Raw genomic sequence first — 144,179 nt, forward strand, 5'->3', positions numbered from 1 at the left:
ACATGAAAAGAGAAACATATTCACCTAAAGAACACAAAAACTGGAAGATAAAAATGAAAATTAAAAATTAAGGAAATCAAACAAACCCTTCAGAGACAAGACTCACCAATACAATAGAATACATGAAAGAGAGAATATCGGGGATTAAAGACAATCAAACAAGGTAAAAGAGATTGATACCTCAATTAAAGAAAATGTTAAATCTGAAAACAATCCACTCAGAGAACATCCAGGAAATTTGGGACACTATTAAAAGAACAAATATATGAATAATAAAATTAGGGGAAAAAAGAGATAAAACTCTCAGAAAAAATTTCAACAAAGTCATAGAAGAAAACCTCTCATGAACCTAAAGAAAGAGGTGTCTGTAAAGGTTCAAGAAGCATACAGAACACCAAATAGATTACTCCTGAAAGGAAACTCCTCCTGATACGTAATAATGAGAACACTGAATGTGAAGAACAAGGAATGATTATTAAAAGCTGCAAAGGAAATATGTACAGAATAAAGAGTTTAAAAGTAGCAAGGGGAAAATGAATAACAAAGAAAAATTTAAAAGCTGCAAAGGAAAAATATACAGAGAAAAGAAAGAATTTAAAAGTTTCAAGAGAAAAAGAACAAGTAACACATGAAGGCAGACATATTAGAATAATATCTGCCTTCTCAATGGAGATTCTAAAAGCCAGAAGAGCCTGCGTGGATTTTCTACAAACTAACAGATCACAAATTCTATCCCAGATTACTATACACAGAAAACTATCAATCACAATAGATGGAGGAAAAATATTTTATAATAAAGTTATATGTAAGCAGTGTGCATCTACAGATCCAGCTAGAAGGTACTAGAAGAAAACTTTCAGTCCAAAGAGGTTAATTATGAATAAGAAGACATAAGAAATAAATAGTCTCAGAAGAACAAATCAAAATAGGGAGAAAATACTCACATGACACGATAAGACAAATGAACAAGAATGAATAAATACTGATCATTGACAATGTTAACTTTCAATAATAATGCTCTTAATTCCCTAATAAAAAGACACATACTAATAGATTGGAGTAGAAAATAGGATCCAGGTTTCTGCTGAATCTCCAAAAACACATCTCACCATCAAAAACAGATATCTCTTCAGGGCAAAGGGTGGAAGAATGTATTCTAAGCAACAGGACTTAAGATTCCATCTAGTGTATCCATTTTTATATCTGAAAAAATACACTTTATACCAAAAACTAACTAGAACTAAGGAAGGAGACTATATAGCCATCAGTGAAAAAATATACTAAAAGGATATTAAAATTCTAAACATTTATGCACCAAATACAAGGGCACTTAAATTCATAAAAGAAACAAGACTTTCAGTCTTGCTTTATACCTCTAGCTAAGACTTCAAGCACTGCAACTACTAAGAGTCACAAAGTAGGCTTCTTTATCTAGTAGTTGTTTTAGAGAACATACCTTCAGGATTTCTTCTATTTATTATGGAATTTAATCTACCATGTTAAGGTATGCTCATGCTATACTTCATTAAAAAGGGATGTTGAACTTTGTGAAAGGCCTTTTCTGCATCTTTTACAATTATTGCATAACTTCTGTTCTTACATCTGTTTATGTGATAAGTTATATTAATTGATTTGCATATTTTAAACTACCCTTGTATCCCTTGAATGAAACAAAGTAGGTCATGACATAGAATCTTTCAGTGTATTCTTGAATTTGAATTTGGTTTGCATGTATTTTGTTAAGTTTTTTTTTTTTTGGTATTTCTGTTCATCAGGATTATTTTGTCATATATATTTTTGTTGTGTGTCCTTATGTGATTTCGGTGTTGGGTAAAACTGGGTTTGTAGAACGAGTTAGATAGTGTCATTTCTCTTCTGGTTTTATTGATCAGCTTTAAAAGCACTTTCTCCTCTTCTTTAAAAGTCTAGTGAAATTCAGCAGTGAATCTAGAGTCATGGATTTTCTTTCTTTGGTCCTCTTTCTTGTTACAGATCTATTTAAGTGGCTTATATCACCTTCACTTTTATTTTGGTGGCCTTGATTTTCTAGTCACTTATCCATTTCTTCTACGTTCTCTAGGATTTTGGAATATAAACTTTGAATATATTAATGAATGTTCCTTTGTATTTTACTGGAACCTATTCTAATACTTCTAATTTCCAAATTTATTAACTTGGGTGTCCTCTTTTTCTCTTTTGGTGAGTTTTTCTAAGGTTTTATTGATCGTGTTTTAATTTTAAAAACCCATTCCGTCCATGTTTCATTGATTTATAGTTCTTTTAGCTTTAATTGTATTAATTTCTTCCTTGATCTTTATTTATTTCCTTTTAACTACTTCTTTGAAGCCTCTTTTGTTGTTATTTTATGACCTTGAGATGTATCTTTAAGTTACTTACTTACAAGCTCCTTAATTTAAAAACACATTCAAGGCTATGAAATTTCATCTTTGTGCTCTCTTTCCTATCTTCTAATCATTCTGACAAATAGTATTTTCATTTTCCTCTAACTATATAAAAATTTAAAAGCTTTCTATGATTTCTTTGATAACATACTGGTTATCCAAGCGAGTATTGTTCAATTCCCAAGTCTTTGCATTATTTCTGTGGTTTTCATTATAGTGTGATCTGATAAGATAAAAGAAAGTATTTCAATTATATTTGCTAAGATTCTTCTAAGTTCTAACGTATTGTCTCTCTCAAACTGATTTAATGGAGAAAGAAACAAAATTCTGTCTTTCTGTTGTCTATAACAAACACTTATTTAAAGATAATTTAAAGATAATTACTGTCTTAGAGTAAAAAATATAGACAAATTTCTCTAATCAAATAGCACCAGGAAGCAAGCAGACATTAATATCCTAACATCTGACCAAATAGACTTTGAACTAAAGCAAATCAGAAGAGATTAAACAGGAATACTTCATCCTAACCAAGAGAATGGTTAATCAAGGAGGCATTACTATTCTAAGCATATATGTACCAAACTCTGATGCACCCAACTTCATGAAAAATCTACTCCTGTTGCATTTAAAGGGGCAGATTAACATGAAGGGATGTTAGACTTTGACAAAGGTTTTTTGTTTTTCAGCGTCTAATGAGATGATTATGTGATTTCTTAATTTCAATTTTGTTATATGGTAGATTATATTGTCTTAGAGATATCATGGATTCAAGGTAGGTACTTTGTTGGGTTAATGTGTGTCCTAGACAAGTTGTTGGGTTAAAGTGTATCCTGTGTTTGTCCCACCACGGGGCTAGGGCCACTCCTGGAGACAGAGGAAAAGAAAGTTTGACTGTACTTTCTCCTTGCTGGTGCTGGGTGGGTGTCGGGCTATGGGAAGGCACAGACCACACTCTGATGGTGGAGGAGCACAATCTGAGGTCCCCAGGGACTGCCAGAGTTGGCTGGGAGTTCCCTGGGTCAAAAGGTGGCTGGGGACTTGCTGATTCTCAGACTCTTTTGCCCCCAGGTGCCACTGGGAACCATGGAAAAGCCAAGAATGAAGTGAGGGCCACAGGCTAGATTGGCCCTAAGCCAAAGGGGAGAAAGGGAGAGAAGCTCCAGCTGTGCACTACAGGGATGATAGTATCACTTGGCTTAGTCACAGCTGGCTCAGCTTGCATGAGTTGTCAGTAACAGTGGCTGAGAAAGTTTATTGTCATTGCAGAAAATAGATGAGAAACTGTACTCCCCTTTCTCAGGGAGGGCCTGAGGTTAAATACCTTTTGCAGGGAAGAGGGTCTGGCAAGGAATGCTTAATTGGCTATGCTCCCTGGCCTTTAGGTACCTCATTAATGTAGAGATCTGTCTTGAGGCTCTGTGGTCTATAGTTACACTCTCAACCTGTGGGGAGGCTAGTAGGGACATTGTTCTACCTGACTAAAGAATATAAATCTATGGAGGGCTGTGGCCTCATGTCAGGAGTCTGGAGTCTGGGAGCATGGCAAATGCCTACTGTCCCTTTTATGGGACACTGGTGGGGGTCACTTGCTGTGTCACTGTGGTTTTAAACCTAGCTCAACCAGAAATCAGGCTGCCTTTCATGGTCCTACAGTATCTAAAAACAATAAATACTATATACAGCAATCCAATAGCCAAAATAGTTTAAATGGAGAGAAACTTACAGCAATTACACTAAAATCAGGGACAAATCAAATCTGCCCACTTTATCCACGTCTATTCAATGTAGTACTATAAGTTCTAGCTACAGCAATAAGACAACTAAAGGAGATCAGGAGGATACAAATTGTTAAGAAAGAAGTCAAAGTATTGATAGTCACAAATTATATAATACTATACATAAGTGGCCCCAAAAATTCTACCAGAGAATTCCTACAGCTGATCATTATCTGGAATAAAATGGCTGTATAAAAGTGTAACTCAAAAAAAAAATCAGTAGCTCTCCTTTATACAAATAATAAACTGACTGAGAAAGAAATTAGGTAAACAAAAACCTTTACAATAGCACAAATAATATATAATAATTTGATGTAACTAACCGAACAAGTGAAAGACCTGAATGACAAGAACTTCAAATCTCTGAAGAAAGAAATTAAGGAAGACCAGAAGATGGAAAGAACTCCCTTGCTCTTGTATCTGTATGATTAACATAATAAAACATGGTCATCTTACCAAAAGCCATCCACAGATTTAAGCAATTCTCCTCAAAATTCCACTACAATTATTTACCAACCTTGAAAGACCGATTCTCAACTTCATATGAAAAAAAAAAAAAAAAACAAACCCTAGGATGAATAAAACAGTCCTGTACAACAAAAAAACTTCTGGAGGTATTGCCATCCCTGATTACAAGCTGTATTACAGAGCAATAGTAATAAAAGCTGCATGATATTTGTATAGAAACAGACAGGTTGATCCAAGGAATAGAGTCAATGACCAGAAATAAAACAACACACATATGGACACTTGATTTTTGACAAAGAAGCCAAAACCATACAATGGAAGAAAGAAAGCCTTTAACAAATAATGCTAGTCGAACTGGATGTCTCCATACAGAAGAATGCAAATAGATCCATATTGATCACCATACACAAAACTCAAATCCAAGTGGAGCAAAGCTCTCAGCATAATACTGGATACACTAAAGCTATTAGAAGAGAAAGTGGAGAACTAGGTTGAAAAAATTGGCAGAAGAGACAAATTTCTCAACAGAACACCAATAGATAAGATCAACACTAAGATCACCAATTGATAAATAAGACCTCACGAAACTGAAAAGCTTCTGTAAGACTAAGGACACCATCTATAAGACAAAATGGCAGCCTACAGAATGGGAAAAGATATTCACCAATCCTACATCTGACAGAGGACTAATATCCAAAATATACAAAGAACTCAAGAAACCAAACAATTAAACAATAAACTAAATAACACAGTTTTAAAAATGGGGTACAAAGCTAAACAGAATTCTCAACAGAGGAGTCTCTAATGGCAGTGAAGCACTTAAAGAAAGGTTCAACATTTTTAATAACCATAGGAATGTAAGCAAAACAACTCAGATTCTAACTTATACCTCACAGAATGGTTAAAATAAAAAAACCTCAAGTGACAGAACACTAGTGAGAATGAGGAGGAAGGAAACACTCCTCCATTGCATATGGGAGTGCAAATGTGTACAACCACTTTAGAAATCTGACATTTTCTCAGAAAATTGGGAATAGATCTCCACCAAGACCCAGATATACCACTCCTCAGCATATACCCAAAAGTTGAACTACCATACCACTAGGATTATTGTATTCTGATATACATAATTGTGTTCATAGTAGCTTTATTTTTAATAACCAGAAACTGGAAACAACCTAGTTGTCCTTCACCTGAAGCTTGGATAAAGAAAATGTGGTACATGTACATAATAGAATACTATTCAGTGGTAAAAAACAAAGACATCATGAAATTTTCAGATAAATGGATAGAACTAGAAAATATCATCCTGAGTGAGGTAATCCAGATCCAGAAAGACACTCATGGTATGAACTCACGTATAAGTGGATATTAGCCACAAAGTATAGGATATCCAGGCTATAATCCACAAACCCAAAGAAACTAAGTAACAAGAAGGGCCCAAGGAATGATGCTTGAATCTCACTCAGAAGGTGAAATAAAATAGATATTAGAGGTGTATGGATAGAGGGAACTGGGTAGGCAAGGGAATGGAGAGGAGAATCAGGAAGAGGAACAGGTATAGGCAGACCAGGGGTGGGAAGGGAAAGGGCTAGGAGAGAGAAGGGAAATTAGTAACAGGGAGTGACAACTCTGGCACAAGCCAGAGAACTTTAAATTGGGATACTTCTGAAAGGATATGTGAGGTGACCCTAGCTGATTCTCCTAGGAGTAGGAAATATGGAACCTAAAGTTGCCACCCCTCCTGAAGCCAGGAAAGACTCTCAGTGGAGGGATAAGGACCAATTCACCCACAAAATCTTCAAACCAAAATTTGTCCTGCTTTACAAGAAGTGCAGGGACAAAGATGGAACAGAGACTTGGAGAATGGCCAACCAATGAGTGGCTCAACTTGAGACCCATTTGATGACCAAGAACCAATCCCTGACAATATTAATGATACTTTGTTATGCTTATAGTTAGGAGACTAGCACAACTGTCCTTTGAGGGGTTCCACTAGCAGCTAACTGAAACAGATACAGGGACTCATAGCTAAGCATTAGGCAGAGCTCAAGGAGTCTGATGGAAGAGTAGAGGGAAGGACTGAGGGGTCAAGAATGCAAGAAGACCTACAAAGTCAATTAACCAGGGCTCATGGGGACTCACAGTGACTTAACAGCCAATCAAGAGGATCTAGATGCCCTATATATTTGTAACAGATGTATAGTTTGGTCTTCATGTGGGTCCCTTAACAATTGGAGCTTGGGTTGTCTCTGACTTTGTTGCCTGCTTTTGGATCTCCTTCCCCTAGCTGGGCTGTCTTGTTTGGCCTCAGTTGGAGAGGATGCATTTAGTTCTGCTTTGACTTGATTTGTCAAGGTGGATTGGTATCTGTGGGGTGGGAGTTGGGGTTCCCCTTCGAGAAGGGGAGAGGATAATGGGTGAGTGGTTTGTGAAGGTGAGACTGGGAGGATAGAAGTGGTGTTTGAGTTGTGATAGGGATGTAAAGAGAATAAATATGTTAATCAAAAAGGAGAGATTAACATATCTATAAACAGTAAATGATTTCAATGCCCTGCTTTCTTAAATAGAAAAGTCATGTGGAAAAACATACCAAAACCAAAAACCAAACAAAAACAAAAACAAACAAACAAACAAACAAAACCACCAAGAAATACAAATTCTAGCCAGCATCACACAGATGCTTCTCTAAAATAAACCACATTCTAGGAATAATTTTTTTTCAAATTTTAAAAGATTGAAATAACTGTGTATCTGACCATAATGCAATAAAACTTAAAATTGACAGCAAACTAACCTCTAATAAATACATACTTTCATGTAGATTAAGCAACTCATTACCGAGAAATAAGTGGGTCAAAGAAGAAAGAAAATTTTTCTGTAACTGAGTGTAAGTGAAAACACAACAAAGCCTCTATGATACATTGAAAAAGTTCTATGGGGGAAACTTACTCATATTTTTCTTTTACTGAAAATAGATTATTGTATTCAATATATTTTGCTGATAGTTTCCCCTCCCAAAATGCCTTCCAGTCTCTCCATCCTCCCCTTTCTCTGGATCCACACCTCTTTTTCCTCTTTTTAGCAAATAAACAGTGTTCCAAGAAATAATGATAAAACAAAACAAAGAAGAATAAAATTAAACAAACATATAGACGAAAAAGGGCCAAAGACTAAGTACAGGAAATATATATAAACACACACACACAGGAATCTCTTGAAGACATAAAACCAAGAGCCTTAATATATATACAAAGGGCATATAAGGTTAAAAAGAATGCTCCAAAATAATAGTATGAGGCAAAGAACCTCCAAAAATGCAGCTGTATTCATTTTGTGTTGGCTATCTATTTCTAGGTATGTGTCCTACTCATAAAAGTGGTTTGACTGTAAGTGCCTATATTTAAAGAAGTAGAAATAGAGTAAACAAATCATTTAATGATAAAACTCAAACATTTGAAAAAACAAGAAAATAAAATCAAATCCAAACACAGTTGATTTCAAAAAATAATAAAAATCAGGCCATAAATTAATTACATATAGACAATTAACATTATAAAAAGAATGAAGGGCTTTAAGAGTTTCTTCTTTGAGAAGATAAATAAAATTGAGGGATCCCTGAGTGAACTAACAAAAAGAAAGAAAAAAAAGAAAGGACTCAAATTAACAGAATCAGAAATGAACAGAAGAACATTACAACAGACACTAAAGAAATTGAGAGAATTATAAGGAAATGCTTGAAAAATTTGTACTCCACTAAGTTGGACGAATCTAAAAGAAATGGGTGAATTTCTGGATTCAACCAAAATACCTAGAAAATGTCAATAACCTAAATAGAACAATAAAATTATATTGAAGTAATAATTAAAAGCTTTCCATCAAAATTCACAGCAGAATTCTACCAGATTTCTAATGAAGATCTACAGCCAAATCTTCTTAAACCATTCAAATATAAGAAATAAAAGAAACAGAAGGAGCACTCACAAACTTCTTCCAGGAAGCCAGTATCACTTTAATATCCAAAGAAGTAAAAGACAGAATAACAACAATCAACGATAAAATGAAAGGCCAACACTTTTGTTGAATGTAGACTCAAAATATTCAGTAATATACTTGAAAACAGAGTACAAGCATACATTAAAAAAAATTATCCACAATGGTGAAATTGGCTTTTATCCTATAAATAGAAGAATGTTCAACATATTTAACTCAAAACTATAATAAACATAAATGGGCTTAAATATAAAAATTACATGATTATCTTCATAGATGCATAAAATGTCTGTGATAAAATGCCCTCATGATAAAAGCCCAAGAGAATAGAGTACTAGAGGCAAGAAACATGGAAATAATAAAATCTGTCTGTGAGAATACTGCAGCTAACATCATCCTAAATTGAGGAGGACTTTAAATAATCCTACTGAAGTCAGGAATGAGATAGGGATTTCTACTGTCCCCACTTCCTTTCAATACTGTGCTCAAAGTACTAGCTTAAGAAATAAAAGAAGGAAATTAAAGGGATACAAATAGGAAGAGAGGAAGTTATACTATCTCTATTTGCAGATGACATGAATGTGTGCATTATAAGGTTGTGAAATTCTACTAGAACTCCTAGATACAGAAAATCTAGCAATGTGGCATGATACAGACTGAATTCTACAAATCAACAGCTTTTCTATACACTATTAACAAACATACAGAGAAAGAGACAATGGACAGATCCTCATACACAATAGCCTTAAATAAAATAAAATATTTTAAAATAAAGCTTACCAAAAAGTGAAGGGCTTTTACCATAAAAATATTAAACAGCTGAAGAAAGACATAGAGAAATACACTAGAAAATGGAAAGATATCACATGCTCATGAATTGGCAAAATTATTATAAAAATGACCATTTTCAGAAGCTACTTATAGATTCAATATAATCCCAATCAAAACCCTCATTTCACTCTTTAGAGAAATAAAAATGTCTACACTAAAATTCATGTGAAGCCATCAAAACTCAAAAGACAAAGAATCCAAAGAACCAAATACTGAGCCTGGAGTATGAACAGAGAGTTCTTAAAAGAAGAAAAATGGCTACCTAATATCTCAAAAAGTGTCCACTATCCTTAACAATTATGAAAATGCATGTCAAAACAAGTGTGGAATTGCATCTTACTCCATATAGAATGGCAAAGAGTAACAAAGCAACTGACAACTAATGTTTGAAGGGTGAATGGAAAAAAGAACCCACATTCACTGCTGGTGCCTCCCCAATGGAAATCAATGTGGAAATCAAATCCTCCAGAAAGCTAAAAGAAAATCTACTATATGTCCCAGCTTTACCACTCTTTGGGTATGCCCAAAGGACTGGTATCCTATTCTGCAGGTTCTTGCTCAGCCATGTACATTGTTGGTATTCCTTCCACAGTGTGCCCAGCAGTTACCTAGCAACAGCTAGGTAGTCCTGGCTTGCTATGAAAGGGATTGTTTGGCCTCTCAGATGCTCTGAGTCTCTGACTCGCTGACCCTCTTCATTCTCCCTGACCTCTTCTTCCTTTCCTCCTTCCCCTCCCCCTCTCTCCATGTGTTCCTGGAAGGCCTCTGCGCTCTCTCTCTCTCTCTCTCTCTCTCTCTCTCTCTCTCTCTCTCATTCTCTGTTCCCTCTCTTTTTCTTTTTCTGCCTCTATTCCCTTCTGAAACCCCCCTTCCAAAGTTCCCAAATAAACTCTATTCTATACTAGACCCATCAAATGGCTGGTACCTCTCGGCGGAGGGATGCCTCAGCATGAGCCCACTTAAGAACCCCCTCTCACTGCACCATACTGTACCCTACAATACATATCTGTCTTTATAAAACACAATATTCATTGACATCCTATTCACAATACCTAGGAAATGGAAATATACTAATGTCCTCCAACCAATGAATGAATAATAAAAATATAGTACAAATACACCATGAAATTTTATCAGATGTAAAGAAAAATGAAATCATAAACTTTGAAAGTAAGTAGTTGAAGCTGGAAGAGATCATATTGAATGAGGTGGCCCTGACCGAGAAAGACAAATGTAACATGTTATCACTCACTTGAGGCTCCTAAAAAATCTTCAGATATAAGGTGTGCCCAGTAGATCCTGGAGATCTACTTTGTACATATAATCTGTAGAAACAAGCAAAGTAAAGAGGCCATTGCCTGGGCAAATTGGTGGGGGGAATCATAGAATTTAGAGATATAAGTGTCCTTCATTTTTGACTTATTTTCAAAGCAAAAACGAATTTGGAAACATCTGGTCCATAAGCAAAATATTTCAGTGAGGAAATTCTTGCTAATTGATTTGACCACCAGTGCTTACTGAAGTTGGTACTATTGATATTTATAAGAGGAAAGTAGAGTGGATAGTTCAATTCATAAATTTACTTTTAATTTTAAGCCAGAAAGTTAAATATAAGCATATAAGACGTTTGTAGGTTCAGCAACTTTAAAAACTGTTCCACTTTCGCATTTCACTGACACTATTAGACACTACAACTATATTTATGTAGGAGAGTATAAAATGATAAAGGACACAGAAAACAAGGAACTCTCAGTATTTTGTGATTTCTTAAATACAGATGGATTTTTAAATACAAACAGATACAGTTTTTAAACCTGTGCCAGAAGACCCTAGATTGTGAGAATGAGTCTGTTCCAGGGGATTCAACAGAAGAGTATTAGCGCTTTTTAAAGGAGCAGAACTGAGAGAATACACACACACACACACACACACACACACACACACACACACATTTATTAGAGTAGCTTACAAGCTGTGGTGTGACTATCACTATGACTGTCTCCCTATAGAAAGGCCAAAAATCTGGTTGTTGTTCAACCCACAAGATTAGATGTCTTAACTAGTCTTTTGGTCTAGAAGGAGGTTCATATACCAGTGAAGGAAAGCTTCAGTAGCAGGATAGATGAACCTGTCATTCAGAATGAGGGCAAACAGGCAAAAGAAAGTGCTTCCTTCTTCCTTGTCCTATTATGTGGTCTGCTACCGGAACCAGATTTAGGGTGGGCTTTCTGACCTCTAGTAATCCAGATTTAGAATTCCTTCCTACCTCAAAAGATCCAATCAAGAAAATCCTTTACTGGTGTGCCCAATTGCTTAGGCATTAGTCAATTTCAGATATAGTAAGCTGACAATTAATAATGACTATCACTGTAGTCTGGGGCTTTTATGGCAATGTCTAACTTGTTTCTTCCAATAGCCCTGTTATAGTTCATATTGATTGTCAAATTGACAGGATATAGAAATACTTAGGGTACAAACTTTGGGTATGTCTATAAGGGATTTTCTACAGAATTTAGGTAGTAAAATCTGAGTGTTGAATTAAGTCCATGAGAAAACACACAGACACTCTGAAAGTCCCAAAGGAAGCCTTTATTACTTGCGGGTGGCTACAAAGAGAAGTTGCCCAAATCATGCAGCCTACAGCTTTACTGTTCTTTGTCATCTAAGTACAAAACCCACCTCCTAGTTGACACATTCATTTAGCAAGAACAGATAACAAGAAGCAAATCTACAGAAGACAAAAGAAAGTGCCATTTGTATATTTAGGAACGTTCCTGAATCTGGAAACTATGGACTAAGTTTTTGATGGATTAGGTCTTTGTTTCCATTTTGGCAGGTGTTGGGGGCTACATGTTGTGTTTTATAGTCGGATTGATGTCTCCAACATAGTGCCAGTTGTACTAAGGTCTGGGCCCTTTTACATGTTAATGTGGGTGGCACCATTCCATAGGCTGGAGTCTGGAATCAAATCAGTAGAAAGCGAGCAGAGTATCGGGATCCATCTCTCTGCTTCCTGAGTGTGTGCACCTCAAGCTATTTGTCTCATAGCTTCCTTGCCATGATGTGCTGTACCATCAAAATATAAGCTAAAAATAAACCCTTTACTCCTCAATTTGCTCTTACCAAGTACTTTGTTCTACAGTGACAAAAGTGACTAGTGCAAACCCCATGTGATTGATACTTGAACATTGATTTTACAATAAAGAGCATTGAGGCTAGTAAGTGATGGGCCTCAGATCATATGGTTGGTCACATGGTTGGGAGGCAAATGTGTTCTTTTTATTCCTTACTCTACATTGGAAAACATTCCAAATCTACCCTATTTTCTAATCCTGTTGTTATTATTCATCTGTAGACACTATCTCCTTTTCTTCTACTGGGGTAAACCCTGATTCGAGATTCTAGAGATGGAAGGTGCTGCTTGCTGAGAATTAATGAAAAGAAATGATGTTTATAGCATCAAAGTATCCCTATTCCTCCACCACTTCGTTACCCATTTTACCTTGATTGTTTAACTACAGTTCCAGATTAGCACTTGTTTGGTGATAAAATATCTGCATTTTAACTCCAATAACACTTATATTTATTCAAGATATTCACAACAAAATATGATAAGCAATTGGTTAAAACTGCTTAGAACTTCAAATCACTTTCACTCTATCTACTGTGACTAAAATGCCCTATTTCCCACACATATTAAGTTGGCAGAACAGTATCTACAGTCACATCTACTCATAGAAATAAAGATTTATATAATTTTCTATAAACGAGGTTTGCCCATGACATCTTTATTAAATTCTCTTTGTATCATTCATCAGGTTGTATTAAGGGCTACAGATTGAAGGCAGAAGTTTTCTGTAGAAAACCTCAGACACTTCTACTTGCAAGGCCTTAGCCTCAAACTGTATTCTATTCTTCCATCAAGGAAAGAGATTCTTGGGCATTATATCTGATACAAATGTAGCTCGAACGACTTTTGTGTGGTACTATTCACCTCCACCAGTACAAAGCTTTGACATACACAATGCAATTATTTCAAAATCTTTCCATAAAAGGTGCAAAACCTTTGCATTACTTGGCAGCCTGATAAACAGTCTGCAACTAGCTAACAAAGAGAATGGGGAGAGCAGAGAGGAGAGGCTAAAGCTGTCATGGTTTAGGAGTATGGTTTCAGCATCTTTTAAGAGTTGGCTTACCAGACTCCCTTTCACTGAGAGAACCTCCTGAGTGAACCAAAAGATTAAGTTCAATTTTTCCCATTGAGAAGCTCATTAGAGGGCTTATAAATATGCCTTTCTTGAGAGACTCAGTTTAAATTTAACTGTTAACAACGGCACTTACTTCATCAGTCTTGGTCACCTTTTGAACCCAATCAGCTCAAACTTGCTCAGTTCAAAAGTACAAAGCGCTGATGATTAGAAAGAATCTTTCTTTGCGTTTTCCAGGCATGGTTAGCACTCTCCCCTTTTATATTATATGCCATTGTTTTGTGACTTGAGACTTCTAAATTTTTTGTCATTTATGCACTGTTCACGACTGCTGTGGGCCAGATTTTTTTCTTTTTCAAAAGGAGCTCTGGCAAAGTTTTATTAAAGGAAAACTTTCTTGTTCACTTCTCACCAGTCTGCTCTGGCATGCTTCTAATAACATCAGAATCACCTGGGTCAATGATAGCCAGTGTGCATACTCTGTAGTATTTTCCACAAGCTGTGCCCAGTTCAATATTATTGCCACTGTAGTGATGGACACCGGTTTTAGCCAACATGGCATAGTATTCTATTTCAGATTTCCTCAAAGCTGGGCAGTTGTTGGCGAGGATAACCAACTTCGCTTTGCCTTGTCTGATCATCTTCAGAGTCTGTTTGTACCCCAGCACGTACTTTCCACTTTTCATAACAAGCTGGAGCCTAGAGTTGATCGACTTCAGAGACTTTTTCGTCTTCTTTGCGGCCACCATCTTCCTGCCTTAGGTGCGAGACAGCCCCCAATCCAGCAGAGCTCACTCACCAAGAGCCGCCAGATTTTAACTGAGTTTTGGGTATTTGGTGGTGGGAATCAGTGTAAGTGAAGAAGTATATGATCATGTGTAGAATGTGAACAGAAGCAAAATAACAGATTTGCACATCAGAAGGAAATGGAGCATGCAGCAGGCCGGGAATTCCTTGTTTCCTTACAATGGTCACAAAAACTAGAAACAATACTTGCTCATGTGTCTACAAGGGGCCCACAGTTTATGGTTCTGTACATCGGGTCAGCTCTCATCTTTACGCTCTGTTTTATGGGTATGCTTTTTGTGTAACATGAGCTTTGAACTCATACTAGGAAGTACAGAGAGCAGCTGAAAACAGATAAAGGAACTGCTGTCTTGAATCCTCTATTTTAAATGCCACATGAAGAGCTTTTCTGTTTTAATTGTCACAATTACTTTTCTATCTGACCAGCTCTTAAAGTGACTGTTTCTGCCTCCACTCTCCAATAGCAGGACAAGCCATCATCGCTGCTCTTTGGTCCATGTTACTGAATGTATCAATACCTAAATGGTGGCTTTTTCATTTATATCCCTACCTGTATATCATCAGATTGAGCTTCAAAACTAGAAATTAGATCATACCATCATACTAATGTATCCAATTGCTGCACACTGAAGTTGGGTTATATTAAAATCTCATTCTCATGACTACACATCAATACTATGCCTTACATACTGGCTCTCTAACTGCAGTCTGATATACTGTGTGTCATACACACTGGCCTTTCTTCCTGAAATACGACTGTATTACCCATTGTGGTTGCCTCTGCTTTTATTTTTCTTTAATCCCTGGGAGCCTTCTCATCATTAGTCTCTGCTTCTCCAAGAGTCTATACTAATTACTCAACATATGTCCTTGTTGGTTCCTATCTCTCCTGCTTTTTCCTATTCTACTGTTCAGTTTTCTTTCTTTATAATACTTATTCCTATCTGGAATTATCCATCAATTGACTTCATTGTTCAGTTACTATGTGGATGCTAAGTGAATGCATGTAGAAAGAATATCTAAAGAATATTGTACATTAAGAAAAAAGATGAATGTGATCTCCCACTAAGATGAAGAGTTTTCTATGTGCTAGCTGTGACAAGAAGATTTATCTTGAACAAATACAGTGTTATAAATATGAAGGCAATTAAATAATTTATTCATTTGCTAGTTTGATAGCAAAACTTCACTCTATCTTCTCCGCTACTCAGGTAAATGATTTCCCGAGGCTGAATGTGCAGCATTTAGAATATTTTATTATGTTATCCAACACCCTTGAGTAAACTTAAGATAAAGGAAAGCCACTCAGAAAACCTTGCTTTTTCTAGTGATATGCTACCTGATTATTAATTAGCATCCCTGCTTATGTCAGGGAACCAGAAGTATGCCATGACATGATCTTGAACATCTTCCCTAGGACTTGTTGCTTAAGTTATAACTCCGTTTGTCTTGTAGTGCTTAATATGGTATATAAAACAGTTGGTTTCACCAGATTTGAAAATTGTGAAAGGAAATTAGATGTCAGAAACAGAGGGAAGGAAAGATGTAGGAAGGGCTTCCCTTGTCAGGGAATGCCTGGATTTTTCTCTCTATTTGAAAACTCTTAAGAATGTTGTTTTTACTCTGTGCACCAAGAAGATGTCCAAAAACCCATGTTTCTCACCATGGAGGATGATAAAACCAAAGTCCTGGGATTTTAATAATTTTGGACTTGTTAGTGAAGAGTATCATAGATATTTGTAAAAGTATAAAGAATTATACTTACAGAGTTTAATCCCCACTGCTTGAAAGTCAGGAGATAGTTTATCTGTATTTCTAATTGTGAAACCTAATCTCAGAGATGTAGGAATATTTACATAAACACGAAAGGCTCAAGATGAAATGTGTAAATGCATTCTTGTGTCTCTGTCTATTGGAATCTCATGCTCATCTTATTCCTTTTCTCTCTTGCCAGTAAATGGTCTGGATTAGAGAGTTCTGCTGAAAGAAACAGTGTGAGCTTGATTATTATGCTTTGTGTTAACATGGCACCAGCAATCTTATTATTACTATAAGACCTGAGATTCAGGTATCATTATAGAGAAAAATAATAGATTTTGCACTAATGTAACAGAAAAATAGTTTTATCAGAAGGATCACCAGTTCTTACTTAATCTTTAGTTCAAAGCAGAATCAATTTCTTAAGTATTCCCATGAGATAGTGGTATTTGAGAATTCATTAAAGAGCTCATCATTTTTGCTTCCTCTTCAAAATTCTGTTAGGTCACGTCACAGTGTTTGCTATTGATTTGACCCAAGCTGAAAAGCTGTCCCACAGGCAGACATTTGGGGAACATGATCTTTAAGTAGACTTGGGAAGCAATCCAACAGGGACGATGTTATATGTTGACAAGACAATAGTTACCAACTAAGACAATGGCTCTCCAACTTCCTAATGCTGTGGCCCTTCTGAGTGATTCCTCATGTGGTGACTCGCAACCATAAAACTATTTTCTTGCTACTTCAAACTGTAATTTTGCTACTGTTGTTATGTATTATAATATAAATATCTGCATTTTCTGATGGTTTTAGGTAAGCTCTGTGAAAGTATCATTCAACCCTCAAAGGCATCACCATACACTGATTGAGAATCACTGTCCTAGAGTATTGAATCAGGACTAAGAAGTTCTTTTTACAAGGAATCTGGTTTTAGGTTCCAGTTAAAAAATTATTCAGTAAACTTTCTCAGAAGAAAATGTGCCAATGAAAATTTGGAGAAAATCCAAGTAAAAATTCATTAGTCTCTTAAAACTTACCAAGGAATAGAGACAGATTTCAGCTATCCACTTACTATGGTTTAGTCTAGAAACTATTTAATTTAAAAAGGGAGCCTCAGAAATCTCATAGCTATGATTTAAAAAAAGTTAATTTTATTTAATGATGCCTGTAATTCACAACATCTTCAACCTTAGAATTGTTGACTCATTGGCATTATATATGACCTTATTGCACATCTGCTCAGATTACCGTGCAGATTCAACTAACTCCTTTGTATATGTGGCAGTTTATACATGTGGCTTCTCACTATCAAGGCATTTCCTGCTCCATGGTTTCTCTTTACTGGTTTCTTTCCCTATTATTTATTTATTTATTTATTTATTTATTTATTTGGCTTCTGACAGCTCCATTATCTAATAAATTCCAGAGACTTATCTATTTATTTATTTTTATTATTTTTTATTGGATGTTTTATTTACATTTCATATGTTGTCCCCTTAATACATCCCCCACCCACCCAGGAACCCCCTATCCCCTGACCCCTCCTCCTGCTTCTCTGTGGATGTACCCTTACTTACCCTCCCACTCCCACCTCCCCACCCTCAAGTCCCCACCCCCGGGGCATCCAGCCTTCATAAGGCCAAGAATCTCTTCTCCTACCTATGCCCAGCAGGGCCCTCCGCTCTTACTTATACAGCTGAAGCCATGGGTCCCTCCCTAAGTGCTCCCAAGCTGGTTGTTTAGACCCTGGGAGTTGTGGTTGGTTGGTATTGTTGCTCTCCTCATGGAGCCACAAACCCTTTCAGCTCCAATGGTATTCACTCTAACTCCTCCATTGGGAACCCCATGATCAGTTCAGTGTCTAGTTGTGAGCATCTGCCTCTGAATATGTCAGACTCTTGCAGACCTCTGAGGAGACATCTATATCAGGCTCTTATCAGCATGCACTTCCTGACTTCCACATCAGCATCTACCTATGGTGACTGCACATGGGATGGATACTCAGGTGGAATGGTCTTCAGACGGCCCCTCCTTCAGTTTCTGTCCCTCACTTTGTCTCCATATTTGCTCCCTTGAGTATTTTGTTGCTCCTTCTAAGAAGGACTGAATCATCCCCACTTGCTCTTCCTTCTTCATGAGCTTCATGTGGCCTGTGAGTTGAATCTTGGGCATTTCAAGGTTCTGGGCTAATATCCAGTTATCAGTGAGTGAATACCATGTGTGTTCTTTTGTGATTGGCTTACCTCACTCAGGATGATAATTTCTAGTTCCATCCATTTACCTAGGAAATTCTTGAATTCATTGTTTTTAATAGCTGAGTAATACTCCATTGTGTAAATGTACCACATTTTTTGAATCCATTCCTCAGTTGAAGGACATCTGGGTTCTTTCCAGCTCCTGGCTATTATAAATAAGGCTGCTATGAACATGGTTGAGCATATGTCCTTGTTATATGTTAGAACATCTTCTGGGTATATGCCTAGGAGTGGTATAGCTGGATCCTCAGGTAATGCTATGTCCAATTTTCTGAGGAACCACCAGACTGATTTTCAAAGTGGTTGCACCGTCTTGCAGTCCCACCAACAACGGAGGAGTGTTCCTCTTTCTCCACACCCTTGCAAGCATCTACTATCACCTGAGTTTTTAATCTTAGCCATTCTGACTGGTGTGAGATGGAATCTCAGGATTGTTTTGATTTGCATTTCCCTGAGGACTAAGGATACTGAACATTTCTTTAGGTGCTTCTTGGCCATTCGAGTTTCCTCCGTTGAAAATTCTTTGTTAAGCTCTATACCCCATTTTTTAATAGGGTTATTTGGTTGTCTGGAGTCTAATTTCTTAAGTTCTTTGTATATATTGGATATTAGCCTTCTATCAGATGTAGGATTGGTAAAGATCTTTTCCCAATTTGTTGATTGTCATTTTGTCCTATTGACAGTGTCCTTTGCCTTACAGAAACTTTGCAATTTCATGAAGTCCCATTTGTCAATTCTTGATCTTAGAGCATATGCCACTGGTGTTCTGTTCAGGAACTTTTCCCCTGTGCCCAAGTATTCGAGGCTCTTTCCCACCTTCTCTTCTATTAGTTTCAGTGTATCTGGTTTTATGTGGAGGTCCTTTATCCACTTAGACTTGAGCTTTGTACAAGGAGATAAGAATGGATCAATTTTCATTCTTCTACATGTTGTCCTCCAGTTGAACCAGCACCATTTGTTGAAAATGCTGTCCTTTTTCCAATGGACAATTTTAGCTCCTTTGTGACCATAGGTGTGTGGATTCATTTCTGGGTCTTCAATTCTATTCCATTGATCTTCCTGCCTGTCTCTGTACCAATACCAAGTAGTTTTTATCACTATTGCTCTGTAGTACAGCTTGAGGTCAGGGATGGTGATTCCTCCAGAAGTTCTTTTATTGTTGAGAAAAGTTTTTGCTATCCTGGGTTTTTTGTTATTCCATATGAATTTGAGAATTTCCTTTTCTAACTGTGTGAAGAATTGAGTTGGGATTTTAATGGGAATTGCATCGAATCTGTAGATTGCTTTTGGCAAGATGGCCATTTTATTATATTAATCCTGCCAATCCATGAGCATGGGAGATCTTTCCATCTTCTGAGATCTTCTTCAATTTCTTTCTTCAGGGATTTGAAGTTCTTGTCATACAGGTCTCTCACTTGCTTGGTTAGATTTACACCAAGGTATTTTATATTATTTGCGACTATTGTGAAGGGTGTCATTTCCCTAATTTCTTTTTCAGTCTGTTTATCTTTCATGTAGAGGAAGGCTACTGATTTGTTTGAGTTGATTTTACAACCAGCCACTTTGCTGAAGTTGTTTATCAGGTTTAGGTGTTCTCTGGTGGAAGTTTTGGTGTCACTTAAGTATGCTATCATATCATCTGCAAATAGTGATATTTTGACTTCTTCCTTTCCTATTTGTATCCCTTTGACTTCTTTTTGTTGTCTAATTGCTCTGGCTAGGACTTCCAGTACTATATTGAATAGGTAGGGGGAGAGTGGGCAGCCTTGTCTAGTCCCTGATCTTAGTGGGATTGCTTCAAGTTTCTCTCCACTTAGTTTGATTATTTATTTATTTGTTTGTTTGTTTGTTTATTTATTTGGCTTCTGACAGCTCTATTATCTAATAAATTCCAGTGACTTATCTATTTATTTTTATTCATTCATTTTACATTTTGATTGTTGTCTCGTATCCCAGTCCCTCCAACAGTCATTTCCCTTCCTCCCTCCTTCTTCCCCCTCTTCTCTGAGAGAATGAAGGTCCCTGGTTATCATCCCCTCCATTGTACATCACGTCTCTGTAGGGCACTTCTCCCACTGAGGCCAGTCAAGGCAGCTGAGTTAGGGGGCTCGATTCTACAGATAAGCATCAACTTTAAGAATAGTTCTTGCTCTTGTTGTTTGGGATCCACATGAAGACTGAGCTGTATATCTGTACATATATGTGGGGTCCTAGGTCCAGCCAGTATATACTCTTTGCTTGGTGGTTCAGTCTATGAGAGTCCCCAATGGTTCAGGTTAGTTGACTCATTTGGACTTCCTGTGGAGTTCCTATCCTGTTCAAGACCTTCAATTCTTCTCCCAACTCCTCCATAATAGCCCCCAAGCTCCATCCAATGTTGAGCTGTGGTTCTCTGCATCTGTCTGAGTCAGCTGCTGGATGAAGCCTCTCAGAGAACAGCCATACTATGCTCCTGTCTGCAAGCATAACAGAGTATCATTAGGAGTGTCAGGGATTGGTGATTGTCAATGGGATGTGTCTCTATTTGGGCTGGTTATTGCTTGTCCACTTCCTCAGTATTTGCTCCATCCCCAGTCCCAGCATGTTTTGTAGCCAGGATAAATTTGAGGTGGAAAGTTTTGTGGGTATGTTAGTGCTCTTATCCCTCTACTAGGGTTCCTGTCTGGTTACATGAGGTGGCCTCTTCAGGTTCAATATCCCAACTGCTGTGACTCTCAGCTAATGTAGTGCCCATTGATTCTCAGTCAACTCCCTTATCTCAGGGAAATGCACCTGCCTCCCAAGCCATGTGCAGAATCCATTCATTCTCATGGCTATCAGGCCACCTCTCTTGTCTTTCCCCATACCTGATCTTGAATGCACCCCCTACTCCTCTCCCCATCCCTCTTCCATCCAGTACCCTCCCTCCATTTGCCTCCTATAACTATTTTACTCCCATTCTGAGTTAGATTCAAGCAACCTCCCTGGAGCCTTCCTTCTTGTTTAGCTTCTTTGAGTCTGTGGTATGTAGCATGAGAATCTTTTATTTTATGGCTAATATCCATTTATAAGTGAGTACATACCATACATGTCTTTTTTGGGTCTGGGGTACCTCACTCAGGATGATGTTCTCAAGTTCCATCAATTTGACTGCAAAATTCATGATCTTTTTAAAAGCTGAATAGTATTACAGTGTATAAATGTACCACATTTTCTTTATCCATTCTTCAGTTGAAGAGCATCTAGCGTATTTCCAGTTTCTGGCTATTATGAATAAAGTTGCTATGAACATAGTTGAGAAAGTGTCCCTGTGGTTTATTGAACATATACTCAGGAGTGAAATAGCTGGGTCATGAGGTATAAATTTCCAGCTTTCTGAGAAACTGCCAAATTGATTTCCAAAGTTGTACAAATTTGTACTCCCACCAGCAATGAAGAGATGTTTTCCATGTTCCATATCCTTGTTAACATGTACCATTATCTGAGTTTTTTATTTTAGCCTTTCTGGTGGGTGTAAGATGGAATCTCAGGGTAATCTTGATTTGTATTTCCCTGAGATCTAAAGACTTTGAACATTTCTTTAAGTATTTCTTAGCTATTTGAGCTTCCTCTGTTGAGAATCCTCTGTTTGGCTCTGTACCCAATATTTTAATTAGTTTATTTGGATTTTTTAGTGTCTAACTTCTTGAATTCTTTATAAATTTTGGATACTAGCTCTTTGTCATATGTAAGGTTGTGAAGATCCTTTCACAATTTGTATGATGCTCTTTTGTCCTTATGACAGTGTCCTTTGCCTTATAGAAGCTTACAGAATGTCACATAAACTTGGCTATGTTGTGCTTTCCTTTTCACTGAATTCTAGAAAGTCCATAATTTCTTTCTTTATTACATCCCTGACCCAGCTCTAATTGAGTAGAGAGTTCTTCAGTTTCTGTTAGTATGTCGGCTTTCTGGTGTTTCTGTTCTTGTTGCTTTAATCCATGTTGGTCTCATAAAATACAAGCTTTATTTCAATTTTCTTGTATCTCTGAGGCATGTTTTGTGACTGATTACATGATCAGTTTTGGAGAAGGATCCATGAGCTGCTGTGAAGAAGGAATTTTCTTTTTATGTTGGGTGAAATCTTCTATAGATGCCTGTTAAGTCCATTTGATTCATAACATTAATATTTCTCTATTTAATTTTTGTCTGTCTAACCTGTCAGTTGGTGAGAATGGGGTGTTAAAGTCTTGCACTATTAATGTGTGAGATGGCAGGCATATGATGTGTATTCTTGGGCTGAATGTTTCTGGATCAGCAAGTCTGATGGAGGTGTGTGGAGAAGTTGTAGCTTAATAGAGGTCTGCCAAGCATGGCAGGTGGCTCAGGCGGCTAGGGATAACCCAGAGGACTTATTGGATGGGAAAATGGGCATGAAAAATGTTCTAATATGTATGCTTCCAGATCATTAGGTCTGGTGAAGGCTGGTGGAAAGATGGCAGGATAATCCTCAGGACTTATTTAAAATTATCCTACTCCAGTAGTTCTCAACCTGTGGTTGGCAACATCTCTGGACATTGAATGTCTCTTTCACAAAGGTCACCTAAGACCATCAGAAAACAGAGATATTTACATTACCAACCTAAGACATAAGTGCATTGCTTTGATAATGCATATTCCATGACGGGTAAGGAAGGCATTCTTGTCAGAATGACCTAAGACAGGCTCAGTCTTGTTTATGAAATAAAAAAGGGAGAGAGGTGGAGAGCTTTGGGGCTTCTTGGCAAGAATCTGACATGGGCCAAGTACAAGGAAATGGGTAGCTTGGCAGGAATATGACATTGGTCAAGGACAAGGAAGTAGGCTTCAGGCAGGAATCTGACATTAGGTCATCTTATTTTATGTCCTATGGGCTGGCAGGCCTCCTTAATGAATGTGGCCTAAGCTAAAGTGCTCTTCCATGGTTCAAAATCTCAAAAACTTTGGAAATAACTGGACAGTGAAAAGGAACAAACATAGTAGAGGTAACATAAGACACCCATTAAGGTCCTCTCACAGACAGGAAGGGAAAAAAATCTATGATTCTTAAAACAATGGCTATACAACCCCTAGTATTAGGAAATAAGTCATCAATGGACTGGTTTACAAGGGGCATTGCAATCACTTGGTGATGACTGGTTGAGGTCCCTGTGAAGAAAATTGGAGGACAACAGAGGAAGGTCATTCATTACTAGGGAAACTGGACATGAGAGAGGTGATGATTGATGTTCAGTTCATGGTGCCTGGGAAGACATGTTCACAGGAGGGTTGAGAAAAGCATTTATTTAGCCAGATTGTTTGACTTGTCTAAGGTCTTTCAGCATCCAAGTGAAACTGACAGAAAGGCAAGGAACAGATTTGTGAGACTCAACTTAATTATGGGTAATGTTCCTGAGTAAATTATTTAGGAGATGTATCCTGAAAACCTACAACAGACTCAAATGATGTATCATCAGTATAAACTAGTTATAATAGTATAACCTCACTTTTGGCTTTGGCAATGAATACTATCTCTTAAATGAATATATATATATATATATATATATATATATATATATATATATATGAATATATTTAATACAATGATAGATATCTGGCAGGAAGATGGTTTACATGTACCTGAGCATGAACTGCTTGACAGAATGATGTTATCCAAAGAGAAGATTTCTTAATGTTGCCTCCCCAAATCCATCCTCATGTAATAATTGTTGCAGGCCAACTCTGCTGGCTATGGACTCCCTTTTACTGGATGTGGAGTCTAGCTTCTAGCATGTGCAAATTTAAACACTGAATATTTTACTCAGCTCTGTCTGTGCTTGCCTGCTTTCTGACAGAAGCCTGCTGTACTTCCTACCATAGATCTGTTAGAGGCACTTCCTGTCTCTGGCTTCTCCTGTTTTATTTTGTCAAACAAACAAAATGCAATTTTATTATGATATGATTAGACATTTCATCTTCTCTGGAGTATAAGCTACATGGAATTCCCTGCATTTTTGCTTCTGTGATTTGGTGTTTTCTTCTTAAGTTCTTGGTTATTTTTAATCAGACTAGTTTTCCACTCTATTCTTCTTTCTTTTCTAATATACTGTGAATGTTTTGCCCTTTGAAATTATCCTACAGTTTTTAGATGTTCTATTCTTACATGTATCACATTGCTATATTTGGAAGTCATCACTTTCATCCTTATGAGGAAGGATAGAAAAGAGGGGAAGGTTGTGATGGTGTGGGAAAGGGAAAAAAATCTCTTCCATCTCACCTGAACCTGGATCAGAACTCTTTGACAGTGTCAAGAGTTTCAACAAGCTGTTCCACATAGAGACTATATGTAGAAAGCATCCCATTTTCTTTCTAATATACCACAAATAACTTAATAAAATAGCCGACAAACTACGCTCAAGATAAAACTCAATTCTTAACTTGTTTGTGTAACTTATGTATTACAAAATTCCTACAAACGTATATCTCTGATTTTGTCTTAATTGCATTTCTTCATCAGTGTAAGCCTGCCAAGTACCCAAATACATTTCTGCAATTTTACTTATTAAGAAAACATCTACAGGGCTGAAGAGATGGCTCAATGACTAAGGTCAAGCATTACTCTTGAAAAGACTTGGAGCTCTGTTATAGCACCACAACCTAGTGGCATATCACTGGCTGTAATCCTGGCTCTGGTGAATTAGAATCTCCTCTGGATTAATCAAGTACATTTACTCAGGTACACACACACACACACACACACACACACACAGATGCAAACATACATGTACACACTCACAATTTTAAAAAAACAGAAAACTGTGTTTTAGGAGTAGAAAAAATGTATTTTGTGTCTTCCTCATCCTTAGTTATGAATCATTTCCTTTAAACAACGAAGCTATCAAACCACGTGAATAGCTGCTCTCAAGCACTCACTGCCTCAGTTTCTCCCTTTGCCTGCATTTGATGCTCCAAGCTGTGTGTCCATGCTTCCAAACAGTAAACTCTTTGATGTCATCCAGTTCAAAAATTCTCTTCTGTGGCGTTAAGATGAGACTCTAGGTTACATGTGTGTAGGAGCCCTGTATGCTGAGGGGGCTCCACTGGTTGTACCATGGGTTTTGTGGAGGTGGAAGGGTGCACCTAAGATTGGCCCTACAAATTTCTCCCTTTACAGTAGTCCACGTGAGATCCATTAGAGATTTGATGGAAGCACTGTTAGTGTTCTTCATAGTTCATGGCTCAGGAAATTTGTGTTTCAGGTGGACCTCTGGATGAATGTGTCTGCCCAGATGTGGAGGTAACATTCTGTCCTAAAATTCTGATTTTATAATAAGTACAGAAGTCACTGGTTTTTACTTTATTATTGTCATATGATGGAGGTAACAACTGCCAAGCTTGCTACATGTTGGACCTATAGACAAGGACCCCAAGGCCTTCTATGTTTATTGTTGATAGCCATTATTCTAGGTAAAAATGATAAGATTATGGGCAGACAGTGTGGAAGGAATGACATCAAGACAAATGATGACAGCATAGGGCAGAAGATCCACCCTGTGGCTGTTTGAAACAATGCTGCATGTTGAACCAAAGGTCTCCCAGAAAGCTAGGCTTCAACTCCTGTTCTTGGGTACCCAACACACATTTCAAGAATCGGAAATGGAGGTGATCTTTAGCATTAAATTTCCTTCACTAAAAATGTGGAGCCCCAAGTTGTTATTTTGGTCACAGTGAGTCAAGGTCAAGGATCAAATCTCCAAATACTCAAAGCATCATTTTACCAGAGCGTTTAATAGATCTCAAACAAGAAGTTAAAAATTCACACACACTGGGTTAAACTACTTACTCTACTCAAAACCTAGAAACATTAGTCTATTTGAACTCTATGTGTTTCCCCAAAGGTCAAAGCCTGCGGTGTTGTCCACATGTCTTTGAGCACGATGTGTTCTTGCTTCCTGGACTGTGCATTTAAAAATTGTAAAGTGATGAACAAGAACCAGATCTCTAAGGATCCAGTTTTCTTTGTCATGGAATATGAATAATGATTCCTCAAATAGTCTTACTGAAGAAACTAGATTGCCAATGAGAACAATGTTGCAAACACGTGTTACTGTGGTGAGCACAGGAGCAGTGACTCAAGGTCAGAAATATTTAATTACTATTTTTTCCTTTATTTGGGGTGCTATTGTTGTAAAAATGATTGTAAAAAATAAAGTCCACTTGAAATATTTAATAACATATGACTTGAGCAATGAGTAATCAGAAAAGAACAATTATTATTATTCATACTGATATCAGGAGAGTCCTAGAAAATGGATAAAGGTAGCCACTTAAGACAAATACCAGAACCAGAGCCTTGCATCAATATCAATGAAAGTAGTATGAAAGTAGTTTAATATATTAATACTCTATGGCTCTATACTTGTAATATATATATTGTACTAACATGTCTGCCCACTGTCAGTTTGCACATAGGTGCATGTTCAGAGGAAAAAACATACAGGGCAAAGACACACAATGCAGTGCTGTAGAAGAAACTGCTCAAAGAGTCAGAAATGTTTATCCCATAAAGGGAGGACTTGAGGGAAAGGGGTGGGCACAGAAGTTGTCTTCAAATGTCTACGGAATTGTCAGGTGGAAGACAGGCTAGACTGATTCTGTATCTCCAAAAGGTTCAATCCAGAACAGTTAATATATGAAAGCAATAGGACATGGAAGTTCAGCTCTACACAAGGAAAAGTTTTCAGGACGCAGAACCATTTGAAGGATGCTCCCAAGAAGTAGCACAATCCCTATTATTAAAGGATGTGCAGATAGGAAGCCAAATGCCTGCATGTCGAGTGTTCAGTGGATATTCTGTAGGAGATATAGTTACTAAGCAGTTTTGTAGATCCTATCAGTCTCAAGTATCTTTGGTCCACGAGGCAAGTCGTCTTGGTAGTAGCTGTGGCATCTCCACGAACAAATTTTGTATAATACATGAAGTTTATTCCCATCTGTAGCCCTGAGAAAAGTGTGAGGGGAGAATTATGTGATTTAACTAGCAAGAACAGCTTGTGGTAAGTTAGCAAGCAACTTGAGAACTTTTAAAGACTATGAACCCCAAGCAGGGTGAATAAATGCAATCCCTCATCACAGAGAAAGCAGCTTAAACCCAGGGCAAGCTCATTTCTTATGAAGAATTTTGAAATGTTCACATTTTTCTTAAATTAACACATAAATGTGTTTTAGTTTCATATTAATATCAGCTGATGTAGGAAAAATGGAGCAACACATCTTTAAGATGCAGGACATACCAAGAAAGGGTGAGGAAGTTGGGGAAGAAGATGGCGTCAAGTGGAAGAGTGATGTATTTAATTTCTATGCCCCCTTGACTTTCCTTCCTACCATTTTTCCTCAAAAAGTCCCATCTCCATGAACATTGAGATTTTCATCTGTAAAGGAGGTGGTTGGGAAAAAAATCTCTGTGCTTTCACCCAGGCAATGTATGCTCACTAACAGGTCACTGTGTGTATGTGACTTCTCAGGTTCCAACTCCTCCTTTCATTTTCTAAGTTAGTGACCAGATACTCATGATGCTGCACTGCAAGGTGTCACCTTTGCAAGGCTCACAGTAGAATTCCCCTCAAATAATTTGCTTCAGCTGTATCAGATAACTCTCTAGAGAAAGAGCTGTTAACATTGACCTATCACCTATATGTATATATGTATGTATGTATGTATACCCAATTATTTATATATATATATATACATATATATATATATATATGTATATATATATATATATATATACACACACACACACAAATCAGGGAAATAGGATTAGAGGTGAGAAAGAAAACTACTGTGAAATTGTCTAATCTTGCTTTAAGGATGACTGAATCTTGATTCATATTCTCCGAGTCATTTTTCTCTTCTCCCTCAGGATTTTTGGAAAGAAATGATAAGAAGCTCTCTAAATTCTGTTCTCAATCCTGTTGTAGGAATAACTTTTGTTCTCAGCTACAAAAAAAAAATCAAGACAATATAGCCTAGGGAATGCTAACTATCTACTATGCCATAGAGTAGATGGGCAGAGTAGCTATAAGCCTTGTTCTTTGTGGTGCATGATAAGTATTTCTCTCAAAACCAGCCTATCATAGAACGATTTCCTAGAATATCTTCATCTTTTTGGTTTGTGTAAAGCCTTTATTGCTGTAAAGAATGTGCTTGTTTTATTGTGCATCTGATTTTTTAATTAGACATACAGACAACTCTATGGATAATTTTCAGATGTCCATAAACACTGAACTAAAGAATTATTAACAATGAAAACTCAGCATTAGGGTGATGCAATATAAAGGAAGAAAACAGAGGCAATCTCATTTAAAATAAGTTATATATGAATGCACACATGCAAAGAGAGAGAGGGAGAGGGGGAGAAAGAGGGAGAGAGAGAGGGGGAGAGAGGGGGGATTCATTAGAAATATGGGAAAGTTGCCAGCCATTGTCATAGGTTTTACCTTTTACCACTAAATAGAAAGAAATATTTTCACTTATTTTGAAGAATTACCTATGATATGGCTAGGCAGTTTGTTTGTGTGTGTGTGTGTGTGTGTGTGTGCGCGCGCGTGTGCACACGTACATGTGTTTCATACATCTCACACTAACATTAAACCCACGCAGCACACATCAAATCCTCATCCTCCAGCTTCTACCTGTAAAACTGGGATCGTATCCAGCACTGTGTGCCTGCCTGTTAGCTAACTAGCCTACTCACTACGTCATACATCCAGCTCAAGAACAGATTTATATTAAAATAATACTCTCTGCTGCAAATTTTGGCCCTCACCAAACAGATAACCTCAGCAACTCATCTCCAGACTTTGAACTCCAGCATTTTCATTTATAAAATTCTAGAAGAAAACAGATTTTCTCAAAAGACTGTTGGGAAAATTAAGGACTTGTGTGGAAAGAGCTTTGATTAATAATTGGTTCACAGCAAGTGCTTCATGTATTCTTATCACTATTTCCATTATTTTGGGAAGTTTACTTTTCTCATGGTTCCAAGTTTTTAAAAAATATGAATGTAAAAGTAAAAGGCAACAGCTTTCTGCTCCAAGAGGTCTGCTGCCTTTTATTTTTCCTAGTTTGGTTATGGACTGGAAAGTAGGAAGTACATCATTGCTTGTTAGAACATGTACACCAGAATCAGGAGTACCAAGTACTTGCTTATAATGTACAGTTTGAGATTCAAGTCTATCAGAACACCAGAGAATGTTGTCTAGAAATACATTGTTTTAAATGAGGTATCCAGAGGATTCTCAGGCAGACAAGCTGGAGACCGAAGATAACAGAACAGAGCAAGCCTGTTTTGGTTTTGTTTACTTGAAAGCAATAATCCTGCCTATAAGCATACTTTATACATAGCCACTGATCTCTCAGGATAGGATCTTATTTAACAGCCACAAGCAATCTCAGAGGGCAACATCTAGTGTGTGTTCAACATTTAGATCAGATACTGTGGCCAATGCAATTTCATTGTTAAATTATTTGTCAGAGCACACTAGGGATGGAATCAGGTATGTCTGACCAGATTCTGATTATGCCAGAGAGATTTCAGTCTGTCTGAATGTAAGTTCTTCCTTGTTTGACATTTTTTCCCTGAGAAATTTTGCCCAGAATATTTACCATTGTGTAAGTCAAAGATAAAACTGACCACTCCAAGCAAGACTGAATATCCCATTTGGCAAGTCTTTTGACTAGTTATTGAGGAGTGTAGGTGGATGCCAATGTGTGGGTTTGAAGCGCATGAAATTGGCTACCAAATCAAACTTTATTTGCCAGAGTATAGATTCATTTAAATCCACACCACAATCCTGCTCTGTAAGCAAATCCAACACTTAGATCCAGAATCTCTAAAATGTAAGAAGACAGAAACAGCTTTATTAACCAAACAAACATATGAACAGACAAATATATAAATGAAGAATGGAAACTTGGGCTGGGGATATTTCAAATGAATTTTATGTTACATTCTAATCTCAGAAAAATCTAGTTATTGTCAACTAAAAGCATATTTACATAACAGGCCATGAGACATGCTCTGTTTGCCCGTGCGGAAATGCAGAAACATCTACACACATGCAACAATATGATCGTATCCCTATAATTAGCATTGTGAGCCATGGGACCACATATGTTTTGCCACATGATGTAATATTCTCAAAACATCATGGAGAGTACTTGAATCAGATGTGCTAAAGATCCAAACAATTAAAAGAATTTGCCTGAGATAATACACTGTTTCCATGGTAAAATATGATTTAGGTTAATATATTTTTATTTAAACAAAAGTTAGGACAATTGTGTAGCTACTAAACCAGGGCAGAATGGTAAGTTACCATTAAACAGTCTCAAAATAAATTGCCAAGGGGCCTTAAAGAAAACTACAAGTAGAGTCTTTGGGTAAAAAGTTTCATAATGATCCGTGACAAATATGTGTTGGAGAATGGTCTTGATAAGTGGCACTGACCTGGGTGAAGATAATAGAAAACATACTAGGCTATGCAAGGAGGCAGGCATTTCAAACATGAAAAAACAAGGCAAGACTTTGAAGCAGGGAAGCACTGTAATGAGGGTAAGGAAAAGAACTCAAAATTGGTGTTAAAAAGTAGAAGAGTCATTAGCCTGCCAGCTTTCTACCCACTTCCTTCAGAGCTGCTGAGCCAAAAACATACATATATGCTTACCTGAAAATATACAGCTGAAGGATGTCCGTTAGAGGCCTGCCACACTACGAGCATTGAAGTTAGGCCCCCATCTCAATACCTACTACAACAAGAATAGCCAAGGACCAAAGTCATCCAGATAGCTAAAGGCCCTTGAAACAATATAATCAACAAAAGCCAGGGTAATATTATACCTTCAGAGCATAGCTACCCTACTGCAGCAAGCCTTGGATATCCTAACAGAACTGAAACACAAGAAAATGACCTTAAATCTAATCTTATAAAGATAATAGATGCCTTAAAAGAGGAAATAAATAAATCCCTTAAAGAAATACAGGAAATCACAACTAAAGAGGAGAAGGAAATAAATAAAAGTGTTCAAGACTTGAAAATGAAAATAGAAGCAATAATTTAAAAAAAACCGAGGAAATTGTGGAGATGGGAAATAGGGACAACAGATGCAAGCATCACCAACAGAATACAAGAATGGAAGAGAAAACCTAAGGCATAGAACATGCAATAAAAGAAATTCATACATTGGTCAAAAAATGTTAAATCTAAAAAATTGCTAACACAAAACATATAGGAAATCAGGGATGTCATGCGAAGACTCAGGAGACATTTTAGGAGAAGCTAAAACAAGTAGGTGGTCTTCCATAGATAGAACTACCTTGGATTAAAATCTATGAAGGCAAGACCTGATAGGCAAGGCCCAAGAGAAATCAGTTTTAGAAAAGAGTTCTGCTTTTAATATAATTTTCCTGTTATTATTAAATATGTAACAATCGCTAGGTATTGACCAACCCTTTGAGCAGATTTCTGAAGACCTATGAAGATGTACTGTCTTGTAGAAATGCTATATAGACAAATAGATACTGATTCTATAGAATTCCTGACTTGACTCAAATAATGTTAGGAAGAAGGTTTTTAGAGATGGTCTTAGTCACTAGAAAGATATAATAAAGTTAGAATCAAGAATAAAATGTGCCCACTCCTCAGAATAGTAAGTAAAGTTTACATAATAAGAAATAAAATGAGATTTTATAATTACATTAAAAAGAAAATTAGACTTGGAAAAATTTTGTGTTTAAGGAAAAATATTTAGGTCCAAGGATAAAGTCACAGGTGTGTACTATGATAAGGCAAGGGCATGCAAAAACTGTTGCTTTGAAATTTTAATTAGTGTGTTATAATGAAACACTGCTTTGAACTTAATATCAAGTTCTTCTGTAACACCCATTTTATGCAACATCTTATCTCTAAGGTAATTTTCTAAAGAACTTTTTTTCTAAGTAGGTATAAAAAGGCCAGAGGAAAGGAATAAAGTTATTGATTCAATGTTTTGGCTTGGAGAGATTTGCTTCATCCACCCATTCATCTGTTCACATGTATATGTCTGTTTGTCTGTGTGTTTGTGTGTAGCTATATGTGTATGTATGTATGAATGAAAAAAAATCATAGAAGAAAATGTTGCCAACCTAAAGAAAGAGATGCTTATAAAAATGCAAGAAGCTAATAGAAAGCCAATTAGACTGGACCATGCATGAATACTTGTGGAGTTGATTGTGACAGTCAGACCTTGCTATAGTGTGGGTGTATGAATGTGTAAATGTGTGTGTGTGTATATATATATGTATATATATACATATATATATGTGTGTGTGTGTGTGTGTGCATACGTGTGTGTGTGTGTGTGTATTTACCTGTACAAAGCATCTTAATTCTTTTCCTTTCCTTCCTCTCTGGTTCACAAAGAGTTAATCATCTTAACCAGAGAGGGTTCTGGCAGATTCACCAGAAAAAAAGCACCAACAATAAATTTTTTCACTTATTTCCTTGCTGTTTTATGATGATGGACTTAACAGTTTCTCACCTCAGAGGAGCTCAGAGAAGGTAGGTCAGCTACTGAAGCACAGTGACTTAGACTTGAGACAGGTAAATCTTTTATTATTACACAGCAACCCTAAATATCTCCTAATACCAAGTTTTACCTCCACTGATGCTCTGCCACCTCCTCAAGAAGAAGCAAACAATAAAAAAGAATAATAAGAATAGAAGAATATGAAGAATCACAGTTCCAAAGACCAGAAAATATTTTTTTAAAAAAATCGTAAAAGAAAATATTCCCAACTTAGAGAAAGAGATACCTATAAAAATGCAAGAAGCTTACAGAAGCTTAAAAAAGACTGGATAAAAAAAGAAAATCCTGCTCCCACATAATAATCCAAACACAAAGTCTACAGAACAAAGAAAAATATTAAAGGCAGCACGGGGGAAAAGGTCAAGTAACATACACAGGCAGACTTAGCAGAATTACACCTGACTTCTTAACAGAGACTCTAAAAGCCAGAAGGGCCTGGACAGATATCCTGCAACCTCTAAAAATACCACAGGTACCAACTAAACTATTATACCCAGCAAAACTCTCAATCACCATACATAGAGAAAACAAGATGTTTCAAGACAAATCCAAATTTAATTAATATTTATCCACAAATCAAGTCTTACACAATATACTAGAATGAAAACTTCAACTCAAGGAGGATAACAACGTCCAATCAAACATAGGAAATAAGTAATTCCATACCAGCAAATCAAGGAATGTACACATACACACACACACATACATACACACACACACACACGCCGCCGCCACCAACATCATAATAACAGGAAATAATAATCACTGGTCATTAATATCTCTCAACATCAATGGACTCAATTTACCATTAAAAACACACAAACTAAAAGAATGGATACAAAATCAGGATCCATCATCCTGCTGCATACACGGAGCACACTTCAGCCATAAATATATACATTGTCTGAGAGTGAAAAACCGGAAAAAAGTTTTGCAAGCAAAGAGACCCAAGAAGCACACTGGAGTAGCTATTTTAATATCTAATAAAATAGGCTTTCAATCAAGACTAATCAAAAGAGACAGGGACGGTCACCTCATACTCATCAAAGGAAAAAAATCTACCAGAATGATATCTCAATTCTGAACATCTATGCCCCAAATGCAAGGATACCCACATTTGTAAAAGAAATGTTGCTAAAGTTTAAATTACACATCATAACCCACATATTAATAGTGGGAGACTTCAACACCCCACTCTCACCAATTGAAAGGCCATCCAGACAAAAACTAAAAAGAGAAATAATGAAACTAACAGACATTATGAATCAAATAGACCTAACAGTCTTCTATAGAATTTTTTATCCAAACACAAAAGAATATACTTTCTTTTCATCACCTTATGGGTCATTCTCCAAAATTTGCCACATACTCGGTCACAAAACAAGTCTCAAGAGATACAAGAAAATTGAAATAACACCTATATCTTATCAGGCCACCATGGTTTAAATCTACACACTCATGGAAACTGAATAACTATACTCAATGATGTATTGGTCAGGGAAGAAATAAAGACATTACAGACTTTCAATGAAAAGGAAGGCACAATATACCCAAATTTATGGTTCACAGTGAAATCATTGCTAAGAGGAAGACTCACAACACTAAGTGTCTCCATAAAGAAATTAGAAACTTGTCATACTACGAATTTAAAATTGCATCTGAATGCTCTAGAGTAGAAGAGAAGAGGAAGAGAAAGAGGAAACAGCAGCAAACATAGTGAAGAAAAGAAGAAGGCAGGAAATGATCAAACTCATGGCTGAAATCAATCAATTACAAACACAGAAAATAATACAAAGAATCAATGAAACCAAGAGTTAGTTATTTGAGAAAATAAACAAGACAGACAAGGCTTAGCCGAACTAGAGATAAAGATAAAGATAAAGAGATAAACTAAAGATAGAGAGACTTATAAAAATAAATAAAATCAGAAATGAAAAGGATGACATAACAACCGACAATGAGGAAATTTAAGGACTCAGTAGGTCTTACTTCAAAAACCTATATTCCACTAAATTGGGAAATCTTAATGAAATGGATAATTTTCTACTCATATACCACTTGCCAAAGTTGAATCAAGATCTGATAAACTATTTAAATAGTCCTTTAACTTCTAAGAAAATATAAGAAATCATTAAAAGTCTTTCAACCAAAAAGGGCCCAGGGCCAGATGGTTTTAGCCCAATTCTACAAGACTTTCAAAGAAGAGCTAATACCAATACTCTTCAAACTATTCCACAAATAGAAGCAGAAGAAACACTGCCAAACTCATTCTATGAGGCCACAGTCACCTTGATACCTAAACTACACAAATACCCAACAAAGAAAGAACACCAGACCAATTTTGCTTGTGAACCTCGACACAAAAATACTCAATAAAATACTCATAAGCCAAATCCAGGAACACATCAAAAACGGCATCCACCAAAATCAAATAGGCTTCATCCCAGAGATGCAGGGATGGTTCAATATATGAAAATCCATTAACCTAGTCCACTATATAAACAAACTGAAAGAAAAAACACATTATCATCTCATTAGATGCTGGAAAAGCCTTTGACAATGTCTAACACACCTTGACATCAAAATTTTAGATGGATCAGTGATATAAGGCACATATCTAAACATAATCAAAGCAATATATAAAAGCCAATGCCAGCATCAGATTAAATGAAGAGAAACTTAAAGCAATTCCACTAAAATCAGGGACAAGATAAAGTTTCCCAATCTCTCCCTATCTATTCAATATAGTACTTGAAGTCCTAGCTGAAGTAATAAAGCAACCATAGGAAATCAAGATGATAAAAAAAAATTGGAAAGGAAGAAATCAATAAGTCATCGTTTGTGGATGATATGATAGCATACATAAATGCCCCCCCCCAATCTAACAGAGAACTCATACAGCTGATAAACACCTTCAGGAAACTAGCTGGTTACAAAATAAAATAAAAAAAATCAGTAGCCCTCCTTTATACAAATGATAAACAGATGGAGGAAGAATTAGGGATTTAACACCCTTTATAATAGCCACAAAAATTAAAATATCTAGTTATAACTATAACCAAGCAAGTGAAAGACCTATATGATAAGAACTTTGAATTGATGAAGAAAGAAATTGAAGAAGATTTCCAAAGATGGAATCATCTCCTGTGACCATGTACCTGCAGGATTAACATAGTGAAAATGGCTATCTTACCCAAAACAGATTCAATGCAATTCCCATTAAAATACCAACAATATTCTTTACAGACCTTGACAGAGCAATTCTCAACTTCATATGGAAAAACAAAAATCCCAGAATAGGTAAAACAATCTTGAACAATAAAAGAACTTCTCCAGGAATCACTATCTCTGACCTCAATCTGTACTACAGAGTAATAGTAATAAAAACTGCATGATATTGGTATAAGAACAGACAAGTTAGTCAATTGGATCAAATTGAAGACCCTGAAATAAACCCACAGTCCTATGGACACTTGATTTTTGACAAAGAATGCAAAAACCAAACAATAGAGAAAACAAAGCATGTTCAGCAGATGGTTCTGGTCTAATTGGATGTCTGTATAAAGAAGAATGCAAATGGATCCAGATCTATCACCCTTCACAAAACTCAAGTCCAAGTGGATCAAAGAACTCAACACAGAACCAGATACACTAAATCTAATAGAATGGAGGAGGGGGTAAATCCTTGAACTCTTTTGTGCAGCAGTCAACTTCCTGAACCAATGGCTCAGGCTCTAAGATCAACAATTGATCAATAGAACCTCGTGAAACTGAAAGCTTCTGTAAGGAAAAGGACACTGTCTATAGGAAAAAATAGGAAAAAGATTTGGAAAGTATCTTCACCATCCCTTCATCTGACAAAGGGCTAAAACCCAATCTATATAAAGAATTCAAGAAGTTAGACACCAACAACCTTAATACCCCAATTAAAAAATTGGGTAGAGTGCTAAAGAGAGAATTCTCATCAGAGGAATCTCAAACGAATGAGAAGAACTTCAAAAATGTTCAACAGCCTTGGTCATCAGAGAAATCAAAATGATCCTGAGATTTCATCAGAACGGTTAAGATAAAACTTCAAGAGATAGCACATGCTGGCGATGATATGGAACATGAGGAAAACTCCTCCATTACTGTTGGGAGTGCAAACTTTTACAACCACATTAAAAATAAATTTGACAGTTTAATCAGAAAACCAAAGAAAGTTCTATCTCAAGACCCAGCTATTCCATTCCTGGGCATATACCTAAATGATGTCCACTGTACCATAAGACACTTGCTCAACTATGTTTATAGCAGCTTTATTTATAACACTCAGAAACTGGAAATGACCTAGATGTCCCTCAACTGAAGAATGGATAAAGAAATGTGTTATAGTTACACAATGAAATACTCTTCAGCCATTAAAAAATAAAGATATATGAATTTTTCAGGGGAATGGAGAGTTCAGTATGAGGTGAGTGGAGAGACAGGAGAGGGCCAGAGTGCCGGGAGAAGGAATGGAATCTGAAGCTGTGGGTGGAGAGCATCTCAAATACATGACAGAGACCTTGGATGAGGGATGCTCTCATGAATCAATAGGGATTAGCTTAGCTGAGACTCAAAACAGTGGGCATATGGGATCTGAAGACACAGCTTCCTTTAGCCAGACAGGGATCCCATTGGAGCAATAGAGACACCAACCCACGCCCAAAACTTTCCACCCAAAATGTATCCTCTCTACAAAAAATACTGGGATGGAGGATGGAGCAGAGACTGAGGGAAAGCCAATCAATAACTAGCCCAACTTGAGACCCATCCCATGGATAAGCATCAGTCCCTGACACTACAAATGATACTTTGCAGATGGAGTCTAGCATGGCTGTCCTCTGAGAGGCTCTACCCAGCATCCGACTGAAACAAATGTAGAGATACACGGTCAAACATTGCATGGAGTTCACAGACTTATGTAAGAGTTGGAGGGAGCATTGAAGACCCTGACGGAGATAGGAACTCCTCTCCATGGAAGATCCACAGAGTTAACTAACCTGGACCTTAGAGGGCTCTCAGAGACTGAACCACCAACCAAAGAGCATACACGGTCTAGACTTACCACCTCCCCTGCACATATGTAGCAGATGTTCAGCTTGTTCTTCATGTGAGTCCCCAAACAACAGGATTGGGGGCTAGCTCTAAAGCTGTTGCTTGCCTGTGGATCCTGTTTTCCTAACTGGGCTGTATTGTCTAGGCTCAGTGGGAAAGGATATCCTTAGTCCTGCATAGATTTGTTTCAGGGTGGGAGGATACCCATAGCAGAGGGTGTGGGGAAGGCGGCTCTACCCTCTCAGAGAAAGGAATGTGGGATCTGGGGAGAAACTGTGTAAGGGGGGGGCACTGAGAGGTGAGCATCGATCTGGTTGTAAAGTGAATAAAGTATATTCAGTTTAAAAAAAGGAAAGGAAAGTAGAGGAGTTGTGCTTTCAGGAGACTGATTAGCATAAAAAACCAGAGGAATTCTGGGACTGAATTTCTGTCTCTCTCATCTCTACATCTCTCTTCTCTCCCTCCCACCCTCCCTCCACCCTCTCTCCATAGAATTTGTGCAAATAGAGAATCTTACAAACATAAACATTTGTTGAATATAGACCATGAACTAGACAATGTGCTATAAGACTTTCAGTCTCATCAGAGCTGTTTTGTTGATGCATGTAAGTTAGAACACTTATCTGGTGTGGTGAGATGACAGATGAAGGAGGGAGACCAGATAGATGGCTATTACAATGGTCCAGAAAAACAATCCTGGAAGCCTATATTCTGGAAGCCTATCTCTCTGTGCAGTGCTTTTCTCCTCACATGTCTCTCAGCAGGTTGTCTTCTTTCTTCTGTCTTCTTTCATCTTGATGTGGGTCCTGAGATTGAATTCAAGGCAGTAGACTTATGTGGGAAGTACTTTTACCCACAAAGTCCTGATAACCCTGTGTTGTTGTTGTTGTTGTTGTTGTCGACATCATCATCATCTCTCCCCCTCCTCCTCCTCTCCTCCTCCTCCTTTTCTCCTTCTTTCTTCTCCTTCTTCTCCTTCTTCTTCTTCTCCTTCTTCTCCTTCTTCTTCTTCTCCTTCTTCTCCCTCTTCTCCCTCCTCTCTTTCTCCTCCTTCTACTTCTCTTTCTCCTTCTCCTTCTTCTAGATTTATTTCATTTAAAAGTGTGTGTGTGTGTGTGTTCTCAGATGCATGCTTGCAACACACATCATGGTTTCGGGTGCCTAAGAAGCCACAACTGATCCTCTGGAGCTGGGATTACAGATGGTTGTGGTCCACGTGACATGAATACTGAGACTAGAACTTGGGTTCTTTAGGAGAACACCTTGCATCCTTAGCCACTGAGCCATCCCTCCAGCCTCCTCACTAGACTCTTGATCTAGTGATCAAGAGAGCACTACATAGAGGTTTAATGCCATTGTTCATATCATCTAAAGATCAGTAGGAACTGCACACAGCTGTCCAGCGCTCTGCAACACAGAGGCTTGACAGGAGATCCTAATATGCCTGAAAATATTTCCTACTGACTCCTAAAACCTGACTCAGCTAAATTGACAAATGCAGCCTAATAAATAATCTGTTCTGCTTACATCATTAAAAGTCCCTACAGGTGCTAACACACTGTAGATTCACTTTTCCTTCTTCTCTGCTTAAGGAAAATTATGTTTAATATTTTCTTGTCATTTTTGGAAAAAAAAATGTTGCCTTAACTTTTATACTGACATCCAAAATAGTTTGAGATGGGTAATGCTGACAGAGACATTACACTCATACAATTCTGCTTCCCCCCAGAGGATTATTCAATTCTTTCAAACTACTAGGAGTTGTGTGTGCACAAGTGCTTTCTGTGGTTTTATAAATATCCAGACAAATTCCCTTTCTATTTTTTAACACTTACAGAGGCTCTGTGAATAAACAAACCATCCCATTAAAATTCTACATGCAAGCTGAGAGGACGGCTCAGTAGGTAAGAATGCTCACTGTGCAAGCATGTTGCACTAAGTTTAGATCTCCAGAATGCGCAAAAATGTCAGATACAGCCCTGCTGTCTTGTAATACTAGCATGCTGTGGAAGGCTAGTAGGGCCTATTGACTGCTAGCCAAGCTCCAAGTTCAGTGAGAGACCCTGTCTCAAGTAAATGCAATGAAGCCTGATGGATCAGGATACCCAATACCCAACATCTTTCCTTGGCTCCTTATGCATGCACAAGTGTATGTTCTGGGCCCCCACCTGAATACTCACGAAAATGCAATAACAAAAACTTCATCACATGTAAGACAGGATTCTAATTGCCTAGCTAAAAAACTAGAATATCCAGCTCCCTGAATGCCCTCCTTATGTATTTCAGATAACATACTTAAGATGAGGGTCAAGAGAGTAATATAAAATTTCTTTAGGGGATTTTCACCATTCATATCTATACAATGGCTGTGTTACTTAAAACAATCCATGCTAGCTGGAAGAGGCTCATGCACCCTACTTCCAGTTAAGGAGCTATCAACAGTTGTTGATAAGAGAGAGAGAGAGAGAGGGAGGGAGGGAGAGAGAGAGAGAGAGAGAGAGAGAGAGAGAGAGAGAGAGAGAGAGTATTTTCTTTAAGGGTGTGGATCCTGTCAGGTTGTCCACAATCCATAGAATGGCAGAATATCCACAAGTATATACACAGCACAAATTGGACTTTGTGGTTTATGGATTAAAACATAGATACAAAGTTGGGAGGCAGAGGTTAGATAGAGTAGATGTCAGAGCTGGGAGAAGAGTCAGGGGTGAACGTAATCAAAATTCAATTGTGTGAGTATATGAAATTCTCAAAGGATTTATTAAAAATATAAGACAAAAATATACAAACAAATATACGACTGCTGTGACATTTAAAAAATATACAGTCCATGCTATATCTGCATGAGTTTGAGTGACAGAGAGACATATGTGCTCAAATCTACAGATCACCTTATTAAACTAGACTCCCAAGGTAGGCTTTCCCCAAGTCAATTCCCTATACTCTTTAGGGTGGTTATTTGTAAGTTTAGCTGTGGTGATCATGTACTACTCTCAATGAAAGACAAATAAGATGAAGCCATGGTGTCCATCTGACTGTGTGCTGTTGGGTAAGAAAAGTGACAGTATTCTTTATAATTATCCCCTAAAATGAGCTTTTCAAAAGAATGCTCCTGGGTCAAAAAGAAAGAACATAACTAAAGCAACAGAACGCACTTCATGTAGATTCCATACCTGCTAGGTTGTTTTGGCAACTGGCATATCTCAGCACCTCTCTATTATCCAGCTCAGCACCCATCCTGCCTCCTGATGTGCGAAACACGCTCCCAGAACTTTAACTCAAGCCCATTACAGAACTCAAATATCAGAATTTGCTGCATGAACATCTAATATGATTGAGATATGACTTAATGACTCTTTTATCTGAAAAAAAAATAAAAACCCTCTACTATCCATGGATCTCTGTCATATGCCATCGTTGTGCTAAATATTTTGTCCCTGGTTGCTTTAACTGTGACAATATATAGCAAGTGCCATCATTCCTATTAACAGATGGATCCATGGATCTCATGAAGATTAAGGGACTTTTCTCAAGCAATATAGTGTAGTGCAGTGCAGTGCAGTGCAGTGTAGTGTAGCATAGCATAGTTTTCTAAAGTAGTATAAGTAATGGCAATGCAAATAATGGTAAAATAATAATGTCAAATATGGAATAAATACCTATTATGTTATGTTGCTATAGACCCTTTCCCTATGTTAGTTTGAGTTTTACAAGCTTTAAGGAACACTTAATATTAGTATCTACCTTTACCATATGAAGAATCTAGTGTATGTTTATATATGGAGTATATTGTGTGCATGTATTATGTATATGTACTACGTGGATATATATCCCTGTGTGTGCAGCTGTGCTTGCAGATACAGAGGTTAGATGACGATATCAGGTGTCTTTTTCTATCCCTCTTCATGTTATCCCTCTGAGGCAAGCTCACTCACTACCTAGAAGCTCACCATTTTGGCTAAACTCTCTGCCTAATAAGCCTCTAGGCTCTGCCTTACAACAATGGGTAGCCATGGCCAGCTTTTCTATGGGAATGCTGAGAATTCAAACTCAGGTCTCCATGCTTAACAGCAAAGTGCTCTTAACCACTGAGACATTTCCTCATCCTAAGACCCTAGTCTCTTAATATTAGAAGTGCTTATCAATTGTATGCCATTTTCATTGTTAGTGGTCATTTGTCCTGTCTTCACAGTACTGAACAATTGGACCATATATCCCCTCTACTTATCACAGTAGGTTCAGAAATTAAACACTATCCCAAGCTAGCTCAATGGGGGCCATCACTGAGACTTGGGATAAAAATAATGGGGGATAAATACTTTCATATTTCTAATAACTTAGTAAGACAAAGTTGCCAGATGACTATTTACCAAGATATATGAAGCATCTGCTTGAGAAAAATCCAATATAAAGGAAGTAGAAAAATGAAAGTTATGAAAGAGAACAGAGAGAGAACGTTCAAGAACCCATAATACATTTTTTGCTATTAAATATTTGGGCCAAATAACTTTTCATTTTCAACCAATGAAACATTGCAAAGGAAGGGGCATCATGGGTGAGACTGAGATGACAGACCTTAAATTGTGGGATTTTATCAACAGATAAGCGATAGACACAGAACTTGCCCACTCCTAATGTCAAAATGACTATCACTGTGACAAATTGTACCTTCAGATCTTGAGTCAGATTAATTGAAGACTGAATTTTTGTAGACTTGTTAGAAAAATTCTAGCATGTTGGACAGTTTATGATTTTCTTGTAGCTTTTAATAAACTATGATGTTTTAGACAAACAATAAGATGATTATTTAACAACCATAAGATTGTTAAAGAGATTATTTTGGTCAATAAGAAATAATCTAAAATAGTTGAGATTTAAAAAATACATACCATGGAAATGATCACAGAAGCTGAATTTTCTGCCTCTATCCAGATAGTAATACTAAGCCAGAAGATTGGTATTTGGGGCCTATTGCGTTGCTCAGTTATTGTGTTAACAAATTGCCACACATTTAATGGCATATAAACGGGACAAATTTGTTCTCATTCAAATTTGTAAACTAGAAATATAAAAGCAAGGTGTTGATGGCGGTGTACTTTATTTAGAGACATCAAAGGATAACCTATTTCTATCCTTTCTGAAATTTATAGCTTTACTATGCTCATTAGTTCATGGGCCACATGTCAGTGTAAGGTTTTACTTCTAGGTCATATCTCCTCCTCAATTTGTTCATCTTCTTGCTTTCCTCCTTTCAGGATATTCGTGATGGTAGCCAATCTGTAAATCTAGGGACATCTCCTCTTCTCTTATGCTAGATTCTTAATCCTGTATGCAAAGACCCCTTTACCATGTAAGGTAGCAACTTCAAAATTCCACAGATGAGATCTGAGTAGTACTTGGTCTGGTCATCATTTTGCCTGTCCAACACACTGGAAATAGTAGGGAATCCATAAAATCTGTAGACAAAAAGCTCACCCAAGTATTTTCAACAGTCTTAATATGTTACTTTCTTTGTGATCAATGGGCATCAGTTACCTATGATATTTACATTATGGGTGGCTTCTATCTCATTAGATAAATGACAATGACAAGTGATCTTGATGGTCTTGCTCTGCTGTTCCTTCCCACAGTGCTAGTTACAACATGCACCACTATGTCCTGTTTCTTTAATATTAATATTTAAATTCTTAGATCTAAACATATACATAATTTAGCATTTATAAAAATGGTTAAATTTACCATTTAAGAATCTTTATGTGAGCCATGAGGCAGTTATTCTGGTAGGTCAGGGCTGCATCCTACCGTGGCTAGCTTGGTAAGCCCCACCATGTCTTTTCAGAGTACTCTCAGCCTGTCTCTGGACAGCCCCACCCGTGCCGTCTGCATGGTGGGCATGGAAATGACCTTGGACATCAGTGGGTGTGCACCGGAGAAGTGTGAGACCTTCACCATCCGTGGCTCCCCCAGGGTCTTGATCCATCTCTCCAGCACAGTCATTTCTGGGAATGACGATGCTGTAGTCTGGCGGTCAATTAACCACCCCACAGAGGCATTGATGAGGATGGTGTCATTCAGCCCTACTGTCGACGAAGATAAGGTGATGGTCTCCTACTACTGTCCTGACAAAGAGAGCTCTACAGCGACAGCTGTGCTGCTTCTCACTAGCATTGAGGTTTCCCTGGAGGCAGACATCTATTGAGATGGACAACTGGACATGCCAAGTGACAAGCAAGCTAAGAAAAGATGGATGTGGGGTCTGAACGGCTGAGGAGCCATCCAGCTTGTGAATTGTAATCCTGGTGCCACAGACCAGACTGAAGAACAGTCCAGCATTCAGGAGGGTCCCAAAGAAATTCAGAACCTATCTCAGATGACTCTAACTGTGGAGGGCCCCACCAGCATCCTATGGAACTACCAGTTGCTCCTACATACCTCTGAGGAAGAGGCAAAGAAGACAGTCTACTGGTCTCAGAAGGGTACCTCTGCCTATCAACTGGTATTAGGACCTGACGAACCTGTCCACCTCCTGCCTACCTTTGAGAACCGTGGGAAAGAGACTTTCTACCTAGAAGCCATGGAATTCCCATCTGCCAGCTTCTCGGGCCTGATCTCCTTCTCTGTCTCTTTCATAGAGAAAGCTCACAATCAGTCGATCCCAGAGACTCTGCTCTATAAAGATACAATGATGTTCCGAGTGGTGCCTTACATCTTCATGCCTACCACCCAGCTGCCTCTAGAGGTTTACCTGTGCAGGGAGCTACAGCTGCAAGGCTTCGTGGACACAGTGGTCAAGCTGAGTGAGAAGAGCAACTTGCAGGTGGCATCCGTCTATGAGGACTCCAACCGCCAGGGCAGGTGGCTCCAGGACGAGATGGCTTTCTGCTATACTCAGGCTCCTCACAAGATGGTGTCCTTGATCCTTGATACCCCGAGGGTTTCCAATCTTGACGATTTCTCCTTAAAATACTAGTTGACCCCTGGAGTTGGCTACCTGATCCAACAAACTGAGGACCACCGGGTGGGAAGCCTGGATTCCATGGGGAACCTGATGGTATCCCCGCCTGTCAAGGCTCAGGGCAAAGACTACCCACTAGGAAAGATTCTCATTGGTGGCAGCTTTTACCCCAGCTCTGAGGGCCGGAACATGAGCAAGACCCTGCGAGAATTCGTGTATGCCCAGCAGGTGCAGGCCCCTGTAGAACTCTTCTCGGACCGGCTGATGACGGGTCACATGGATCAGTTCATGTGCTTTGTCCCTGTCGATGATAGAAACGATGACCAGAAGGCCTTCCGCCTACTGCTGGCCAGCCCCAGTGCCTGCTTTGAGCTGTTTGAACAGAAGGAGAAGGAGGGCTATGGGGACATGACCCTGTTTGAAGACATCAGAACAGAACAGCTTCGTTCTAACGGGAAGGAGGTCAAAACCATTTCCCAAATCCTGGCTGACAAGAGTTTGCGAGAGCAGAACACCTATGTTGAGAAGTTCATCAGCCTGAACCGCACCCTCCTGAAGAAGGGGCTGGGATTGGTGGACAAGGACATTATCATGGTCCCACAGCTCTTCTGCCTGGAGATGCTGACAAACGTCCCCTCCGACCAGCAGATCTTGAAGCTCTTCGCGAGGCCATACTTCCCTAACATGCTGCAGACAATTGTGTTGGGCAAGAACCTTGGCATCCCCAAGCCCTTTGGGCCCCAGATCAAGGGCATCTGCTGCCTAGAAGAGAAAGTGTGTGAATTACTGGAGCCCCTGGGTCTCAAGCACACCTTCACTGACGATTTTGACTGCTACATGACCAACATGGGGGACGTCTGTTCCAGTGTCATCATAAACCGGGCTTCATTTGCGTTCAAGTGGTGGAAGATGTCCCCATAAACCCTGGGTCCCGGAGTGGCCAGTCTGCCCCAGTGTGGATGGCCTTTATCATAGAGTAGTGGGGGTGAGTGGTGGTGGTGCACTGGGTTGAAGGGACAGCTGGGGAGTTGAGGACTCTCAGATCTACCAGCTTAACACCTCTGGAGGGGAAAGGGGAAGAGAGAGCTGTGTAAACAAACTTACCAGAGCCAATAAAGCATGGTGTTCTGAATGAAAAAAAAAAAAAGAATCTTTATGCTGAGTCTGTAACCTATGTGCCCAAAAGGCTTAATTTGAATACTTATCCAAAGTTACCAGAGAGCAAGCTAAGTCCCTAATGAGAATGCTTGTTTATCTTTGTATTAGTCAGGATTCTCAGAGGCACACAACTTATGGAATGAATCCCACCCCCCCTCAGTATATGTGTGTGTGTGTGTGTGTGTGTGTGTGTGTATGTGTATCTCTGTCTGTGTGTCTCTGTGTATTGGAATGGTTTAAAAGCTGCAGTCCAGCTAATCCAACAATAGTTGTGAATGGAAAGTCCATTAGTTGCTCAGTCCCACATGTCTCGATGCTTCTGCTGGTCTTCTGTATCTGCTGGAAACCCAAAGACATAGAGTCCAATGCTAGTGAGAGAATGGATGTGTTAGCAGGGTGGAGGCAAATAGGTAAAGAGCAAAAGTTTCCTTCTCTATGTCCTTATACAGACTTGCAGCAGAAAGTATGGCCAATATTAAAGATATGTCTTTCTGCCTCCAGCTTTGGTTTAAAGATGTGTGTCTTCCTGCCTCAAGATTGAAATTAAGGTCCTAGTCTTCCAGCTTCAAGATCTGTATCATAGATGTGTGTCTTCCTACCTCAAAGGCTAGAAATGGATTCATCCGCTTCAAATGAAGCAAAAATAATCCCTCACAGATGTGTCCTCTATATCTGGTTTGTAACTCATTCTAGATATAGTCAGACTGACAACCGAGAATAGACACATAGTCCTCTATGTGATGGGGTCATTTAATGCTTATGAGAGATATCCCTCTCCATTGGCTACTTTTACCTGTCCTGGCCACAGCAAGACTCATCCGACTCTTGTTTAGGAACAAATGCTCCTCTAGTCCTTATGAAATACTTAGCCTGTTCAATCCATCTTTTTTCCATCTTTTTTTTAAATACTGTTCAGGGATTCACTAGGAGACTGAGGACTCAATTATAACAACTCAAAGAGATACACCTTCCCTGGGGTTTTAAAAATCTTTATCTTTCAAAACAGTAAATAATGATCAAAAACATTCTTGGAAGATGCAATTGGAGTTTCAAATTCTGTTGCATTTGATTTTTAAAACTCACTGTTTCACTATTGATTTTATTGATTTGCTTCAGGATCTTGTATCACTTGCATAGTAGTGCACCAGGTACTAACATAGCACAGATGATCAACTTTATACTGGGGGTAAGAAAGTATTATTATTTGAAGCAAAACATACATGGTGTCTGATATTAAGGGTACAAATTTCTAGGTTTTTATTATATTCTCTCTAGCTGGGATGTCATTTTACTTTGAAGTTTTAATTCTTTAATTAAACAAATCTGGATGGTCATGTCTTCTGAGAGCCATAGAGTTATAGAAACCCCAGAAACATTACTCCATTTCTTCCAGCAGATTTAGTGAATTATTGGTAGGATTAGTGACTTTCTTATAAGTCTTCTTCCTTATTAGGCTAAACTACATTTCCCAGAATGCCTTTCCCAAATTTCCAGAAAAAGAAAAGTAGGGCAAAGGAGAGGTTTTTGTACGTGCTTTGTAAGATTGAATTGAAACAGTCACAGAGACTATTTTGATTTACTGACTCACCAAGTGCATGACATATCATCTGTGCCTGCAGCCTCTCCACCGTCCTTTTCGTCTAACATCAGCATCAATGAGTCCTAGTGTATGAGGAGGAGGACCAGATTCACCTGGAGGACGTTCTTGTCAGTGGAGTCAGAAGCAGTGGGAAGTGATACAGACTCCAGTTCATTCTGATGTCTCCTGTCTTGTTGCTTTCCCATGAACATGGATCTTCCCTTTTACACCTTCTGACAGCTAGACTTAAGCTCCAAGATAAGATGTGACAATGGACTTAAAGAAGAAATTTAATAATCACTCACAGTTATGAGTGTCCACAGTTATCAATTGCTTATAGCATTCCTCAGGCCCCTTCAGATAGGTGGCAGTAGATACATAAGTAAATAGATAAGCCAGAGGCTATGGCACACTAAGATTTTGTTTGTTTTGTTTCATTGCTTTGGCAAAATAGCTACCATAATATGAAAGGATAAAAGATATATTTAGACATGGATTATCAGAGGCATCAGTCATTGTGACTTAACTCGTGTGCCTGGGCAAAGTATCATGGCAACAGGAGTGTTTAGCAGAGGAGAACTATCTATCCAAAGTAGTGAAATAGGAAGTGCAGACACAGTAGGGATTGGAGACCTGGTACAATCTTCCAATTGGATACCCACTGACCAACTACAGATAAACCCCACTTCCTGAATTCTCTCAATTAATACCTAAGAGTTCAAAACAAGACCCTAGGAAGGATTATTTATTAGAACCACAATATTCCTCATCTGACCCAATGGTTATGCCAGATTGGAAAAAATAGATCTGGTCTGTCTCTGAGAGTTCAGATAATGCTAACAGTTCCTGCATTGTTTAAATCACCAATTTTCTTCTGAGACTCAAGTGGGAACCTATGTAAAATCAAAGGAAAGTTTCATTTTTTTCCAAGAGACAGTGGTACATGCTAAACATTTTTTCCATAGATAAATGACACAAATATAAGGAATAGTATTAAAACAAGACTTCAACTAAGCAGGGAAAAAACTGAATCGTTTAGCTCCCCTTCTGACATCTAGTACATGCAGTGGTATGATCCTGGTCTCAATTAGTTGAGAAAATTTCATCATTTTGTCATTGCCACATGGATCCCTTATGTCTTATCTTTTGGTATGGATCATTCCTTGCCTTTGGCATTCCTCAGCAGACATTGTGTGTTCCTGGAATCTCTAACACTCTGGAATTTCCATTGCTGCATAGTATTCAACTTCAACAGTTCTGCATATCATCCTTTCAATTGCTGCCTACCAGAATTCTGATACCCCCATGCATTATCTGCTTCCTTGGATCAGGGTTGAAGCTGCTTTTGAATTCCTGGGTGACTAAACCCAGGAAAGCAGATAGATGCTGGACTACATGTGAAGAGGAGTTGTCAGTGGCTCTCTTCTCAAGGAAGTCTTTAAAATGAGTTTATAATTCTGTGGACTGATGTGGACAGTGGGTGAGATCTATCTAATTTCTCTAATACTGGCAGGGCATTTTTCAATTAGCCTAGTGGAAGTGCTTGACTCTTTCTAAAGGAAGAAAGAAAGAAAGATTTGTTTTTATTATTTTAAAATTGTATGTGTATAAGTGGTAGTTTGAGTAAAAATGGTCCCCACAGGCTCGTGTATTTGAATCTTAGTCATCAGCGAGTGGAGAAAGACTAGGAGGTGTGACATTTTTCACCCTTTGCCACTAAGAATAATAGAGAACACTTGTTCTTTTTGCCAAGTACCAGCATGGATCCCCAGGACCCATTTTGTGGCTAATAACTGTCTGTAACTCTATTTCCAGATGATCAGACACCCTCTTATTGCCTCCATAGGCACATGAAAATGACACACAGACATATATGCAAGCAAAACCTGCACAAAATACAAACCACACAAACATATAAAATAAAAAGAAATAAAACTTTAACATAAAGATAATAGAGAAAAAGCAAAATACTCCAAAAAGTTTTAAAAGTAAAATCATGTTTTACACAATTAACATTATGGAATAGAATTTGAATTAAGAATTATCAGTCTTCTCAGCAGACTCTAGCTTCTCAGGTGCAGTAAGAAGAATATGAGTGATCTGCCTTCTAGCTGAATTGCTCTACTCCTTAGACTTGGTTCCCCAAGACTCACTTTACTGTTGTTCCCCTCCCATCTCACCATTCACCCCATGGTCAGGTCTCTGCCTCCAATTCCAGTAGTCTCCAGCTGTTCATATGAAGGCCACAAGCAGTCAGAAAAACAGAGACCTTCTGTTGCACCAAACACCAAGCAAGTTGGAAAATGTCCAGCCCCTAATCTGTTCAGAGACACCCTACTGGTTCAAAGGTCAATCAGGCTGCCAGAAAAAGTTACAACACCCAGAAGACCAAAGAGAAAACAGAAACCAAGAAACAAAATACTCATTCAACAAAGACAAACTCAGATATCTGTATCTAGACTTATAATTAACCCAACCTCAAATGGTTACACACTAGTGTAAGAGCACAATCAACAACAGTCAGAACAATATGGCACCACAAGAGCCAGTCTATCCTATGACAGCAAGACATGACCATTCCAATGTAGCTGAAGCACAATAAAAATACCTTAAAATCAACTTTTTGAAGATGATAGAGGTCCTTAAAGATAAAATGACTAAATCCCTTAATGAAATTGAGGAAAAGACAAACAAAAAGTTGGAGAAAAGTCAATAAATCCCTTAAAGAATGCCAAGAAATCCAAGAAAAAACAAACCAGTGAAGGACTGTTCAAAATCTAAAAATGGAAATAGAAGCAACAAGGAAAATAAACCAAGGGAATTCTGAAAATGGAAAATCTATGTAAGTGAACAAGAACAGTATCACCAACAAGAGATGAAATGAAGAATCTCAGGGATTGAAGATAAGATAGAAAAAAATAGATTCGAAGAAACTGTTAAATCTAAAAAGTTCCTGTGACAAAACATTCAGGAAATCTGGAACACTAGCAAAATATAAAACCTAAGAATAATAGTAATGGAAGACAATTCTCAGCTCAAAGGCCCCCAAAATATTTTTACAAAATATTAGAAGAAAATATCCCTAACCTCAAGAAAGACTCTTACAGAATACCATGTTGATTAGAATAGGAAAAAAGTCCTCTTGCCACATAATAATAAAACACTAAATGTACAGAACACAGAGACAATATTAAAAGCTGCAAGGGATAAAGGCCAAGTAACATATAAAGACAGACTTATTAGATACCTGACTTATTAGATACCTGAGAATCTGAAAGCCAGAAAGGCCTGGATAGAGATGTCTTGCAGATTCTAAAAGACCACAGATGACAACCCAGACTACTATACTCTGAAAAACTTTCAATAACCATATAGAGAGAAAACAAGATAACCCGTGACAAAATCAAATTTAAGAAATATAGACCCACAAATCTTGTCCTACAGAATATACTATAAGGAAAATTCTAACCCAAGGAGGTTAATTATACCTAAGAAAACACAGGAAATAATTCCACATGTGCAAAATCAAGAAGAGAAGATAATGCAGACACACACCCCCTCCACACATACACACTACCACCAGCAGCATAAAACTAACAGGAATTAACAGTTTCTTATTAATTAACAATTGGTCATTAATATCTCTCAACATCAGTGGACTCAATCCCCAATATAAAGACACAGACTAACAGAATGGATGAGAAAACAGAATCCAATATTTGGCTGCATACAAGAAACACACTTGAATATCAACATCAAAGGTAGACATTACCTCAGAGTAAAGGGTTGGAAAATATTTTCCAAGTAAATGGACCTAAAAAGCTGGCAGAGCCATTCTAATAGCAAAATTGACTTTGAACAGAAATTAATCAGAAGAAATGGAGAAGTTTCATACTTATCAAACGAAAAAAAATCTACCAAGATGACATCTCAATTCTGAACAATCCAAATGCAAAAACCTCAACATTTGTAAAAGAAATATTACCAGAGCTTAAATCATGCATCAAACACTATATATTAATAGTGGGAGATTTCCATACCCCTCATTCTCTGGTCATCCAGACATAAACAGAAATAATGGAACTAACAAACGTTATGACTCTAAAGGACCCAACAGATATCAAGAGAACATTTCGTCCAAACACAAAAGAATATTTTTTCTTCTCAGCAATTCATGCAACCTTCTCCAATACTGACAATACACTTTGTCACAAAGCAAGTCTCAACAGATGCAAGGAAATTAAAAGATCTTTCTATATCTTATCAGACCACTATGGACTAAAGTTGAACATCAGCAGCAACAGAAACAGCCTACAAACTTGTGGAAACTGAACAACTCTCTACTCAATGACAACTGGATCAATGAAAAAAAAATTAAAGACTTCATAGAGTTTAATGAAAGTGTACCCACACATATGCAAATCTACTGGACACAATGAAAGAAGTGCTAAGAGGAAAGCTCATAGCACTAAGTATACTCATAAAGAAATTTGTGAAGTCTCATATTAGCATCTTAAAAGCACACTTCAAAACTATTAAAAACAACGACTTAATGAAATTCTTAGTCAAATGGATGGGACTAGAAAGCATCATTCTGAGTGAGCTAAACCAGTCACAAAAGAACACACATGGTATGCACTCACTGATAAGTGGATATTAGCCCAAAAGCTTGGAATACACAAGATACAATTCACAGACCACAGGAAGCTTAAGAAGAAGGAAGACCAAAGGGTGGATGCTTTAGTCTTTCTTAGAAGGAGGAACAAAATTCTCAGAGGAAGAAATATGGAGACAAAGTACGGATCAGAGACTGAAGGAAAGGCCATCCAGAGACTGCCCCACCTGGGAATCCATCCCATATACAGACAACAAACCCAGACACTATTGCTGATGCCAAGAAGTGCTTGCTGACAGGAGCCTGTCTTCTGACAGGCTCTTCCAGAGCCTGACAAATACTTGCTTGAAGCCAACCATTGGACTGAACACAGGGTTCCCAGTGAAGGAGTTAGAGAAAGGACTGAAGGAGCTGAAGGGATTTGCAATCCCCTATGAAGAGCAACAATATCAGCCAACCAGATCCCTAGAGCTCCCAGGGACTGAACCACCAGCCAAAGAGTACACATGGAAGGACCCATGGCTCCAGCTGAATATGTAGCAGAGGATGGCCTTGTCAGACATTAATGGGAGGAGAGGCTCTTGGTCCTGTGAAGGCTCGATGCCCCAGTGTAGGGGAATGCCAGGGTGGGGAGGCAGGAGTGGATTAACAGGTGGTAGAGCACTCTCATAGGAGCAGGAGGAGGGGAATGGGATGGGAGTTTCCAGAGGGGAAACCGGGAAATAGGATAAAATTGAAATGTAAATAAATAAAATTATCCAATAAAAAAAGAAAACTCTATAACAAAAAGAAGCAAACACACCTAATAGTAGATGGCAGAATCAACTGGCTTGGCTCATAGGAGCTCACACAGACTGAACTGACAACCAAGGAGCCTATATGGAGCTGACCTAGGCCCTCCACATGTATGTTACAGCTGTGTAACTTGATCTTCTTGTGAGACTTCTAACAGCAGAAGCAGTAGCTGAATTTGACTCTGTTGCCTGACTTTGAGACCTCTTCCCCCTATTGAGTTGCCTTATGTAACCTTAAGAGAAGAGGAAGTGCCTTTTCTTACTGCAGTTTGATATGTCATGGCTGGTTGATATCCATAGAGGCTGGCCCTTTCCTGAAGAAAAACAGAGGAGGAGTGTGTGGAGAAAGATGGAAGAGAGTAATAAGGGAGGATCTGGGGATTAAGGAGGGAGGAAAACTGTACTTGGGATGAAAAATTAAAAAAAAAAAATACCCACCAGTCCAGATTGCAATAGATGGACTAAATCATGTATTGTTATTAAGTATGGGTGACAACTTACCTCTGTAAGGACAAAATATGTTTTATTTAATAGTCAGATAATCTTGGTGCAAAAGATATCTCATATTTCTTCCTATATGTAGGAAACATAGCATATTATACCCTATTCACCTGGTATCCATTATTTTGCATGGCAATTTACCAAATATTTCTTACAGGAATGAAGTCTGGTCAGCCAACGTTGACTAAAATCCTGAATCAATTTTTCTTTCTACAAATCTGAAATACTTCTAACTCCACAAGTAGTTAAATCATTCATTAGAAAGAAAAACAACCACAGGCAAATAAAGAGAATTAAATTAATACTAGGGTACATGCTTATGCTATACTTACTAGAGATAATAGACAGAAGTAGGAAAGACAACACGTATAGAATCTGTAAACTTCACAGTGATTCTGAGATGAAGTCCTTGGCAAAATCCTCTGGGAGTGATTGGGAATAGGATCCTTAAAACTAATGGGAACATTTGTACATCTCTGTTTGGTACTAGTTATTAAGTAGAATGAGGGTCACTTCTTTGTCTTAAGGATCATAGACTTATTAATGTTCCTATTTGTACCTGAACTCCAGTTCCAGTTTCTGTATATTCTCATAGATTCCCTTCAATAATTCCTCATCTACAGGCTTGCTGGTTATTTCTTGTGAGGACAGCCCCTTCATTGTCTCCAGAAACTCTTGTGTGCCTCCTGGAAGGGTGGGTATTGCCTCAGGCCTTTTGCTGCCCTCTAGTGGCTACTATTCTCACATATGCCAAGGTGGTTGATGAATGATCCTTGGGGAGAGCTGTGGTCAATACAAATATCTGTGCAAAGACCAGAGATGGCATGAGGCCTCGTCTGTAGTATTTGCCGTTACAGATGATAGGAGCAAGAAAGAACACTCATGCAACTATTTTACAGGCAGAGACCCTGTGACTGAACAGTTCTGATTCTTTTCCTTGACTGAAAGCTGGAAATGTCCTTGGTCTTGTCTGCAGTTCTGTCCCCACTGGGAGCCACGTGTGCCAGAGGGAGTTCTGGTACATGATTGTTTGTTTTTTCCCTAGGTCAGCACCTGTGCTTGGAAGCTGAATGTAAGATATGCCTAAAGGTAAAAGGAGACACATTACAGTTAGACCAGCTGGACTGAACATCTCCCCTGCCTCATCCTACTTTCTGTAATCAGTTGTGTATAAAGGACATAGATTAGCATCTCGACGATCTTTACACTTTCTTGGTTCAGTTCCAGCTACACAGGAGCTCTGCCCTTTTTCTTTCTCTTATGTTCTCCATACACTTTCCAAAACTCACCCTCAGTAATCCATTGATTTCATCCTCTAGATTCTCGAGATAAAATGTGGAGCTACTGACTCTGAAATGTTTCTGTGACTGTGAGATTCTGGTTCCCTAATTCATAAATTAAACCCTTCCTGTGGATAAGATGGTCTCTACTGAACTCAAAGCCTTCCCCCTTCACCATCACTCCATTTCATCAGTAGACTTACCAACTGTGTAGCATCCTACCAATTTAGCAAGTGCTCAGTGTTCTAGAGACAGAAGAGCTGATGATAACAGGAGAGGATGTTTCAGTCTCTCTTAGAGATGTTTTCTTGGGACAGAATTAAGCAGATGATGTCACAGTGACGTGTTTGTTGTCTCTGACATACAATATAGTCTGTTGGCTCCTTGCTGGCAGGTCTAGGAGGGAGGAGAGAGGTCACAGTCTGCTGTGTCTCTCTCAGGGCTGAGCTGGATGGCAAGTGTTGACAGCCCCCCTCCCCCCCCAAAAAAAAACCACTGAGCCAGGAGTCTTGTCAAAGCAGGAACTCAACTTTATTGCATGAATCTTTTGCTTATATAAACTTGGAGCATAGGGAGGGGGATTTTTGGAGGGGTGAGATGATGTAGGGGGTGGGGAAGGGTGACAGAGGGTATGGAGTGACTGACAGGGACAATGGCAAAGCTTTACATCAGCAACAGTAGGGGAGAGGCAGGGCCAAACAGGTCTTGCTGAGTTACCTCATATGAAAGTGACTGAGATAGGTGTCAAACCTAACCAGGCTTAGGCTCTCCCACAAGGCCGCAGAATCTTGAGCCAGGCTTGGGTTTGTCCTCAAGGCCCAAACCAGGGCCAAAATGGGGCCCAACATAATCAAAAAGAGTCATCTTTAGACACAATGTTATTTTGTTTTAAAAAAATTAAGTTTCATTTTGTATGTATGTGTGTTTTGCCCGTTTTTATGTGAATCATTTCTATGTCTGTTTCCAGCAGTAGAGGTTATTGGGTCATCTGAAACTGGAATTACAGATGTTTGTGGGCAGCTGTGTGGGTGCTAGGAATTGAACTGAGGTCCTCTAGAAGAACAGTCAGTGTTCTTAATCATTGAGCTGTCTCTTCAGCCCTCTTAGGCACAACTTTAACGATGATAAATTTGTAAGCATCCCCCAATTTCTATTCTTGATTTCCCATAAAAATGCCCTCAAATGTATTCTCTTGGAGATAGAGACTTACTCATTTCTTCAAACCCACACATATTTAAAATTTAAAAATCGAATGCCTGCTGCCAGAGTTGCTAGGCAGTAGTCTCATCAGTAGACCAACTGAAGAGTCACATGCACTGAAGAGCTGAGGAAGAATTGTTCAATGTGGGAGAAGAAAAAGATCCAGTCATCCACTCAAGTTCATCTTGAGGTGATAACATGACCTTTGGGTTAAATGGGTGGCAAGAGCCATGCCTAACTGCTGCTAAGTAGTCTTGGCCAAGTGTGGTTTTACCTGTCATAGTCATGGTTCCAGAGCCTCCTGAAAGGTGGTCTGATAACTTTACAGAACTGTATGAAAACTCTTCCTGGGAGACAAATGCCTTCTCTGGCTGGCACCAGGCTTCGTCATTTTCTTGTTTTAGCATGAACATCCTGAGGAAGTTCCAGTTCCTTGGGGGTCTACTGTCCAATAATCTGATAATTGAAAGGAAGGGCACAATGCTTCTATTCAGAATGTCTTCATGTCTTCCAGGATGGTTTGGCTCCCTAGGTCAAGGCAGGTGGCACATACTGAGAACAAATGTAAATGCGCTCCCTTTACCCTGCTCAGATGAAGTTTACATTTGAGTTGGTTAAAAAGTCATCAGTGTAAAATTACTTAGTTAATCATATCCAATTAAACTCTGGAGGGAAAAATGTGGATTAGGGAAGGAATCATCAAAGAAATGATACATGAGCTGGAAATTAAGAGATATTGTTCAGATCAAGGACTTGGTCTTGGGAAAGGACTGAGCAATCCAGAAAAGAGAAAGACTGTATTCCTTTAAAAGGAAAAAGAGGAGTGAGCAGCAGACTGGTTTTAACCAATCTCTGGAAGGAAGATTGCATAACAAATACCAGTATGAAATGCAAAGGATAATTCTGATTGGAGCAAGGGAAAACTTCATGGGAAAATTATTTCAGTGTTTTAATGGATAGGGTGGCTTCTGTAGACATGGGGAAACAGGAAAATCAGCTTCCTGAGAGCACACCATGAAATCTGTTGCCAAAGTCATTTACAATCAAGTTGTCATGTTTACAGGTCCTTGAAAAGCTGGTTTTATTCTTTAATAGATGAGAAATGATGCCATTGTCCCCTACAAAATAGCTGAGGTTTTACTCGAACCAAATCTGTTCGAAAATGTTAAGCTGGTTACACAGAACTAATGTGCCTCAAGGTGGTCATTCTCTCTGGATTAAAGCCTGGGAACAATTGTGGCTCCTGTTACAAGGAAAATTACAATGGGCCATTATGGAGAGGGACAAAAATCTCTGTTCCCAGAGGGGGACTGACAAGCAGCAAGTCCCCCTCTGCATGCCAACACAAAAGCCTGATTGCTTCAGATTGCTTGTTTATGCAAATTGAAGGCAACATTAATTCTGAGACTGGATCTGTGAGGTGCTGGGGATGTTGCTGATTGGCTGGGTTTTGCTCCCGGGCTGGTAACCAAACTGACAAACCCTATCATATTCATTCCGAGCTCTGAAAACCTTTAGAAAGAATCTTGCTATTGCGTGTCAGACTGAGAGTTTGTTTTTATGTTAGCTTTTGGAATTGTAGGAACCAGAGCATTAGAACTTATCAAGGATCTGCTCCCTTACTTTCTCCGTTGCTTCCTTAAATCAGACCTCAGTGAACATCATGACAGATACTCCTGTGACACTCAGCGGAACAGAGTGCAATGGGGACAGACCACCTGAGAATGGCCAACAGCCTAGCTGTCAAACCAGGAAGGAGACAGCTGATGCAGATGAGACCCAGCCATACTACAGGGTTGAACCCAGTCTTGAAGATTTACCTACAAAAGAAAATCAAGAAGAAAGTGGAAAAATTAAAGGGAACATACTACCCAAAGGGTCTGAAGACGAGAAGATTCGTAATGGTAAAGTATTTCTTTTTCTCAGTTTAATTGTTTTGTCTTAAAAGCTTTTTCAAAAAATTATATTAATTAATATTATATAAATAAGCTAGACCCAAGAAATGCAGCCTCTTTTCCCAATAAGGGCTTCCTATCATATTGACTCATGAGTTAGGCTTGTCTGATAGCTCTGCAATCCTGCTGTTTTCTCTTCTGAACCTTGATTATTTTCACTGGAAGAAAACAGAATAAAAAGTAGCCACCTTTAATAAGTTGTTGTATAATTTCTAAAGGGTAATCCAATGTTAACTACTGCTATACTTGTTAGAACCACAGGTTCATTGTTGTTTGAAAAAGGAGAACTCAGAATTGTAAGATCCCTTTCTGTATATGTCTAAAACGGTCTTAATCCATGTGTGTGTGTGTGTGTGTGTGTGTGTGTGTATGTGTGTGTGTGTGTATGTATGGAGAGATTATCATTGTAGAAACTAATTATTAAACAAATGCAATTTTAAAAAAATCAAAAAAACTAGAATAATAATAGAATGATTTGTGAACCTTTAGCCATATGTGTTGGAAATGTTACATTACTTGTGTTTCACCCTAGAAAACCCAGAAGAGAACCTCTTCGTTGTTCATCAGGCCATTAAAAATCTTTCTCTCCAAGAAACAAATGCAGAAGATAAGGCTTTCCTAGAAGGTAATGGGAATCCTAGTCTCTTAATGTAATTGTTTGACTGGATGTGATATCATTGTATAAGATGTGTGTTATTATTGCATGTGTGCTGTAGAGAAGCAGTTCCAAACAATGACTTCAAAATCTTCAAGCTGCTAAGAGTAGATACCTAAGTCATGCCTTTCCTTACCCAGCTTTCTAGATGGCTCAAGCTCCAAACAGTATGGGTCAGTCTGACTACTTGGCACTGCAAAGTGATAGTTATGTCTTGATAGGTAAGCCTATTACACCAAGCTTTCTCTTTAATTTGATGCTCCAGATGGGTGTCAGGCAGCTTCTGGGATAGTTAAGAAACAGGTTTAGTCTAAAGTTTCCTATTGACATTTGATATAAAGTAACTTTATAAAACAGTTACTATGTGAGAAAATTATGTCTGAAAGAAGTATAGAATAGTTAACTATAATTATTTTTTGTTAAAAAAAATACCCCAGAATGATAAAAATAATTTTGTGATCTTTACACAACTGTGAGAGAAAAAGACCAAGGAAGCAGCAATACTAAATTTCAAGTACGGTCAGTAGACAAAGTTACAAAATCTGCTAAACATTTCTTCTAAGAAATATTTATACTCAGATAGTTTCTGAGCTCAGCTCGGTATAGAATCTATTAATTAATCAATCATTCCTTCCTTCTCTATAAGCTATAAACAGCCTATCCTCAAATTGAAGCCAGAATGTGGCACCTAATCAATTTAGTATAAGACCCTACCAGGCAAAACAAAGGGGAACCCCCAAGGAACATGCGAATACCAGGTAAATAACCAATGTTAAGGAGAACACATGGGGAAATGGGAATTTCGGAGTCTCTCCCTTTATCTAGGGAACTCCAAGACTCTCTGCTGACCAACATGTAAGCAGTTATAGCAAAGCAGTAGCTGGTATCAAAGAGGAATCACAGAGAGACCATCTCAGCACAGGCAGTGATAAAAGTTAAGACCCCACAAAAGGAATGACATAATTTTGTTGCTCTAGTCTTTCGGTTTTTAATGTGACTGGTGTATAAAGGAAAGGTTTCAGTTGTCTACCTGTAGCTTCTGTATCAGTAATGAGATCCATTACAAGCAAAGTTTACTAGGACTGTGCCTTTCAATCATGTGAAGAGGGATGGTACTCCCTTCTTATGTGACATGGTGTCACCAGTGAATTTGCCTCTGCTCACATCCTTTCCCTCTTAAATCAGCACTCTTTGACTCTATGACCAAGGTGCTGGCTTCTGTGCCTTATCCTTTCAAAATGGCAAACAGCTATACAGTCTCCTAAGAGAATATGCCTGCCAAGAATAAGATGCTAAAAATATTGAGGGAAAAAACACTAATCAATTTAAATTGAAGGATGAATTTTATTCCTGACAATTTTGGGCCTGAGTTTTCAATATGGATTAAAAAAATCAGTGTGTGTATGTGTGCATGCGTGCGTGTGTCTGTGTGTATGTGTGTGCCTGTGTGTGTGTTGTTGTGTTTTATTGGTGAGAGAACACATCAAAACATAGCCCAATATCAGCCAATATCCAATGTACACTTATTTGCAATGTAAAGAGTATCAGATGGAGGATTGACAGCAGCTGTTTAGGACGAGTGTGGGTGGTAATTCATGCTTTCTTCTCTCTATCATCGTCCATGGAATCTTGGACTCAGAGGAAAAAAAACCTTTGATTAAAACAGACTTACAGGGAGAACTGTGGAGGGAGAAAGAAGTTGGCAATGGCCTTTCACCTTGTTTATAGGCTCTTGTGTCATTGAAAGAGAATGGTGAAGCCACAAGCTCTAGGAATGTTCGCTCTGGCTAAGAGTGTTTTCCACATAAACCTGTTAAATGTGTATGGTCAGTAGAAATTTCTACTCTTTTGCCATTCATTTTTATGCATCAAGAAATGCTAGTGAATTATGTTAATATGATCCAGCTGTTTAGACACAAATGGTTATAGTGCTTTAAGTGTTCTAAAAGCCACAACATGGCACCAAATAACCAGTTAATCTGCTGTCATTTGGGGCAACAGGAGAACCTAGCATTATATGCATACAAGGCCAACATTAGCTTTAGATCTGTATCTCTAGAAGTCAGTAGAGGATCGTAAGCCCTGTTGTGTATGACTCAGTGGCCCGCTTATGAATTCTTAGGTTCTGAATATCTAGGGACCTGTGACCTCCTATGTTTTTTTTAACACTTTACTTTTATTTTATGTATAATGAGTGTTTTGTCTGCATGTATGTTAGTGCCCTCATCTCTCACCTGGTTCCTGGAGGCCAGAAGAGGTCATTGGATCCTCTAGAACTACCATTGCACAGAATTATAGCCTACGATGTGGGTGTTGGAACCAAACATGGTTCCTCTGAAACAGAAAATTTCTGGAACAATAGGCCACCTGTCTAGCCTGCCCTTGCTCCTTTTTACATTTTTAATTTTGGTGTTACTGTGTGTGTATGAATGATTTACATGCATGCTAGTCTGTGTACCATGTGCATGACTAGTGTCCACAGAAGCCAAAAAAGGGTACTAGATCCCTGCCTGGAAATTGGACTTAGAATGATTGTGAGATGCCACATGGGTCCTGGGACTGGACCAAACAGAGCTCTTGGGCTCTGGAAGAGCAGCTTGTACTCTTAACCACTGAGCCATTTTTTCTAGCCCCACTCAGAGACAGTGTCTATGACTCTGAGTTTGACTAGCCTTGGGCAGACATCATTTACATACTGGAATAAAGTGTTTTAGCCCAAGGCATTGTTTGCATTGTCCTTGTGGGATGTATTTGTTGATGTGAGGTAAATCCAAATATTTTACTGAGTGTGTACAAATACACACATAAAATATATACATGGACACACATGCATGATCTGCATACATACATATATACATAAACACACAATTTTTGCAAGGGAAAAATTTTAAGTGTGCCTCAGAGAATAGTAATCCTACTACATATACCAGTCTACGACAAAAGAATTCCAGTCAAAGGAGGTTGTGTTATAGCTATTCCTGAAAACACATAATGCTCATTAACATTTTAAAGACTTGAATGCTGAGATATGTATTTAACTATATGAAATGCAGTATTTTGGAAACCCTTTTGACTGTGAAACTTAAATGACTGTCTAGAAGTTAGCAGGCAACCCCAAGTCAGAGTCCAGAAGGCAGAAGTTGGAATCTCATTGTCCAGAAGAGTGACTTAGAGTATTACTGAGTAACAGCTAGGTGCTCTGAAACCCACTAGTTCATTTTGTTGCAGGACATCCATGGAAGAAGATTCCTCTGAACAGCAGTAACTTGGAAGTGAGTAGACAGAAGGAAAGAATTGTCCACCAACATCTGGAGCAGATTGAAGATGAAAGCACAGCCCACCAGGCCACGGAAATTGAATGGCTTGGGTTCCAGAAATCTAGTCAAGTTGATATCTTGCATTCTAAATGTGACGAGGAGGAAGAAGAAGTGTGGAATGAAGAGGTCAATGAGGAAGATGGTGATGAGTGTGCTGAGGAGGAAGATGAAGTCCGAGTAATAGAATTTAAGAGAAAACATAGAGAAGGTTCTCCATCAAAAGAGGAAAGCCTTGAAAGGGAGGACTCCCCACTAAGCAGCCCCAGCTCCCAACCAGGGACCCCCGATGAGCAGCCAGTGTTCGGAAAGAAGGGAGACATCGCTAGGAATTCTTATTCCAGATACAACACAATATCCTATCGGAAAATCAGGAAAGGCAACACCAAACAGAGAATTGATGAGTTTGAGTCAATGATGCACTTATAAACTAATGGGGAGTGAGGAGCATTAAAGAAAAGCTAACTTCTAACTTCCTTCCGCTGAGATGTCTTCCTCTGCCTTATTTGCAAGACGTGAATGCTTAATGTCTTTTTCACCATAAAGCAACTTAGAAATAACCATAGACAAAACTCATTCTGGTAACTTCAAACCAACAAGCTTTAGACTCATTCCTGGGTTTTTGCTTTTAAAGCAACAAAAAAAGGTTAACTAGTGTAGCATCAGGTAAGCATTGTTACAGAGCTGAGCCTGGTAGGATTTGTCTTTAAAAGTAGCAATAGTAAGAGAGGCAAGTCAAGTGAAAGAGAACAGTAGACATGACTCTCATAACTCTCTTGGTGTTTTTTTTCCCCTTTTAAGCCAATGAGAAGCTTAAAATTAAACCCCATCTCCATTAAACATGGTTTTTTATAGATTCTGGCTTTTTTCCTTGCTTTTCTAATTATTGTAAAAAACTATTGTGTCTTAAGTCGGTTTCCTTGACATCTACTGAGTAAAAATTCAGCAGATTTCCTTTCTAGGTGCAACTGTCCAGTGACTTTCCTCACTATAAGGCTAAGCAATTGTCAGTCAGAACTCTGTTTGCAGAGTGTGCGGGCTTTATGCTTTCAACATGAATTAAATCCATTGTGAAGTTAATCCAGAGAGAGCCTAGATGACTGGTGAGCCATAGAGAATGTATTGGATGGTTTTATTTTGGTTACTGAAAACAAAGTCTTGTCTAGCACAATGAAAATCATTAAAAATAAAATGGCAATTTTAGCACAATTTTAAGAAAATGCCCTACTTCATCGCTGTACTTTATTTTGCTAGCAAGAAACTAAAACTGTTTTTATTTTTCTTAGAAATGAGAGACACTGGAAGTCATAACTGTAGTAGTTACTATGAAAATGGAAAAATAATTATCTTAGACTATTTTAGAAGTAGGGTGTGAACATATATTTTTAGGGAAAAAGCTGATAGTCATAGGGAATACATAATTTATTGGACCAAAGCCCAAATCAAGAAGCTTAAAACTGCACCTGTGGAGCGTCACCCGAGCCAACATGTCAAATAATGTATTGAATATTTATGACAAGAGTATATTTGTATCCTCAGATAGTTTATTACACAAATTTTCATTTTGTGATTCTGTATATATTGCCCTGAACTTTCTGTGACCATAGATTAAAAATATCTTTCGGTTCCAAATAGAAAGACAATTCCTTATTGTCTGATTGTAATACAGCCTCTATTGTGCTATTCATCCCGTTGTTTGCTTCATTCTCAGTCTGTGTAAAAACCTGGGTTAGTCTGCCTTAGATGATTGCTTATTTATGTGTAACAAATCCCACACATTCTCATGGCAACTTCCTTAATTCTTCCCAGTCATATAATATATAACCATAGTATCGTATACTATTAAGCAGTATTTAAAAGACTCAAGTTTGAATTAATATGCTTCTTTTATTCCTCAAAGCAATCCTTTACAACCTGACCACGTAAAAGATCTGTTACCCTTAGAGTGTTGAGCCTGCTGATTTCATTTAGGACAAATGCGTGTTTTCTGAATAAAATGAGAGAAATGTTGTCTTTATTGATAAAGTTGGCTAGAAGACTGATGACCTGGCACAGTTTCCTGTTTTAATTTAGAGCCTTTGATTCTTCTATAGAGACAACGTGTGTGCTTTCCTGGATTCCTGATGAGTTCTGCCATTTTCTACTTAACTTCAAAGCCCAATTTTAAGTAACAGAGCTATGCTGTCGATGTGACAGTTGGTTTGTTAGATGGAGCTGATGCATCACTATGGAGCTTACATGAGATGGGCAGTATATAGTTTAAGGCATGACACAGCGATTAGCTTCTGGGGTACTCCATAACCTTGGATTTTTTTTCCCACTGGGTCCTTTTACCACAAAATTAACCATTTATGAAATAGTCTGTCCACAAAGACTGTTTCAAAGTATGTTCACCTGGGATTGGATTTATGCTATGGACAAAGCAATGCAGCATCAGGAGAGCATTGGTAACATTCTTAGGTATCATTATACTTTGCTGTATCTTATCACAGTACACTGGGCCAGAGTTAACACCTGGATAACATGGTGGTGGTAGGTGTATATTTGGGTCCGTGAAATCTGAAAAAAAACAAAACAAAAACAAAGTTCTTGTTCAGATTGCGTGAGGCATTTTAATATATTTTAAGCTCAACTGGGTCACTCTTGATTGATACCCACTCATGAAGATTTAGCTGAGATTTTGTGAGTCAAGGTTTAGGGATGGGAAGGATTCTGTTACCTGATACCTGATGGGGATTGTGTGACTGCCAGCATGTTTTAGATGATTTAATTATCTTTTGTTGCCAGGTGAATGGGAATTAACAACAGTTTTATGTCTTTGTGAAAATTGAAAGTAACTTTTATTTTAATACTATATTTAAAGACATGGAGTTTGTCTGGTTCATTATCTATCTATCTATCTGTCTGTCTGTCTGTCTCTCTATCTATCTATCATCTATATAATATATATCTAGCTACCTGTCTACCTGTCATTCACCTACATACCTGCTATTAAATGGACTTCTTTGTCTGATATCCTTTCAATAAAAGTTTGTGTTCTTTGTTTCAGGTTTTCAGTCTATATTTCTTTAGAATTTAATGAGGATTTTTTTTCATGTAAGCAGCTGTTTAGACCATCAATCAATCAATGCATTTTACAAAAATCAAGGGAACATCTCACTGAAATTAATGTACACTATTTGTTTCTTAAAGGTTTTTAAAAGATTATATGTGAAACTGAGAACTTCTGGTGGTTACATATATAATGTGCATGAAAATTTTCTATTACTTTGAGAAGAAAATAATAGTTTGCTTTAGATGCATATTGACACCAACAATATGAAAAATACACATTTGTCTTTGTAGCCCTCAAGGTAATGTACTTAAGCTCTTCTGACACTTTGATAATGCTATTTCTGCATTTCGCATAAGGTACTAATTGTGGTATACTTTCAACTGACATTAAGCTTTGCAAAGTGATCAAGGAAAATATTTAAAATAAGTAATTATAGAGAAGGATGAAATTCTAGAGTATAGTAAATAAGAACTGTGTTTAATGATATGAGAAAGGCAACCACTTCTCTGGAAGCTTGAACTTTCATTCCTTTATAATAAGAAGGTTATAAAATCTAATAAAAAATTATACTTTCCAATATTAAAATAGCAGGACATGTCATACTATGAAGAGCATAATGTGTGCGTAACTCTTGCAGCACATGGGAAGGCTGAGCCAAACAATCAACACACTAGTGTGTGGATATTCGCACATGTGTGCTTGCAGCCGTGTGTGTGTGAGTGAGTGTGTGTGTGTGTGTGTGTGTGTGTGTAGTGGGCCCCAGAAGTCAATCACTAGATAACTGGTAAAACACCAGACAAACTGGTAACAACTAGTAACTCATTCCCAGTTCAGGAGAATATTGAAAGTGAAATTTAAAAGTAATTTTGATTTTTTCCTATAAATTTAAAGTTGTGCATTTGATTCCTTTTCCATAATAACCTCAGTTGATCAGAAGCAAAATAGGTGGCTATTTAGAAGAACTCACTTAACCCAAATATTTCTTCTATGAATGTGTTGTTATGCTCCCATTAACAATCTCATTCAGGAAATCAATAGCAAAACCATTTTTTGATCTTCTCTTACCCCTTCCCTTATCACTCTTTAATGACCAGTTCCTACTGTTAATATGTATAAAGTAAAAATCCTAAAAACTTTACAAATGTAATTTTATGTGTCTTTCAATGATGGAGACACTGTAGGCAGAGCAAGTTCACTTGAAATTCTTTCTGCAGAGGATCCTGAGGGAAAAGGACTTGAGCTCCAGTTGTCTCTTGCCATTGCTTGCTTCCTTTATGATGTTACAAGAGACCTGAGGATTTTTATTCCTTCCCAATTTAAACTATAGAATAGATGCACATACAAAATGCATGTCTACACACAGGCATATATTCTCTCAACTGATGCCTTCAAATGGTCAAAGATAGCTTAAAATACTTATTTATTATGTTATCAAAAGTTTTAAGTTCAACATCTAATACAAAGGCTTTATCTGTGAACTTGTAACCAATATTTTTGAACAGACACGTATCTGTCAATATAAATAAATTTATTTACACTCATGTGATGGTGATTGTCATTATTGGGAACTCCACATACTCAAAGGCAGTCTGCATGTTGGAAAATGAGAATTTTCATTTTATTTCTCCAAGAGAGGACTCACATAAATTTGCAAAGGCATCCTGATGGAGACAACCACTGTCAGTTAACACCTCAGGCTAAAACAGAGACATTAAATCTGCCTCACCATGGATCTGATTTACTGTCTTTCATACACAAGCACTCCAACATATGAAACACCACCTACCAAGCCTCAAAAATGACTATAACATTTTACGTGGCTTATGCAAAGTGTCCATGGAATGAGCATTTATCAAAAAATAAACATTCTGCACAATAGCTCTGGTTAGCATTTCTTCTTCATCTAGCTAGTTTGCTTGCTACAATTAATGAATACTCTGTGCAGCTGTTGTAAAATCTTTACGACACAATCTGTAAAGCAAGTTGAAGTTAAAAGCTGTTGTTTGTGTTTGAAATTGAATGGTTTTTGGAATTTTATTTTCCATTTCTGTTCAAAAATAAACCATTTGTCAGTTTTGCTTAAAGGCTGGAAGGGAGGTTGGTCCTGTGATTCATGGAGTAGTAGCTCTCTCTCTCTACATTTCTGTTTGTCAGTTTACTCCAGGAGATGGAAAAGCAAAAGTCCTACATCACATCAAGGCTATACATCATTACAAGACCTACAAGAGTTGTCACAGACATCTACACTTCAGCTGCTCAATTAGAGAGGCCCAGGGTTGACTTTCTGCCTATGAAACATTCATAAGCGACTATAAAGCTTTTTACCCAAACTCATTTCCTTATCTTTAAACCAGTAATCTGTAATCCTGGGCCTTACCTGAGGTGACCTACATTGATAACCCTGTTACTTTAAAACAGAATGATAGAGGCATGCTGCAGTGGAAATACTTTTGGGAACATCAGATAGAATGGTCAATGGGTTTTGACTATTGTTGATGGGATTATCATATCCTTCCTGGTGTAAGAAGAGACAGATACAGTCCTCATCATGTGAAGGGAAGAAAGATGTATACAAGCCAATAAGATGAGCCTGCACAAAACCTAGGAGAGTGTAAGCATTCAGTGATAATTATTATCTCCTTTTCTTTTATTTCTTATAGTTTTGTGATTTTTTTACAAGTTATTTAGGTCGTTGTAGGAGATGTGACTTCTTGGGTGTGTTCAACATACGTATAGAAGTGTTTAACAACAAGGAGCAAGCTGGTGTTCCTATTCTTAACCTCTTATCTTGCCTGAATGCTCCTTGAACATCATTGTAAGCCATTCATGTAACCAGGAAAGGCTGGGAATGCTGAAGTCTTATCCACTGCAAGTAATATCCATGACCCTCTCTAACCCTTAAGCAACACTAGAAACAAGGTTTTCTAACATCTACAAGCACGATTCTAATGTAATACAGGGGAAGCTAATGATGCATTGCGATCATGGCACAGGGTGGTTTTGCAGTCCTGTGAATGACAGATAATTGAATGTCAGCAAGCAGAACTGAGAAAATTTGATGCTCGTGATAAAACAGCACTGTAGCAACAACAGCTGTGTCATCCCACGGGTGAGGAGGGAGGGGAGCTCTGCATAAGTGTTGAAAAAAGAAAGCTGCTGTGTACGCTGAAGGGTGAGCAAGTACTTCCAGTGTTCAGGAAGTTAGTATTTTGATCAAATTAGTTCTGTCAAATATTAGCAAGGCTAATTGACAAATTAGCCTTGTCAAATTGACAAGATACATAGGCATGTTTCTAAAGAAAAAGGCAATAACCTAAGCCAAGTTAAGGAAATGTGAAGCCCCATCCTCCTACCAAAGAATTCTCTTGGACCACAAAATGTTCCATGAAAGGCTCGTCGTTATATAGAAAAGATACTGCAGTAGAATTTTATACTCATTCTGGTCTTCAAAAAAAAAAAAAAAAAACTTGGAGTTGGAGGACAGTGGTTTAAAAAATATTGGACTATAAAGTCTCTACAGGATTAGGCATATTCTCTCCCACTGAGTCCAGACTAGGTGGGTCCTTGGGCCCAGCCTGTGTATATTTTTGGTGGTAGCTTAGTCCAGGGAGGGGGGATGCCCCAGAGGTTACCTTCTCAGAGGTAAAGGGGAGAATGGAGAGAAGAACTCTGTGAAGAAGACTGGGAAGGGGCAACATTTCGGATGTAAATACATAAAGTAATTCATTAATAATAATTTAAAAATTGTGGGCAGTAGATTTGATGATCACAACACTGGGTAGAATGGTCATTGGGTTTTATTTATTATTGATGTGGTGATCATATCATTCCTTAATTGTAAGAAAGTGATAGACACTGTCCTCATCATATGCAGGGAAGAAAGATGTATTCAGGCCAATAAGATGAGCACTCACAAACACAGAAGGATGTAAGCACCCAGTGAAAATTAGTTTATCGCCCCTTTCCCCTCATTTATTGTAGTTTTGTGAGTTTTATATGACGTGCAAGCCTTCTTTCAAGACTAGGCACACACATATTCCTAACTCATGACTAATTCCTTGCATCTTTGGGTAAGTGGGAAAATGTATGTTGGAAAGTGTTATACAATTTTACCCCCAAATAGATATACAATGTTACAAATAAAGCCCTTGTTCCACGGAGGTAGCTTTATATAACAAATATGTCAATGTACAGTTAAATAGTGCATAGAGCAGAGGCCACAGAAGGTTCTCTTGTGGACAAAAGAAAAGAACATTTACTTTCTTCACACCCAAGGGTGGATCTAGCCAAAGCATGACTCTTCTTTTGCTAAAAAGACTTTTCTTTGAGGAAACTGTTCTTGGATAAAATACACACTCTGCAGACTAATGGACAGGGGCATATTCAAGGTGTTTCAGTCACACGAAAGTGACTGAGAGACAAGGGCCACTTTGTACTGTTTGGTCTTCAACTCAGTCCATAGGCAAAGACTTGTGGTTTTTCTCTCTCCCTAAGACTGATTTTGGTAAAAATTACCTCATTTTCAAATTATTCTCTTATCATCAGTTCCTGGAATGAGACATCTAAAATATGCTATCTATGCTGTAATGGTAAAGGAAAAATGTTTCCTTTCTCATTGTTCACAGAGTCATGCTTGTTTGAAATTAATTGGAAGATAAAGTGTCAAGTAAGAAACCAGACTGAATATGCTCAGCTTTCATGTAAACCAAGATTTAAATACACCATCAAGCATAAGCAAGGCCACCCTGCAAGGCACAACTTCAATAAGGACGTTGGTTTATGTCCTTTGAATGACCCCTATGGGCAAACTGAGAACCAAGACAAAAATAGAGAGAGTCACACCCAGAGATCTGACTTCTTATCTTTTTCCCCGCAATTAGCCTGTGAGAGTTATCAGATAGGCAATCTGTCTCCTAACATCTGTTTTCTTACCAAAAGAATTACAGCAGACCCTAAGTGTTCTTTAGCAATACCTAAGGACTAGTGCACATCTCATGAGAGTTCAGTTCAGATATGGAAACATCCAGCTTCCCACATTGGGCCTGAGCTATCCTCAGGTCCATGTAAGTAAGGGTTTTATTCTGTCTTTTCCCATCAGAAGCTCTATATCCTGTCTTCTTCTGCCAGGTCTGGGACAAGCCTTCACTCATCTCTCCCCTCAAAGTTGCTTATATTAGTTTCCTACTTTTAAAAATCTCTGTCTACTTTGGCATGGTTTAGAATTTATTTTTTAGAATGCTTCATCCAGGTAACTATTGCTAAATCTAAAGTAGTATTTTTATTGTTTTCATATTTTAAGCTCTGTCCTCTTCAGTATCACTTCTGCTTTAATTATATCAATTTCTCTCACTTAACTCTACGTGGGAATGTTCAATGGTTAAGTGCTGGGGTTTTTTTTTTGTTTTTTTTTGTTTTTTTTGTTTTTGTTTTTTTCTTTTTGGCTAATACAACGCATTGGGACCCAACCGCTTCTCCATCTTTCAAAAAAATAAAAAACTAAAAAATACAAATAAAAACAAGAATCTAATAGATTATTGCTATGATCAGGTTTTTTAAAAAAAAACACACATGTAGCATTATTAAACAGGACTAAGTGAACAGAAACAATACATAGAATTAAGTACATTAAAGCTTCTTCCTTTTCAATTTAATTTTCCCACTTATAGCTTCAGATTAAGAAGAAAACGCCCTGGTCATCCAGATTAACACCCCTATTAGGAGGGGTCATGGTGAGCTGATCAGACTGCTACACGCTGTCAGGTAAACATGGAGATATTTCAACAAGGTGGTGTCTCTCTGCAGCTAGCTAGGTTTTCCAGGTGTGGGAATTCGTGCAGATGACTGTGATGAATTCAGAATCTGATTGAGTTTAGCTCCACTCACGGGCCATGACAGCAGTCATGAACATGCCATCATTATGTTTTCCAATCTGGTTACCTGTGAGAGTCAGTGAGGAAGGCTTGCAGTACGCACTTCAGCACAGGGCAGGACACAGACACTTCCAAAGGCCACCCAGAGCTGAAGAACAGCAGTCCAATGGCAGCTTGTTTCCCTGAGTTATTATTTGGTGATTCAAATGTAGTCATTTTCAAAAGCCTTCTATTCAAATGCTATTAAAATGGAAAATTTAAACTACTATGGCAAGAAATTCAGTCACCAAGTTTGGTGTCACTTTTGTAGAACCTGATGACTTAAGTAGATAAAATATTTCTCTTTAGACTTCATAGTATTTTTCAAATTTCCACTTTTGTTGTTGTTCCATTGGGTTACAAGCAGCCAGTTTCAGGGTCTTCTGAGAGGAATTCCCTTCCATGCATAATAACTGCTGATAGTTTTCAAAAACAATGTGATCCACCTGAAGAGGAAGACAAGAGGGGAATAAGCTACAGACTAAACTTGACAACAGAGATGTGAATACCTAATAAGCAAATTATATTTATCAATCCCCCAGGAACTTTCTGGAATTAAATTAGTGATATGAGCACGAGTTTTGGAAAACATCAAATTTGTCTCTGTCTCAAACGAAGAGAGATCTAACTTCTCTGCTCTGTAATGCTTTCATTCATCAAGAAGCAAATGCTGATATGGCTGATAACTACGTTATTTAAAGGGAAAAAATCTGGTTGTCAGTCTATTGGGTAGCTACTTCACTGACGGTGACAAAAAAACATCGTGTAATGTGACAGAGAACAAGCTTGTTAATTTATTAATCCAGCTCATGTCTTAGAATGTTCACTGGCACTGACAAATAATAGAAATGACACATTTTATTTATTTATGAACTCCTTATCTGATAATATAGAATGCCAAATGTCCAGTGCCCAGATTTAGTTAGAAAAAGACAAGAGTATTCCAGATGACCTTAATATTGCTGAGTATTTATTAAAAATGAGAGATAATCTACTTAGGACCAACTATGGCTTTGCTGTTTTGTAAATCTCAGTTTCCCATAAATTTGATCATAATAATTTTAGGTATTAATAAATTAGTTTAATATAATTTAATGTTAGTTTAATATAATATATAACAATATAATTAATTTTTTTACCCAGAAAGGGGATGGTTTTATGCTAAAGCATTTTAAATGTGTTTCCATAAATATTATGACTCATACAAAACCTTGGCAATATGATGTTTGCATATATCAAGAAAGTCTCCCCTAGGCATGCTCAGGAGATAACTGTAACCACAACAGCAGATATTAGGTGACTGCAAGATATTAGGTGACTGCATGCTAGTGAGAAGGCAGAAATTTAAGGAGACAGTCTGAAGACTATTCCTAGTGTTTCAAGACTCTAAGACAAAGCTTATGACCTTGAGTCCAATTCCAACAGGAAGGCGAGAAACTGAATGGACTTTGAGATTGAGCGTAACAGCACTGGGGTAGCTTGTTAAGATAATCACTCTGGTGCAAACATCCTCATCAAGGTGATGTGTTATCACCAAATGCAAAGCTAGCAAGAGGCACACAGTCACCCTCCCTTAATCAGTTCCTGCAGTGCATGGAGAGTCTTATCTGTGGACCCACACAGAGGTGAGGCAAAGACTTCCTGGAACAAGGGCAGAAAGGGGAACTGGAATCATTCTAGACAGCAATATTTGTATGAAGCATACTGTTTCTTGCTTTTTCCACGTATTCAACTTCTAGATTCTTCTGGTAATCTGTGAGAATAAATTTCAGCAATATGCATGACATTGTTGTTTGACTTAAGTGAATTTTAGGATCTAGGATGATGGTACCAATGTGGTGGGAAGAAATACGTGCCTCTAGTTTAAACCACTGAGTTGAAAGAAATTTTGAAAAAAAAAAAAGAGCAAACAAAATTAAATGGTTTTTATGTCCCTGGGTGAAACTTCACACTATTTCTATGGTTACAGACAGCATTTAAGGCTTCCGACTGAGGTGGTTGATAAATCGAGTTTTATGTCACTTTTGACTGAAAGTTGACTTTGTGGTAAAGGATGGAACAGGTGTTTTACTTACCAGTTCTGGATGAAAGGCAGATGCTGATTTGTGCAGCCATTTCAGCCTGTTGTTTCTGTTATCACAAGGGTACAGTGTCAGGAATCCTTTATCAGGGATGGGTGCCACACACCACTCTCCATGCTTAATAAGTCTTACCCAGGTATAATTAAATTGTTGAAGCTGTAGGGAATGGGAACAGGAAAGGCCATTCAGTTAGCAAGCAGCAGCAGGGTAGGTTGCCAAACCTTTCATCAGCAATAGATGAGGCCATGTCCACCCTGATCCAGTGAGGTACATATATTGTTTTACCTGCCCACTGTCATCTTTTTCATTGTTGTGTCCAAGAGGAAGACTATCTCTGTGGGTTTCAGTAATGGTCTTCATGTGTGTGGCATACAGTACTCTCTTAATAGACATTACCAGAAGGAGCGTATGTTGTTAGTACACTAAGTACTCTGAATATGGATGTGATTTCCAGTGTTGTGAGTTATAGGCAATCTGGGTGCTAAGTATTGGAGTGTGTAAATCATCATGCAGTTAAGATCTCTAGCCATCAGTGGCTTTATGTGCATCAAAGCCCAGCCCTAGATTTCTTCAGTGGAAATGATCATACCTTCTTTCAGACTGTCATTTGGATTCAGGTTGATTTATTCTAATGAATGGAAAGTTATTGAAATGTTTTTTTGCCACCATGTAACATCTCCCAAATCATAGGATCAGCTCCCAGGGTAAGTCCAGACTGGAGGAGTTGACAGTGTCTAAAATAAATATCACTCCTTTTAAAGATTGCATAACTTGCAATCCTTAAAAATAGTTTGACAATTGTTTGAAAATAATTTAAGGTTGGTTGACTCATTTATTCTAAAGCTCTGGTCCTTGTGAAATTTGCCATGGAGTGGGAAGGGAAGTACAGGACAGAAAAAATATGGAAATGCTTTTTGTCTATGAATCATCTATAGTGTAACTGGAGTATCTTCTATCTGCAGTATTAAACATTGCACCAAAAACTTTACACATGATAGGCAAATAGCCTATCACTGCACTACATGTTCTATCCTTTGTGTACAATTTACTTTGAGACAAAGTTTGCCACGTAGCCCACGATAGCTTTGCATTTGTCATGTAGTCTAGGAAAGTCCTAAAATCATTATTTTCTTGATTCAGCTTCTCTAGCAGCTGCAATTATAGGTCCGTGTCACTATGACTGGCTTCAAGTTAAGATTTAATTTAGACTATAAGGCTATATTAAAAAAATGAAGATTATCTTTGTGGGTTTCAGTCATTACTTCATCTTCATGAAGTATGATCTTTACGTGTCTAGCATACAGTATGCTCTCAATAAATATTACCAGAAGCAGAGTATGTTGTAATTCTTGTCACTCAATGAATAGTCCCTGAATCAGCCAGACACTAGTGAGAAATGCCAGATTCAGCCCCATTATGGACCCTGTAAGTCAGTCTCACTTAACAAACTCTCAAGGTGATTTGTGGGTATCAGTGTCAGAGAAGCACGGACAGACAACAGACTAGGAGGTTTCATAGTTACTAAGATAAGCTGGACATTACTGTAGAAAGAGTTTAAAAGTAAAAATCTGAGAAGACTTGTGGTTAAAGTAAGTGACAGGAATTGAGGGTGAAGCTAAGTATTTTGTTTCGTCTGCATTGTTTTAGATGAACACAATCTGGTATTAAACCTTTTCAGTTTTGACCCAATTAAACTAACTTCCCCTACATTCCTGTCTTTTTATGATTATGATCATTCAAACAAACCACTGATGAGAGAAGCTCAAAAGCTTCAAGAGGGCCAAAGTGTGATGAAGTTTTCTGGTAGGAGGTGGCTCTATTACTCATACTTTGGTCCCCTCTTCCCAACTCATTGGTATTCAAGAACAGAAGTTGGAATTTCAGTGAAATACTGATCTTACAAGTATGATAAGTTCCTATGGTGGTTGTTTTAAGTAAATTATTGAATATTTTAATATAGCTTAGACTAATTCTGTAGTTGGTTTTTCTATAATTTATGACTTTCTCCACTGTGAATTTTTAATAAGCAAAATGTTATTTCTTTCAGTTGTTTTTAAAACACATTATCTCTTCTTTTTCCTAATTTTGAAAATGTTTCCTTGGCTTCAGGTTTACGATCCACAGAAGATTTACACTGGCAGACATGCCCGCTATTCTAAGGGTAACTTGGGAATAAGCTGTAGAGATGGGATGTGCTAGAAAGGACAAGCCACAATGCTTAAATCAGGACAAAGAAATAACTCAGCAAAGCCAAAGACATCATTGTGAAAGGATCTGTCTACCAAAGTGTAATCTTCAACATAGGGGGATGATTTGTACACATGAATCAGTGTTCCCATGAGTCCTGTTTAGCATCCAAAGCAGATTCCATTCTCAACTGGGGTGTGGGTGCAGGAGAGGGAGGTGGAATCGCTTAGAGGTTGCCTACAGGACAGCGTGAGTAGTCCTTTCCTGGTTTTCCTGGCCTCACACCCTCTTCTATTCACTGTGCCCTGATTTTTGTGGTCATTTTATTGAAAGATTTTTTTTCATCAAGGATTGTGGTTTATGGGATGTCTCCTTTAAAATTCAGAAGAAGTAGAAACGTTGGGGAGAGGAATCGAATCAGAAAATAAAGGTCACTCCGCAAGATGACTGCTCAGAAATATGGTTTCTATATTATCTGTTGATAAACTTTTAAATTTATTATTATAGTTGTATGTATGTGTGTTCGTATGTGACACATAGGCGTGTATGTCATAGCTGGGGTGTGGAGGTCAGAAGAGTAGTGTGGAATTGATTCTTTCAGTACACTTTCATGTGAGTTTCTGGGATTGAACTCACATTGTATAGAAAGCCCCTTTACCCAGTGAGCCATTTTGTCAGCTGTATTTTAGGCATTTTTGTCTTTATCACTACACCCGACATCTACAGAGTACTCACCATTAAACAGTGCTTATCAACCCCTCTGTGTTGGCAATTCATTTCAGGTTTAGAGATAGGTACTATCTTTGCTATCTCTTACAAAAAAAAAGTTTAAGACTTTGTATATGTTCAACTAGTTTTGCAAGGATAAAAGCCAAGAATAAATCCATCATGGAGCAAGAACTTGAGTCACGACAACTTTCTCTCTTATTGCTTCTCTGTTGAGTGGTACTTCCTTATACCAGACTAGTGATTCCACTGTCATTGAGAAATCTATGGATTTCTCCTGGATGGAGGTTAATTGTCATGTAGGCAACAAGCATGTCCGTCACTCTTCATGGGCAATACAAAGAGATGGAGAACCCAGGCTGAACCTACCTGACTGCTCCCATCACAGTCCTGGAGGAAGGCTGTGGCATTTTCAATGGAAATGCACTTGCCCAAGGCCATATTAATAAGCTAGGAAGCAAAATACAAAATGAGCATTAAGGACTGACATATCTTAATGTACAACAAGACATCTAGACACATTTAGAAAATATAAAGTAGAAGATCATAAAGTTAAAAAAGACTCAATAGATTAGTGGAAGTCTGCACTATATGATTATCTTGGTCACTTCTCTAAAAGGCACACAATGTCACTCTGTCATAGCACAGCTCTCAGTTTAAGCCTGTGATTCAGCCACAGTGGCGACGAATATTAGCTTGTCATTAACTCTCTCTGGGAAGGTTGAATGAAAGTGAGCAAAAGTTGGAATAGACAGTACGGATTTGGGAGGGGAGGGCTTGAACTGATCTCAATGCATATTTTAAAAGACAGTGTCCACACCTTCAATTTCAAACCAAGAGTTAGAGGCTGTGTTCCTTGGCTGACTCCTCTAAGTTATCTGATCGATTAGGTACTGAATCATAGATAAATTGAGTCCTTCAGAGAACAGCAAATTTCCCTAGCAGACTATTTCTAATGACTCAGTCAAACTATGTCTCATTACAGGAAAGTCACGAAAGCTAAGAGCCAAACATGAAGGCCCTTTCTGGCAGCCTGGAGAATTTAATGGATTTACAGGGTCAAATATGGAGGAAACTTTCTCTCAGTCACCATTTAATGCAGACAGGGTTGATTCTTTTGACGTCCTGGGCAGGACTAACAAGATGGTAGGTTAATAATGCCATTTAGGGTGGGGGCAGGGGCTATAGAGGAGAAATTATATGTGCCCCATGAATGCCAGATAAGCATGGGAGATAGTGAGCATGCTTGTGTTCTTTCAATACAGAGCTCCAGTTCTGGAGTGCTGCAATAATAGAGGCCATGTTGGCTACAGGATCATTAGATTTTATAGAGGGCTGTCTAGTGGGTTGGTTTGTAGTTGTGAATGCATAGCTTAGCTTGAAGATAAGTAGGGAGTCATTTGTGGGGTCAGAAATGCAGAGAGTAGCCCCGAGAAGGATTACTGCAATCTTGGTAAGTAGAAAGAATGTCCCCACAGAAACATATGGGAGTGGGTGTGGGCATGTGGGGCGTGTGAGGTGTGGGTATGAACAAGTCAGAGCTGGGACTGAGCTGTTCCATACAAAGACCACCTTTCTGCCAGTGGGTTCTGGGTAAAAGGCTTAATTCACTACCACAGGGAAAAAACACGGATGCTAGATTCTCTCTGGGAATCTGAAACCTCACACTGACCTTTGTTTGGGTTTGAAATAAAAATGTGGTCTACCTACTAGTGCTAGGAACCCTCACCAACCTTGAAGGAATATAAACGAACATTGGCAGTTTTATTGGTTAAAAATTTCTACAGTGTCTGACTCAGGGGAACACAAAGTAATTCTAGGAGGACAGATCACCACTAAAAAATGTCTTCAAAATGTTCCATTCACAGCTTAAAATAGCAAAATACATGCACCTCCACCATCAGGAGGTCTGAGTAAGGGCAGCATGAAGAACTGTGCAATGGCGCTCTAGGTTCAGGGAGCATGAGCAGACAGACAAGGCATAGAACAATTCTGCAGCTCAAAAAAGAAAATCAAAACCGTAATTGTTCTTTGGATCCTAACAGAGAAATAAGTTCCATGTCCTCAAGGCTCATTTAGAAATTCTACCACAAAATAAGTTTAGAAAACTCTGATTCCAACACAGGTAAGCAAGTTGCCTCTCATAGAACTTCTCAGAATCTTCCAGAACACAACTTTCGGCTCAGGACAGTGTTTCTTTTCCCAGATCTTCTTGACTTCTGGCTGCACAACTAGCGTCATCCAGAATATGGTTTGGGAAGATATAGTTTTGTTGATACTACTGTTTTGTTTTGATTTCAAACAGTTCCTTGCTGCAGGTCTTGGAAGGCACTGGAGGCTGAGGGAATACATCTTCTCCCTGGTCCTTCATGCAAGCTATTTCAAGTTAAAAGCAATCAAATATTAAATGTTATATACTTTCTGTGTTGAATTATTTCATTTTCCCAATGTTAAGGGTAGAGATTTCTGATTATATACATAATCATTACATTTTGGGATTAGGCTCCCTGCTAACAATGTACTCTAATTTAAAACACAGTGTTGATGAGGCTGTTTATTGATTTAAAATATTATTGACTCTATGAGAAGTTACAATAAAATTAACATTGATTAGACATAAATTTCAAGATGTACAGGTTGAATGATTGGAAAACATGAATCAAGAAACAAATAGGTTTTTTTTCAACTGATTGTTATGGTCTACTGAATGATATTCGGTATTATTTGGGAAAAAAAATCTCAAAATTTTAAAATGGTAATAACACTGTTGTCAAAAAAGAACAAATGGTATCTTCATTAATTTGTCTGTATGAGGAAGAAAAGAGAATGGAAATACAAAAAAAGGGTCTATTGAGATCTGGCGAAATGTATACACAGCATTTTCATACATTAGGGCGCAGACATCTGCAGGCGATTTTTTGTGAGGAGAGATTTTCAAAGATCTACGGCAATTTTCAAAGGAATCAAAAGGTAGTTTCATTGCACCCTCTGGTGGCGAAAGTTCAGTAATGCTACTGCTCAGATTCTCTAGAGAAATTTATTGAGCCTTTGGGTGGCCATCCTTGTTTACAGGAAGGAATTTAAACATGTACGTGATGTGTTTGATGTGTCTAAGGACAATCTGTCCTTTCTCTTTAGTTATCTAAAGTAGCTGATGTCTACTTTGACCTATCCCAAATCCTGCTGAACTCTTGAGAGCTGTTCACAACACTTTGTTATAAATAAGCCAGGTTACATGTATTTATTGGTTAAGTTTTATAAAATCAGAATAAATATTCAGAATTTTTTTAACAAGCCTTCATTATCAGGAGATTTGAAAGGCTGAGAGAGGGGCTGATTTTCCTATGAAGAGCCAAAGACCAGTGTTCTACTGACAGTCAAGTTCGAGAGCTTTCTGAATACAGGAGTGGGGCTACGCCTGAAAACATAAAAGAGTGAACTAAGAGATGAAACACAAGCATAAACATGAGCTCAAGTGGAGGACTGGTTTGTCACATGCCATCACAGGAAACTGGACTCGTGGGTGGACTCCAGGTTTTCTTTGTCCCAGGGTCTCAGTTTCTCCAAGTTTCCCTTTGCACTCTGCCCCATTCAAACTATTTGCTCCACTTTCCCCTTTGTGAAACCTCTTTAGTGTCCTGAGTATTTTTATTATTTTCAACCTCTCTATAAAAGCTTTTTAGAATCCAATTAAAGCCTGTATTTCCCCTGTATTTAAAGCTTGAATTCAACCTCATTGTAGAAGGAAGGAAATTTACAAAGAAACAATCCACAAGGCTCCACATGAACTGACGTTCCCTTCTCTATCATTTATTCCCTGACAGTAGCATCCACCTCACCACATCTTGATTGCCACAGCCTGTCCTGAGTTGGGTAGGAGCTGTACCTCCACCCCTCACTCTCTCGGAGCTGGGTGGACACTATGTTATATATGTGGCTTCTAATCTTCTGACAGGACTTTTTGACAGCATGCGTTTAAAAGGCAACAGCACTTCCAGCCTGTTCCTTCATAAGAACCATAATATTCTGTATCCATACTTTGCTTTCTTATTATCCTTGTTCTCTATTCAGTGTCAAATTCCAAAGGAAGAGATGAAGTCTACATCCTGACATACTGCCTTGTCTCTTATGTGCAGTGTAGGTATGAGATATTTAGTTATCAGTCATCATGACATAAGATAGATTTCATCAGATTTACCTCTAACAACTCTCAGCTAGCTATAGTCTCTCTTAGTGGCATCTGTGCCTGCTGGTTAGAGTATAATACTTCATTCTTTTCTAACCATGCTTGAAGGAGTTTCTGTTGTTTTAGCAAATGGCCATGCTAACTTACCACACCACTAGCTCTCACAACCGGCGCCTTCAAGTCCGGAAAGACATTGTCCAAGTACCACTTGAAACTTTTGCATTTCAGCTTCTTCCTCAACTCCGTTTGCTGAGTAAGGTTGCCCACATCCAGCCCTTGGTCTATGAGGTGATCTCCATGGCCATAGAAGAGTTCTTTGTACTCATCAAGCCAGACCTCAGCAACCCGCACCAGATTCCTTTCCACCGTCTTCATACGATCTTTGGGGAAGGAATATGGATTGTCATTTCTGAATATGTGGCCCACTCTGGAACAGGGAATGATCTCGATTTCACCACCACACATCCAGACCTGGAAATGAGACAGTGAAAAGTACTGATTATCAAATGGTGGTTCACAAATCACAGGCAATTAACAATGCCACAGAACTATCTGGAAACACTCCCCCTGCCTCTTAAGTAGCACAGGCAACTTAGAAAAGCATTTTCATAAAAGAAAAGAAAATCCAGCAGGCTTATATAATTTTGTATATGGTAGACTGCTCTCTGAACTATGAAACAGACTATTTCTCTTTCCTAATCATCTATGCAAAATTCTCTTTATCTCTTTTCTAAAGAACTCTGTATAGAACCCCAATATATAAAATATGTCATATGTGTTCATGTTGGGATTGAATCAGGAAATAGTTATTGTTTTATTTTATAAAAAGAAATAAAGACCCGGGATATGTTTGGTGGAGGCACAGCACAGTAAGTTGTGGGGGAAGGGGATGGCTCTATGAGCCCATGGTGATGCATTCTTTCCCCCTGAGGTACCAGCCACACAATGGTATAGTATAGAATAAAGTTTATTCAGGGCATGGGGAAGGGTGTTGAAAGAAAGGAAGAGGGGTAGAAAGTAGAAGAGTAGAGGCCAGCCATGAGCATGTGGAGAAAAAGGGGGAGGGGAGTGGGGAGGGGGGAGGAGAATCAAGAGGAGAAAAGAAGAATGCAAGAGCAAGAGAGCAATAGAGGAGGTAGCACACAGCCCCTTTTATAATGAGTCAGGTGTTCCTGGCTGTTGCCAGGTAACTGTGGAGCGGAGCCTAGACTAAATGGCAACAGCTATGGATATCCATTTGTTCACCTTCTCCATCCTTGAGAGACTTGTTGGCTAGTGGCAACCACTTCAAAACAGTTCTTGGTCAAGACCTCCAAAGTTACACCCATTTGAAAAGAGACTACCCAGCCCCAGAGGAAAACTGCTGGTAGAGTTCTATTGTCCTTGCTAATGCTTTCCTGGACATGAGCCAATGATGATGTAAGTCATTGCATACAGTCTTCAATGATGCTGTAGCACACACTTGGTTTGCTCGTGGCCTGCACTGGAGGGATTCTTTATCATTTGTATTAATAAAGATTACCCATTGCACATATTTCCACTGCTTTCAATGTATTAGAGAACTAATCCAAGAAAGCCACAGATGAATCTCAGAGTAATTTTTATTAAGTAGGAATCCCATAGCTTTTATGAAGAAAAGGAAAGTAATTCCCCCATGATTAAATATAGAAACACTGTTATGAAATATTAATTCCAATAGTTTTACAACAGTAGTTGATTCTTCCAAGTTAAGTATGGGAAATGAACCACTCAATCCATAGAACCTGTGCCATGGTGAAGTTTCTTCTCAGTGGTAGTCACAAATGTGATTTTATTGGTAGAGTGAACCCACTTGAGAATCATAAATGCTTACATGTATGCATCTGTATGTGGTGATGCTTGTGTTTACATGTATGTGGAGAGCACAGGGTAACAAAAGGTGTTTTCCTCAATTGCTTTCCACTTTAATTTTTGAACAGTTTATCCTACTGAATGGAGAACTCACTGATTCAGCAAGAGGAACTATAGATACATTACAATCACTGCACTTGGATTTCTACATGAGATCTGAACTCAGATCCTCATGCTTGTGGGTCCATCTCTTTAGCAACTGAGTCATCTCCCCGGCACATGAATAAGAAGCAACAATTAATAGTGGATACCTTGAATGATAGCTCCATATTTTCTCCACCCCAAACATCAAGGCCAGGGTCATAAGTTCCAAGCTCATAAAAATAACTTTTGTCGATGGAAAATAATCCACCTGCCATGACTGGACATCTACAACAAAAAAGGATTGTGTTAAACCTTTATCCCATTTCAACTGAACTTCTAGAGTGGGTCCTCTGTACATCTATGTGGGATTTTGGAGGCACTTCTGGATAAGTGCAGGGAAGTCTTGAGATGGACCACAAGCTTGGCTTTAGTGAAGTGCTTCTGGTTCATGGGGATTAAGACAGATTAGAGTTGGAAAAGGCATAGGTAGGACTATGATTTTTATTTCTCAACTATACTCTGGATCAACCCCTGGTATGATATGGTTTCTTTGGGTCAGGGCTAAGTTGGATACATTTCAAGTTGAATTTGAGGGTGGGGGTAGCAAACTAGCTTCTCAGGAAACTTTGTTCGCTTTGATAAAGACTTGAATAGAGCTATAATTTTTGTTATTGTTGTTTTTTGTGATAGCATCTCACTAATGTAGCCTGGACTATCCTTAAGCTTGCCACTGTCCTGCTTCTGGCTCTTAGTGCTGAGATTATAGGTGTGAGCTATCGTGTCTAATTGACTTCTATGATTCTTGCTGGTTTTAAGAACAATAGAGTATAATTTTTAAAAACTTATTTTCTGTCTTTACAAAAGGACTTAAGACTGTTGTCTAGTCTTCAGTTTCACACACTTACCTTATTATGTCCGTTTCTTTAATTCCATTTTTTGCAACAACATCTGGAGGGATTGTTTTCCAGCCAAAGTTCATGGGCCAGGTAAAGATACCTCTTTGGAAATTGTCCACTGTCATGTAACTAATTCAGAACAAATCAAACAAATTAAATTTGCAAATGTAATTTTCAAGATTATTTGTGTCTCTATTGACTTCACTAACACAGCTTCGTGACCAGTTCAGGTATGGGACAGCTGATGACACATCTGACTCTGCATCATCACTTTTTACCATTGGTTCATAGAAGCTTATAGAAATGATTCACTTGGGTGGTTGGCTAGTAAGATTGATTGTTTCAACTTAAATTTACCTTTGTCTATAATGGCCATTTTAGAAGAAGAAACAATTTGGAAGAACATATAGACTCTCTGTAAAGTCTATATATATGGGTATGACTAGAAACCTGAAAAAAATAAATATTTGGGAGTTCAACTGACTAGCAAAGGGGATGAATATGATAATGAGCAGTAGGATTTATTAGCAGTTAAATATTGGTGCATTGGACAAATAGATTACTGAATTGATAGCTTCTGAACCCAAGATACTGATCATGTCTTTTCAGTTCTTTGGGTAAGTAGGTCCTGCTTCTTAGGTCATAGCATCACACATGGGAGGACCATCCCTCTCTATTACTTTCTGGTGTCAAGGTATGGTAGTCTTACCTCATGTCCTTGTCATTGATGACTTCAATTACTGGACAGGCCACTTTCTTTCTACTTAAATAAACTCTTTCTAGAAGGGGCTCGAGCCAGCCCACATTACACTCCACATGAGAGTCTAGGAATGTCAGCACATCACCTGTAGAGTTAAAAAAAAGTCATTGGAAAATCCAGTACAATACAGCAATTGCATCTATTCCATCATTAAATGTGTTAGGGATTGTTTGAGAGGCATGACTGTGAACATGGGTGCCTTCTTTTCACACTGAGTTCCTGGTTCCTAGAGGTTCATTTCTGTAATAATATGGAGAGAGTTCAGGGATAGAGATTGTGTGGAGTACGTACCACTCATGACTAGAAACAACTGACAAGCTAGTGACATACTTGCTTCTCTGTTGCTGTAATAAACTATGACTAAAGCATCTTGGGCCAGAAAAGGTTGATTTAGTTTAAATGATGCAATCACCACCCACCATTGATGTTAGCAAAGGTCTGCTCAGCTTGGTTTCCTATACAGCTTGGACTGATGCCCAGGGGTGGCATCATCCACAGTGACATGGTTCCTCCCACGTTAGTCATTACTTTAAAAAATGCTGTATAGACATACCCACAGGGCAGTCTGAGAGACAATTCTTCATTTAAGGTTCCCTTCACTCCTATTATTGCTTTCACTGGCCACTCCAGGACCTGGCTGCTCAGTTAGCATGTCTTACCATGTCTTGCCATGTTTCAGCAAGTCTTACCGTGAAGTGCCTCTGTTCTGCCTAGTGATTGTTTCTGTTTCCTGCTATAAACTTGAAGTATAGACATATTTTAATTCCTATTTAAGAGATAAAGAGTGGAGGAACAAATAGCTAGGGCAATGTTCCAAGGTAATTTACCTTGAGTGCCATGTAATAGTATGAAACAACTCATTACATAGCTCACGATGGGGTTCCAAATCTGCATTCTCTCCCCACCTGGCCCAGATCCTACCTAGCTGATATTCTCATTCATCTGTTGCCAGAGCCTGAGGGAAGTAGCACCTGCCTAAAACATATTTTGGAATTTTTACATTGCTTTATTTGGGGGAAAGAGGAGAATCTCCTACGCATGGATACCATTGCTCCACTTTCAGATATTTTGTTTTAAAATAAAATCTCAGGATTGTGTTAGATAAGAAAGCAAGGAGTTCCCTACGTAGCTGGCTCCTGGTAGTGTTTCTAATTGTGGTGGGTTTATCACATGTGAGGCTGTGCTGATGCAGAGAGGCTGAGAGGCCTGAGGAAATGGAGAGAGGGGTGCAAAGTACACCCAAATAACTGTGTCCTTTAGACTTTATGGTATGTTTCTAAGATCTATGTAATATTCTTAACAAATTGATAGTAGTCCTTACTATTTTTTGATGAATTGTTTAAACTCAAATTCAGAGTAACTTAACCCAATCTTGGATATAATCTGTCATAAATTTCTGGTTTCTAGAGCTGCATACTGATAATGCTGGCATTTTTAGAGATGGACTTTGAACAACAGCAGCCATTACAAGAAGAAGAAGAAGAAGAAGAAGAAGAAGAAGAAGAAGAAGAAGGAGGAGGAGGAGGAGGAGGAGGAGGAGGAGGAGGAGGAGGAGGAGGAGGAAGAAAAGAACTGCCAATTCCAAGTTACCCAGCATACTAAATAGCCTTAGCTCCTTCATGACTCTAGTACTCTACCCCATGCATGGACATTGTTGTATCATCAAGTAGTTAGTGCTGGACCATTGTGTTTATGGTTTTTAGAGGAGCATGGGCCAGGATTTCCATTTAATTTTACTTAATGGCTTTGAAGTGATTCTGAGGCATTTTAAATCTGCAGCAGAAACAGACTCTGGAATGTGTAGTATGATGCCCATTAATGCTTTCCAGGAGACCTTGGTATAGGTCAAGAGTTTGATGTTTCTTGTTGGGTAGTTACTTGAAGTAGTTGACTGAGTCTAGGGATGCTAATGACAACACTGAGAATTTTGCTAAGGGGCCTGTCATGGAGTGATTGAAAATCCAACCCAAGACTCTCACTGAGGAGTTTCCCTGCCTCTCACAGGGCTGGAGAACATTCAGGGTAATGAGAAAGACGCACTGAGCAGGCTAACCCAACTTGTTCAAAGGCAATACCTGAAGTATATTCTTGATTAAACTGAGCACAGGTCAGGGTTACTTTCAGAATCGAAAGGATCATCTCCCAAATTATCAGCAGCTAACCAGTCCTCTTATCATTAGTAATGACAATGTGCCCTCAGAGTTTGTTGTCTGAATCTAATGCACATACAAAAGTTCTATCAGTTATGTCTTTTCTGATAGTGCATCCTGTAGCCTCCATGCTCAGTGTAAATTATGAATTCTTCCAGCTGCCCTTGTTCCTCTCTGGTCCAGGACAAGTGTAATAGCCTCCTAAGTGAATTCTCTACTTCTTTCCTCTCCTCTCTCTGATATCCATTTTGTATATGGAGGCAGCCTGGGCTTTTAAAATGCAAATCAGACAATTTGGTTCTCTCTTCACTGACCTTCACTGGTTTTTCAGCCTGGCATACAGAACTGTACAGAAGTTTTATGTTTGTCTTTTCCTCCAAATGAACCTCTTACCACTCACCTCTCTGGTCAGTTCTCATCAGGACATAAGAACTCCTTCTTTGCTTTGAAAGTGCCCAGCTCATATCTGTGCTCCACACTTGCACATGTGAATATTTTTCAGGCATATGTCAGCTGATAAGTTCTTTTTCTAAATTATTTCCTAACTATCATATTTTTTCAGTATTCATAGACTTACTAAGGAAATTAATCTAAAGAAGCATTTAAATTTTCAGGCACAGTCTGTCAGGTGTGGATGATGAGGGATAAACAGTATCAGTGTAAGTGATACACATGCATAGACTTTCATAATGAAACGTTATTTTGTCCAATATATATATGGTAAGAAACTAAAGTTTACTGCTGAGCACATAGCTCAGCGGTAACCCACATACTTACTATAAGACCTTGGATTTAATACTTAATTGATAAGTGAGAATAAATACAAATAAAAAAAGTTTAGCTATCACCAGTTTTGTTGTGATTCACTTGTTATTTACTTACAATTTCTATTATAAAGTGTGATAAATCTTGATTGGTAACTTGACTAGATCAAAAGTCACCCAAAAGACAATCTGTTAGACACCTTGTAAGGCAATTTCTTTATTAAGTTAATTAAAGTGGGAAGATTGACCCTAAATGTGGGTGAACAGCTTCCAGGGCAGCCCAGATAAAAGGAATAGAACAAGGGAGCTCAGTTTTTGCCTGCTCACTCCACTCTTGCTAACAAGGTGGTCTACCCTACTACAGCTTCTATATTTCTTTGCTAATATCAGAACCTAGCTTCTTTGGATCTCCAGTGTGGAATATAGACCACTCTTGTGTAGCAGTTTCCTTGAGATTAAAGCCTTCCATCTTGAAGAGAATCTTCTTAAGAAAGGATGTTAAAGGGGGGTAAAAAAGGAAGTCCTTGAAATTGATTGATCCACTAGGCCTTTCCCTATCTGTATATCAAAGGTACACAGAGAGAAAAGACAGCTAAAAGGTGAATCCAGCTGCCTGGAAGAAGCAGAGGCCAGGTGAACTGTCTAGAAGAGACAAAGATCAGCTGAGTTGCCTGGAGGAGGCCTAGACCAATTGACCCATCAGGAAAGGCCACTCTCCAACCTGTTGATCTCCCTCCAGGCTATGAAGTGTGCTCCAAGTTCCTAGAGTTTGTCAATCATCCCTCATACCAGGTTGAGCTTTGGCAATACACCCATCTTTGAATTATTTCTGCTCCCGTAACCCCTCATCCCAAACATGTAAATAACACTGATAAAACTCATAGGTTCATGAAGTTGAATTTTGGTGGTATCCATACTTTTTTTTAAATCCATCCATATCACCTCCTATCTGAGGTGAGCAGATTTGGTGTTTTATCTCCGTAGGAAAAGTCAGTAATACAACAACAAACTACTCTCCAGGAATTCTCTAGAACTTCAGTGGCAAAATGAAATGCTCAGCCCCATGAACTGTGTTCTCAGACTCTCCTGTATGTGTCAGCCATTGTTGGACTACCCAGACTGTGTAGTGTAAGACAATCTGATATCTTTCCCTTTGCTACATGTTCAGTCTACCAGTTTTTGTCATCTAGAGAACCCAGACTAATACATAAAGGGATCAACATGTTTAGCAAACCAATGGGATGATTAGAATATTTACAACATAACAAGTTACAAGAAAATAAGACCAGTGAGTATCATGAGAATTATTTTCTGTAAGCTGATGGAGACAGGCAATGTCAGGGCTTCCAGAGTGGGAGTGGTCACTAAGTGCTTACAGGCAATAAAGAGTGAAGTAGATGAGAATGTAGACTGTGGACGTGGGTATCTGGGTGCAAATGAGAGACACTGTCTATAGAACCAGAGTTGCAGGGGCATCTAATGGGTAGACAAAGTTAGGGGCCAGGTAGAAGAAGAGATGGGTAGAAAAGAAGAAAGAAGAAGAAGAAAGGAGATGGGAGCTGAAAAGATCTCTTTACTACACAAAAATGCCAGCTTTAAAAAGGGAGCAATAAATAAAAGCTGTTTTATAGTCCCTCATTCTAATAATTGGTACAAGCAAAAGACAGTAGTGTATATTAAATCCCAGTATTAAATGTGTGAGCATAGCCGGGCAGTGGTGGCGCACGTCTTTAATCCCAGTACTTGGGAGGCAGAGGCAGGTGGATTTCTAAGTTCAAGTCCAGTCTGGTCTACAGAGTGAGTTCCAGGACAGCCAGGACTACACAGAGAAACCCTGTCTCGAAAAACAAAAAACAAGCAAACAACAACAACAACAACAACAACAGAGAATTAGCCCACAAGTTACTTCCCATGCCCACAGGAGAGGTCTAAGAGGTCTAGTTGTTAATTTCTTAACTCTGTATAACCAAATAGTGGAACAGCCTAGAAAGAAACAAGAAATAGGCAACTGCTGTGACCTATGGTCAAACTATATATATTGACCAAATGTAATTCATTTATCTTACAGGTAACTTGAGAACCAAAAATTCAGAACGTGGTCAATTGTACAAATGTATTGCCTGAAATATTAAAATAATGCAATAAGGTGTCAATGCAAGGCATGAGGAAACTACACTGGGAAATTGAAATAACTAAATTAACCAATAGCTAAAATAACCAAAGGGCATTAAATATAAAAAGATTTTGAATTTAAAACCACGGAGAATAGGCTGGAGAGATGCCTCAGCAGATAAGAACACTGATGGTTCTTTCAGAGTTCCATAGTTCAATTACCAGAAACCACATGGTGGCTCATGACCATCTGTAATGGGATCTGATGCCCTCTTCCAGTATGGTGCAGTGTACTTATATACATAAAATAAATAAATCTTTTTTAAAAAAAGAAAGACACTGGGAATAATGAGAAAAGTTGACAAGAATAGGTATTTGCTGCTTTTCAATTTAAAACAATACTTATTTCAGAGAATCTTCCTAGTATTTTCTGTAATGTCCAGGGAAATCTTACGTTTATAGTGCCATGGTGCAATAGTGTTATGTGTCTGTGAATTCCATTTGAAAGGCTCAGAAAAAGCAGTTAATATAACCATCCCCCCTTCTGTGTGTGTCTCTGTCTCTGTCTCTCTCCCTCTCTTTGTGTGTGTGTGTGTGTGTGTGTGTGTTTGTGCGTGCACACACATGCACTCATGGGCATGAGTGTGTGTGTGTGCATGCATGTGCATGTGTGTGTTTGTATCTGAGTGTATCTGTTACATTTCATGTCACAGAATTAGAAATTAGTATACACATAAGAAGAACAAGTGGGTATTTCTAGTTGTATTCTTTCATATTCTGTGTTTGTTTGAAAAACATTATAAATTAAAGAAAAATTGGGATAAATGCAATTGGGGGGTGGGGCAGTTTCTTACCTGTTGCATTCTGTGCCCCCGCCAGCCTTGCTCTGATCAAGCCATGCCTCTCCTTGAGGCGAAGAATCCGAACTTTTGGAAACTGAGACATGTATTTATCCAAATTAGCTTTTAGGTAGTCTATATCAGGGTAAGAACAAACCCAAAATACTTTAATTAACTGGGCTTACCAGGAGCAGTTTTGCAATTTCAAATCCAAAACTATGATGTCATTCTAGCTGCCTAATTTTATCTTTGGGCCCATCATTTTTTTTTGATGTCATCTTACTGAAAATATTTCACGTGGGTTCAATATTCTAAACTAACCAATTTCTCAAATCCAAGACGGGAGCCTGACTTGAGTATATAAATTCAAAAAATTTTAAGACGACCTTACAATTTTGGTTGGTGAAGAGCCTCCATCCCACTAGCACTTCTCAGTGATGAGAGAGTTATTGAGTATATTTAAGGACCATTTGACAGAGCAGTAACTAGAGTACTATGTTTACATCAGACAACATGCTGCTGAGGTCTCCATTTTGAAGAAGGACTTGCTTGGTTGAAGTGATGGTATCTGTGGGCAGTTTCCTGGCTGTAATCCATCACGGGAAGGAAAGCCACCCTGACTGGTTTGTGTACAGCTTGAAGAAATCAGCCTGAGATGCAGTAGAAGTGACCACCAGTTATACAATCTCTGCCATGCCATAGGAACAGTTCTAATCAGTTCCAGTCCTGGCTCACAAGAGACTTAGCCACAGGACTTAGGACTTCAGCTCATCACAGAGCATCTTTGCTTTTTAGTTGGCTGTAGAAGAGTTCTGCTAAGGAACATTTTAGAGATTTTTAAGGATATAGTTACAGTCACTTCTGTGGCTGTAGATAACTATACCGAGAATGGCTTCCATATTTTCTTTCTTTTTTTGAGATTGAATTTTACCTTATGTCCCAGGCTAAACTTGAACTCTTGATTCTCCCACTTCTATCCCCAGGTACAAGGATTACAGGTATTTGCCACTACCTCTGATTTTCCTGGAATATATTTACAGCCCATATCCTACTAATTGTGTGTGTGTGTGAGTGTGTGTGTGTGTTGTGTGTTTCTTAATGAGAACCCTGAAACTGCTCAAGGTCCACAGAAAACAAACAAACAAACAAACAAACAAACAAACAAAAATAAACCAAGAAACCAAAAACTGGCTCTGCTCCTCATTAAAGGGCTTTGCTTGCTTGGTGGCTGGCTGCTACTTCTGTGTATGGTATCACAATCACTCATTGGCGTCTTCAATTCTCTTCTAGCATCTGCCTGCGGCTTGAGCTCACTGTGGCTATGGTAGCAACAACAAGGCAAAGAAGGCATGGATATTGTCATGCTTACAGATCAAGGTTTGGCTGTCTCTCTAATATTGCCATCCATATGCTGTTTTGTTTCGTTTTTTTTTTTTCTATTTCAAAAAAGTGTGGGACATTTTGGAAATTCACATTGTGGTGCTGTTGGGCCTATAAGACACCCTACACACAGAGATACTTTGGCAGTGCAAAAAGCAAAAGTCTTCAATGTAACAAATGAAAACAAATGGAATCTGAAAAACTGGGGAGGCTTCTGCTTCCAGACTACACTAGAATGGTTATCTTTTTGAAACTTTGAGAAGGTGTCTTCTCTGATTTTTACTGCACATAGAATCTTCCTTCCTCTTCAGAGGCAGCTAAGGAATTTCCATTTCTTTGCTTTCCATAGAGTTTAACTGTGGTTACTGACGAGAAAAATAATTCTATGAAGAGGGTGGACTTTGCTCATTATAGTCCATGAAAAATGATTTGATCATCATCTTCTGGACACAAATGACCATCTCAGGGAGTTGAAGGAGGAAAATAACTCCTGCAAAGCAGGTAGGTCCCAGTGGGAATGGCTGAAACATGCAGCACAGCAGACCCCTGGATGACCAGTGATATTCTTAAGGATGGATGTGTGGTGTGTTCAAATGTTTTGCTTACATATGCATCTATCTACTGCATATGTGCATTGGGTGTTTAGGCCAGAAAAGGGTGTTGGATCCCCCTTGGAACTGCAGCTAGATAGTTTTGTGCTGTCGTGTCAGTACAGGGAGTTGAACCCAGGTCCTCTGGAAGAAGAGTCAGTGCTCTTAACTGCTAAGCTATCTCTCTAGCTTCAATTAGTAATATTATGGCCAGTGCTTAGACTCATACTTTTATGACTGCACATGAAGCAATAGTTTGGCACTTACAAATACTAAAACTTCATTAAAGTACGGGCTGAACAAAACTACTATTGCCTTTCACCAAGCTTTAGCTTTCCAGGAAGAATCCAAGAATGTTTTCTTACCTTTGGTGCTGAAGTCATCCACCAGCAGAATCTCCTTGATGAGGTGTGGAGGAGAGCGGTTGAGGACGCTGTGCACAGACCTCAGGAGAGCGGACCACACCTCATCCACAAAGCACATGATGATGCTGGTGGTTGGAAGGTCATTGTGAACTAGTTGCTCTGCACACCTGGGCCAGGATATAAGCACCATACAAGAAATATGCCACTGTGATCTCAAAGGGCCCTGAATAATCTGTACACACAGAAAACACGCGCGCGCGCGCACACACACACACCTTTGTTACCAGTTTATATGAGTACCATGTTCATTTTGTTGTATTCACTGACAATGGCATTTGTTGAAAGTACTAACATGGCAGACATGAGGCCTCCTTTGGAGGAGTAATACTGCAGTGAAAGGATAGTTTTTGGTAGGAAGTCAGACAGACTACTTTAATCCTACGACCAAGAAATTAACCTCAATAACTTATTCTTTCCATGCCTCAGTTTTCACATCAGCCAAGCAATGTAGTGGTCCTCTTAGAGGTTTAGAGCCAAGTGATCTTCATAGAAATCATTTAGCATAGTTCCTGGCACAGGCATTTACTAAACAGTAGCTTTTGCTATCATTATTAAATTGTATGCCAGAATAGAGCATTCTGCGTTATTTAGTGTCACTAAGTAGTTTATGATTGCCTGTATAAATAGCCATTGCCAAGTGACAAAAGAGGCATCCTTCATTCCACTCAGCATATGAAAGTATTTTTGGTACAATGTACACCTACCAAATAACTGTATCCTCTCCCACTTTAGTATTTGAAAGTCCCTTGCTGTGACTGCTGCAGAGTATCCATACTTGAAGTCATTTTGCTGGCATGGAAATGATAGCCAGGCTAAGAGGGAGCAGGTGCTTGCTGGGTTGCACCTGGTCATGGTCTCTTACAGGCTCTGCAACTCATGGCTACCTCGTTGTGGCATTTTCTGTACCTGGATTGTGTCACTGTTACAAGGCAGCTCCTAATGATACTGTCCAAACTGTATTTACCCTTTTGCTAACACGTCACCTCTTAGTAAAATAATAATCCATGATGCATGTGAATAAATACTTAAGTACTCTGCCTTATATCAGTGTAAAACTCAGACCTCTTTCCCTTTTTAACAGATGAATGTTTAAGTCTTGGAAAGACAGGCTCTTGACTATGTTGTTAGTAAGTTCTAGATCTGGGACTGAAACTCTGGTCTAAACTGGCCCTAGAAGTAACCATAAGAGCTTAGATCCCCAGAATAAACATAGCTAGGAACCAATGTAGCATTTGTGAAAATCAACGCGTCTGTCAAGTACCATGACTCATTTTTGTTAATTTAACAAATAAGACACAGATAAAAGTAAGTGTTATACTTAAACAAACATTATTTGCTTGTTTTTTGTTTATGGTTGTCAATGTATTGTTGTGCACATAATTTAACTCAATACCATGGCAATTTCTTGAGATGTGATTGTGTAATATATTATCACATACTTTAGATGATGCAAAATGAAGCACAGGATGATCAGTGACTCACCCAGCATCATTTCCCTGGCCATAACGTTCATGGAAATGTAAAGTGATGTAGTTTTCATTTCATTGGTCTATGGTGATTTTCCATACTAATAGAGTTTGGATTGCAAATCAAATAAACATATGGTTGCATATCACTTATCCCTAATTACTGGCTTGAAGACATTGCATAACTTCTTTGAACTTTAATTTGCCAACTACAAAGCATGGATTAAAAACCTGGCTTGATTAAATATATATCTGATACAGAGCTTGTTCATAAAAAACACAAGGAAACTCACTATGGTCTATAATTTCAGTCTTTCCCTAAAGTGATTGGTTAGCATAATACACAAAGGTTTTGAAGAATCACACCCAACTTCAACCCCAGAAAACAGATGGAGAAAGTTTGCACAGAAATTGAGATTCTTTGTCATAAGCAAAAGAAGAGACAAAAGAATAACACACAGTTCACTGACTCATCTGTTTGGGAATATAAGTTCCTACATTAAAGCTAATTCCATTTCCTTATAATATGTATTGAACTTAAGAAAATATTAGAGGGCTAAAATGAACATGTGTTACATTTTCAGGTGCTGTAAAGTCAAAATAACACATTTCAGTCAGATGTCTTAATCTGATTGTAATGTTAATGTAAAATAGCAGGCCGCCTAAGTTAATCTTATCCTGTACAAAGAGCACCTGCATTGGAATTTCTGTAAAGTGTGAGCATTCCTGATTATATTTAAGGATTATATTAATTACCTGTGGTTGCTATAACACCTTAGGTTTCTGCTCCAAAGTTTCCCCTAATTTATCTGTCTTCTCTTGTATTTTGCTATGAGCAGAAAGAAGATACCAGATCACACTTTCAATGCTGTACTTGCTACATTCCTTAACAAATGTCTAAGTTCATCACCTCCAATTTCTTTTAATTTTTCGTGTTAAAAGACATGATTTTGTCAAGCTCCCTGCCACTCTGTAACACACAGTACTGCTTCTCCAGTTCCCAATCACCTGCTACTGAATGAATCCCTGCAAGCCATCAGGAGAAATACTTCCCAAGCCCATATTTTTAGCAATATCTTTTCATGACAACATAAATGTCCAGAAGGGTGATAGGAACCTTCTCTGCATAGTGCCTCACTTTTTTCTAACCCTCACAAACATCCTTAGTATCCACATTTCTATTGACATCTTCAAGACAAACATTCCAGGTGTTTCTATCAAGATTGTTCGAATTCTGCTAGCCTCTGCCTTATACTTAATAATTACAGGTTTTGCCACACAACATTCGCCTTTTTGTTACATAAGGGACTGTTGCAGACTTTGGAAATTAGGAAGTCAATACATCTTTCAAGGGACATGCCATGAGTTCAACCCAAGAACGTAACAACTCAAAGTAGGAAATAGCTATTATTTTGGAGGGCAGCATATCTGTATATTTTAAATGTGGGACTCCCTTTCCCCCTAACTCAAAAGTAGGTTTAGTTATAACTTAATGAAACAATAAGTTAGTCATTTACTCTCTTATTTCTTTCTCTCCTACTTTTAAAACCCATGTTTGGAGCTTTTTTTATGTTTATAATTTTTGCATAAATCCATACAATATTAGTTGCAATAGTTTGGCATGAATTAAGTAGTGATAATCAAATTTTAAAAAGAACTAGAACAAGGAAAACCACCAATTGCAGGCTTGTCAAGGATATAAAAAAATTGTAGTTGATTATATAATCACCAACAGTTGAAGGACAATTGGGAAACAGAAAAAGTGAATTCTGAAATGTATTTTATAAGGCATCTTAAGTTTCCAAGGTAAGGTTTCAATTCTCAGAAGCTGTGGTGCTGAGCAAAAAAGACTGGAGTTATGAGACCAAGGTCCACTGAGAAGGGGCTGGGTGAGACTATTATTAGAATAATTAGTCCAAATCATGCAGGAACAGATAGTTTTGTAGACTATTTTGTAAGAAATCTTGAAAAAGAGACAGAAAGCAAGGTAGGTGGGAAGGGGCAAATTTGTCAGCCTCTTCTCCCTTTCCTGAGGGATGGAGTGATATTTATGGGTATGAGGGATAGTTCAGATAGAATTAAGAGTTCACAAACATATCAATGATTGTAAAAATTATCAAGGGGGCAGGCTTTCCTCGTAATGATCAACCTTACTCACATGTACTGTCTTTTTAAGTCCATCTTGATATCTTCCTGGTCTCCTGGGATTTCATACTCTTGTAATGTTCAGCCTTTGCTCAGTGGCTGTTTCCATTAAGTTTCCATCTTAGCTTACCCCTGGTTCTTCATAACCACTAAGCAGGTAAATCTGAGAGCTGTGTCTGCAGCTTTTTCTCACCAGTGAGCCCCAATCTCCATGCCCTTGTGGATAGCTTCATCAGTTCATTTGGGCATTAGACTGAATATTGCCTGCACAGAGCTTTTGTCAGTCACCTTGCCAAAGTCCAGTCATTCTATTATTCTGTTATAGCTACCTGCATTTCTTCCACAGCACCCACATGTCAATTTTATTTCCTTCTCTTCTACATCCAGATTTCCTGAATGTATGTCAAATCTGCTTTGCTCCCATATTACCACAAGCTCCTAGGAGTATTGCACAAAATAAATGTTTGATAAATCATATTGAATGTATGGATGAGAGGGCAGAGATTTGGAGTAGAGATTAAATTTAAAGCTCGAATAGCAAGAGAAAAGATATTTTCCTTTGAGACAGGGTGTAATAACATACGGGTAACTTCGTGTGCAAGGATTAAAACCTACATTTTCCTTGAGTTATTTTTAATCATCACAAAAGACCTGTAGATTCTAAACTAATTTTTTATGATTGTTTATTGGATATTTTATTTATTTTCATTTCAGATGTCATAGCCTTTCCACCCCCTATCCCATCCTGCATCCTCCATTTTGCTTTTATACCATTTTAATTACATGCAAGTATTAAGGTCAGTTCTAGGTTAAGGAACTAGCAATACAATAGATGCAAACAGTCAAGGAACAAGCAAGACAATAAACACAAACAGTCAAAGAACAAGCAAGGCAATAACCAAAGTTCTGTGAACACTCCTGTGTTCACTGTTTCTAAGGGCTTGTCAGGATGACCAAAATATTGGAGCCAACTTCCCTGTCCTAGCCCAAAGTCATTTTCATGTCTGAACCTACTTCCTTGTTCTAGCCTAAGATTTAGATTCCTGCCTGTAATTATTCCTTTGTTCTAGCCTAATGTCAGATTCCTACCTGAAGTCCACTTCCTTGTCCTTGGCCAATGTCATATTCCTGCCAAGCAGCTCATTTCTTGTTTTTGGCCCATGTCAGATTCTTGCCAAGCAGCCCCAAAAGCTCTCTGCTGTTCCTATTTTTTTTTTTTTATTTCACAAACAAGACTGAGCCTGTCTTAGGTCATTCTGACAAGAATGCCTTCCTTACCCATCGTGGAATATGCATTATCAAAAGCAATGCATTTCTGCCTTAGGATGGTAAGGCTCTGTGCAGAATATTACCCATCCTTGGCTTTCCAGCCTGTTAATTTAATACCTCTGTCTGGGAGGTCCATTTTCAGTTTCAAGCCATGTGCTTTGGCTGCCAACTGGATATTTGCCTGCAAGTGTGGGTGCTTACCAAATGCATAGAGTACCTCTGAAGGTCAGAAGAACATGATGGTTCCTCTGGGAGCAGAGTTACAGGTTGTTGTGAACTGCCATTATGGGTGCTGAGAATAGAATCACATCTTGGTTTTCTGGAAGATGAGTCATTTCTCCAACCCCTGGACCTATAGATTCTAAATACCTAATTTGCATAATATAGTCATGCAGAATCAATATATAATTTCTTTACCTCAAAAAAGGCACTTATACTCCTGAAAATGTTAGACTGTAGTTGTAATCCCTTCTCGTGTGATGTAAATGAAATCAAGGTTTCCAATAGGAAAACAGAAACAGGTAATTTGCTTTGCTTTATTGGCATAAAGTAACTCACAGTTTTCCTGGAATTCAAAGGAGAACTTTATCTTAAATAAACATTTGGAAAACTTTTTTTGTGCTTAAAAATGGGGCAATGTTATGTCACACACTTTAAGAAACCCAATCTTCTATAGCAGTAAACAGCTTAAACATGTGCCAAGTGTATAACAAACCAGCTTTTTTGTTGTTTATTCAAAGGCACAACAGGTCAGACCAGACAGTTCTCAGCCTTAGTAACGCTTAATCCAGATACAAGTGGTAACAGCCATCCAATTTCATCTAGATTCTACAGGCTGTAGAACCACTTCAAATTGTTCTCCACTGACCCAAGTTAAATGAATAATCATTGTTTTTGATTTGTCTTCATTTCTAATACTTTTGCAGGAGAAGTCTAATCTATGTTCATGATATTTAGTTTTGTGAACTTTTTTTGAGATTAAAAACTTAGGACTTTTTTTCTAAGTGATCACTTATCACACAAACTATGTGTTTAGAATCTTCAAGTCTGGTTCTCTGCTTAAAATTACTCAAACTATTTTGCTTATGGGAGTCTAGGTTTGGATTGCTATAGCAATCGAAAGACATCAGATTATGGGGAATTCAATGCGAAAAATTTATTATCCTGAAAGAGAAGATGCGCAACTATGGTAGAACAAGGACTCTGAATGTGAAAAGACAATGAAGAGCTAAGTTTAGTCCCTTGTGGCACTGTCTGGGTGCTTGAGCATCAGTATGATGCTTAATCTTCATAACTTTAGATCATTCACTTTTAGGATGAAGACAATGATTTTCACATCACAGAACAGTGATGCAGGTTTCATGAAACAATGGATATAAAAATACTAGGCAAGCTTCATGCTGAAAAGGCTGTGTGTGAGAACTGGAAATACCTCTTTATCTTGACTTACAGATTCTGACTTAAAGCACTGACTGGTCCCAGGCAGTGTTTAATCTGAATCTACCAAGTGCTTGCTTATTTATCAAGAGATTCCAATGCTGATGGTTTACCTCCCCAGCTTATGTGTGCTTAGTCTTTGACCACTGACTTCATTTGGATGGAGCCTATCAAACAGAGACGGCTTCAAATCAGAACGCTGAGGATTGATAACATTCTTTCATTTCTATGAATTTTTCATTTTATTCCAGCAGAAGCAAAATGCATCACGAAGGTCAAATCTCAGTCTTTATGGGTTTGAACAGAAGGTCGAAAGAATATGTTTCAACTTCTATTTGCAATTCAACTACAGCTTCCATGGGATCCTTGACTGCCCTTCACTCTCTACACTATGATATCTTCAGGAGCATCAGGAGAATCAAGTGGCCAGCTGAGGTGCTCTGTCTGGAACTATATTATTTCCTAAGACCTTAAAATTATTCGAGCCTCTTTGCCTCCCGCTGATAAGAGGGTATAGGGGTATGAGGATTTTACTTTTGTGATTTGTTCTTTTTTAGGGTAAGTGACCCTTGAAATTTGGGTAAAATCACCTGACTGAGAATTTTCAGTGCTACTTCCCCACTTCACACTGAAGCCTTTAGCCTGGTGATGCTGCAGTTGCAGAGGCAAGAATGTGTCATCAGAATGAACGGACTCAGGCTCACAAATACATCCCACCAGCACCAACACTTGCCATGTTAACAATGGTCTATTTTGAGCAGACAGCTGTCAGGGTGAAATTGGGATAGAGGCAGGAGTTAAGATGGTGGAGTTCTAGGATAAAAATAATCCTGGGGGAGGGCAGGGCATCTATCGGCCATGTTTCATGCCTACCCTACTGCATGTAACCTTGGGTAAGTCACTCCTTATACCTGCTCTGGAATACAGGTTGTCATCTGAGGCTCTTCAGCCATTGTCATTATTTCCTGAGATTTTCCTTTTCACCTTTGGCTTATACATGAAGAAGAGAGAAGTCTTAAGTTTTCTAAAACTCATATGACTGTAAGGAAGCAAAAGAAGGAGGCTATGGAGCCTGTAGAAAGAGCACTCAAATGAGAATCTGGGGAATCTTATGGATCTTGAATCTGCTACTTGTTTCCTCTATCCACACTCACTTTTCTCATCAGTAAAGCATACAGGGCAGGTTCTTAGCCTTAGTGTTGCTCTGAAGTGCTTCTTATCAAACAGACAAGCACATATAGCACACACACATACATCATACATGTATCATTGTCTAATAGAGTAAATGTGACATATGAGTCTCAGCAAGATACAGATTTCCCTTCACAAAGAACCTTGACGAACCAAGGAGGTCTAGGCATAACCTTACGAGGTAGACTAGCTCGGGTCAGAAAGAACCTGACTGGTGAAGCACAATTACTACCTAGTAATGGAAAATCAGAAGACTAAGCATTGGTATCCAACCCATCACTTCTGAGCTCTGAGTTCTTGTCTTTCCTTGTGTGTGTGTGTGTGTGTGTGTGTGTGTGTGTGTGTGTGTGTGCTTATTTCTTCATTTGTTAATAAGGAGATGTAATACTTTATCAGTCTGTCATGGCTGTTGTAGCAGTCAAATGAGATTACATGCATGAAAGATAAAAGGTACCAGCTGCCTGGCCTGATATACTGGCTCATGACCAACAATAAAGTATGGTATGCAATGTGCAATGAAGTCAATGGCCACTGCCTGAATTACTGCCATAATGTGAACGTCCCGCCTTCTCTGTAGATAAGGCTGGGGTGATGGTGACTATAACAACCTTGAAAACTTTTTTCTTAGGATGAATAAGAATTCAAGTGGCATGAATTCAGTTCCCCATCTCAACTCTCTCACATGGCCAGTGCAGCACATTGAAAAGGCAAGCCCATCTAAAGGTACTGGAGCCTGGCCTAACACTGATGTTTTTCCAGGGAAGTCTAAACATCTCCATTTAGTTTTGAAAGAAAACAAACAAACAAAAAGGCCTGTACACATTGTTATTTTTCCTAAGTTTTCTTAGCCATGGTTGGGGGAAGCAGGGAGACACATTCTGCTCTTTGGCAAGCTCTGTTGGAACAGGTCAGCCGAGGAGGACAACAGGAAATTATGTTCTGGGACAGAAAAACCCAGGGCAATATTACATAGAGAATTTGATAAAATGAGGCTGGTAGTTGAATTTGGCTCTGGTTGAAATGTCTGAGAAAGCTGTGTGACTAGGTTCAAAGTCCTGCACCTACGCATTATGTTCTCCCAAGCATATTTTCAGCTCATGGGCAGCATTTGAGAGGACACATCCTGAACTGGTTTGACTTCCTCAATGTTATGTTATTAGGACCCATGTAACAGCTTTCTTTGCTTTGAATTAATGGCTGTAATGAGTTTTATATTTTTCTCCTCTGTCTCTTTCAAGTTAGTATGGTGAATGATAAAGAGGAACATCTGAAGACTTCAAAATTATCTCAGCCATATTTAACCATTGCTATGTTATGGTCTACCTTCTGCTTTTAAACATATTTCTTTCTTACTTTTATGTATGTATATGTGTATATGTATATGTGTATATGTATGTGAATGTGTGTGTATGTATATATGTAATGTACATGTCTTTGTATGTATATGATGTATGTGTGTGTATTTTGTATATAAATGCATATATATGTATATATATACATATGTTTATATGTATATATATACATATGTTTATATGTATATATATACATATGTTTATATGTATATATATATATATACATATGTTTATATGTATATATATATACACACTTTTCTTCTTTTGTATCTCTCTTTATTTCTCTTTATTGTAAAACAGAGCCCCAATACATGTGTCTCCTGACAAATGCATGTGTGCATACACAGATATACACATGCAGGTAAAGAAGCACCATTGAGTGCTTTCACCTCCACGTGTGAAATCAGGAGGGAAGCTTTTTAGGTGCTGTTTTTCATTGTCACTAATGAGTTCTTCCCTAGCTGGAAAATATCATAGCTACTCTCGTCTATAACAGATGATGTCTCCAGTCACTATTAGTCAGAAAATCACCCTCAATCCACTAAGACAAAATTCATCAACATGGAAATAAAACCTTGAATTTTATTTAACTTTAACATCTTTTCTCTCAAGCTGATAACATTCAAGAATCCTTAGGATGGGGAGGATGTATGATCAGCTACTGTCTGTCTCCTTCCCCATCTTTCTTCTCTTTCAGCTGTGGCTTCTTCAGCTTCCTACAGTCAACATTAAGATTCTAGAAACTTTTCCCTTATTGATTTTGGCAGTTTCTTAAGCAATGCCCAGTGCTATCTTTTGCTTCTCATGTTTGCCAAAAAGTATTGTTAACAATCCTGGCTCTGAACTAAGGTGGCAAAGACAAAATGGCTTTATGGGAGAGTTTGACACAATTCTGTAGGAACTGCCAGCATTAATGTAGACTGTTGAGTACTGTTGCAATACTGCAGTTATTAATAAGTGACTCATTGCTTTTTTAAAATGATTTTCAAATTTTGTTTTTGTGTATGAGTGTTTTGCGGGTGTACACATGCATGCATGCATGTGTGTGTATGTGTGTGTTTGTGTGTGTGTATACATAATGTCTATAACTGGTGCCCCTCCATGGCAGAAGAGGGCATCAGCTCACTTCCCAGGAATTGAGTTATAGATGGTTGTTAGTCACCATGGGGTGCTAGAGTTTTGATCTGTGTCTTCCACAAGAACAATAAGTAGTCTTCATTGTTAAGCCATCTCTCCAGCCCCAAATCTTATTGTATTTTGACAACTAAATGGTGGCAGGAAAAATTCTTCTAAATATTTCTTTCTCCAAATCCAGATTCAAGAAGTGTACTCTTAAAATAAGTTCATTTTTGAGGTTCTATTTTAACCATAGATTCAGGCTTAAAGACAGGCTTTTCCAAGTAGAATGGCCCTATTTTTGAGAGGAAGAACCTCAGCTCAGCAACAGCTGTGTGTGTGTGTGTGTGTGTGTGTGTGTGTGTGTGTAGAGAGAGAGAGAGAGAGAGAGAGAGAGAGAGAGAGAGAGAGAGAGAGCTGTGTGTGTATGTGTGTGTGAGCTGTGTGTAGTATACATGCATGTGAAATGTGTATGAATGTTGATTAGTACTGATGCAAACACTTTCAAGAACTAAGAACAAAGACTTCAATGATTGGATTTTTACTTTTAAAAGACTGGATCTGGTAGTTTAAAGTAACTGTCAAAAGAACATTTGGGTTTTCGTATCTTTTATATATAAGTATTCTAGATTCTAAAATATCTAAACAAGAGCAATTCCCTTGCTTGAAAGTCAAAAAATTTAAAATTAAAACTAAAAGAATAAAAATATGAACTAGTGAATAAATATGAATCAATCAATAACTCAGCATAAAACAGAACATAGATACCTTAAGCCAAATAATAATATACTCCACATACTCAACACAAGAAATCAAGACACAATTAGGAATTTATGAGGTGACTTATTAAAAGCTTCATTTGAACTGATGCCTGTCATTGATTTATTGTTTAACAGTAGCATTGGTTTTAAAAACTCATTTTAGAGAAATAGCCTTATAAAGTCAGCATTGTGCCAACTTTTATCTTTGGACTGCAAAGCTCTGTGCTGTACCATCAGGGAGTTTGAACTAAAATTGAATAAAAGTTTCTGCAGAAGCCTAGAACTTCAGCATGAAGACAAAATGATGCTCACGGCTCTTGTTACTGAGGAACCAAAGTGATTCAGTGAAAAGAAGGCTACGTACATTAAATGCTATTAGAATTTAATGGTTGTAGCTATATCATGGCCTAGGACAAGGTATGCTACACTGAGATTTGGTGTAATATTAGATTAGCATGAGAGAGTAAAAATGGCGAGGTCATGTAAGCAGATCACAGAGAGAGACTGAAGAAATCAACTAATAAAATAAACAGGCGTTAGTCAGGAGCATCACGTCTAGAAACATCGTAATGGGAGCTGGGGGTGTGGCTCAGCAGGTAAAGCAGTGACTAGGCAAGCATGAGGATGACAGCTTAGACACCCAGAATCCACCAAGTGCTGGCTGCCTATGATAAGTAGTGAGGAAGCAGAAATGGAATCCCCAGGGCAAGCTGACCAGCTGAGTCAATAAGCTGTGGGTTCTGCAAGAGATGCTGATTCAAGAAACAAGCAGAGAGCAATTGAAGACACCAGGGTCAACCTCAAGCCTACACACACACACACACACACACACACACATCCAAACTCATGTCAATATAGACTCATACTTATATACATATCAACTACAAATATTTTTTACAGTGTTATGAGACTGGCTCCCCAGTGCTGAGTGCATAGAGAGACCATAGAGGTGTCTTGGGAAACACAGCATGTAAACCAGACTAGATATCAACTACCGGGAAGAGAATCGTAGACAGCCCTGAGAACATAATGTGAACGATGCTGGTAGCAGAGGTGATCCTTTGTTTTTGGATAAGACCTTGAGATCGTGTAATATCTTAGAACTATTTCTCTGAAATACGAAAGGAAAAAGCTGTAAAAGGTGGTTTGGAAAAGAGATTCTGACTTTAAGGCTAAAGTAAGAGATGTTGTCCTGGCAACCCTGTCTCTTCTACTCAACGTCAACCTTGTCCTAGCATATCAGTTAATTCAACCTTAAGAAGTTAACTAGAAACTAGTCACTATCTGTGCTGAGGGAAATGAAATAGAAATGAATATTGCAAATCTCAGTTTTTAATCCCTTTTTAATCTGTATTCAATAGAAAGTTATAATATGGAACACACTGTGTTAATCCATAAGAGCAGTGTTGTTTTAAAATATAAACATCTGGAAGCTATTCCTAAAGTTTTGAAATTCAAAGATTATGGTGGTCTTCACATCAGCTAATTATGAGGCCTGGTTCTTATAGCAGCTTATCCACATACACATGCAAGCAAGCACATAACTTTTACTGTATTTTATAATAATTTTCTATAAGATGACTGAAGTTTATTACCTTAAACATTATTACATGCATGAATAAGACATTTCAGATAATTTTGATCAAAGCTGAAGAAAAATAATATCAAAGCTTTAAAACCACTACAACAAAACACCCTTGCTCCAAATCCTGCCTACCTAAAAAATACCACATATTTTATTTGCATTTTCTTCTAAACATATTCATGTGAACACATAATTTGCAAGTGTGAGTAAAAGAAAAGAAAAAAATGATTTATTCTCCTTTAAGGAAAAATAGCACAAAAGGACCAGAAATCCTTTGAGGGTTTCACATATAGGCTTCCTGATATCTAGTGTCTTCATCTGTTTGGGGTTAGGAGCATAGCATAAGCCAGGCATCTTTCCCAGAGACACACACCTATATTTATCCAAGGTGGTTTGTGTGGCAAGAGGGAGGGGACTTGACTATGTGTTCTCTGAGTCATCATCTCAAGCACACGTGTCAGTTTCAGAAACAGCAGCTAGACAATCTCCTGAAAAAGACAGAGTCTTTTTGTAACCTTCCTAGGCTGTAGGACTCTAGTTCCCCAAACGAAATTATAAATTAACCAGCTCTGGAAGGCAAGGGGCCTTTAATAAATCAGCTAGGTGATAGCATTAGTGTTTACTCTTGGCTTCACACACTGATCCTTCTTTTTTTCTACTTAGAGCTGTATCCCGTTTTCCTCGCCCCGCCTGATTCTTCCCCAGGCTGGTAGCAGTCTGCTAGACACCAAGGGCATACTTAAACAAAGCTGCCTAAAAAGAGACTTTTTCCCTGAATCCCTTGTGGAACACTAGCTAGTGCTCCAATACTGTGACATGTAGGATTGCAGGGTATAGCTACTCTAACATTTTAGAACTCTTTTTGGAAGATAATACACAAGAGACAGGAGAGAGAAAGAGAATTTTGAATGTGAATTTTAATCACTTTTCTTCAAAGAACTAGGTCAATCATCTGAGGCATTTATGTAGCTAGGACCTCAGTTTCCATCTCTATGAATATTACTGTGTTCTTCTCAAGGACGCATCCCACTACCCATGGGAGTATGAATGGCACAGTGCCTAGGATAGACAAGCCAATGGTACATGGCTAATAGCTCTGGGTCCGTGTCTAAGAGACTGAACTGTCTTCTTCTTCGACACCTACATCACAATAAATACACTGCTTTTGTTACCACGAGTAAAGGTTTATCGGTACGTGCCTTCTTTCTGAGAATCCTGTCCAAAATCCTACCTCAACTACCTAGATTCAAAAGAAACATTTTCTGAAGAAGCCAAAGAAAGCCATTATTTATGTACTACACATGTTCAAAGTCTCAATCTTGCCATTTGTGGATTCCAGCCTCCGGGCTGGCTTGGCTTAGAGAACTGAACATCAGGTTGTAATCAGAGCTAGAGTATTAATTAATGGGTAGTAGTGAGCACATGGCTACAAGTATCCTCACTTATAAATACAACAAGGACAGTTGGAAACTGAGTTGGAATCATTTTTGAGACTGGGTTGGCCTTGTGATTAGGGAGGTAGGAGTTTCATTGTTTGAAAAACTGAATGCAAGGGTCCGTTCAGAAGCTTTAGAGGTGTAGTACTCTCTAGAGGTGTAATAAGAATTATTAGAAAGACACTAATTGCCCTCATCCAACGAGTCATGTTATAAAACCTGCCCCCCTCCTTACTCAGGCTCATGAAGTACACTTTCATATTTGTAGAATCCTGTAATGCAGAAATTCTGTGAACAGGATCATTGCTAGCATGCTCCTGAAGCTCCGACAGGTGTTTGCTTGTGGGTGATGGACTTTTCCCAACATTACTGCTCCGTGTGGCAGAATGCACAAATGTATATTACTGTCACCAACAAAAGGACTTTTAAGTTTAGAGAACAATCATCCCTTCTCTTGTCCTAGTCATCACTACTCATGGTTATTCTAAGATTTAATTTCGGGGAGACTTAGGAGGCTGCTTATCAGTGTATAGATCAACCTGTCCTAGATACCCTCCTGCCAAACTATAAACAGTGAAAACTTCCGACATGAAAACTTCCACTCTTACTGTTATAACAGAATTATGTTTTACATTTTACTACTTAGCTATAGATTATCAGGAATTGGGTTGCTACCATGAGCAAAGGTTCATCTGTACATGCCTTCTTTTTGAGAACCCTGTGGAAACCCCTGCCCCAACTACCTAGGTTCAAAAGAAACATTTTCTGAAGAAGCCGGAAAAAAAAATCATTGTTCATGTACTACACATGTTCAAATTGACATTTGGATCCCAACTTCCAGGCTGTCTTGGCTTAGGGAACTGAACATCAAGTTGTAATTAGAGCTACATTATTAATCAATGGGTAGTGAACACATGCCATTTAAGCAGATTTTTTACAAAGGGAAGAAAATGAAAGCTAAGGAAGGGAGCTGAGATGTGAACATATAGAGAGTACAGCACATTTCTGATAGCAGAATTTTTCTCTGTGCACAATGTTGACTATTTTGCTACCATCAAATAATTACTGTCAAATTAATTCCCTAGGTGGCCAAAATTCATGCAAAATTGAATTGCAGTCAAGCCCTTCTGTACATGAGCACATTGTTTAGCTGAAGGAAAGAGAAGAGAAATGGGTCTTACCCAGCAGGCCTTGTGTCTTCAATGGCTCTGTCCACTGGAATCAAGTCACTAAGGTAGACATTGAAGTTTCCTTCTTTCCATCTCTGTTCAGCCTCCTTCTTCTTTCCAGGGGGAACAACCACAGGGCGCCCAAACTGACCCGGTGCATTGAGATCCCTTGGAGAAAGGGTCATATCGATTCTTAACACGTGGTGCCTTCCAGGGTTTTCAGAGATATTTGCCCGGCTTTGCTGGTGTCCCACAGTTGGGGCCTTGACAGTCAAGTTGCTTCTTGCTGTATGGAGTCCTGCAGTTATGGTGAGCTTGGATTGAGATACTGTTCTCTTTAGAGCTAATGGAGAGGATGAGGTTGTGCTTTGATTCCTGGGGATATGTTTACCTTGGCTTCCACCCAGAAAGACAGTTTGGGTTTTAGAATTAGATACCTCTTTGGTATCTGTCTTCAGGTCTTCCTCTTTAGTTATAATCACAATATGACTTTCAGAGAAATTAGGTTTCTTCTCTGGCACCACTTTGGCTGCATTATCTTCTGGTAGTCCTCCCAATTGTGTCTCATTTGTAGATTGATTCTTTAAATGACCCATATCAGCAATGAACTTAAGAAGAGGTAGCACTTTGTGGGCTTCATGTTCTAGGTCTTTGCTCTGAGCCTCAGTTTTCTCTATGACTTTGAGTTCCTCAGAATTCAGGATTGTTGGGCTGGCAAAGTGCATCCTCGATTTTGCTACCACCATCTGTGGTTGCTGCCTGACACTGACACTGATGGTCCCATTCAGGACCCTTTCAGATGCTTGCTTTGATGTATCACTGCTGAGATTATAATTCTTTGGGGCCTCTTGTTTCTTATCAAAGGCTTCTGTATATCCTGCTATTTTGTTTAATGGAACTTCTCTTGATGCTGTGAATGTGGTCTTCTCAGACCCTAACACTGTCATCTGCTTGGACATCATGTGCTGGGAGGAGACTTCATGCTTGCTGTCTCTCCCCTGGGTCTTCTGCATGGGAAGCGTCACTGGTAGTGTTTGCTGATGTGCATGATGCCACAAAGGTACAGCCTTCCACTTTCCCAGGAGGACCTGCATTTTCCCTTTCCTCTGAACTTGGTCTATATTCTCTTCAACCTTGAGTACATGGTTCTCAGCCTTTCTAAAGTTCTCCTTGCCCCACACTCCATTCCGAGGCAGCCTCATCCCTCTGATGCTGGTGTAAAGGATCTTCATTTGATCTGGCTCAACTTTGAATCCTGTCTGTTCCCTCCTCATGATATCTTCTTTGAGTATCCCTGTGTTGATCTCACTGAATGAGAGGCGGAGAGCTGCCATGTCAAAGAGCAGCCAGATGACAGAAGCTACAAATATAAATGCCAAGACTCGCCCACTTCCTCGGAAAAACTTTCGGATCTTGTTCATCGTACAAAGGCTTGCCTTACAGCTTGCCCTCTGCTTACCTGGAATGGAGAGAGTTGAGGTAGCAGCAGCAGTAGTAGCAGCAGCAACAGGAGCAAGGCCCCTCTCTTCTGAACCTAGCAGGAAACAGCCGTCCAAGGGGAATAGCTCAGCTCTTACTGACTGCCTGTCACTCTCTGCCTGCGTGGCATTTCACAGCAAAGCATCTGTGCCCACTCCCTGGCCCTAGCTAAACCCTAGTACACACTGGCTCCAGGTGACTCCCAGAGCAGTCAGCTGCAGCTGCAGGATAGTTCACTACATCTTGTCTCGGAGGGTCTATGTCCATCTTCCTTCAAGCCCAAGAACAAGCAAACTTGGGGCTAGGCTGGGGCTGCCAGCAGCAGCTTCTCTCCTCCCAGTTCGCTGCATGCTGTAATTCAACACCATGTCTCAGAAGGAAAACCTTTCAAGCCATTGCCCAACAAACTTCCTTCAGCTTTCACCTTCTGTGCTACGTGAGAGAGTGTGTGTTTTAAGGGCAATTAAACAGAAACTAAGCAAACTAACTTAGGGGACATGTGTTCCTGGTTTGTAACCCCTCCTACCCCACTCGTACTCATTAACCCTGTGGTACCCAGATGCTTGGGCGCTTAGTTGAAACAATTAATTCTTGACCTTAGTGTTTCAGCTCTAAGAGGTTAATGGCTTAAAGAAGCGGGTATCTTTATAGCCCAATTGCCAGAGAGGGGTGTTTAGCTATTGAGGAGGCTTCCACCAACAGGTACAGAAATATTTCTATGTAAGTAGGTCAGCTACTCCTTTTTACATGAGTCCATCTTTTTCTCCCACTCTTAGCCTTAATAGACTGACACAATTTGTCATATTTCTATAAAAAATTCAGGACACTTTGCTATGATCTGAATGTTTGTGACCCCACCAAAGTCAATGTGGAAATCATCAATGGGGTGATATTAGCAAGTAAAGTCTTCGGAATGTGCTGAGGTAAGGGAGAAGCAGTCTTTAATTTTAGACTAGTGTCCTTACAAAAGAGCTCAGGGAACTGTCTTGCCCCTTTCAACATGTGAGGGTCCATCAAGAGGGACTCTTGAAGAAACCAAGCCACAAGGCTTTCTGTGACACCACGTCAGTTCGTTTTGAATGTGTTAGCCTCCCGAACTGTGAGAAATTAATTCATATTGAGTATAGACCACTCAGTCTATGGTAATTTTAAATAGAATCATGAATAGATTAGGACATATTCCCATATCAGTATTTATTAAGTTAATACGTAAGACTACTGTGCCAACCAACTTTGATAGTTAATATTGTCAACCTGATAGGGTCTAGATTATCTAGGAGTTGAGGTATGCATCTGAAGAATTTTCTAGGCTGGGATAACTAAAGTGGGAAGACCCAATTTGAACATGGGTGGTACTATTCTATAATCCAGTGTACAGGAATGCAAAAATCAACAAAAAGAATGCAAACTAAGACCACATTTGGTCTTTTTCTCTGCTTCCTGACTGCAGACGATACATTGACCACAGGATTTTGCACCATAGTGGACTGCATCCTCCAACTGTGAGCCTAAATAAGCCATATTCCTTAAACTCCTTATGTCAGATGACAGCAACAACAAAAACCAATAGAAGAGGACTTCTGAGTGATTTTAAGGTTAAATCCATGAAGAAACTGTTGGCCATTTCCCTGGCTTACTCAGAGTCCAGTCTAAGTCTTGGTTGGGACAGTAGTCTTACTATTAGAACCTGACTGAATGAAACAGGGACTATGAACTGCCTGCAGGCATGCATGCATTAATTTACTTTTTTTCAGTCTTGAGTAAGGATGGAATGTGACCAGCCATCTTGGATTCCAGATAATGGTGCAATTCACTGGAACTTTGAGCCAAGCAAACCCTTTCTCTGTTAAGTTACTTTTGTCAGGGTATTTTATCATAGCAATGGGAAATGAAACTAATAAATTGCTTATCAGAGTAATACCTAATAATAGCTTTGTTTCACAAAACAACTGTCATTGCTAGTTATAAAGACTGGGTACTTGGTCTGAAACCACTGCTCTGGAGTGATTTTCTGAAAAACCCTGAGATGGTATGATGTCCCTTACTCCCGAAAGCCAATAATCTATCTTTTGAGGTAAGCATGGTGTGGAGAAGATTCTGAATTCATTTCTATAGTGATTTAACAAGGTTTGTACTTTTCTCAGAAGAAGATAACAGAGACGTGACATCTTTTTTAGCCCTGACTCTTCTCCTTGTTTGGTACCTGCCTTCCTATTCTGGGTTACAATATCCAAACAACTGATAGTGGTAGAGTTCAGCTGTTTCTTCTGTACATATCTGCCTTTATTTATCTGCCCTTCTTATATAGCCTGGGCCCTAGGTAAGATGATGAATAAAAGCACACAATTGCTAACATTAAGGACATCATAGGTTCTAGTGGACATAGAAAGATAAGCACATTTAGGGTATTAATATACAACAAGTAGTATGAAAAACAACTCTGCCATTTTGTTGTGACATAGTTCGGTAAGTATGGATCTTCTTTAAAGAATCTATTTATAACCTTGAAGACTAAAATGAGAATGTAATTATATCCTCTTGTTATATTGTAGTCCAGAGAAGGAATACTAGTTGAATCGTTAAATATTGATAAATTAACAAATACATAGATGTGACGACAGACTGTTGTGGCTTTAGTGGAAGCACAGCTTTTGAGAAGAGCACTCAGGCTCGGCTTCGTCATGTGAGTGTGTCCCACACTATGTGTCATGCACTTCACTCAGCTCTTTCCTTTGAGTATCACATTCAGTCCTTACAGTAATAGCATGGAAAGATAAAATTAAAATGATTGTTCTGCAGACAGGAAATGAAAATGAAGAGAAGCAAAGTGCCGTACAGCAGGGCTTGGAAGAGTGGGCTCTTGAATACAGCACTGTGTGGTGCTCTGACTCATGTAGTTAAATGTTACAGAGAGCTATTCCTTGGATTCAGTGCTTCTTAAGTTCTTTACAAGAGAAAATTCATGTGTCTGGGCATATAAATTAAAGCAATATACTGGAAAGCAATTTTTTGATATACATATACCACTTATTAAAGACAAAGGCAAATTCACATACTAGCGAGGTTGGTGTACTTATTTTATCTTAAATAATTAAATTTTGGTTGAACACTTCATACTATATACGAAAAAAGCATCTTCAGCATTTTCAGAGCTTATAAGTATTTTGATTTCATAATTATTAGTGTTAGTGTATAGTATAAGTTATTAAAGTGTAGGTGTGCTAGTCATTTTTTATCTACTTGACATAAACTAGAGTCACCATGGGGAGAAAGAACCTCAGTTAAGGTGACTAGTATGATTCTTACAATGAGTGAGACATTTCACTGAGCATTTTGTCTCATTTTTACCATTTTATTGCATTTTATTTTTCATAAACATTTAAATTTATTTTATGTATCAGTGTGTGCAAATATATATAGTTTGCAAAGTTGATATTGAATCTAGGGATAGTCTCACTTGAAGTGACACTATAGTTAGAGTTATTCTAAGTCTAGTAAGAAAAATCAATATTTATAACAAGTTTAATTTTGACTGGTCAAAGTCAAAAAAGAATGGCTTTGTCATGCACCTAAGTGCTTCGGTGGGGACAGCATGAGCTGGTTAAATGTAATTCCACAGTCTCAATATTGCAGGTACTCAGGAACCTGGTAACAGTTTCTGACAATCCTACCAACTGTGCATCTCTTAGTCATTTCTTTCCAGGATATATTTCCTTTTTTTTTCACTTTGGACCAATGATGACTATGAGTGGGTAAAATGTAAGATAAGAAAAGGAAATTTGAAAATTCTGTCTTTGGTAGGAAAAATTATGTCTTTAGTAGGAGGCAGTATACACACTGCTCGATAGATAGCCTTTATATGTGTTCTTGTTTTTAACCTAATTAGTTTATCCATGTTATGAGCTAAAACTTATTATGTTAATGTTGTTTACTGAGGTAACTATAATCAGAAAGCAAAGTTGATCCTGGGAGGTTCAATTATCTGAGTTCTCAAATTTCTGTGCATATTTATTTGGAGTAGATATTAGTGTAATTATAATGATACTTGGGAAGTTTCAGGGAATGTTGTTCCAAGTTTGCATATGGCTTGAAATATGAATTTAGAGATAAAATTTTATTTTAGCTTCTTCTGTCTGATAGGTATAAATGGGCATAATAGCAGAAACACTGTCACCCAAATCTTGTGTGATTTTGTCAAAATATACAATCTTAATAAGAACTATCTACTGAGAACTTACTGAGCATCCAGTTCTAGGCTGATCTCTTGATATTGGGACCCACAGCATTAGATTTTTCCAAGCCGGAACAAAAGTCTCCAGGGTGACTCTGTAACTAAAATAGAGAATGAATCTTTGTTTTACATCCACAGGAGTGTCACAGATTCACCCTTACTGCTAGTCAGTGTGAACATGGCAAATCTAGCTTTATCTCTAGCCTCAAACCTTCAAAGTATGGAACATCTTAGAAGTATTAGTATAAGTTTTTCTGGCTTCCAATCCATGAATGAGAAGGGGCCCTATATGCTCATATGTCTGAATGTTTGGTAACCCCATTGGTGGAACTATTTGGGGAGAATTAAAAGGTGTGGCCTTGAGGGAGAAGATGTATCATTGGGGATGACATTTTTTGTTCCAAAACTCCATGCCAAATGTTCCCACTAGCACTCTGCGCCCTGTGTTTGTGGATCAAATGGAAGCATTCAGCTACTGCTCCAGCACCATGCCTGCCTTCCTGCTGTCATGCTCCGTGCCATGATAGTCATGGACTCTAATATTTAGGAACAGTACGACCCAAATTAAATGACTTCATTTATATGTTGCCGTGGTTATGGTGTCTCTTCTTAGTAATAGAAAAGTAGTTTAGGCAGTATCCAAGTCAGAATTTCAGATAGCTCATTATTTCCTGACTACTAGGAAATATTCATGATGACTAATTTCTGGGTTTGTTTAAAAATGTTAATCCTACTGTTCAACTCTAAGTATAAAGCTATAAATGCGAATATATATTCATATATTTTATAGACATAAATTTATCTATAGATGAATCTCTTAAATTATTTTCTAGCTTTATAAGAAGATTGCCTACCTTTATGATGAGGCTTTGACATAGAATGTGAGATGATGACCTCACTGGTGCTATCTGCCATACCCATCCCTCCCTGCTTACCTTTGTGTGGGTGCTGAGAGCATTGATGGTCTCTCAGAACCATCATACTATGTATCAGTATGCCATAATTGTTCATGCTACAATGCTACAAGTACAATTCGTGCTACAAAATGAGACTTTATACTCTTCAAACATGTTCCTATATTTCTCTGAGCTTCTGGAAATCACCATCTAATTCTCCTTTGTTGAGTTTGTCTTTTAGAGTCCATGTGTGAGATCATGCAGCATTAATCTGATTTTTTTCTACCTTGTTGCACTCAGTATTATGTCTTTCAGATTCCTCCACATTGGTATGAATATTCGGTAAGACTTCTCAGGTTTTGAAATCATAATAATATTACTTTGGAGCATTTTCTTTATTTATTCATAGGATGGTGGATTCTTAGTTTGATTCTAAGTAGAGTTGCAAAAAACCTGAGGATGCAGATTTTTTTGAAAGACTGACTTTTATTTCATTTAAACATATACATCCAGAAATGCAATTGTTGGGTTAAACAGTAATTCTATTTCTTTTTCAGGAATGTACATAAGTGTTTTTTGCAACTAATCTACACTTAACATTTCTACCAACAATGTACATGAATGCCCTTCTCTCCTCATTCTCATAGATATTTACCTTTTATCTTTATAACAACTGCTCTAATATGTATGAGAAAACATTAATTATGGGTTTGCACTGTGCTTTTTATGTTGGTGATACTGAACAATATCTTAGATATCTTTTGGGTAGTTGGAAATCTTCCTTTGAGTTACGTCTCTTGTCTCTTTAGGTCTTTACCTTTGACTCAGTGGGGGATATTTGTGTAATTGTTGTTGAGTAGTTTGAGTATTTTCTTTTAAGTACTCAAAATGGACTTATAAAGGAACCTGTTTGGAAGTAAGTTAAGAGGAGAAGAGATAAAAGGAAGGAATGTTAAGTGTTTGTACCTGATGACTTTTCTTTTATTCATTTTTTCTTCCTTCCTTTCTTTCTTTCTTTCCTTCCATCCTTCCTTCCTTCTTTCTTTTTTTAGAACAGGTAGACCAACTACAAACAATGACAAGTTATAGATGGTGATATCAAATTGGAAGATTTCATTAAACTTAAGTTCTAAGTTGGTATGTATTAATGATTCAAAACATGGTATATTATCTCCTCTCAAAATTTAGGAAAAGTATCTGGAATTACCTAAAACCCAAATGATTCAGTATACATACGAGGGATAGTTTATTAATTAAATCATTTAAAATGAGAAAACCCACTTCTAATCCAGATCGACCTGGGGATATATATCTTCAATTTGGGCCACATCTTCTTGGCAGCCTGTATAACGGACATAGAAGGTCCGTTTCTCTCCTTGCCTGCCTGCTCCCACTCTGACTCTCAGTAGCAAGCATATTCATTCATTAGCACTAGAACACACTTCTTCAGGATTATAGCATATCCTGAAGACCAGCCGAGGCAGACAGCCTTGTGGACTGATGAACTACTGGATTCTTGGACCTTCTGTCTGTAGACAGCCACTATTAGACTACTTGGACCACAGCTATTCTAATAAATGCCTCCATCTCATCTCATCTATCTATCTATCTATCTATCTATCTATCTATCTATCTACACACACACACACACACACACACACACACACACACACACATTCTATAAGTTATGTTCCTCTAAAGAACTATGACATGTGGGCATAGCAGAGTAGTGCATTTTACAAGATAATTTGAGCAGGTAAAAAGAAATCCTCTAGTGTCAATAGCATGGAGATTAGCAGAGTTGTGATTCTTGTACTAACTTTTTGGGGTTCTAGATTATTTAGGCTGAATCTGGCCTGTTAGGCATTTATGTGCTCCAGTTCTCTCTCCTGCTTTCTGAGAGGGAGACACAAACAACTTAGCTCTGGCAGGGTGGTAGAGAACTTCAGAATGAATGATTCCATTTAGATGTGTTGGGGCCCAGTATAAGAGCTCAGATGACACCAACGGCCTCCTGAACAATTTACTTAACAGAGTCTGGTATGCCAAAACATTTGATAATGTTTGCAACCAGCAATTAGGAGAAAGAAATGCTCAGACACTTGTTCATTTTGTTCCTTTCAACATTGAATATACCTTAAGAGATTATTTCATGCTATCTCAACCATAAAATCAATAAAAACAATTATGTACAATATTTATAAGGAAGAAATAATGATATTAATCATTTTGTTATTTATTTATTTATTTATTTATTTATTTATTTATTTTTATACTCAAGATTTTATACCCCTCCCAGTTCACCTCCAACTGTACCACATCCTATACCTCCTCCTCACCCCCTGTCTCCACGAGGATATCTCCACCCGCTACTCCCCACCCAACCAGACCTCTAAACTCCGTGGGCCCCCCAGTCTTTTGAGGGTTAGGTGCATCTTTGACTGAATGCATACCTGGCAGTCCTTTGTTATATATGTGTTGGGGCCTCATATCAGCTGGTGTACACTGCCTGGTTGGTGGTCCAGTGTCTAAGCAATCTCGGGGGTCCAGGTTAATTGAGACTGCTGGTCCTCCTACAGGGTCACCCTCCCCCTCAGCTTCTGTCAGCTTTTCCCTAATTCAACCACAGGGGTCAGCAGCTTCAGTCCACTGGTTGGATGCAAATATCTGCATCTGACTCTTTCAGCTGCTTGCTAGGTCTTTCGGAGGGGAGTCATGATAGGCCCCTTTTTGTGAGTGTTCCATAGCCTCAGTAATAGTGTCAGGCCTTGCAATATCCCCTTGAGCTGGATCCCACTTTGAGCCTGTCACTGGACCTTCTTGTCCTCAGGCTCCTCTCCATTTTCATCCTTGCAGTTCTTTCAGACAGGAACAATTATGGGTCAGAGTTTTGACTGTGGAATGACAATAACCTGATATTAAGCATTTTTATAAATACAATATAATCTTAGTTTCCTATACCTTATGAGTGGTTATATTTATAATATATATATATATATATATATATATATATATATATAGACTAAAAACAGTCAATAGCATGAATGTTCCTGTAAATTTTTTTTTAAAAAGACAAAGAATACACTTGTTTTCTAGTATTAATTTTCTTGTAAAATTACAAATGAACTTTTATCCTGGCAGGGTTTTTTTCATAATAATCTTCTATTACTTAATTTATTTTATTTTTAAATTACAATATAATTACAGCATTTCTATTTCTCTTATTCTACTTCTTGATCTCATCAAATTCACGGCCTCCTTTTCCATTAATTGTTGTTACGTGCATCTATGTGTCCTAAGTATAACTGGGTCAATCCACATAATGCTATCTGTATGTATGTTTCAAGGGATGATCATTTGGTATTAGATAATCAAATGTTGTTGTTCCTCCCCAGTGTCTTAGAATTCTTTAATTGCCTGTAATTCTTTATGCAGGCTTGGGGCCTTGTGGTTTTTTCTTCATTCAATTAATCACATCTGTTGCTGTTTTTATTCAGTTCATGTTTAGGGAATCCTGTTGGTGAGACTTATTGGTGTAGCTTGTGACATCACTTGGAAAAACAGTTTTACAGCAAAGTCGCTGATTGTCTGGTTCTAACAATCTTTTCTCTCTCCACCTTCTCCAATGTTCCCTGAGTGGGAGTTGTTTTATAGATGTACCCACTGAGACTGTGCCCCACAACTCTGAATTTTTGTTAATTATAGCTTTTTGTAGTAATTTCCATCTGTTGCATTGAGAAGTTTCTTTGATAAGGGTTGAGGATTAGACTTATCTATGGGGAGAAGGACAAATATTTAGAATGTAGTTATGAATTGTGATGATTAGTAAGGTGATTGTGGTAGGTTCTCCTCTAAGACCCATGTGTTCACTAACCTTGGGCAGCTGGCTAGATCTCCAGTATCATCCACAATGAGTGAGTCTGCCCAAGAATTAAGGCAAACAACAATTGACAAGTAGGACTGCATAAAATTCAATAGCTTTTCTACAGCTGAAGAAATAATTAACTTTGTGAAAGAGGAAGCCCACAGAATGGGAGACACTCATTCCCAGCAATACATTCTGACCTCTGTGAGATTAATAACTAGTGTATAGTGATCTCAAAAATATCAATGAATCAAAAAGGATGGACCTGGGACCTGAACAGAGAGTTCTCAAATGACAAAGAAAGAATGGATATGAAACCTCTAAAAAAAAAATGCTCACTATTCCAAGCAATTAGGGAAATCAAAAACAACTTTGAGATTTTATTTTACTCCATCAGAATGGCAAAGATAACAAAACAGTAGGTAACAAATGTTGGAGGGATTGTTAGGAAAAAGGGAACTCTCATTCACTGTTGATGGTATTGGAAACGTGTGCAGGCACTGTAAAAATCAGTGTAGAGAGTGCTCAAAAAGATAAAAATAAATCTACCATGTGACCCAGCAATTACATGCCTTGTCATATGTCCAAAGGACTCAACATCTTACTCCCAAGATACTTGATCAGCCACATTTGTTGTTGTTCTAGTCACAATAACTAAGAAATGTAATCAACTAATAATGAATAGATAATAAAATGATGGCCCATATACACTATAGGCCATGAATAGATAATGAAACTATAGCCAATGTACACTAAGGGCTACAAATCAGTTGTAAAGAAAAAAGAAATCATGACTTATGTATGTAAATAAATGTAACCAGAAAATAAGTTGAGTGAAGCAATGTAGACCCCAAAAGACAAATGTCACGTATTCTCTCTATTTGGAGGTCAGCTACCTTTGTACCACGAAGAGCAAACTTCACAGGGTTGCACTGCTCCCCATGGTCTGGACACTCCCATTTTTTAATCATTAAACAATAAAATGTCTCACGGGCTTGTCTACAGGCCACTCTGATGGGGACATTTTCTTAATTAAAGTTTCCTCTTCTCAGAAGACTTTACCCTGAGTCAGGTTGACAAACATCTAACTAACACAACCTGGAAGAAGAAAGAAGCAGTTGTACTTAGAAAGAAAGCTGGGAGGCAATGAAAGAGGTTGGTGTTCCATTTACAGGTTTTTATGATCAGGGATTATTTATTTATTTTATTACATATGGGAATCAATATCGGGCTTTTCTGTTGTGAAGTGTCTGAGTGTTTTCTTTTATTTTTTGAAGGTGAGGGAAATCCACCCAGGGCTGAGCAGACATGGCAGAGTATGCATATTGCTTTGACTAGCTAAGTAATCTAAGTAAGGTCTAAAGTACTCACCTAATTTATGAAGAGATGAAATAAGCCTATAAATAGATAAATGAATGGGCCGAACTGGATACAGGCAAATAAGGAGCACCTGAAGGGGAGGGAAGGGTTTTCAGCATGTAATTTTTATAAATATGTGTGTGGCTCTGTGTGCAAACTTGTATATAAGTATAAACTCTATTTGATTACCACTTGGGTGTATGAATTCATATTTATACATAGGTATATGTGTGGAGTTCATATAGACACAACACAAAACATGCTCACCATATATATATATATATACATATATACATATATGTATATATATACATATATACATATATGTGTGTGTGTAAATAAATACATATATATTATACACATATAACACATATGTGTTGTGTATGTGAAATATTACAATCAAGGTGGAAATGAAGCCAGCCTTCTAAAGACATTGGCCATGCAAACAGGCATAGTGCCTTTTAAAGGACAAATCATGTGTTCTACATATATTTATTTAGGGTAAAGGAGGACTCAGGGGCAACACAACTGCCTCAGAATTTCAGAAGGATCTCATGTGGGAGGATTTAACTCATTCCATATGGTTCTGGAGAGTAGAACAGAGGCTGAAGCATAGCAGATGTCAGATCTAAATGAGATGCCTCTCTGTCAATTAGGACAAAATAAAAGAGATGTGGATTCCTTCTAAAAGTAGCTGATGATCTGCCTGCTCTTGGAAGTGACATGTGGCAGAGGATGATCAGCCAACTGTCACAGAAATAGTAGTGGGATGTTTTTCAATTTGGTGAAGTTTGAAGCAGCCCAACAAATAGAAGACTTCTCCATCTCCTTTTGGAAATGTAGCAGTTTCATAAAACACAGAAACAGTGTTTAGGCAGAATGTGTCAGATATTGGCATTGCTTCATATACCCATTGCATATACTCATAAATATGTAGCTCAAGGTAAAAAGTGATGCTGACACTGAACCTCAGGATAGTTTTATGGTACATATGAGGACATGTCTGGACTTTTGAGCTTGCTTCTTTCAATCTGCTGACTCAGGAGTAGCTCAACAAGCCCCAGTCCTATTCTGTCCACATTCTATTTTGCTTCAATTTCCAGCACTTATTTTTTTCACATCTAATTTTTGTGATTAAGTTTTCTTTCTTTTTGCCTTTTTCTAAAATCTCCTGGTTTTTTTGAAGGACTGGAGCAAAAGAACATTTGTCAAGATTTTCAGGGAGGCTGAAAAAAATACAATTACTCAATCTTTGGCTATCTCTGAGTTACACACATTTGCCAATGTGTGTGTTTGCACATATAAACCCTCAATTGAATGCAATATTGCCTGTGAAATCTGCTTTATGGTATTTTTAACTTGGACAATTGCATTCACTAGCAGCTATTCGGAATCCGTCTTGGTTACTACCGCTATGCCTGGGTGCTGCTACCTGCATTAAGTTAGAAAGGGGAATAGATCCTCAGTATCTTACAAAGTGCTTGTCAATCATACTCAATAAAGCATCATGTCAACCCAAATAATAACAAAACTCCCACGTACAGCTTGGAGAAGCTTATGGAGATAGATTCTGTGTTTTGGAGTATAAAGCATTATGATTTGAATAACTATTCTAACCTTTGTGTAATAAGGAGGTTAATGACTGCCCTCCTTACAGTATCAAAGAGATAAATGGCTCCACACAGATAGGTGCTTAAGGAAGCACAGACATATGTTGCTCAATAAACGTTGGCAAGGATTTTGATTTTTTCTGATATTATTGGGTATGGTTAAGATTAATCTTTCATGTTTAATATAAAATCCTTCTCTTGTTCAAATAGTATATGGGGGGGAATAAGATTTAAAAAGTAACAATTACCAAAAGTGCATGGCATAGTGAATCTTACAGTTATAAAGCTTCTGTGCTATATCACTACAAACATAAGCATGAACTGACATTTACAAGATTGAACTTATCTAACGTTCCCTTTCATTTCTGATTGTATATGCAAATAGAGACTCAACCCTTTCTTCAATTCCCCCACTCTCCACACAGATGCATAAATATGCATATACCCAGAGTAAACACAACTACTACACCTACCACTCATGAGGAACTATGGACACCCTGGAAGGTTTTTTTTTTTTAATCTTACTCTTACACTGATAGTGAATATTTTATTTTTTTTAACAGATTGACAAAGAGGTGTTTTACAACTGTGTGATGTTTCAAGGTCATAGTCTCAGACTTTAATGAATATCCTGTGAGAAGCCAGCAGAAAAGGTATGCTTGATTAAGTGGAATCTGTTAATAGAGGGTAAGGCCATAAAAAAATTTTAGAGCAAAAACCCTCACATCAGTTTGTTTACTTTTGATTTTTAATTTGTTTTGTGAAAACAGAAGAGAGATTTTTCATAATTATTTGAGCTTTGGTTTGATGACAATATTTTCAATTGATTTTCCCCATCTGTTTAAATAATTTCCCCTTCTCATTTGACCAGCTCATTTGGAAGGAAACGTAAGTAAATATGCAAGTTGAGAATGGAACCATACAATTTTTTTTTTTGGTCATGACTGTTATACTTTTTTATGACTATATAATGAGAAGTTATAAAACTATTCTTACAGCTCATGGTGTATTCCTTGATAAACTCTTACCACATGTAACTTTCTTGTGCTGAATTGACTTCATGTAGCTGTTTATAAAAGCACAGACAGACAGAAGTGCATGCACTCGCTTGCGCATGCACACACTCACACACTCACACACACACACTCACTGAACATGTTTCAGCTATGGTCTTGATATTTCTACAGGTTAAAAATAGGAAGTTTGGATTCATCTTATGTGGATTCACCTTATGTGCTGGATATAAGAGAATGTTTGTTTAAATTACGACTTAGGAAATTAGCATCAGTGCTTATACCTTCCATTGACAGAATGAAAGTAACATAATTTATTGAAATATGACAATTTACTTAACATAGTAGTGCAAGATGCTGCTAGCAGGGGAGTATATAATAACTGGAGGTGAGGAGGGCAGAGTTGCCTGGCTCTGGTACACAGTAGTTGCTTATGAAATGCTAAATAGCAATTAATGGCAATTGTCATTATATTTGTATTGAAATTTTTTGATGAGTTTCGTGAAGTGTTGTAACTTGTCTTTATTAAAGAAAAAGAAGAAGGAAAACGGGAAAAAAGGAGAAGGAGAAGAAGGAGAAGGAGAAGGAATAGGAGAAGGAGAAGGAGAAGGAGAAGGAGAAGGAGAAGGAGAAGGAGAAGGAGAAGGAGAAGGAGAAGGAGAAGGAGAAGGAGAAGGAGAAGGAGAAGGAGAAGAAGAACTCAAGATTGTTACAGATAGTTTTATGCTTTATCTACCTTTAGCTCCAGGATGTGGTTGTGCTACTAGAATCCTTAGAAAAAAGACACAGACAAATAGTTGTACAATTTCAACTTGCTTTTGGACACTATTGCTGGCTGCTGCTATCTTCCATCTAGAAAAACATACTCGTATCAATTTCCTATCTCTGTCTCTCTACCTGTCCTAAACTTCAATTGCTAAACTCCCCTGACCAGCTGCCTGTAGGAGTGGCTTGTGTGGCCACTCCATTTCAAGATCTCATATTGTTACCCAGTTCTCCTCTCTCCAAAGTATGGCAAACTCAATCTTCTCTTACATCTCTTGTCCTCCTCCAGGGATAGAGAAGTGGTGACTGTCCGTTCTGCCCAGCAATTGCCCCACAGCTTTCTTTACTGACAGATCAAGAACCAATTGGGAAACAGGACCTACCTTAGTATCAAAACTGCTCCATACAAAGCTCAGTGATTTGCTGCCCAATAAGTAGATAGACATCTACCATACTCACATGGAAAAATACTACCTAAGTGATTGAAATAGATCCCACTCTTCTGTGGTAATTTAAATAAGAACCATCCTCCACAGGCTCAGATGTTTAAACACTCATTTTTCAGTTGGTGGAACTGTTTGGAGACATTTAGGTGATGGAATCTTGCTGTAAGAAGTACATCACTGGCTGTGGACTTTGAGATGATATACCCTAACAATACTTTAAGTTCATCCTTTCTGCTTTGTGTTTATGACTGAGATGTGACCTCTCAGTCATAAACCTCATTTCTTCCACTTCCTCTCATTGGTCCTAGCCAGAATGGGCTCTAATCCCTCAGGAACCGTAAACCAAAATAAACCACTTTTTTCTATAAGCTGCTTCATGTCAGTGTGTTTCATCACAGCAATAAAAAAGTAGCCAATAAAAATTTCTAGCATGCACAGGCTTAGAATGTACTTCAAAGCTTCTCATGCATGACCCATATTATTTTGTGATTTGGCTATAGACACGGAATAAGTTTTAAATAAAAGTAAGTACATTCCCAGAGGCATTTTAAGTGTATAAATATAAGGAACCATATCTGTGAAGGTATGTTGACTTATACTTCTTGTCTTAGATCTGAGCACTAGAGTCACTAAGATGGGAGAGGTATTAATTTGGGGCTAGTGAGACCCTGCCAAGAAGGAAGAAGAGAATAAAGTTGAATAGCCAAACTAAAGTATAAAAATAACTGATTAAAATAGAATGTGTTGTAGGTATACATTCCTGAAATACAGGTGGACATGTTTGTGTCTTTCCATAATATCAGAATTTATTGAAAAGCTATGAATTGAGGTTTTAATGATAGCAATTTATCACAGAATTTCACATACCTTGGTAGCCTGGCTGAAGCAAACAAAGCTACTTTTATTCTAGTTTTAATTTCTAGTATTAGCTTTCCTATCACATATCATACAGTATATGGATGAATACAAGTTAAAATGGCTGCAGCAGAGTTCTAAAGGTTTCAGCAGCAGGAATGACAAAATAAGGAATCTGACCAGTGGTGTGAGAAATAAGGAGCTGAAAGCTTCTGGGATCAGGGTTTGAGTATGAACCTACAGAGTATAGCTGCTAGATAAAGAAGTGTCAAACAATAGTCTGAAAATGGTGAATGGCTCTGGGGCAGAACCAGATGTGTGAATAGATGGATGATCATGGAGTCAAGTAGCCTGAATCATCAAAAAGGACCAAAGTAAGCCATAGTTCCAGGGACAGTCAGGAAGTCCTCTACTTGTTGGTCCATTATATACACACCAGGTTTTAGATGATATGTTGTTATGGGGTCATTCCACTGCAGGGTTATATCTCCATCACCATGGGATTTGATGAGGGAGTTATACTTTTTCTTTCTGTCCAACAAGTTATTGGATGGACCTGGTTTCATTGATATTTTAATATGTCCATGTGTCCTTATAGTCTTGATTTACCCCTATAGTCTCAATTAACTTATAGGGTGGCTCTCATTCTATTCACGGAAATAAATCATTTAGGAATTTGTGCTTTATTCTTCAAATATTTAAAAGAGGCTATGTTATTTGAAGAATGTTATAAAAACATGACTTATATTTAAATTTCTTGTACTAGTGGATTGGTTTTATGAATCCATGAGTGATAAATGCTAGGGAGAGCTTTATGTCATAGGTGTCCACAGAAGAATATCAGGGTTAGACAGGTCAATGGAAATGGCCTTATAGGTTAGTAATAAAGACCGAATAATAATAATCTAGACGCTTAAGGAGGTGAATTAATAATTATTGTCTGAAGAAACAACGTGCAAAGGTTCAGAGCCATTTGATGGTTGTAACATGTCAGGTTAGGAAAATAGAAAGTAAACCCGAAAGATTAAGTATGGACCAAGTCATGTCATTGTTCATATAGGATACTAATAAGCAAAAGAAAACACTCAATAGTTTCTAGTATGGTGAATAACCTGCTACTCCTTTAACATCTACACCACTTGACTTTTTAACATAGGAATCATTTTGCAAAGTCCATGTTCCACTCTCTGACTTTGTGCATAAAGACAACCTCACACATGGCCACTGATGCCACAGAACATGTTATGTTCTATATGGCATGCAAAGTCTTAACAATTGAACTTTTGGTGGAAAGACAGAAAAGCATGTAATAAAGCAGAAGCCAGCACTTATGCTACAGGTGCCTCCCATCTACCTTGGCTTGTATTGAGATTTGCTAATGTCGTCTAAAGGTTATGATTGTTTCAGCAATGAAGAATCATCCTGAATTTTTCCATGGTCTCTTAACTCTAGCCCTATGTCTTGACATTTGGGAGGCCTTTGTGGGTGTCAGTCTCATATGATGGGTTTTCACCATCTGCCTATATCTTTCATAACTGTTGGGTTCAAAAAACCAAAATAACCCAAGTACTCACAAGAGTCCTGCAAAGCAAGATCATTATTTGAATTAGGGAGCAAAAACTGACCTGTCAGGGTCAACAGGACAGACTCACAAGCTGATTGAATCTTTGAACATTCATCTTATAAGTATTTAGGCAGATGACAAAATATTATTGTACTCAGGCTGCTACTGGTGGATCAGGGACACAGAGCAGACTCAGGAGCTGAACTTTGACCCTCAAGACAAATTACACAGCATGCTTAAAGGATGAGATGGTAAAGCAAGGGGGGGGGAAAGGGTGAGTTGTATCATTGTCTAATCATATTTTAAAACAAGGGGTTGAGCAAGGGGATAAGCATTGGTGACTGGGCCTTGATTGATTGGTCACCTGGTTTCAAAATCCTTGACTCATTTCCTTGATGATCTTCTGGTAGAATCTGGCCTGGAGTGGGAAGCCTGCAGGTCAATTAAGTCATGACAGGCAATGTATTTATGACTTGTGTGTCTTAGTTTAAATAACTGGCACTTCCCTCTTTGCATTCTTTACTGGTTAGCAGACAAACATGAAGCACCTGACGAAGCAGGGCATGAGTTGGTTCTGGTGCCTAAGAACATGAACTCAGTTTTGACTTTGCCAGGAAGATAAAGGTCATTCCTGAGATGTCTTGACTTGAGCACCTGTCTTCTAACAGTAAGAAGTCCTGCCAAACCTACCAGGAATACGTCAATGACTGATTAAATTATCTGTCCTTTTAATTTATCCTCAGACATTAATAGGTTTTGATGGCTCAATAGCATGCTACTCCAAGAAGAGAGTTCCTGCACATGATATTTCCACTGTTATTTTCTCATTGTCACACCTTTCTTGTCTGTATTCAACTTATAGTTTTTCAATAGTTCAAGTATACTTCCAACTCAACTTTAACATTCTTTTCTTCCTTCCTTGCTTCCTTTCTTCTTTCATTTTTCCTTATTTTTTCTTCCTTTCTGTCTTTAAGAAAGAGACCATTGATATGAAAAGGAAAAGGCAATACCTTCTCTAATAAATAATTAGTTTTTTTTCTTTTTGTTTTAGGCCAGCTTGACATCCAACACAGAGAAACCTTCTTTCCTCATTCTCTCCAGTGTTGGGTGATAGGTGAACACTATCAGACCCAGGATTGTCAAAGAGTCTTTAATGTTTAAACTGAATGTAAGCCTCCACGGGGATGAAAGGCATCACAGGCAAAGGCCCCTGGTTTCTTCTAAAATATCAATCTAAGGACTTTGATAAGTTGAATAATTACTTTGTTAAAATTCACTTGTTTTTCTTGTCATGTCCACTTTTTCATTGCTAATTCTGTTCAATTGAGCAACATCTTTTGTCACTGGTTAATTGGACCAATAATCTCTTCATACTGTTTCCATTCTCAAAGAACTAGATGTTAGATTTGTTGATTTTTTTTGTAAGATTTTCTTTGTTTCTACTTCATTAATTTCTTCTGATTTTTAATATTTCTTCTGTGTGCTACACTTGAATTCGTTTTGAAGGGGCACCCAGGAAATCTCAACAGTATGGTTGCCTAAACAAGACCTAAAAATGACAACACCAATTGACATGCCAACATGAATGATTGAATTCTGCCTTTAGGGCTTCAGTCTTAGGAGAAAAGCTATAGGAAACTGATGGTTACTGGGCGACTGAGGATTAGTCTTCTTCAGGGATGATCCCCTAATGGGTTATCCAATAATAACAGGCTACTTCTAGATTCATATGAGCAGTACTAAATGATCTTGGTGCATTGTATTTATAAACATATATATATGTATATGTATATGTATATGTATATGTATATGTATATGTATATATGTATATATGTGTGACAATTACAATTTAAGTATAATCAGCCACGATTTTGTGGAATGGGAAACATATAGAAAGAATTGGAAGGAGGAGAAAAAGAATGATGTAAAAAAAAAAAGACAGTATTTTTTATGACATTCTCAAAAAATATTTCTTTCAAAGTCAAGTATAATCTTTCTTTTCAGTTCCAAAAATTGCTAGATTTTCTTAAAGAAAATCTTGCTTAAAGAAGTTATCAAACCATACTAAGATGGACAAATCTAACATTCCGGTTGCACTCTAGTGGATTTACAATGTTACTTATGGCTATGGCACTTCTAACTTAATTACTATTCAAATACTTTTTTCATGTTCACATACTTCAGATGTAATATTTACTCTCTTAGACATGATCTTATATAGCCTAGCCAGGAAATGTTGAGTAGGACATTCATTGCATCATCCAGAAGCACCAACCATTACATTAATGATTAAAGATGATGCTCTTGGATTCGTTTTGCATTTATAAGCACACAGCATTTTCCTGCCTCATCTTGGCTGTTTTTATTCCATGCTTCCTTGATGTTGTGGTTTGAAAATGCTTGATCCAGGAAGTGGCACTGTTAGGAGGTGTGGTCTTGTCGGAGCAGGTATGGACTTGTTGGGGAAAGTGTGTCATCACTGTAGAGGTGGGCTCTAAGATTATTCCCCTAGCTTCCTGGAAGCCGGTCTTCCGTTGATCTTTGGATCAAGATATAGAGCTTTCAGCTCTCCTAGTGCCATGCCTACCTAGATGCTGCTATGCTTCCTACCATGATCATAATCAACTGAATCTTACAACTTGTAAGCCCAGCCCCAATTATATGCTGTACTTTGTAAGTGTTACTTTGGTCATGGTGTCTCTTCATAGCAATAGAAACTCTAAATAAGATACTTGACCAGTCTTTCTCATCATTTCCTCAAGTTGACATTCATCACAGTGTTCTATCAAGCCATGATGACCATCCAATAGTAACTACAATAAAATAAGAAGTTGTTCTTGATTTAAAACTAGTCTCAACTGTACTATGGAGAATGGAGTTGCATGGAAAGAGAATGTTGAGACTATTTGTACTTGATAATTTTGCTCTGATCTTATGTTCTCATTTGTAGCAAAAGCAAATTTTACATGCAAATCAAAACCTATACTACTTTTTAAACCTTTTGAACATCATGGCCCTACTTGCAGTCAGATAACTTATGCTCCAGAGCTGTGGCTCTCACCCTTCTTAACACTCTGACCATTTAATGTAGTTTCTCATGTTAGAATAACACCAATGATAAAAGTATTTTTGTTGCTATTTCATAACTGTAATTTTTGCTAGTTATGAACTGTAACGTAAGTATATGGGTTTTCTGATGGTCTTAACTACCCCTGTGAAAGGGTCATTTGACCTCTAAAGGTGTCATAGTGTACAGATTGAAAACCTCAATCTAGGGGATCAGCACATCCAGTGAAGATCATCAAACTCCTTGATGTGAAAGACTTATCATTTTGTTGCTGTTCCTTTGTGCGATATCAAATACTTGATTACCACATCAGTCATAGCTGTAGGAGCTTTTAGCCTCATTCTGAGTGGTCTCTAATTGAAAGATTAGTTTAACCCTTAAATTATAAATGCTTCATCTTTAAGTGTTTAAATCAGGGCCTTTTGTTCTATTTTGCAGTTATAACGGTGTAGTCTAAACTAAGTGGCTTGTCCATAGTAAAAGAGACTTTCTCTAGAAGGGAGGATATTCTGTTCAAACAATCAGGGGTGAGCATGTCTGTGGAGGTTCCTAGTCTATAGTACTTGCAGTGAGAATGTTTGGCCACGGTAATGGAAATAGTTTTTAGGATTCAGGCAAAGAGTACAAAGTTTAACAGTATAGAGTAAAGTCTTGTGATACCTATTAGAAGCTACTGATGGTGGGCCGAACTGCTGATGTCAGAAAGCTGTCGGGCTCAATGCCGTTCTCTCTCTCTTTTCAGTTTTTGTTTAATTGTGTTTACTTTTATTAGAACAGAAACACTAGATATCAAAATGTTATTTTTAAATCAAAAATTATACTTACTGTTTCTCTTCATTTTCTCCCATAACATGTTTAGCTTTCATGTCACTCATGGCCCATTCACTGTACTCCTTGTTAATACTTCTTGCTTCCTCTCCTGGTTTCCTGTACCCACTCTCCCATCCACACACACACACACACACACACACACACACACACACACACACACATATACGGTTAAGATTTGCATGCAAAAAGGAAAACACAATTTTTAACCTTTGTAAGTCTGGGGTACTTCACTTAACACTCTTCAGATCCATTCATATCCCCTGAAGCATCGTCTTTTCATATTTAATAGCAAGTAGGTTTATATTGTATATGTTTGCCGAAATTGATTTTCTGCCATTCTGTTGATGGGTATCTATACAAGACCCATTATTTTGTTATAAACATGGATGGATATACTTTAAGGACTCTGATAAGATATAGAATCCTTGGAGTATATGCTTAGGAGTGGTATAGCTGGGCCATATAGTTGTTTAATTTATTTTTCTTGGGAAACCTTTATAAATGTTTCTGCAATGGTTTTTCTAGTATAAAACCCTATCAGCCATGATTAAGATAGTTCCTTTTATTCAACATTAGCTGCAGCATTTGTTGCCACTTGTTTTATCGATCCAAATTAGCCATTCGGAGTTGAATGAGATCATTGGAGCATATTATGAAAACTCATATCTCTAAAGGCTGGAATACAGGGATGAAATTAATCATGACCTAGCTGGATACACACTAAGATAGAAATAATTTAGGCAGCCCCATAACAAGCAATGAGATTGAAGCAGTAGTTAGAATCTCCTCCCAAAGGAAACTCATGAACCAGATGAAGCCAGCACTTCTCAGTTACATGAACCAGAAAGAGAAAGGACATTGCCAACATTATTTTGTGAACAAAATGTTATCCAGATACTCAAACAGGTCAAATTGTGGACCAATTCTCTTATTAAACATAGACACAAAAATTCTTAACTCTTTAAGATTGAATTCAAGAACATGTTAAGAAGATCATTTATCATTATCAATTGGAATTCATCCCAAAAAATGCAAGGTTGATTCAATATACTTAAATCAGTCAGTGTAATACAATGTATTAATAAACTTAAGAACAGAAATCTTAGAACCATCATAATAGATGTGTTAAAGTCACTTGACAAAGTTCAATATGTACTCATAATAGAAACCCTGAAGAAATTAGGAACAGATGGAATGTGTCATTATTTCTAAAGCCTTTTTTATTTTAACTCTTCCAAAATAATTTTAATTATTTACTTAAAAATTTAAACGAAACTTTATTCTAAAGAACTTACAAGAATAAAAGCACCACACACAAAAATTAACAAGAACCGATGACAGTACATCTCAACAGACTTCTATAAAGTGTGGATGCTTTATAATAATATGTATTTATATTTATTTAGAGGTGTGTGTGTGTGTGTATTTGTGTGTGTGTTTGTGTGTTTCTCCTTTTACCATGTAGGTCCCAGGGATTCACCTTAGGTTGCCAGGATTAGTAGCAAGTGTGTTTTTGAGCTGAGTTGTCTCACTAGTTTCTGAAAATAATTGTAAGTGACAAGATAAAGACAATAATAAATTGCAATAAAATTAAGACTTTTGAATGTAGAATAAATATACTTTTATCTCTAAAATGCTTCTTCCTTCATTAGTACAGAAATAACTTTCTTATTTAATGTCAGGATACTCAGGTGTTGTGCTGATAGTAGCTGAGGCTCTCAGTTCCCAGCTTCCAATATTCAAGATAAATAATATTAAAGTAGGAAATTAGTTTTTAACCCTGATATAGCTAAAGTTTTTCCCCTTGTATCTGTTGCCATTCATTTATTTGTTCTTTCATTCATAGCGTCTTTATTCATTCATAGTGTTTGACACTATGCTAAGTGTCAAACATCAAAACAGAATACTTCTTTGTTCTGGTTTCTGGAAGTTTTCTAACCACGGTGGATAGAGGCATATTTAAATACTCAAGCATATTTTGAGGAAATTGAGAAAGGGAACTCCTAAGGAGGGAGAAAAGGATAGTACCCAGCTTTACTTTTCTGCTGACTCTTTTGTTTAGTTAACTTTAATATAATATATTTCATTATATTCTGTCCTCTACCCCAACTCCTCCCAGTTCCTCTCTATCTCCCTATCTACCCAACTTAACCATCTCCTCTCCCAATGTCTCAATTCTATAACATCTGGAAGATGCTGTTTCCTTGGAATCATTCATCATCCCTGACTCTTACAAATTTATTTTTACTTCTTCTGCATACATATCCAAGCCTTGTGAAAGAAGGTTTGATGAAGACATCATATCTATTGCCAAGTTCTACTAAATTTTCGCTTTCTACACATTGTTCAGTGTTTTGTCTCCATGCTAATTTTCATCTAGTTAATGAAGCTTCATAATCCCTGCACTGATGGATATAATATTATGTTATTAGGGGGTCATTTTCTTGCTAGTTCCTTTGGCAGAATAATAAAAGTAAATTTTACTTTAGGGCCCATGACCTTTCTAGTTTCAGACTCTTAGTCACTTTGGCTGTGTCATGTAAGGGTTCTATTTCATAGAGTAGTTTTTAAATCCCATCAGAAAGTAGTTGGTATGTCTACAACATAATTCTTAACAGCTGAATAATAAATCCATCAGTTGATGACTGTTTGCAATTTTTGACTATTATCAAAAGAGCAGCAATGAATATAGATAATCAAATTTCTCTATAGTGAGATGTAGAGTCCTTTGGTCATACACCCAAGAGTGGCAGAGCTGGATCTTGTGGTTGATCAATTTTCAGCTTTTGAGAAACCTCCACACTAATTTTCATGATGGCAATTTCATATGCAAACACACACACACACACACACAAACACACAGAGAGAGAGAGAGAGAGAGAGAGAGAGACAGAGACAGAGACAGAGACAGAGACAAAGAGACAGAGAGAGACAGAGAGAGAGACGGAGAGAGAGGGAGGGGGTATCTAAAGTAATCCTAAATAAAAAGAATAGCAGGAGGTATCACTATCTCAGATTTCCTCAGTCTCTGCTCCACTTTTTGTCCATGGATTTCCTTTAGACAGGAGCAATTCTGGGTTAATATTTTTGTGATGGATGAGTGGCCCCATCTCTCAACTGGGGGCTGTGCCTATCTTTTGGATATTGTTTCTACAGGTTCTCTCTTGGGTTTGGAATCCCAAGGGAAGAATAACAATATCAACCAACCAGACACCCAGAACTCCCATGGAGGGAACCATGGCTCCAACTGCATATGTAGCAGAGGATGGCCTTATCTGTCATCAGTGGAAGGGGAGGTCCTTGGTGCTGTGAAGGCTAGATGCCCCAGAGTACGGGAATGCTAGAGTAGTGAGGTAGGAGTGGAGGTCGTGGTGGGAAGCACCCTCATAGAAGCAGGCCAAGGGAGATGGGATAGGGTGTTTTCTAAGGGGAAACTGGCAAGAAATGTAAGATAAAATAAAATAACCAATAAAAAATTAGAAAAAAAAGAAAGTTAAACTTACATTATATAATAGAGAGAAAATGCTTTCTAAATACACTTCATAATGAAAATGTTTATCACTCTACAAGAGAAAATTCTATATAAGTATTAACCCCCCAAAATGCCAACAATTAATAAATGGGACCTTAAGAAACTAAAAAATCTTCTATACACCAAAGAACACAGTCATTTGAAAAAAGGGCTAACCTAAACAATTGGAAATAATTTACCTATCACATATGTCATAGAGGATTAATATCTAGAATATATAAAGAAATTAAATATCTGAACATCAGAGAAACAAACAATTCAATCAAAAATGGGGTGTTGAACAGAGTTCTCAAAAGATGAAACACAAATGGCTAAGAAATGCTAAAAATGTTTAACATACTAAGGTAAGATGTTAGATATTAGGGGAATAAAAATTAAAACTACTTTAAAATTTCATATTAGCCTAATTAGAATGGCCAATATTAGTTGACAATGATGTCACATGCTAGAGAGGATGCAGGGAAAAATTAACACATGCTGGTTGCTGGTGAGAATGCTCACTGCTTACTCTTTTGACCAAGGCCTTGGTCACTTTTACTTGGCCTGAAAAGACTTCTTCCTCTTTTCCCAGGGTTCTTCCTTGACTTTATGATTGTCCACTTTCCTTTCATGTCTACCTGTCATCTAAATTGTAGCCATTAACACAGGAATACAGTGGACTAGTTGTTACTTTTTTCTAATTAAGCAAATATTAAGTAGATTGAATTAATTATTTAAATTACAAAAATATAAAATACTAGTGAAGAGTTAAAAGTTTGAAAAGAAGTATAAGTCTAATATTATTTATGTTCTCACTTCTCATGTCTACACACAGAGCATGGAGTTTGACTTCAAGGGCTTTGATCTTAACCTTGATTATAGGCAAGTTGTCACATGGCTTTCATGGAGAAGAAATCAGACAATGGGTGTAAGGTACAGCAATTCATGGCAAATGCTTGATATTTTGGGATTGCTGATCATTCCTAGCTGGTATTATTTGTATTCTGATAGGAACTTGGGGTATAACTTTTGTTCTGTGATTTAGAGGACAGATGAATGAAAAATCAAAAGTATATTCTTCACTAAATCTACCTTATGTTGAAAGTCTAATTTTGATATTTTAAAACATGACCTAAAAACATTTTAATTCCTCCTCTCTTTTTTAGCACATTAACAGCCTTATAGGGAGAGGGAGGTTGTCTTAAGTTATTCCCACTCCCCAAAGTGTAATGACAATACCATAGTGGGCATTGGAGAAGGAACCCAAAGACACTGAAACAAATATCATAGTTTTCAACACCTGGAGAGCTAGGGTTATTTTGCTTTCTCACATGTTGAGCATTAAAGTTAACACAAAAATACTAAGGACATCAACTACAATATGTCATTTATACTACTCTATTCCTCTAACATGGATGTCTGCTCAAAGTTCAGGATGATGATTGACCTATAAGGAGATACTGTCTGAGAACCAAGTAAGTTTTCTTTTATGCACTGTAAGTATAGAATCAGAGTATGAAGATATATAAAAAGCATGTTCATGGTGAGGAAATCCATATCATTCAAAACAAAATATTTAAGAGAAAAATTTACTGAAATTATTTTGAATTTGAAATCTGGTCTGGTGGGTAACATGAGCAGGTAAGGCAGAGGAAATTCAGTGGGAGTTTATGAGGTTGTTTTTAAAGATAATTTTAGAAGGGAAACGTGTTCTTAGAGGGACTGAGAGACTGAGAGACTGAGCAGCACCTTAGATGTCAAGAGTCAGAGTGATGAAATAATAGAATACAAAGAGAAGGGCTAATGAGTGTTTCATTCAATACTAAGAGAAGAAAAGGGACACAGTGAATATGGTAATTATCAAAACTGACAAAAGTCATCAAGCCAAAGGTTTAAGAAACTGCATAAAATCTAAATAATAACAAGAAAGGGTAAAACAAAACAACTGGAGGTGAAAAGGAAGGTGGGAGGAGTCTGAGGAGTTATCATATAATGGAGAAAGAGCATCTGGAGAAAGTTAATGCTGATGATTGCACAACACCGGTATATTTTACTTTTGACATTTTTATTTTTATTTTATTTTAACTATGGGTATGTGGTGTGGGAAATGGGTAGTTACATGCACATGAGTGAAGGTACATACAGAAACCAGAAGAGAACATTTGATGTTCTTGAGCTGCAGTTGAAGGTAGTTGTGAACTGTTTGAAGTAATACTGGGAGTTAAAATCAGGTCTTCTAGAAGAGTAGTAAGCATTTGTAACTTATTAGACTGCACACATATAAATGGTTCACATTACCCATTTTATTGAGTGTGCATTTTGCCACAATAAATTAAATAATTAGCATTTCTCTCCTGCCTCCCACTGTGTGTGTGTGTGTGTGTGTGTATACGAACATATGCTATGACATATGTATGGAGGTCAGAGGACAACTTATAGGAATTGGTTTTCTCCTTCCACCTATGTACCCCCTAGATCAAACTCAGGTCATTAGGATTGGCAATAGGAGCCATTATTCACTAAGCCAAGAAAGAAATGTACTTGTCAAGAAAGAAATTTTGGCACAAAAATCTCCATCAATTTAAAATAAAATGAGAGAAAAGAAATAATACAAAATGTAAAACAAACAGAAGAAAAATAGAAAACACATATTTAAACCATGAATATCAGTTGCTTCAATATGTATAATCTAATATAGAATTTCATATTTACAGAATAAATACAGGCTGCTTGCTGCTCTTCCAGAGAAGCAGAAATGAGTTCCCACGACTCAAAACCAACTGTATACCTACATCCAAGGGACCCAGCACTAACTTGTGGCCTATTCATTAAGCATACACACACACACACACACATACACACACATGCACACACACACAAGCACACACACACACACACAAGCACGTACACACACATACAGATAATAAAAATAAATCTAGAGGCAGATTGGGCTCTCCAGCACCCCTCCCATACCCAGAGACAGCCTGACTCCCAGGAGGTCTTGTCATAACCAGGCTGACAGGTAAGACACACCTCTCTGTCTCAATACTTGCCCTAGCTGGGACCCCCAAGGAGCCCAGCACACTTACTTGGCACCTATCTGTACTGCTGGAGACACTTCTTCTTTCTGATCCACAACTCTACCCTGGTGGCAGATCAGGTGCTACAGCCCCCCCCAACACACACACCCAGAGACAGCCTGACTCACAGGAGGTCTGCCAAAACCAGGGTCACAGGAGATCTGCTGTAGCCAGAGTCACAGGAGGCCTGCCTTAACTAGGGACACAGTATTCCACCTCCCCTAACCAGATACAGCACTGTTTGCCTCCCAGAAGGCTTGCTCTAACCTAGCTCACAGAATTCCACCTTCCTACAAGAAGAAACAGGCTCCAGTCAGAGACAACAAGGTCAGTTAACAACCAGAGAGAACCAGATGGTGAGAGGCAAATACAAGAACAAATGCAACAGAAACCATTGCCACACGACATCATCAGAATCCAGTTCCCCCAACATAGCAAGCCCTGGATACCCTAACACACCTGAAAAAGAAAGATTCTGGCCTACAATCACATCTCATGAAGATGATAGAAGACTTTAAGGAGGATGTAAGTAACTCTCTTAAAGAAATTCAGGAGAACACAGGTAAACAGGTCGAAGCTCTTAAAGAGAAAACACATGAATCACAAGAACTACAGGAAAACACAATCAAACAGGTGAAGGAATTAAACAAAACTGTTCAGTATCTAAAAGTGAAAACAGAAACAATAAAGAAATCTCAAATGGAGGCAAACCTGGAGTTGAAAAACCAATAGATCGGGAGTCACAGATGCAAGCATCACAAACATAATCCAAGAGATAGAAAAGCTCAGGCATAGAAGATACTATAGAAGATATTGACACAACAGTTAAAGAAAGTACAAAGTGCAAAAAACTCCTAGCCCAAAACATCCAGGAAATTCGGGACACAGTGGAAAAGACTAAACCTTAGGATAATTGGAATAGAAGAGAGTGAAGACTCCCAATTCAAAGGACCAGAAAATATCTTCACCAAAATCATAGAAAAAAAACTTTTCTAATTGAAAGAAAGAGATGGGCATAAATGTACAAGAAGTCTACAGAAAACAAATAGATTGGACCAGAAAAGAAAATCCTCCCATCACATAATAGTCAAAACACTAAATACACAGAACAAAGAAAGAATATTAAAAGCAATAAAGGGAAAAGGCCAAGAAACATATAAAGACAGACCTATAAGCATTATACCAGAGTTCTCAACAGAGAATCTAAAACCAAGATCTTGGACAGATGTCATGCAGACCCCAAGAGAACACAAATGCCAGACCAGGCTACTATATCCAGCAAAATTCTCAATCATCATAGATGGAGAAAAGAAGATATTTTATGACAAAACCAAATTTAAACACTATCTTTCTACTAATCCACTCCTACAGAAGATAATAGAAGGAAAATTCCGACACAAGGAGGGAAACTACACCCAAGAAAAAACAAGAAATTAATCATCTCACAATTAACCAAAAAGAAGAGAAACACACAAACATATTATCATATCTAAAAACAAAAGTAACAGAAACTAATAATCACTGGTGCTACCTGAACCCTGGATTACTCCCTGCCAGACCCTATCTGTTCTTGGGGGTTGGAGGTGAGGTAGCACAGAATCAACTACACAAACTCTGGGAGCAGGTGAGAAATACTGCAGCAAGCTAATCTGAACGTTGCTACAAGCTCCTTTAATACTCTCTACCCTCAGGAGTTATAGATACAAGCATCACCAACTGTTCCCAAGAAAGCATCTCTTCTAAAGAAGAGTTCCTGATTGGCTGGCAATCCTTGGTCTCTCAGAAAGTCTTCAATTAGGTTCTCCTACAGGAGATGCCTTTGTGGCTGCTCAGACTCCCCAGCTTTTATGTACAGATGGCTGTCTTCATTCGTACTACACACTGGTTTTAATATCTATCAACATCAATGGACTCAATTCACTGACATAGGTTAACAGACTGAATACTTAAACAGGACTCAGCACTGTGCTGCATACAGGAAACATATCTCAGTGAAAAAGATAGACACTACTTCAGAGTAAAAGGCCAGGAAAAAATGTTCTAAGCAAATGGTCCCAAGAAACAAGCTGGAGTAGCCATTCTAATATCCAATAAAATAGACTTTCAACAAAAGATATCAAAAGAGATGGGGAAGGACACTTGATACTTACCAAAGTAAAAAATACACTAAGATGAATTCTCAATTCTGAACATCTATATCCCAAATGCAATGGCATACATATTTGTAAAAGAAATGTTACTAAAGCTCAAAACACATATTTAACCTCACATAATAATAGTGTGAGATGTCAACACCCCACTCTCACCAACAGACATGTCATTGAAAAGAAACTAAACAGTGATACAATGAAACTAAAAGAAGTTATGAACCAAATGGATTTAATAGACACTACAGAACATTCTACCCTAAAACAAAAGAATACAGCTTCTTCTCAGCACCTCATGGTACCTTCTCCAAAACTGACCATATAATCAGAAGCAAAACAAGCCTCAACAGATACAAGAAGGTTGAAATAATTCCATAGATTCTAGCACTTCAGCACAGACTAAGGCTGGTCTTCAATAACAACAAAAGCTACAGAAAGTCTACATACTCACGGAAGCTGAACAACTCTCTACTCAATAATCACTTGGTCAGGGAAAAAAGGAAGAAAGAAATTAAAGACCTTCTAAAATTCAATGAAAATAAAGTCATGGCATACCCAAACTTATGAGATACAATGAAAACAGTGCTAAGAGGAAAATTCAAGACACTAGCTGCCTTCATAAAGAAACTGGAGAAATCACACACAAGCAACTTAACTGTACATCTGAAAGCTCTACAAAAATAAAAGCAGACACACTCAAGAGGAGTAGATGGCAGAAAAATAATGAAAATCAGAGCTGAAATCAATCAATTATAAACAAACAGAATGATAAAAAAAAAACAACAAAACCAAGAACTGGTTCTTTGAGAAAATCAACAAGATAGATAAACCCTTAGCCAAACTACCTAAAGGGCACAGAGACAGTATCTAAATTAATAAAATAATAAAAGAAAAGGGAGAGATAACAACAGAAACTGAGGAAATTCAAGAAATCATCAGATCAAGCTACAAATGCCTATATATAACAATACTGGGAAAATCTAGATAAAATGGATGCTTTTCTAAACAGACAACACATACCAAAGTAAAATCAGAATTGGGTGAACTATACATTCCAATAACTACTAATTAAATAGAAGAGCCATTAATAGTCTCTCAACCAGATTGTTAGCTGATACAACCACTCTGAAAATCAGTCTGGTGGTTCCTCAGATAATTAGACATAGTATTACCTGAGGACCCAGCTATACCACTCCTGGGCATACACCCAAAAGATGCTCCAACATATAACAAGGACACATGCTCCACTATGTTCATAACAGTCTTATTTATAATATCCAGAAGCTGGAAAAACCCAGATGTCCTTCAACAGAGGAATGGATACAGAAAATGTGACACATGTACACAACGGAAAATTATTCAGTTATTAAAAAACAATGACTTCATGAAATTCATAGGCAAATAGGTAGAACTAGAAAATAACATCCTGAGTGAGGAACCCAATCACAAAAGAATACACATGGTATGCACTCACTGATAAATGGATATTAGCCTAAGAGTTTGCAATAGCCAAGATACAACTCACAGACCACATGAAACTCATGAAGAAAGAAGACCAAAGTGTAGGTGCTTCGGTCCTTCTTAGAAGGAGTAACAAATGCTCATGGGACCAAATATGGAGACAAAGTGTGGAGTAGATTCTGAAGGAGGAGCTATCTGGAGGCTGCACCACCTGGGTATCCATCCCATGTGCAGTCACCAAAGGCAGACTCTGATCCAGATGTGAGGAGGTGCATGCTGACAGGAGCCTGATATAGCTGTCTCCTTAGAGGTCTGCCAGAGCCTAATATATACATAGGTGTATACTCACAGCTAACCATTGAACTGATCATGGTGTTCCCAATGGAGAAGTTAGAGAGAAGACTGAAGGAGCTGTAGGGGTTTGTGGCCCCATGGGGAGAGTGACAATATCAACCAACCAGAGCTCCCAAAGTCTAAAGCACCAGCCTGAGAACATGCTCGGAGGGACCCATGGCTCTAGCTGTATATGTAGTGGAGGATGACCTTGTAAGTCATTGGTTGGAGAAGAGGTCCTTGGTCCTGTAAAGGCTGGATGCTCCAGTGTGGGGGAATTCGAGACAGGGAAGGGGAGGTGTGGGTGGATGGCTAGGGGCACATCCTCATAGAAGTAGCAGGAGGGGGGGAATGGGATAAGGGGTTTCTGGGGTGGGGAAATATGGAAAAGGGAATAACATCTGAAAATCTGAAGTGCAAATAAATAAGATATCCAGTAAAAAAAAAGTTAAAATGCCAAAAAAAAAAAAGAGAGAAAGAAGCCAGTAGGATAATGCTACATGTGATGTAGCTGTACCATTCTGTTTATGTACCAGAGAAGAGAGGTCCTCAGAAACAATGGTATGAAAGGGCACCTAGCAAGGAGATGAGGTTAAAAGCTAAATAATGGGTCTCTTTCTAGGTGATGAAAACATCTATAGTTGATGAAAAATTCTGTGAATATGCTGAAAACTATTGAATCACATGCTTTAAATGGGTAAAATGTGTGATATGCAAGTGTTATATCAATAAATCTGACTGAAAGTTAAAAAAAAAAGCCCAGACCCAGATGGTTTCAGTATTCATCAGACCTTCAAACAGGACCTAATACTAATACTTCTCAAGCTATTCCACAAAATAGAAACAGAAGGAATACTACTTAATTCATTCTATGAAGCCACAGTTACTCTGATACCTAACCACACAAAGACCCAACAAAGGGAAAGAACTTGAGGCCAATTTTGCTTATGAATATCAATTCAAAAATACTCAATAAAATTCTCATAAACCGAATCCAAGAACACATCAAAACAATTATCCATCATGATAAAGTAGGCTTTATCCCAGGGATGCCAGACAGTTCAATATACAGAAATCCATCAATGTAATTCACAATATAAAAATACTCAAAGGAAAAAAAAACGCATGATCATCATATTAGATGTTGAAAAAGCTTTTGACAAAATTCAACAACATTTCATGTTAAAAGTCTTGGAGACCTGACATATTCAGAGGCTGATGCTCACAGATAACCATTGATCTGTTCAAGGGGTTCCTAATGGAGGAGTTAGAGAGAAGACTGAAGGAGCTGAAAGGGTTTGTGGCCTCATGAGGAAAGCAACAATACCAACCAACCAGAGCTCCCCAGGGTCTAAACCACCAGCCTGGGAGCACATAGGGAGGGACCCATGGCTCCAGCTGTATATGTAAGGGAGGATGGCCCTGTTGGGCATAGGTGGGAGAGGAGATCCTTGGTCCCATGAAGGCTGGACACCAAGTGTGGAGGAATTCGAGGGTGGGGAGGTGGGAGTTGGGGTGTAGGTAGGGGCACATCCTTATAGAAGCAGGAGGATGGGATACGGGGTTCCTGGGCAGGGGGAAATGGGGTAAGGAGATAACATCTGAAATATAATATCCAATAAAAAATAATTCTCTGTTAAAAAAAGTCTTGGAGAGATCAGGAATTCAAGGCACATAACTAAACAAAGTAAAAGAAATATATAGCAAATCAACAGCCAACATCAAATTAAAAGGAGAGAATGTTGAAGCAATTCCACTAAAATCAGCAATAAGACAAGGCTGCCCACTCTCTCCCTATTTATTCAACATAGTACTCCAAGTTCTAGCCAGAGCAATTAACAACAAAATGAGGTCAAAGCAATACAAACTGAAAAGGAGGAAGTCAAGGTATCACTATTTGTGGATGATATGGTAGTATACATAAGCAACTCCAAATATTCTACCAAAGAATTCCTACACCTAATAAACAACTTCAGCAAAGTGGCTGGATATAAAATTAGCTCAAACAAATCAGTAGCCTTCCTCTACTCAAAGGACAAATGGGCTGAAATAGGAAAACAACATCCTTTGCAGTAGTTATGAATAATATAAAATATCTTGGACCAACTCTTACCAAACAAGTTAAAGATCTGTATGACAATAAAGAAATTGAAGAAATCTGAGAAAAGAAATGAAAGAACACCTCAGAAGATAAAAAGACCACCCATCCTCATGAATAATTAGAATTAACATAGTAAAAATGGCCATCTGAGCAAAAGCAATCTGTTGATTCAATGTAAATCACATCAAAATTCTAACTCAATTTTTCCCAGAAATAGAAAGAGCAATTCTCAAGTTCATATGGAATAACAAAAAGCTGAAGATAGCCAAAACTATTCTCAACAATAAAGGAACTTCTGGAGGAATCATCATCCCTGACCTTAAGCTGTACTACAGAGCAATAGTGATATTGGTACAGAGACAGACAGGTAGATCAATGGAATAGAACTTAAGATCCAAAAATAAACCCACACACCTATGGTCACTTTATCTTTGACAAAGAAGCCAAAACCATACAGTGGAAAAAAGAGAGTGTTTTCAACAAATGGTGTTGGTATAAATGGATGTAGAAGAATGCAAATTGATCTATTTTTTTTCTTCCTGTACAAAGCTTAAGTTCAAGTGGATCAAGGACCTACACATAAAACCAGATACGCTGAATTTAATAGAAGAGAAAGTAGGAAGTAGCCTGGAACACATTGGCACAAGGGAAACTTTTCTGAACAGAACATCAATGGCTCAGGCTTTAAGATCAACAATTGACAAATGGGACCTCATGAAACTGAAAAGTTTCTGTAAAGCAAAGAACACTCTCAATAGGACAAAACAGCAACCTACAGATTTGGAAAAGATCTTTGCCAACTCCCCTTCTGATAGAGGGCTAATATCCAAAATATACAAAGAACTCAAGAAGTTAGATTCCAGAAAACCAAATAACCCTATTAAAAATGGGGTACAGAACTGAACAAAGAATTTTCAACTGAGGAATCTCGAATGGCCTAGAAGAATCTAAAGAACTCTTCAGTGTCTTTAGTCATCAGGGAAATGCAAATCAAAACAATCCTGAGATTCCACCTCACACCAATCAGAATCACTGAGATGAAAACCTCAGGCAACCAGACAATGGCAGATGCTAGAGAAGATGTGGAGAAAAGAGGAATACTCCTCCATTGCTGGTGGGACTGAAAGCTGGTACAACTAGTTTGGAAATCAATCTGGTAGTTCCTCAGAAAATTGGAAAATAATTCTTCTGAAGACCACTATACCACTCCTGGGCATATACACAAAAGATGTTCCACCATATCACAAGGACATGTGCTCCAGTACATGCATATCAGCCTTATTTATAATAGACAGAAGCTGGAAACAACCCAGATGTCCCACAATGGAAGAATGGATACAGAAAATGTGGTACATTTACAGAATGGAATATTACTCAGCTATTAAAAATAAGGACTTCATGAAATTTCCAGGCAAAAGGATGGAACTAAAAAATATAATCCTGAGTAAGATAACCCAATCAGAAAAATACACATTCTAGGCACTCACTGATAAGTGAACATTAGCCCAAAAGCTCAGAATACCCATAATACAATCCACAGACCATATGAAGTTTAACAAGAAAACAGGATAATGTATGAATGTTTCAATCCCACTTAGAAGGGGAAACAAAATAGTCACAGGAGGCAAAAGGAGCAAGAGACCTGGGTGAGATAGGAGAAGGTATGAAGAAATTCAGGAGGGACCCAGAGGTCTAAGAGAATAAATAGAAATATGTAGCAGTGGGAGGTGGGAAATAGGGTGGGGGTGAACCACTAGAAAGTCCCAGACACCAAGGATGCTAGAGACTTCTGGGACCCAATGGTGATGATTAGCTGCAATGCCCAACAGTGGGGAGATAAAACCTGAAGAGAGATAGACATGGCCCCCAGTAGAGATGGGGCCTCCCTCTCCACCCATCTAAAAATTTTTAACCCAGAATTGTTTCTGTCTAAAGAAAATGCAGGGGGAAAATGGAGCAGAGACTAAAGGAAAGGCTATCCAGAGACCACATCATCTTAGTATCCATCCCATCAACAGACACTAAACCCAGATACTACTGCAGATACCAAGATGTGTTTTCAGACAGGAGCTCAGTATTGCTGTCCTCTTAGAGGCTCTGCCGGCACCTGACTTAGACAGATGTACAAACTCACAGTCAACCATTGGACCGAGCCTGTGGAATCTAATGAAAGAGTTAGGTGAATGACTGAAGGAGTTGAAGGGAAATGCAACCCCATAGGATGAACAACAATATTAACTAACTGGACACCCCAGAGCTCCCAGAAACTAAACCACCAACCAAAGATTATACATGGGCAGGCATGTGACTCCTGTTTCATATGTATCAGAGGTCTGCCTTATCTAGCATCAGTAAGAAGGGAGGTATTTGCTCCAATGAAGGCTTGATGCCCCAGATAAGGGGGATGCTAGAGGTTAAGAC

General features: G+C 38.1%; 3 protein-coding genes and 1 pseudogene across 4 annotated transcripts; 2 read left to right on the forward strand and 2 right to left on the reverse strand.

Annotated features, from left to right (window-relative positions):
- Positions 1 to 14,028: 14,028 nt before the first annotated feature.
- On the reverse strand, positions 14,029 to 14,453 carry LOC114622802 (60S ribosomal protein L30-like). Its single transcript, XM_028769304.1, has one exon. It carries the CDS (start codon positions 14,424 to 14,426, stop codon positions 14,079 to 14,081), a length of 348 nt encoding a protein of 115 aa, XP_028625137.1. The 5' UTR covers positions 14,427 to 14,453; the 3' UTR covers positions 14,029 to 14,078.
- A 29,551-nt stretch (positions 14,454 to 44,004) lies between these two features.
- Positions 44,005 to 46,053, forward strand: LOC114622691 (annotated as a pseudogene).
- An 11,714-nt stretch (positions 46,054 to 57,767) lies between these two features.
- On the forward strand, positions 57,768 to 63,392 carry Ermn (ermin). Of its 2 annotated transcripts, none has more exons than XM_028769333.1 (3): positions 57,768 to 58,163; positions 58,747 to 58,839; positions 62,098 to 63,392. In XM_028769333.1, the coding sequence occupies exons 1-3, from the start codon at positions 57,923 to 57,925 to the stop codon at positions 62,610 to 62,612; spliced, it is 849 nt and encodes a 282-aa protein (XP_028625166.1). In that variant the 5' UTR covers positions 57,768 to 57,922; the 3' UTR covers positions 62,613 to 63,392. The 2 variants fall into 2 exon arrangements, with proteins under 2 accessions (XP_028625166.1, XP_028625167.1); XM_028769334.1 differs by having other exon boundaries at positions 57,923 to 58,163; positions 58,807 to 58,839; positions 62,098 to 62,612.
- A 7,464-nt stretch (positions 63,393 to 70,856) lies between these two features.
- Positions 70,857 to 108,784, reverse strand: Galnt5 (polypeptide N-acetylgalactosaminyltransferase 5). Its single transcript, XM_028769299.1, has 10 exons — positions 107,157 to 108,784; positions 92,158 to 92,324; positions 89,838 to 89,957; positions 83,907 to 84,042; positions 83,207 to 83,326; positions 82,469 to 82,586; positions 80,475 to 80,798; positions 76,511 to 76,591; positions 73,223 to 73,384; positions 70,857 to 71,593 (listed from the first exon to the last, which is right to left on the reverse strand). Exons 1-10 carry the CDS (start codon positions 108,563 to 108,565, stop codon positions 71,453 to 71,455), a joined length of 2,778 nt encoding a protein of 925 aa, XP_028625132.1. The 5' UTR covers positions 108,566 to 108,784; the 3' UTR covers positions 70,857 to 71,452.
- Positions 108,785 to 144,179: the final 35,395 nt, after the last annotated feature.

The sequence above is a fragment of the Grammomys surdaster genome, unplaced genomic scaffold (assembly GCF_004785775.1).
Source record: "Grammomys surdaster isolate TR1022 unplaced genomic scaffold, NIH_TR_1.0 191, whole genome shotgun sequence".
Lineage (NCBI taxonomy): Eukaryota > Metazoa > Chordata > Mammalia > Rodentia > Muridae > Grammomys > Grammomys surdaster.

Coding starts and splice junctions, on each gene's coding strand:
- LOC114622802 (XM_028769304.1), bottom strand. CDS start 14,426: ATGGTGGCCGCAAAGAAGACGAAAAAGTCTCTGAAGTCGATCAACTCT.
- Ermn (XM_028769333.1), top strand. CDS start 57,923: ATGACAGATACTCCTGTGACACTCAGCGGAACAGAGTGCAATGGGGAC. Junction 58,164..58,746: donor AGACGAGAAGATTCGTAATG/GTAAAGTATTTC, acceptor GTTTCACCCTAG/AAAACCCAGAAGAGAACCTC. Junction 58,840..62,097: donor AGATAAGGCTTTCCTAGAAG/GTAATGGGAATC, acceptor ATTTTGTTGCAG/GACATCCATGGAAGAAGATT.
- Galnt5 (XM_028769299.1), bottom strand. CDS start 108,565: ATGAACAAGATCCGAAAGTTTTTCCGAGGAAGTGGGCGAGTCTTGGCA. Junction 82,587..83,206: donor AAAGAAACGGACATAATAAG/GTAAGTGTGTGA, acceptor TTTTTGTTGTAG/ATGTCCAGTCATGGCAGGTG. Junction 76,592..80,474: donor TTGTGAGAGCTAGTGGTGTG/GTAAGTTAGCAT, acceptor TTTGCTTCCTAG/CTTATTAATATGGCCTTGGG.